The sequence below is a fragment of the Embiotoca jacksoni genome, unplaced genomic scaffold, assembly GCF_022577435.1.
Source record: "Embiotoca jacksoni isolate LCO1_2020_lvr unplaced genomic scaffold, fEmbJac1.0.p SCAF_12, whole genome shotgun sequence".
NCBI lineage: Eukaryota > Metazoa > Chordata > Actinopteri > Embiotocidae > Embiotoca > Embiotoca jacksoni.
The window spans coordinates 9,961,657-10,105,835 of record NW_027185252.1 but is presented as its reverse complement, the minus strand read 5'-3'; the positions used below and the strand labels follow the sequence as shown (position 1 = coordinate 10,105,835).

The following is a 144,179-nucleotide window of genomic DNA, read 5'->3' as shown; positions in this document are numbered from 1 at the left end:
GACAGAGCATCCGGACTGAAGCTCTGTTGCATCACAGCGGTTTAATGCTCACTCATAACCCACTGTGAGCTTGAATTCGGGCAGATGTGGAGAAATGAACTGCGTGAGCACAGTCAGAGTTTTGATGCCTCATGAGATGCTGCCAGAGTTAACAAATTATTTATCTCACTGAATTCCTGTTGATGTAGCGGAAATAAATGTGTATTTGTGTGTGAATTCAGTCACAGATGAGTCGCAATAGCTGAATGCAGGAGAGAACGTCCTCCTCTAATGTCACTACAGGCATGACTTTACTCTGATGCCAGCAATTCTGTCCAGGGGCTCCATGTTTAACGCATTACACGCAAGCACACAATTGTAAACTTCACCGTAGCTAGTGCTCTCCGTTTGCCAGGCACCGCTGCCAGTCAAAATATTTCTGGAACACAGAGGCAGCGGCGGGATACTGGTTTTTCTGTCATTTGCAGGAATAAACATTTTAAACCAATCAATACCAGAAAGTGACTTCCTTCCATTGCTGCCGTCTGTGACTCAGAAAAGAAAAAGTGGAGGCAGGCCACATTTCTTCTGTTGAGAGAACAAGGAATGAAAGAGCAGGAAGAGGGTGTGGAGTAGAATGGAAAGAAATACTGTTGTTCAGCCAAAAAAACAACAAATCTTAAAACTTGGAAACTCAAAACAATTGGAGCAATGACCTTTCAGCAAAACATAAAGGAGAAAAAAAAGTATTTAAAGAAGAAAGGAGGTCTGTGTGGGAGAGAGTGGCTTGTTAGCATGAGCATGACCTTTGGCCACAGGTGCTGAGATGTTTCTTCACTCCTCTGCTGTCTTTGACAAAATATCAGCTCACTCTCACCGCTCCTCCTCTGTCTCCACTCTTGTGATCTTAACTAAGCCTCAGTGTCTGCCAGAACGTTATCGCTAATTTTTGGCTTTATGAGCAGGCTATGATTGATCGACTGTACACCTCTCATACACACCCACACAAACGCACAGCGCGCACACACACACAGATATAAAAAGCAGGCTGGACTGTCATCCCTGCAAAGAATTTCACTGAAACAAGTTGAGCAGATTGTCGCTGCTAACAAACAGATGTCCATCTAACTTGGGGTTGTGTTTCAGTGTACTTATTGAGTTCAAAGGAGCAGTTTGTAGGGTTTAGTGGCATCTCGTGGTGAGGTTGGAGATTGTAACCAACTGAGCACCCCTCATCTCACCTTCTCTTTCAAGGCATGTAGGAAAACCTGAAAGGCCCTCTCTGGAGCCAGTGTTTGGTTTGTCCCTTTCAAGGCTACTGTAGGAACATGATGGTGCAACATTGCGGGCTGTGTGGTAAGGAACCCGCTCCCTATGTAGAAACGAAGGGATCATTCAAAGGTGGCAAAAACAATGAATTTTAGGTAATTATACACTAATGAAAACATAATTTTTAATATCATAATCCATTTTTGCCAATAGATCCTCCTAAATTCTTCCCACTTGACATTTTAAGTTCAACTTTCCCTCAAACATCTCCTTTAGATCTTTTTTGTGTGTGTCTCTAGCAACTTCTGAGGGAAATGACAACGGTGTTTGTCTGCCATTTGGTGCTGGGCAGGAAGCACTGAGGTTTACCAACTGGACATGGGCTGCAAATTAAAAATGAAAAAAAATCTGATTTTTTTTTTCTCAGTTACCTTACTCTGAATCTGAAGATGCCTTTAGATTGGGTGGCACTTACCGTTTTTTGACAATACTCTTATCTTGAGATGCAAATAAATGTCCAAAAATGTGCTGAGAAACTTTATAACTACAGAATTTGCAAGTGTCAAATTAATTGTATAATGCTTGTGTCACAGGCACAACAAAACATTTGTCTCAACCTTGCGACCACCAACATATAAAGAGGAACTTACAAAACATATATAAATAATATTCATAAATAGTTAACAGAAGGGTGGATTATCGACACACCTGCTGGAAAATTATCTGGTTGCTTAATATTGATCCATTTCTGTAGTTAGGTTAAGGTTTGGGATACTTTTGATACAAAACTCTCCAAAATCAAAAAACTCAAACATTTATTGATCCTTGAGGCAAATTTGTAGAGCACTGGATCATGTGCGTCAGGTTACTGGTCAGCTGAACATTGTGTTTAATTAGCCAATCTGATTTCAGTCATGAGCTTCAGCCGTCTCTTTCTGGGCTCCAGGAGCAATACTTTCATGCATACAAGACTCTCAATAAGTGTGTTTATCCTATCATTGAAAGAAAGTATCCAAATGAGTGAACAAATACAGGAAGAAATGCACTCAAAACTAAAACCATGTGAGCTTAAAGCTGCAATAGTCAATACTTACCATTGAGTCCCATGATTATGTTCAGGCTCGTTTCATCTGACTGCTTTCAGGCTTTTAGTAACTCCCCTGTTATAGTTCATTCTCATCTGTCTCACCAGCATCATTTTCAGCAGCACACAGCTGTTATCAGCAAAAAACAGCAACCAGCCTGGCACTAAATGGCAGATGGAGAAATTTAACGACTAGCCTATCAACAAAACCGGGAGACCAAAACAGGGATGAAAGGAGAGTGTTGTATTTGAATGAGTCTGTTAATATTGTCTCTGTTTATGTACGATTACATTTACAAAGACCTTCTCTCTCAGTGTCACTTTGTGTTTACAGCTTCTGCCTCAAGTGGCCCAAAATATTATTTTATTCCACAGATGAACTTTCTTCACTTGCTTAACAGTTATTCTGAGATTTTAAGACCGATTAGTTGAATTAAATCAAAGACTCTTGGAATATTTACCCAAAGTTATGCATGTATGTTCAGAACAAAATATCCAAAGTTTAAGGGAACCAAGACACATGGACTCCCAAGAGTTCACCTCCCAGTACCGATGACCTGGAGCTCCGGCCCTCAGGTGACATGACTTGACCTCATTGTGGAGTTTCCTTCAGTAGGTATCGTGAGAAATGTGCGTAAGAACGTGAGAGATGTCGACTTCTCGTGAACTCAGAGCGGAGACACATCGTGAACTGAGTGTCTAAACAACCTTTTAGATCCAAACAGCAGCCCGCATCAGTCAGCTTTTATCAGATACTTTATTCAACCCTCGGAAACAGTTAAAACTCTTCTCCACAGGCTTTGAATAATAATCAGCTTTGAAAAAAATACATGAATCCATTTCAATTAATCTGTAAATAACCCAATGTAAACACATAAATAGCATCAAGATAAGATATAAATTGCTCTTTCTCGGCAGCACAACTGGGGACTTTGTTGATCAGGGATTTCGCTTCTTGTCATCTGCTACTCACTTTTGTTTACACACACACATCATGCAGCATTAAACATCAATGCAGATTTAGTCTCCCTGAAGCAAAACAACTCAGAACTCGAAGCAACTCAAAGAGGCTGTAACGAGACTCGACACATCGTCTTTTATATTTTTTAGGAAGGCATCATATTGCACTATAGAATAGTCTCTCACTTGTAACAGCATCACACACAAACAGTATCTGCTTACTGATGATTTCCACGTGTCTGAGTGTACTTGCTGCACTCTCAATTACAGTACAAGATAAATATATGGCATGTGACAATTTACATACGGAAAGAGGCTGTACATCTTCCTTTGGCTCAGGTTTTATATCTCAGCCTCTCCTCCAAAGACATGTTTTGGCAATGAGGTTATCTTCTTCTTATCTAGCAGAGACATTATAGAGTCCAAAGTATAATCTGTTCTGTGATAATGTACTTTTTTCTTTTTACAAGAATACGTTTAAATCCTTATCATAATCTTCACTCCCATGGCTGTCTTCATTAATCAAACACTTTTCTTGAAAGAACAAGCTACATAAAGCATAATGTGGCACATGGTGCGTCTTTTTCACCTCACTTTTAAAGGTAGGTTCAGATTTAATCTTAATAAGATGCTATCCTGTCCAGCTATTCTTTAAAAGTTTCAGACATACTTAAAACAACAGTCAACAGCCATGCAAGCTGCTTTATGAGACTGTACTTTGGCACAGCAGTGCTTTGAGATAAATATTGATGTTAGCTTGGTAACATGCCGATCCATCAGTGTCGATCCATCATGTAGCTGAACTGATACTGTATACCACTAACATTTGGAAAGACTGAGCTGCAGGTGGCTGTAGAAGAAAATTCAGGAGGATTCGTCCTCTGGGCCCCCTGGACATCAGCACCGAGTTTCTTATCAATCCATCCAATGACTGTTGAAATATTTCCGTCTGTTAACGTGATGGAGAAACATCACTAAAGCTGCGAGCATGGCCACAAATATGAACCTATCTTTTAAGAGGCCTTTGAATTTGGCACATTTCAGACTTTCCCCTGAGAATCATTATCGTCACCCTTCTGTTTACCTCCAACAGTAACTGACATCGTTCTTAATATTAACATTATAAGTTACATTTTCAACACTTAAAATAAAATTGAAGACAAAACGAAACATACCCTTTTTATGGCAGACGATACTACGTGCAGCTTACAGCTGTACAGACGATATGCTTTTGTAGCTGCTTATATACTTGATGCCCAAATCAGAGAGGATATCAAAACATTAAACATGACTTTAAGGACTGTTACTGGGCATCAGTGATGTATTAGAATTAAATAAATTGATGGCATTTCCATCCACGTCTGTACAGTTCACAAACTCTGTGTGGATAAACATCAACAAGCAGTAGAGTTCTTGTCCTGTACACTTCATTTACACTCATTGTTTTTTGTTTTTTTTCCTTTCATACATTATCCAATGAGCTCCTTTGTTCGCTTATTGGCAGTGTTGAGTCATTTTAAAATTGTCCGTCAGCCCCAGGTCGGATATCCACCTCACTGGGATGAAACATGAAGGCATCAAAAAAGCACAGGAGGCCGAACACAAGCACAACTGAACTCAGCTGCTGTGGTAAAATGTCTGTGTAGGTGCATCTCATTCATCATGTATAATGTCATGTTGAAAATAAACTGTCCACTGGCATGGAGCGAAACATCACCAGCTCTGCCAGTCACTTTCCAGTGAGCAGTTTAACTTTACATTGACACTGTAAATGCTAGCTGCAAGGCTGTGGCTCTGCTGAGGGCTTTTCTAATAGCTATTTATGCAAAAAAAAAAGAGAGGCAAAGGGGTACACTACAGACTTAGTTAAGAGATCATGCTATGAGTCTAAAGAACACAAAACTGAAAATGGTAAAAGACAGATGAAGACAAACTGTGGCAACGAAAATAAAATATGCAGGCACTGAAACAGGAATATGTTTTTGTTCAGAGGATCTCGTCTTTTGTTAGATGATGGGTGGGTGTGCTGTCTATTGGCATCAACATTTTTGCTACATAATGATCACCTTTCATCTCATCAGCCTTCTCTCACACACAAACACGCACACACACACACACACACACACACACACACAGTCAGACAGGATGCTACATTTCCCCAAAGAGAGACAGAATTTATGTTCCCCAGGCTGTACTTATTATTTTGTATTAATGAGTTAACTGCGGAGCAGTGCGGTATAATGTGAATATGCTGTGTTAGATGAATCTTCATCTAAGGTTTGAATCAGTAGCTAAAAACAATCCAAATCATAGTGTTCTTGTCTTAAAACTCAATTTGGTGAGTTATTTTTTCATTCAGAAGTTCAAAACTTTTTCAGTCTGACCCTAGAGGGAGCTACAGCTGTATTTCACAGACCAAAATGAAACACTTTGATGACACAAAATGTGAAATCAACAGCTTTCTTAATTTCTTGACGTGTCAATGTCATATAAAATTCTTTTTAGGGGTCTATTTTGTCATTCCTGTTTTTATTTATATTTAGTATCTTGTATAATTAAATATAATGTACATTTATGTGAAAGCTGTATAAAAAAATAAAAGAGGTTTAAGTATTGACCTCTGTGTGTTCACCTGCACGTACCTTTTCTCACATGTAAACACACGTCTGTCATTAACACCCATACTGAAAAGAGCCCACGCTCTTTCATTTATCTCCGAACCAAACATGTCAGAGTGTTGGGGTCTCATTTAGGGCATTGATCCTTGATCTTTGATGTCTTCTTCATCATTTGCAAGCTTTCATCTCGCTGGGACTGATGGCACAGACACACACACACACACACACACACACACACACACACACACACACACACACACACACACACTCAAACACACACATGAACACACTTCCAGGCAAAACTAGCATGACTACGCGTTACAGGGTCTGGGTTTGCTTGCCTTCTCAATGAGCTGAAACCACAGAGAATATTGTCTGGCTCGACTCGAACTCCACGTCTGCCAGAATATGTGTGCGTATGCAGGAATGCACGGTCACTAGCTACAGGTGTGTGTCAGTGTATATGCACGTGAACCCATGTCCTCTTTGTACGAGTACTTGTGCATGGTTGTGTGCATTTGAATGCATATGTGTGTGTGTGTGTGTGTGTGTGTGTGTGTGTGTGTGTGTGTGTGTGTGTGCATGTAGGAGTGTGACTTACAGCTGTGTTGTGGATCACCAGTATCCACTGCTGTGAATGAGAAGGATAAATAATTCAAGGTGCTCTCTGTTAGCCGTTTGATATTGAAGCCAAATGCATGTGAACAGAGCATAGAACCAAGCAGTCCCACAGCCGGCCCAATTTGCCAGCATTCAAAGCGGCTTGACCTCAACCACCTGACAAGAATGGAGTCATTCAGCGAGAACGGAGAACACTGGGTCTCCTGGGAGGCTGGTCGATTTCCTCCTTTCAGACTTCAGACCTAAGACTGCGCTGCCAATGGTAAGCAGATAGGCATAGTGACGGTGACCGCCACGAAAACAATCAAACATTGACAGCCAGTCGAATAAAGGCTAAGCCTGCTGAATCAGCTACAACACAGAGATGGTGTGACTCACGGAAACAGACGTGAAGGAATGAGAGAAAAGGTGGATGGAAAAAAAAAAAATGGAACAAAAGATATCATGATTATTTTGGTTTGAATGTGTTCAAGGCTGAAGGATGTTACCTCACAGACACTCTGGATGATGGTATGTGTCTAAAGTGTGGGTTCTGTTGCACTTGTGTTTATTCTGTATCCAGTATGTTTGTGTTAGCCAGATCCTCTTTCTCGAGGCAGTACATCGTAGGCCCCAGCAGGGAGAGTGTGAATGCTCTAGATCACCTCCTCGCCTTTTTCTCTCTGCTCGTCCTAGAACCTGGTGCTCTCATGTTTCAGCATGCGGATGTTGGTAAGTGTCCCGCTGCCCCTGTGGTGGTACCCGTAAGCCTGGTGCTGCCCCTCCAGTCACCGAGCGCTGCTGCCAGACGACATGGTGCTGCTGGGACTGGAGCCGCCAGAGCCCCGGTCTTCAAACACACTGATCTCGAGCTGAGGACACAATGAATGTCAAGGATCATCAAGATGAAAAGGGTACCAAAGTGCAGGGGGGATTCGAAAGCATTACAGTTCCACAATTGCCTCACAGCTCTGGATCCTGTCATATCCAAACCCTTTTAAATGCATGAGGCCCCAGCAGCCTACAAGATTATCAAAACAATTTCAGTTTCTGAGCTGCTCACAGTGTTTCGATGTGAGATCTCGCAACCTGGACAACTGATGTCAGAGGATGTGTAGATGTGTGTGAATGTTAGAAAACACACAATAAGTGTCTCCACTGTGTCTCCAGTTTCTGCTTTCTTTCTCACTGCATACTGCCTCTCTCTTGTCTGAGGCTGGTCTCCGAAGCGCACCAAATACAATCACATCACAGCTTTGATCAAATCCAACATGTTTGAAAAGGTTTGGAGAAGCCTGAAACAAAGTCATCATATCTCTAATACAGCTCTAACAAAACTCAGATCTCGTAAAATTACTGTAGACAGTCAAATCATGGCAAGTCCTTTTGTCTTCACAGGGCTGGGCTTAGTTGCACCCCAGATGAACCATCGGACCGAGTCTGATAGGCTATGAAATGATGGCTAACAGGACAACAAGTTTAATTTACTTAAATTATAAAGGTTCAGGCTACGAGCTCATGCAAACAATAAAAAAGTGATCCAAGCGGGACACGCGCTGTGCTGTGTTTTGGGAGAATGAAGTCTCTAATGAGCCTTCAGAAACAGACTGCGAAGTGTATAGGAGTGCATTGACTTATAACTGTTGGTAATAGGCTGGCCCTTTGAATTGGAGCCTGTGCTTTGAGCCAGTCTGGGCCAGGCCTGTGTGATGGTCTACTGGACACATTTTCTCTCCCATCCTGCCTGTGCTGGGATCATTCCAACCAACAAAGAGAGACACAACTCATCTATAAAAGAACATTCACAAAGAGCTAGAAGTGTTTGAACAGGCTGTGATGTAACATCTTATTGTGGAATGACAAAACTACTTGGATGGCTTGAGAAAAGAAAACACAACATCACAAGTGGATACACATTTTAGGCTCCTGATTGACCTGCCATGCCGTTTTTTTGCAGCCCTGTCCTGATTTAGATTTACTCCCGGGAACAATAGTTGACCATTGAGCAGCAAGTCTACAGCAGCTAGAGTTTAAATGCCTTGTTCAATGGCACCTTGATGGTAATTTATGAGGAAGAGGAGGTATTTCTTGTTCATTTACCCAATCCAGATGTTTCAAGCAGTGATTCTAACCTGTCTTTTCACGTGCCACCTCAAATCTGTCTTCTACATGCTAGGCTGTTCTTTCTGCACTGTGAACAGAGAGCACAGCAGCAGATGAAAGAAGGATACAACTCTCATTCCTCTCTCTATGGGGTCTGTGAGCAGCAGACCTCTAGGAGAGTAGATCTTCTCATTCTGCTCCTGGATGTAGCCTGATATCTTCCTCAGCACCTGGAATAAAACAGGAAGAGGAGAGGGATTAGAACAGGACTGAGGTACATCTAGAGATAATCCAGATTTGATTAGAATCATTGGCGGTACGATGCACAACACAAGCAGAACAGGCAGTCTCGCAGAAGATAATCTGAACAGACATTCCAGCCGGGGATCCATTACCTGCATATTACTTATTAAAGTGAATCCTGTGTTACATGTCATAACCGTATACCTAAAGGAGGCTAAACTTTGGCCAAACTACAGCTAATTTAACCTTCTCTTGTACTGTCTTGAGTGGAAAATATGAAAAATGGAAGAAATGAGTTTGCAGTCCTTCTGTGCATAGTTAGCATACGGCATATGATACCAACTCTCTCGAGTCACTGCCCGTCTTTATTTTCCCTGAGCATTATAATCCAAACTCAAAGTAATTCCATTATGCTCCAAGTACAGCAGTTTTTTTGTTTTTTTTCTCATACATACTTCCAAGCCACTCATGTCAAGAAAGGCTGTATGAATTGAATTACTAAAACTGATGAGCACGAGCTTCTCTCTTTTTTTAAGTTTTCCATTTGGAAGCTTTAGTTCCTAATTTGAAAGATGGCTCTCTCAGGCTAAATGTCATGCCTTGGTTAACTGTCGGGACAATTTGGAACCACTCTGAAATGTGAAGTGAACAGTTTATTTAGATTGCATTGGCAGCGAATGTATTTCTCAGTTTTGGAAGTGAGTATTGCATCAACTGTGCAAAAGCCACAGAGCAGCAGTGGAGTGAATCTGTGCAGTGCAGACACACAAATTCAAACAAGCATGCATATGTTCTCCTGCGCCTCACGACTGCACACAACGTTTGCCCTGGAGACAAGAGTAGTGTCTCACAAATTGAAAGCACTGATGTGGTCTGAGGTTGCTGCTGATAGCAACCAAATGACTGCAGACTGATGGCCAGTCATGCTAAATGGACAGCTATTAGCTAAAGTGGCATCATTAGAACAGCTTATTCAGCCTCAGCTATGCCTCTGTGGGCAACAACAATGCTGATGTGCCATGCCTCTCCTAAACTCCTAATCATGTCAGTCAGCTAAACCACACTCCACTGGGCTTGCAGTACACTGAGAAGGCAGCCACCGCTTCTACAAAATAAGGTGCAATCTTTATCGCATCTGTGTATCTAGTCTAAACATTTAGCTACATAATCTACAACATTATTAGGAGGTTAAACCAAAACGGACAGCACCTGGAGGTCTGGTTAAACCGTTAAACCTATATGAGTGTCTGTCAATGTGTCAGGAAACTTCATACTGTACATATCATTTTAAAACTACAAAAGAATTGAATTTGTAACAAGCTACAAACATCCTTTGACGCATGCTCTATGGAGATGTAACACATTTGTGGGTATTCCCGCTCTGATTTATTGAGCATGACAGATTCGCATCCTCTTTTGTGAGTTAACTAAAGGTCACTGCAGCACTCGGCCTCGAGAGATTAAAACAACAGAGACTCAGCAACACACTGAGCACCTCGGGGATGTCAAAGGCCTGTTACAGCTGCAGGCACAGCTGCTGATATAGTGACCCCTGCGAGTGGACACTAAACAACAAAAGAGTCCTTCTTTGTCTCCCGTTGGAAGACGAATAAGAAACTGTTGTAATAAAATGTCTGGGAAACATTAAGACATAGATTTCACAGTGAAAAGCAGTTGAACTGAGGCCATTAAACGGCAGTGGTTTGGTTCGTTGTGCTTCGACAATCGGTCCGATCTGTGTGAATAATAAGTAATCAATATTGGATTTGGAACAATGTCATTATACCAGTACATTTCTAAACACAATACAAGCTGTGTCTTTTTTTTTTTTAAACTCAATCAAAGAGGGTCAAACATCACAGTGAAGAGGCAGAGACTCAGAGTGGAGCCCTGACTAATCGGTTTACTGTGGTCCAGGGAAAAGGCCGGTCCCTCCAGCTCTCAGGGCAGCTCAGTCCTGTTCAGCATAACACTATGACAGTCAAGTTTCCAAGCTGTGCCTCTGTTCTGCTGCTGTGTATGTGGAAGCCTATCTGAAAAAAAGCTTTGTGGTTGTGAGGATATTTACACAATCCTCTGCCTATGTTATCAAATGCAATATAAAAGTATTCATGTGCGTATACATGCCTCCGTGCGAGTCCAACGCTGTACAGCCACATTCTTGTAAATAATAGAAGAAGAACAATAGAGATGGAGAGCGAGAAGGAAGTGTTATGAATGCTTGTGCTTACATGTAGCTGTTCTGACATGCTGAGAGCAATCAGTGTCTTTTGATGGTGCGAGATGTGAGCAGCAAGGTGCTGCGATGAATCCACGATCGCCGTTGTGTGGCACTCTCACGCGTACGCGCACACACAGCTTCTACTTGGGTGGGTATGTTTTATCATCGTCAGTCATAGCGTCATTCAGCCAAGATGATGAAGTTAAACAAGTAAATAAACGACTCTCCTGTGGAGCTGATAGCATCTGAGCATGTCAATGGAGCAGCACCCAGCTGACAGGGAGATGAAAGGAGCCTCAGACCAAGACATTTCTGCATGGCTTCATCACAGCAATACGTTCTTTTGTGCCTCTTGGTCAAGCTCCCAGTGCATCTGTGCTGCTTTGATAAAGAAATGTTTACAAAAAGCAAACAAGACTCAGGAGATGAATGTCGTGGGTGACGGAGATCAGAGCCAAGGGGCATGCTGGAACTTCACGCTACTCCTGTTTCATCTGAGGCCACTGCCAGGTACACACAAAATCACAAGAGGATTAATCAAGCACACTAACTCTGCGAATTGTGTTATGTGTGTGTGTGTGTTCTTGTTCCATCTCAGCGACTAACAAGCAGCATCGCAGCCGTACAGACGTTTCACCACCTGTCCCGTTCTCAAGATGGACATCTTGGTTGTGCTGAGGGTAAATATCTTGTTACAGCTGGTGTGCCGTGCCTTGCCCACCGGCACACAGGTGTGGCCCTCTGAGCGGGTTTGAAAATGGAGTGGACGGACAGCTGGGGGGGAACTTTGTGCCAGAGAGAATCCGATCATATCTCCTGTTTTTTTTGGCTCGGCTTCCCTCTTGTAAGAGAGTCTAAATAACTGTGTGTTCTGCTTTTAGAGACATACATACAAACACATGTCTTCTTCTGTGTGTGTGTGAGCTGGCTTCCATTAAAATGAACAAATAGGGCATGAAATAAGTTGTAGATGCACATTGGAGATTGCTAGTACACAATAAAAGGGTCCTGATCCATTCAATTATCTTTAAATCTTAACATTTCAATATTAAAAATGATTTAATCTTGGAATTAAATTGAAAGCACAATGTTTGCATGGTGAGCACTGTCACCTGACATTTAGATGGCTCTGGGTCAGGATCTTTTTTACATGTGCATGTTGATGCCGGGGTCTATGTGGGTTTCTTCCAGGTGACTCGGTCTCCATTACAGTCCTGAGACCTGCAGGGACAGATTAACTGCCTCTGGGAGTGAACGGCTGTTTATCTAACTATACACAGTAGATTCACTGTGAAAGATGTTCAGGGTGCCCTTTGCCTCTCATCCAGTGTAAGCCGACTCTATAGACCCCTGCAACCCTTGATAGGATTCATTATTTAGAAGACTGAGTTTTTATTTATTTATCATATTTTCAGCAAATGTTTACTGGGCCAAACAGTGCTTTTCTCCTCAGGCTTCATTATGTTTTCTCTGCAATGAACAACAGGTCAAAGTTATTCAAGACTGTGGCCTCTGAATAATGATTGTATTTTTAAACAGAAGGTCTAACACTGACCCTCCAAAAGTTGTGGAAGCTTAAAGGAATAATCCATTTTTAGAATTTGCCCATTCATTTTCTTTTAAGAGTGGATGAGAAGATTGGTAACACTTTCATGTCTGTAGTGTGAATGAGTTTGAAGATGCAGCTCAAAAGCAGTTAGTCTATCTTAGCATGAAAGAGGCAGGGGAAGCAGCAAGTTTGGATTTGTCCAAGTTTGAAAAGTTTCATTATTTACACTCTAAAGCTCACTTATTAATTAATAATTGGTATATAAACTGAAATGTAAACATTACAAGTTCTAGGGAGTTTTCATTTCAGAGCTGGAGAAGCTGTTTCCCCTCGCTTCCAATCTTTATGCTGAGCAAAGCTAAACATATGTTGACTTTAGCTCTATTAAGTTGTTACACTTTAACAAGGAGAAGGGCCCATACATGCCACAGGAGGCAGTTTGTAGATTGGGAAAATGGAAAAAAAAAAGCTAAAATGTACTTCTACAAACAAGGAAAACAAATAACAAATGCCAGCCTGAGGAAAAATCCAAAGTCTAGTTAATATAGGCTGCGGACTCGTTGGTCTCAGACTCAGACTCGTAGGGAGCACAAACAAAGCTTCGAGCTGATTGAGGAACAGGGAGCAGGTAAGGTTAGTGTAGCAGGAGACAGAGTAGATGGGCAGAAAGCCAAATAAGAAAAGACAAAACAAAAACAAAAAAACTGAGGTCATGACACATACATCATACAGACATGACGTGTCGACGTTCTCAGTTAAATCCCGAACTTTATGAAAGTGCATCCACCCTGCCTTTTGCAGGCGAACAGTATTTTTGGACAACATGTAGTATATGGCCACTTTGTGCACTTAGCATTTAGGTGTTCACAGATTTATTACCTTCTCATAGCGTGTCTCCATGCAGAGGAAAATTATGTAAGCTGTTGCACAAGCCAGACATCCTTCCAGGTACGATTGACCTCCAATTTTCTCAGCCTCCGTATAAAAGGAATTTAGGGTCTTCACCGTCTCCTCAAGCAATGTTCTCTCGATCTACTTACAAACACAAACAAACATTCAGACAGAGACACAGAGGCATGCACACACCATATGCACTGCACGAGTAAAAAAGTGCTCTGGCATAAGTGCGGGGAGCAAGCTGTTCAGCTATAAAACAACCTGCCAAACATATCAGCTGCATTCAGCTCAAACAAAAACAGTCCTGTTTTGTCAAGCAATTTAGAAAACACACCTCACTTGCAGGATATGGAAAAACTTGTGGCTAAAAATGAAAAATGACTTCGAAGTATGACAGCAATGGGTAGTGGTTTGAGCAGCTGACAGGGAGAACATTTACAGTGATGCAGATTTAAAAAAAAGTATTTTCTAACAGCCCCTTTGCACCGACTCAGACTGTTTGCTCTCTGTGTGTGGTCTGTCTGCTTCACATGCTAATTGCCAGAGAAATCTACAATAATACCTCTACATAATATCATTCACAGGTGCCAATACAGCAGGGTAAAAAGTGCAAATCTGCACCTTGAATGTAAGGCACATTCCCGCCTATTGCTCAGTGGAAAAATAAAGGCACTATGACTTATTCTTCTCCTGATTCACCTTTCTTCTGAGCACTCACACTTTCAATACAGTTGTGACACTTGTATTCTGCAGTCAGGAGTGTACAACATTAGAGGTCACTCCTTCTGTGGATGGGTTGGAAAAAGTGCATCTTGTAATGTAAATCTATTTTTTGATTCTGTTTATTGTTTGGATTTCAAATATCCGTTTTGTGACCTGAAAGGATGGCAGGAGTGAGGAGTTGCTCAGTATCGGAAGTATCTTCTAAGCACATGTGTTAGTGTTTAAGTTACTGCACAAGCCAAAATCCATCTCTTGTGTTTTGTCATCTAGGATACACCATTGCAGGGATTTTATAAAGCCTTATTGAGCTATCTGTTTTACTGAGTTGAAGCCTGTGAGTTTTTTCAGGCGAGTTGGGATTTTGCCAGCATATTACAGTTGCATATTATGCGAGTGTGTGTGTTTGTGCTCACCCTGTTGTCGAGCTCTGACGGGAACTTGCTCTGGAATCGGCAAACGGTGCCTTCGCTGTAGTCTCTCTGTATGAACACCTTTGTTACCAGCGATGCACTGTGCCGCAGCTCCTGAAGGTTATGAAACTGAGGAGTGACACAAGGAGAAAAACAGAAATGTTACATCTGTGGCCTAAAATACATTTAAATCCATGTAGGTATGAGAGTTGCCTTTTAATAATGTTTTTTGGCGCTGTGCTGTGCTGTGACTCTACACTAGATACATAGAACAGCCGCACCGTTGATTCTTTCTGAATGTTTTTCACTTTTGCAACAGATTTATTGGATTTATTAAACAATATGTCAAAGTTTAGGCCTGTCTCATTATCCACCATTATAGTTTAAAGTTAACTTTTGCACAGAAGTTCTCAATAACGAGGCCCATAGGATATTTAATAGTGTGATTTAATATTTCCGGACAGTTTGGAGTTGTATTTTTGCCAGACAACACAGGTGCAACCGAGCTCCACTATGAGAGAGGGGCTGAGATGTTACTACGCCAACAGCAGTGCAGGCTTACTGTAGTTCACACTCTCACTGCATTCCTCCAGTATCAATAGACCCAATTGCTGTAATAACACTCCTCTTAACATCACTTTGGTGGTGAGTGGTAAATGTTTTACACCCAAACAGTCATTTGCTTTAGACGCATACAGCAGAAAGCAAGTGGGCCAGTGTAAACGTGTCCCCTGCTGATGTAAATTACTCTCCTCAAGAGGATGGTAATTAGAGAGAAACAGTAAGAGTGTAGAGGGAGGGAGGAAGTGGAGGAGGAAGCTACAAAAAGGGGAGAAAAAAAAAAGTGAGAAATATGAGGATGTATTCATATCAGTGCCTCAGATCATTTTAGAAAAACACCATATTTTACAAGATCAGTTCAACACCTCTGCAGCTGTTTATTTTATTGACAAAATATTATTCAGTGTGTATCTTTGCTAAAGTTTGGTGAGCAACAGCCTTGTTGTTGTTATCAAAAGGTAAGTTACTTGCATGAATGAGCCAAAGAGATTCAATTCCATGTAAGCAGATGAGGTACAGTGGCAGCCTTTCATCTCTATTTGGGGTATATCACTCACAGCCAAGAATAGCATCAGAGCTGCTATTTTCAGCTGCTAACAGCCACAATGAGATCACAGTCAGAGCTTTTAATATCCGTTTTCTTTTTTTGCTCTCTCTGCATGTCTAACACCGCCCCCCTACTCGTCCCCACGTTATCTTCGGGCTATCATGATGAACAAGTCATTCTAATAATAGAAGCAATTATCAGCACACGGTTGAGCATCATTTATCCAAGTTGGAATCAGTAGGACGAGTCAGGTTCATTAGGATTACACAGGTTCTTTGTTTGTGACCGTGACAGCGCACATATACATGCAAGTATGTGATGTGAGGCATTGGTAATTAAGTACTCTGATCCTTTAGGTAAATAACAATACCACAGGGTGAAATAAAAGTAGACGTCCTGCATTCAGAGATTTACTTGAAGTGGCTAAATGTGTTTACATTAAAAAATACTTTAAGAGTAAAGAGTTCAGTTTTGCTTCCAGATGTAAACCTGGGTATGTCCAGTTATGTGGATTTAAAGGGTGAAAATATGGTAAAGGGAGCAGAGAAAAAAACAATGACTGCTAAAAACACACATTCAGACACATAAACTCTCAAATTCACAACCCACAAATGTTTCTAAATCAAACAGGTTCCATCCTTTGTTCATGATCTGTCATATGAAGGAAAGAATATGCACTCTCTGCAGCTTAATAACAGTAAATTCCTCTTGGCTTGCCTCCCTCCAACCTCATTCTGAATAACCATGGAGTTTGTACTCTCTTAAAGTTACTTAGAAATCATCTACTTTGCATTGATCCTAGTTATTCCATTAACGATTTCTTTTGTCACGTGGCTTTGATGTTACTGGCAGACTTGTCTGTGTCCATTTAAACCTTGAAAATAAATGATTTCTGTTGGCAGACTGTTGATGTTTACTCCCGTGTGGGAGATCGGGGTTCAAATCTGGTCTATTCCTGCATCTAAATATAGTCTGCAGGCAGACGGCAATGTTAAAGTGTCATACTGATCGCACAGGACTATATTAAGAAGCTCTGCATCGCGCTGCACCATCTGACTTCTCCTTCCACCCACTCGTCTGTTACTTTTAGCTCCGTTAATGTTCGCTTGCACACTGATTAAACATAAAGTAAAAAAAATGTTAGAGAAGGAAGATTTTATCAGGTAGCAGGAATCTTGTAAAAACAAACAGGTGAACAAAACACCAAAGTACAAAGACACCAAATGTTTAAATCTGAAACAGCAACAATGCACATTAAATTAATTAAAATACTTTAATAAACTGTAACTCCATAAACTATGTGTTACCAATTTTTAAGACGAATTAGTAATTCAATTCATACACAGCTCATTAAAAAGTTTGATCATAACGACTGAACATGTAGGTGAACAAGATATTGTATGAACTGCAAACATATTTCCTTTGTCATTTATTTTCATTCCTCCACTCTGATACTATCCCGCTCTCTACTTCCTCCAGTTTGGATCTGTGGGTCTGTGTGAGGCTCACTGCTATGACATGTTTCCTAGTTAAGTCACTCCAACTCAAGGAAGCGACAACATTGCTGAGTGCTGCCAGTGGGCAGACTCCGCAAATGGTACACACACACAATTACAGCACGCACAGCAAATGCACTCAAAAGTCAGTCTCTGTTTCAGTGTTTTTCTTACTGTCAGCTATCTCTTTTCATCCCATCAGAACCTAACTGGTCCCCTGCCACTGAGAGCAGGATTTCTCATGTTTACTGCCAAGCTGTGTTAGCCAGAGGTTCATAAATCAATGATGTTTAGGCGGTGTTGACAAAACAGTGACATTTCCATGACATCATGGAGGAAGATCAGCGACTGTGGGAGCAAAGCTAAAAGAAGAAATCTTTTTTTGGAAAAAGGTGGAACATTGTTTCAGTGGGGAGCTGAGCCTGCGCCTGTCTGTGAGATGATGACTGTGCTTTGACACATTATTCCTCAACAGTGCAATACCTGAGCCAGAGCGAGTCTACTGACTCAGAGCAGAAGATCTGTTCGCGTAGTGAGTGGGCTTTGCGGATCAAGAGAGCGTCCATGCAGCACCAAGAGTCTGCAGAGCGAGCTGATTGTTGCTCACTCACTTAACGCGGTTATTTGCTGACTTGGCATACAATAAATGTCATAGAATGAGTCCTAAAACAATATGTGACAGAGACATGGAGGGAGAGAGAGGCAGATGAATAAATGCATGGCGAGGAAGCAAACTGTGGTGCTCATCTCAGACTCCAATCACTGATGGTTACAAACTGCAGCAGCCTGTTCACATTAAATATGCCATGGATAATTGATGGGTCTTGGACATAAAAACCTGTCCCGGGTCCACACACTGTTGTGTGTTTTCGTGCATGCATGCATGTGTATGTGTGTGTGTAATTGATGGGGCTTGGACAGGGATACTGGCAAACCACCAGAGGAAATCAGAGCCAATCTGCCCATGTCTTTCAGGCTCAAAGAAAAAAAACAAAAACATAATCATGATTCTTGTCCAGTTTCCTGTCCGCTGCCCCCTTTACCTGCAGCGTCATTATGTTTGACTTACAACTTCAATTCCTCATAAATTGGAGGCTTGCAGGTACATCCAGTGCACACATATAAATTAGCATGCAGGCACATTACTGCATGCATGAGTGTAAGTAATAGCTGTCTCCTCTACTCAGATCATCATTATGATAACTAAGGCAGTTATGTCTCCAGCATTATGGTGACATCACCAAGGACACAAGGGAGGGTGGGTGGGTGGGGGGGGGGGGGGCGGAGGACTTGCTGCTGGCCTGAGAGCTACCAGGCATTAATGAAGCTAAAACTACATCAGCAAACGTTGTTGAAGCTGGTTGGAGTAACTAGTTGCACTATGCATCTTCTTTTTAGTGCCTTTTACAGTTTCCAAACAACTGCATGTACGACAGGCATGAAGGGAGAGGGTCACCAAAGTGTGTGGAAGTGGAAGTGTGTGTCAAGCTGATTCAGAAGTGTGACAGGAGGTGAGACAAGCAGAGACTGTCACTGTCCATGGTGCTGACTGCTTCATCATCATCATCACCACTCTCATCAGTCTCCTCAGCTGAGTCCTACTGCATATGCTCTACCTCAATGACACCGGTCTGTGTTTCTGAGGCAATGTAAGAAAAAGCAATGTTTGCTAAAAAATAGAAGGACAAAAAAAAAAACCCTCTAAAAGTTATATGTGTGAGGATATCTGTCTGCAATTATAGAAATTATAGATGAAAGTAAGTGGATTTAAAGCTCCTGGACAACATTTTTTTTTTTTTTTCCTGCGTAAAGATAACGTTTCGTGACACTCAAGACTTCTTATTCATCCGTTGATTGATTTGAGCCAGCAAACATCCGAACCGCGATATGCCACAGCCATTGGAGGCACAACAAGCAAGACATTCAGTTTACCAGGCTGCAATTCTCAACCTGCATTTCTCAGAGGAATTGACCAGAAGGAGCTTCGGAATCATTCTTCAGATTTTAGTGCATGAAAAAGAAAGAGGCAGCTTGTTTCTTACCTCTGTCGCCATATTGCAGTAAGGGGGTGCAGGATCTGTCCCGTGCTGAAGACGACAACCGTTTGCTCGCGTTGTGCGCGGGACAAACGCGACTGTGGAGCCTGGCAGGAAGGCTGGACGCACGAGCACGCGTGCATACGCGCGTATGTGCGTGACTGCGCGCCTGCGACTGTATCCGCGGGATGAGGCTGGAGCCGGCTATGCTATGAATTTCTATGAAGCGAGAATAATTTGCTTTCAGTCCTCGCGGTCAGACTTTCAAAACCCATGGAGCTGATTTTTCAAGCATCAGCGGTTTATTTAGCTTCGGGATTATTTTTGTGGCTCGTTGTTGCGCGCTATTAATAATTTCATTGATTATCAATAATTCAAATAAAGAGCCTTGGTTTCCGTTTGCCTTTGCGACCACTCTGCACAAATGCTCACGTGTCTTCACAAGAAAGCAGAAAACCAGGAGTATCAAACATCTGCTTCTTTCAGAGCTTCAAGCAAGTGTCCAAACAAATATAGAAATAATAATAATATTAATGTATACAAATGCTGCCCTACATGTCTGCAGTGTGTCTATAATGTTTGTAAAAGTGGTATCAAAGCGTAAGTCTCTACTCATTCCCAATGGGGAAATATATTGGATCATAATTAAGTCAGCAGTCAATGACAAAGTGAGTCCCCAGGGAAACATGACAGTGAATTAATTTCTAAACATGAATCCCTTGTTACTGCTGCATGCAGCAAGGTTCTTGTTTATTCAAATCAAAGCCTGTTTTCATATTTAGGCATATAGATAGGTGTTTACTGCAGCCAGCTCTGCTATCCTTTAAAAGCAGATTGGTTGTGGTGCAGTGGCCATCCTCCAGTGACTCATCCGGTAGCCCATGTGCATGCACCATTAGAAAGTGCTCATATGAAACATTTAACAGAGGATGTACTATATTGCCACATTTTTTTCCTGTCAAGAACAGCAAATTCTTCCAGTTCATGAACAGATCAAGGTCTTACTTGGTTTGAATTTTTTTAAAAGGTTGGCTTAAAATGAAGGTGAGTGAAAATGTGGCAGCCAGATAAAAGCTTGTGCTTTTTGTGCTTTTGACCTGAAACCCAGTGAGTGAAACCACTTGGGTTGATGCTACTTTGGGGGTGAAATTCTTCTTTTCCTTTGCTGGTTTGACACCACGAGCCACGACGAGCTGAAATTAGTCACTTTTTCAATGAACATTCCCTGGAGTGAGCCGAGATCACATTGCTGGCAGAGGCACTCATATCGCACACAGACACACATAAATATATTTACACAACAGCTTCCGACGCTTATGAATGGAAACAGAATCCCCAAATAAGGCGGAAGAGCTTTAACAAAATTAGAATTATGCAGAACTAATATATATTTGCCAGGATCCCGCTGCTTGCTCCAGATTGCTTGAAAAGATGCGTATCTAATCACACACTGGCACAGATTCCTTTGGGGTGTGTGTATTTATATCCACATTCACATGTTTTTATATGTGTGTGAATCTGTGTGTGTATTATGCATTTGACATTCTTCCAACTATTTCAGTCGCACATACGCGTGCATATACTACACACTCACTGCATCGCATAAAGATAAGCCGAAGCCTATTCTTCTGATACAACTTGAAATATAAATGGTTATTATATATGCAGAGAAGTGAAAGCCTGCAGCAGGCAGTAATGCTCGTTACACACCAGAATACAAAGTTATTGGAAGGGAGTTTAACAGTCGGACGACTCTCCAAGACTTTTACTGCACTAGGGCAAAAACAATAAGTCCTTTCAAACAAACAACACAATTAGTGGGTTTTTTCATTCTACAACCACCCATACAAGCATTTTCTGATGTGATGCTCCTGGCAGAAAAAATGTCTTTCAAAACAGGCCTTCAAAATAACATCAAACAATGAATATTTGAGTCTCTTACGATCTGTCACCACAAGGTTAGATTTGATTAGATTTACCAAACTGCCTGGTTAGGTAAAGGAAGAGATTGTGGTTGTTGTGGTTGCTAGAAAAAGCCCTTGGGTAAGGTTTGATAAAAACTCTGGCAATATTTAAAACAGAAAACAATGTTGACTATGAAAAACTGTAACAAAGAACAGTTGTCTGTCATGTGAAAGTAACACATTTGTTCACCCTAACATCCTCCCTTCAAAGTTTTGTTGTGATAAGACAGCATGCTACTACCTCCATCTTAGTCTCGCAAAGACAGAACTATTTCCACTGCTCTGTGCTAGTGATGAAGAAAGGTCTAGCTGCATCCATGATGTATATCATTCTGCTGTAGGGGGTAAATGTGCTCTGGGTTGTTTACTTTAAACCAATCATAACCATAGGTCCAGAGGGCAGTGCCAGTGCCCTTGCAAAATAGTGTCAAGGGGAGCTTGTTGCGGTGGAACATTTGCACATGGAGAGGAGAACTGTACATTAAAGTGAATACAACCCTGGAAATGACCAAAAGCCATTTTCAGCCAGTATTTCACCAGCTGAGATGTTGTTGTTTCCCGTTGTGACAGGCATTTTTATAATGGTACACACAGATCTTCACACCTACATTCTACATCCGGTGAGTCCGACTACCTCCACCTTTTCTCCTGACAGGAAAGACTCATGAGTCACACTGGAAGTCCTTGCCAGGAAAATGTCTTATGTGATAGTGTTTCTTTTCAGTACAGACTGTTTATAAAAAAAAAAAAAAAAAAGCAAAACGTGATGTGGACGTCATCACTTTTAGCTGTAATTAGGTTTAACATATTAACATACTGAGATCAGAATGTTAACAGTGTTAGCCCAGATGATGGAACATTTATGTTCATATGGCTGGCATGATAAAATGTCCAGTTCAGCATGATATTACGCCTTCATTAGCATTTTAGTGTGCTATGCTGGTAGTGATCTCAAAGTAGTTGAGGTAGACAAGAATGCAAACATTAAATTTAAAGGTATCTAAAGTCAATTGTTGTTTTCCTCAGTGGACCATGAATGCCTGTATCATAGAGCAGGGTTTTGTCTAGGTTTTTGGAGGGTTTAGGTGCTGTGGTAGCAATGGGGGGTGGTGAGCAGTTTTATGACCTAAAACTATAAATGTTTACCTAATTTTGAAAAAAAACAACCACACTTGTCTAAAAACTTCAATCGGCCATACGAAATTATAATCACCAAACATTGGTAAAATAAAACTTATGGTGGCTTATAGATGCTGTGAAAAAACAGTTGGGTGCTGCACCTAAGGGTTACAATGGTAGGGGAAGTGCTGCCATACAGTTACACAATCCATGAGATAGTTGTTGAGGTGTGTAATGAACCTAGATGGAGAATTTAAAGACTAACGTCACCATCCCCAATGCTGCTAGCAACCTAAGAAGGAATATTGTCGGTAGTGGCATGACAAAGGAGCAGATGGGGCCAGCAGTGAGGTTGTTGGACACAGCTGTGCTTGCTAGCTAGTGTTAGTGTGTGTGTGTGTGTGTGTGTGTGTGTGTGTGTGTGTGTGTGTGTGTGTGTGTGTTACATTTGGTTACAATATTGACACAGAAATATATATTTGGGTATATGTGGACTGGGATGGGAAAGGTATTGGGTCTTGGTTTTGGGTTGATTGTCTTCTGGGTTTGCAGCGGATGTCAGCAGACTGGAGAAAATTACTGGGTTGTTACATTCAAACTTCCATCGTGGCTGAACATACGCATTCCTATTCATATTGAGAAAGTAATGCCTTCATATTACATCTCATTCTGGTCTTTCAGTGTGTCTGAATCTGCACTTCAGCAGAAAATAATAACTTTGCCGCAGCCTTAAATTATCATAATGACCCATAGCACTGTACATAGACACACACGCCACACACAAATATTGCCTTTTTCATATTTCATTAAATATTTATTTCAGCAAAGCATTCTTGGTTTCTGCTTCACTCCAAAACTGCCAGTTTCTATTTGAAGCTTGTGCTGTGAAACGTTGAGGATGGTGATATCGACCCTGCAATGAATAAAAGAACTAAAGAAAACAGCAACTATTACTGTGGTTTCTTTGCTTTCGGGTCCTTAAACTCACAGTGTTAAGGCAGGATTAAACACTTTGTCAGGGTTTCTTGGTTAATGTGGTTTTGACTTGTCAAATTAATCAAATCATCACCTGTACTGTGGAAGACTGTCGAGCTGACCGGTCCTTATATTTCATGTTGTTTGACTTTATTCTTCCTGAGTATGGAATATAAAAGTAAGTAAAAATTATCATTTATGTGGTACTCTGCTCTGATGTAGCATTTTCTTTAACTTTTTTTTAACTTTTTTTTTTTTTAAGACAGGTACTCCTTTAGATAAATAAACAAATAACCAAGAAATGTTGCAATCAACAATTATATCTTTGTGCAAAGTTTATTTGTGTCTGTGTGTGCAAACTTTGCATTAGATGATATCTGATTGGTTGTCATATGTGTGTTGTGTGTGTGTGTGTGTGTGTGTGTGCGCGTGTACGTGTGTGTGTAAGTGTGTGTGTGACCGTGCCGTCCTGGAATGCTGACCTGTCCCCCTTCTTGGCAATCCAATCGGAGCTGAAAAACATCTACAGCAGATTGTATTTCCTGGGAGGTTTGCATTCCTAAAGCAGGCAGTCTGAATTATCCGCTGCTGCTGAGATCTGAACACTGGAACCCATTTGTTTATGTAGCGCTGTTCGTATATGTCTTACAGCGTCAACCGTTTCTACTTTTGTATGCACACGCTACCTGGACATGCATGGTATTTGTGTTCATGCACGCCGGGGTTTCTATCTCGGAGACATCTGGGCTTTGTGCCACAGCAAACACCCTTCTCCTATTGACTTAACCACAAGTTGAGAATCTCTCGCACACCCAAATACACAGATTTTTGTCAGAGGGACACAGTGAAAGAGATCTTGTTCTCTTCCAACATGACAGGAAATGAGAACTTTGAAACCAAAAAAATATATTAACTTGGAATCTTTCAAGGCAAATAAACATCTCCTCAAATGCCTTCCAATAGTTTGGATACCAAAGTCGAGCTAAATAAAACTCAACAAGTCTCAATGTTTCCTAAACACAGGCTGGATTATTTGGTTGCTCTTTCAGCAGTTGGTCTGCTCCTGCAGAAATGTTAATCTGTCTCACTCGCTGGTAAATAAAATCGGAATTGAAGATTTCATTTTAGAGTCAACAGATGTTCTCATATCTTATATCAGTGCTGTCCAGTTAAATGTGGTTTATGAGCTGGGAAAACAAGATTCTGTCTAAGCAACTTCATCATCTTGATTCACAAGTCAAGAAAAAGCCTCAAAGAAATCAGAGGAAGACATTTTAAAGAAAATGCTCATTTAAAGAAGAGAAACTGAAGAAAAGGATGAACGAATGGCAAGAGCGAAAGAAAGAGGCTAATTACAGGATATTTGAAATAAAGAGAAAGGGATGTGGGGACACCTAGAGAGAGGTGGAGGACCTGCGGTTCAGACTGAAAGAGTGAGCATTTGAGGGCCTGCTTTTTCTAACTGAGGAATAACATGAACGAGTTGGCTGCAGCTTAGGCAGACGGCAAAACCAAAGAGGCTGACAACTTCATATGTTGCCTGCTTGTGCCAAATCACAATCAGAAGAAATAAAAACGTCCTCTTTGTGTCTTGTATCAAGGCTGGACACAAATGCACACAAAAATATAAGCAGGTAGGATAAAAAAGAGTCTTATTATTAATACAAGCAAGGCAGGGTTGTGGGGTTGGGAGGAGAGGTGAACTGTCTGGCAGGCAGGCAGGCAGGCAGGCAGGTAATCCTGGAGACAGGAGAACAGGTAACAGGTAAGGCGAAGGGGCCGGCAGGTACAGACACTCTGGCTGTCTAAATTTGCATACTTACATATTCTATATGCATATTTACTATTAATAGTTTGAGCAATTTAATATGAAACACTGGACACATTTACCCCTTAACAGTTGCCAGTATGGCTACATTGCAGAAAGGGAGGACCACCAACATATTTTCAGACTACAGCAGCCGACGAAACTGCAGATGCAGAACAATGTACAAATTGTACAAATCCAAACAAAAGTGATAATTTTTCAGTAAGTACCACTATCAGTATGTTAATGTGTGCATGAAACAGAGGGCAAGAAAACAATTTTTGGGGGGAAAAATACCCCCAAAAAAGCCAGCAGAAATGTTATGCAGATATGCATTCAAATTGTTACAGTCATTTCTGGTACGTGCACAACGGCTGTGTACACTTTGATGACACAAATAAATGTACTAACATGCGGGTGTACTAACATGCAGGTGTACTAACGGAAGTACACAAATTGAGACACAGCTTCCTACTGGCTGGCAGGTGGATTTACAACGAAATGTTGGACAATACAAACCAAACTGTGTATTAAGCCATCTGTATAGAAATGTGTATTCATTCCAAGCCATGCTAAAAAATATTACAATGCCACTGAATAGGACAGTTGGGCAGGCAGAATGAAGCGCCAGAGGCAAAACAGATCTTCCTCTAATAAATTTCAGATCAAGGGAGACACATCAGCAGGATTTAGTTCCTCTGAGCTGTCAGAGGTTGCAAAGGAAGAAAGGAGGGGGAAGGAGAGGGGACAAGATAAAAACAAATACAGAAAGACAGAGAGGATGTAATTTGTGTGCAAGTAATCCCTTGCGAGCGACAATATAGTTAATTTAGAGGTGATGCAGATAATAACGTGCAACAAATGCAATTTCCATGTCAGTTCAAGGTAGTTTGAGGCTCCAGAACGAACTGACATTATGCAAATGTTGTCTGAATAAATAGAGTAGAAATGACACTAATTTAAACGTGCTTGTCACGAATTGAGTTCAGTTATAAGAAATATTACTGTAATGCGTGTTGCTCACTGCACTGTGAAGCCATGATTTATAAGCTCGGCATCCTCACTTGAATGACAAATGACAAGTGATGGTTATGAGTCTATATTTTGATAAAAACTGACACAAACACTCCATCTTACTCCCACAGTAAAAGGCCATCGATTGTGTTCCTCGCGCTCCCATTAAAATGATGGTTCACAGGCTTTTCGCTGTCTTATCGAATACAAATATTCTCACTGTATGCTGTGTTGACGAATGGGGTCCCTCAGTATGCCCACCGCCAGAGGGAAGTTGATGAGCTGAAATGAGATGAGCCAACAGATTCCTGCCTAGATCATTCATGCGTACACTGCTGCACTGCCATACACAGTAAAGACACATTGGTCGTCTTTGTTTAATGGGAGAGAATAACCGTCCCTCCCTGTTGAAACAGTCACAATATCAGCATGCAAGGCTTGGCACGTTGTTACTCAGTGCAGCTTTAATCTGGAGCTTTGTAAAATCACGAAACTAGATTTGTAAACAAGATTACAGCTCAAATCCTGAATCGACAGGGTTTGTTTTCTTACTTCAGGCTCCAATTAAATGATGACCTCGCTAATCACTGCAGAGGTGATATGAGTTTTCTTTTTCGGTGGCCGTGTTCAGAAAACAAACCGACACGTCTCGCAGCACCTGCCGGTTTGAGATGGACACACGTGGAAAGGCTTTCACCGCAGAAAAAACATCCCTGTCTGCTGGGACACTGAGACACACATAGCTACCCACTGAGCTAGTGGAACTCACATACGTATATGTCTTGTTTGTTGCCATGGTTTCGTTCACCTTAGCGCCTCCTGCCTTGTAAAAATCCCCAAAATAAAACGTATTACTGAGGCATGAGGGGATTTTTCCTTTTAAAAATAGTTCCTATTGCAGAGGAAATATATAAATATTTATGAATAATCAATGAGAGAACATTCACTCTGGTGATGCCCTGCAACTTCACACAGTGTTTCTGTCTCGCTGACTATTATGCGCCACTATTTTCAGCACTGTTAGAATTCAGCCACAGAACTAAAGTAAATGCTTTGTGTCTGTGCTGTTTTTTTTGCTTGTACAGTGTTGTTTGATCAAATGCAACCTCCCTCAGGAACAAGCATCAAAGCTGCCATGATGATCATTAAACAACAGCCATGAACTCACAAAAAGCCACATTACGGGCTAAAATGCAACAATGTGATTTCCTGCTTTGTTTGGGGGATTCTGAAGATTGCAAGCACAATTTTTTTTTTTTTTGCTTTCTTCTCAGATGATGTTGGCTAAATTTGTGTCTATTTACAGAGCCAGGCAATTTGAAGTAGCGGATTTATTTAAATTAGGTTGGATTGTTTTGAATTTCTGTTTGTTCTGCATCATAGAAGGAAGATTATAAATAGTTGATTTCAAGAAATAAAAGAAATATGATTAAAGATTTGTGATACACAGTCCAACAAAATACACAGTGTTACTGTGTTAATGTGAATTGTTTTCCATCTAAATTTTGTTAATTTTGCAGTGACACCAGATAAAAACAGCTTCAAGATTTCAAGAATGCAGCATCTATGATTTCCCACCTGCTGGTATTAAATCAGATTGTGCTCAGCATTGATTATGATGTGTGTGTGTGTGTGTGTGTGTGTGTGTGTGTGTGCACACACGAATGCACACACAGAGGAATACACATGGAGCTCGACTTGCAGTGAAGTGAAAACATGACAGGAAAAAGGGCCTTATTCCAATAATGAAGAGAGTGGGTCCCGCCAGGAGGCAGATGATGCTGCATTTGTCTTCCCTCAGTGGAAGGAGAGACGGGGGGGGGGGGAGGGGGGGGAGAAAGAGAGAAAGAGAGAAGACTCTTGTTCCTCTTACATAATAGGTGATTTTAAGAGTATTGGGATTCCTGTGTCCACTCACGTCCTGAATGAATGCGAGGGTGAGCAGAGGACACCAACACTGCAATAAAAGAGTTCTCACTCACTTAATGACAGTCATGGCTTTTATGCATTGTGTGTAGATAAGAGCTCCTGTCCTCCTGGAGCGTTTCTCTGAGAATATTGGCAGCACACAGCGAGACAACAGACACAAAAGGTTGACTTGTTAAACATACAGAATTTATGAGCTTTCAGGACTTTGCACAGTAAAGCCCTGTCAGTGATACTGACAGCAACGAGCATGAAAGCTGTTGGACTGAGCCCCATGATAGAGTGCTCTGTAATGTAGTGTGTAGTGTAATGACACCACTACCAGCAGGCCATCCTGCTGAGAGAAGAAAAATGAGCCTGTCAGGAGAGAGAAAAGAAAAAGACAGAGACGGAAGAAAAAAAAAATCCCCCCCTCGAAGTTTTGATGTGCAGTTTGGCTGGAGATGTGCTTTTCGCAGCCAAGTCTCTGCTCAGATTAAAATGCACTTATTCCATCAACGTCCAGCAAAGCAACCTGCCAGTTATCCAGCTGCTGTTTGTTTACCGGGTGGGAGGATTCAGCTCTTTCCGAATGAGGACTGAGAGCAGGTCTGTGCTGATCTGCTGGTGAGGAGCTCTGGCATGCATGCAGCACCAGGTGTTAGATTGGTAAAGCAGAAGAGTTTTTGTTTTTTTACTACTGTCACAATAATAACTTTCATAAAACGATCCTCTAAATAGAAAGTAATCAGCTGCCAGAGAAACAGATTATTGCACTTTTTCCTAAATTATATCAGACAATAACCTCACTCTCACTCTTGCCATATGAAAATGACTGTAATCTTAAATGAAAGTGAGGCTTCAGGCTGTTTGCCAAATGCGCCTTGTAGTAGCCCACAGTGAGAGCAGAATTTCAGGCTGTTGGAAAGCTTATTTCGTGCTGGGGCTGAAGTACAGAAGGGAGTGGTGGAGACTGTAGTAGAAGGTAAGATGAAGCCAGCCCTGTTTCCTGCCTTCAGATGGCAGAGCAGATGGCCGAGTCCTGAGGGCCGATACTACAGCCAATTCTCCATCAGCAGCACTGACTTCCTCATCATTGAGTAGTAACAGATATGACTGAGAAATGCTTACAGAAACATGAGGTGTTTTCTGATTAAAAATGCACACAAACTGCACACACAAGGATGCAAACAATGTATGTCGAGGTCAGTTTGCCTCTTAAAGCACCAGGCGTGAAACTTTTCTAGTAATTACTGTAAGGTTTAGATTAATCCCTTCAATTGTTACAGAGGTATCAATGTAAATGTGTACTGTGAAAAAAGTGTCCTCAGATCCAGAGTCATCCTGGCAAAACAGGTTAGCCAGAGGACAAAGATCCGCTGTGTCCATTGTCCCCCTCTAGTGGGCAAGCACAGATAAAGTCATACAAATGGACTGAATTAGAAGAAGAGGACAAAATGACACAATACATGCAAGTTTATCCTTTTTCCTTAAATCTATGCTAATACTGAGCCCTGTGGTTTGGGTGTTTGTTAAAAAATTGTTCAGACAAAGAGAAATTTAATCAGTGATTGGTTATCTGATACATAATATGTGTAATCCTTTTCCATGTATCAGCGTTTCGGAAATGAACAACATGAAAACAGCAGAACATGAGACTAATAACGGAAAGAACAAAAAGGCTCATTTCATCCGGGAAAGAAAATACTGAAGGAACTTAATACATCAAACAGGACTGTTGTTGCCTGTTTTTAATAAACCGCCATCCTCTGTTTTGCGTGCCACAATTAATGTTTTAATGATTTAATAGAAACATATATTTTGAAAGATTAAAGAGAAACAGTGATACTGAATGCTTTGTTCGAAAAATCACATTCATACTATCAGACTTATTATGAAAGGAACCAGGGATGATGCGGTCAAAGTACTTTCTTTCTGTTGTACACCTACATGGAGAGGACGCCCTGAGGAAGCTCTTATTCAGTCAGAAATAGTGATGAAGAAAAAAAAATAAAAATAAAGACGCATCCGCATCTTATCTGTGAAGACAGCAAAGAAAAAAAAAACTGAACTGAAGATGACAAGCACAACAACAGCAACTGCTGTCAGCTTACAGGCTTTTAAAAATGAAATAAAGAACACTCACTGCACTCTTTGTTGGAAGGTGAATGTCAGGCCTCATTACACACACACACAAGCATGAGCACAAATGAATGAATGAATGAATAAGTGCACACAGACACACAATAATGCACACATGGACACCCACAGAGACACACAGGGTTTGTATTATCGCAGATACTTGGAAGCAGCCACACAAACCACAACCCTGTTCACTTCTTCCCAGAACTGCTGGCTACTTTATTCGAGCTTCATCAGAGATGAAGAGTGTGAGTGTGTGAGAGCGACAGAGACAGAGGCACACAAAGGGCCAGGCATGCACATTACTATTTACGGTAATTTAAGTCAATTGGGTAGATCATGTATTGGTAAGCTTCCCCCAATTAAACGAACATCAGTTCTCACAGAGCACAAACAAAAAGACAAATAGCTTCAGCTCACACTGTGTTCGATTTCTCCCCCCTTCTTCAAGGAAGTATGTAAACATACACGATAGTCCACTGGTAGATACTGTGTCAGTGTCACATACAAGCATGTATGAGCAGGGTCAAAGAAGGAGGTCATGTGACAAAGTACAAAGAGTGATAAAGTCCAAGATGCATGTAAGATGGAAGTAAAATGCAGGACTTTCACCTGGACGACTGGTACTCGATGGCCTGACGACAGCAGACTGTTGCTCACTGCTTCAGTTTTCTTTGCCGTTATAGTTTAAAACAGTGGACCAATCAGTGACCGGAGGGCGAAATACGAACACGGTGAAGTCGAGCGTTTTTTTTTTGTGGGATTTAATTATTTTTTTTATTGCAGCAGTGGTAGAGTTTCGGTGCATCTGGTGGTCACATCCACTGTATGCAAGTTTGGATGTAGCTTCTGGTACAGAAGTGCCATAAACTGCAATACCACGAAGGGCCACTAGGGTTTGGCTCCAAAAAGGACTCTGGCTTCTCATTTAACATCTCTATTGAAGTACAAAGTCAAGTCTGAAAATAATCCCATCATTAAAAAAAACCTGCATGTTTGGGGCCCTGTCTGTTTGATTGACATGCCGGTGGTGCCGTAGTGTCCTTGCAGATAAAGTCCGATCCTCTGCTCGCTCCGCCCCGGCTCGTCCAAATATGTTACTGAACTCGAGGCTTCACATATGCAGTTCACAAACCAGTGGGTGACGTCACGGTTGATTGCCGCTTGGGTGGTCAATGTCGATTAGGTAAAGACTGCTCCAATAGTTTCAAAAGGTTTATACTCGTTAGGATGCAACCACTGGAAATGATTGTGGTCAGACGCAGAGATTAATGCTGTCAAGTCGATGAGGAAGCAAAAGTCACTTAGTCACAAAGTAACGCAAGTAAGGTTTTTACGTAACGTCACATATTTGACTTACATGATGTATGTTAAGTTACTTATTTTAACCCGTTCCTAAACCTAAACAAGCTATTTTTGGTGCCTGAACCTAAGGCATCTTATTTTAAAACATGACACTGACACGGTATCGTCTAGTGGACTGACAGGTGTGTAACATGCTTTGGCATGACACCGGGTAGCCTCTCCTGTCTCTCCTTTTTCTCTTTCTGAGTACAATTTAGAGAGCTATTCTTCTTCCCTTGTTTCTCTTGACATGCTGCCTCTCCTTCTCTATCTCCCCAGTCATCTCGCTGTCTTTGCCAGTCTTCTGTTGCTTTAAAGTGCTTTGTGCTTTCCACACTCAGACAGCCTTCCAGTCTTGTGCTGAGCTCTGGCTCAGGCCTGACATGGAAGGGCCAAACACAGATATTCTGGTGATTACAGCCAAGTGTGTATTTGTGCCTGTGTGAGTACCTGCACATGTGTATAATCATCAATTCCCCAGTCTTGCTGCTACATCGCGCTCCTTTCTAATTCTCAGATTGTCCTAGAAATGTCATTAATATTCTGTGCTTATGATTTATTTTCTTTCCTGGAGTATCTCTATTATTGTAATCCTTAAACCTGGTTGTCTCTGTGCCACGGTCTACCCACCAAGCTGCACAGGGTGGCCCCAGACCAGATCAGAGAATTTCTTGGCTCAGGTACTGTTAATCAACCAGTCATTTTCCAAACTGTAAGAGTGAGCCCAGATTATTCTTAGAGCCCACATGGGTCTTAAAATCAGGAAATTACACCTTCTCCAGTTTTCTGACTCAAAGGGAACATGAGCTCTAACTGTCCTCCAAATGTCCCATCACCTTCGCTGTGATGGAGACAAACTAGTGGACCCCTCATCCATCAGCAGAAATCTATTTACAGGGAGTAGAGGAAGGGAAAGAGTTGTGAGACCACAGCAAAAAGGAAGGAACCACAATTTAGTGAGAAGGAGACAGATTTGTGTTTTGGCAGCACCCCATTAGTGTCCACATGTTAGCATCATAGCAGGATAATGCAAAGAAACTGTGGGATTGTTTCACTGTGTGAGCCAACGCTGAGTCCATTCGATCTGGAACTCGCACAGAGACCTTCATAAATTTGTCTGGGATTGTGCAGAACATGAGAAGCGGTTATTGAATGTGGTTCTGTAGCCGTGCAGGGGTTCAAATTCTGCCAAGATTCCACTTGAAAGGTCTGCAGTGAAAGAATGAGTTTTTATGCAGGCGAATGCTTGGCTTCCAGAAGTGATGATCAATCTAATCAATTAAGTTTTCCAGACGGTCCTCCGAATCAAATCGTCTCATTCTGTGCAACTGCAAAATATGCAAGAGGAGGTGAATCCAGATTTAATTTTTTTTCTGGTTTATTTCCACTAATTTCCTAATGGGTATTTCTGTTTCTGATCATATGAACAGGACAAAGTGGTCACTGTGCATTCATAGTTCACAGCAACATGGTTAATGTATAATGTACTGTATCCAATGGAAATAATAAGAGCTATAAAAAAAACATTTTTAAAAACATACAGACGGGACGACAGCAGTCACATGCAGAGAAGTTGTCAAGTGGAACAAAAAAAGGAAAGGAAGGATGGGGTAAGGGATGATGGTGAGGAGAAAGATCAAGACACCTCTTCATGACCCGCCAAAAGAAAAGCATATACAGAGAGGAAGGAGAAACTGTCAGTGCTCAAAATGGACTTGAATAATTGGAGAGAGGAGGACAGTTGTCTTGTGACTCAGAGCCTGTCCTCAAATTACTTGTGCTTGTCACTAAAAAGAAAGAGCGAATGAGAGGAAGGACCCGAAGGACATGGCATCTAATAGCTCTTCCTTGTAGATGAAACTGAAACTATTCCCCATCTGGATGGATTTAGATTAATTACAGTAAGTACTGAGTTTAGCCTGCTAATCTAAAATGATATGACACAAAGACAAAGCAAGACAGAAAAAGTCTTAAACTTTTGTCTGAGAAATGCCAGCAGTGCCAAATTGCAAATCCATCCAAAAACAGCATATGTTGTATGATTTTTGGCTCTTTGGAGAATGTTTCATCTGTAAGAGGGAACCACAGCAGCTCAGGTTCTCTTCTCACCTTGCTCAGACAGCTGTTTACAACCAGGACTTCTAGAGCCTGCAGCACTTTGTCTACATCTACACACTCTGTGTGGACACACTGTGACTGCAGGCTCAGGGGCAGAACACCATACAGCACAGTGTGTATCATTTGGGTCATGTTAAACCAACCCACATGCCTCACATGCACACAGGCACATTTTCATAGATGTAAATATGCACACATTCTTGCCAAGCTAAACGGTTTTCATCTTTTTTTCGGAGGGTTATTCTTTGTATTCAATGCTTATTCAGGTCACCCATGATGTCGACCAATACGAGTGGGGGAAAGGAAAATATAACGTGTGTCTGTCTTTATTAGTATCTACTTGTATGTGTGGCCACAAAAAAAGGCAATTATACCATGACGGTGGGCAGTATGAGTCACATGACATGGTGTGGTATAAAATCATTGCTACCAATAACAATTCCAAAAATGAATACAGACCGGCCATTGACCAGCTAACAGGAGGGCATCAAGATTTGAAAACATAGGATCTCAAACAATACACAATACACAATACACAATAGCTGCTTATTCTGGTTCACTAGTGGCCGGCACAAATAAGGTTTAGACACACTGACATCACATTATAATTCATTTGACATAATTTTTCTTGATACCTGGTGAATATAAGTACAATATTTGCTTTCTTTTCACTCTCTCTTTTAGTGCCGAGCAGGTAGAGACCAGTGCATGTCTGGAGCTTTCTCACTAAAAGAGACCTGCTGAATGCAGCTGGAAAGAAAACTACGGGAATGGTGACAGTGATGCTTGTCAGAACTTACCATAAAGATGTGTAAAGCTGAGGGGGCAACAGCTGATAATTCTCTGTAGGTTCATCACTATAAATGACCTCTTTCCCACTGAAAACAACATTAATCATTGATTCTTTAAGTTGACATTTTGACAGAAACAACTATTTGTTTATGGATAGAAAAGGTATCAAATGTTGTAAAATGATTAAAAAAAATATGTAATAATATGGCAATGAATTCAACTTTAATATTAGTTTAGTTTACCTTGTAAATAATTAACTTTCCACAAATTTGATTGCAGACCTCTTTAGCTATTCTTTCATGTTTTTCATGAAATAGCAGGAGAGCAGAATAACAAAAACATATTTAATTTTGATTCACCAACCATGTGATTTGAACAGAAATGTAATAAATTCACGATTCTATTTTTTTACCGTTTTGATTCTTTGTTATATGACAGACATTTCTGAATGCTGCGTCATTGAGTGGAAACATTTAAGGAACCCATGTATTTATTTTTTTTTCGTTCTCAATGCAAAAGCTTTTGGGGCTGTAAAATAGCATTTTCCGTCCTGCTGAATTCACCCAGGGATCATCTGAACAGTGCAATAATGTTTCAAGTTCTCCTTGTTACACGTTTTTGCACCTGCAAAATTGGTTGGGTTGGTGTGGATTACCTTGAATGGGACTTCAGTGAGTGGAGCAGAAGGCCCTGCCCTGGAACCAGCCCAACACATGCCTGTCTAATGGCTGTGATATGTGAGTGGGACAGAGCACACTCCGCACACTGCGCCTCATTGATGAAGACGGGAAGATTTTCCTCTGACCAGGCATGGAATAGCCAGGTGGTCTGCCCTTGACATTTTTCATCTGTGCAAATTGGTATGTGTGGGGTAACGTGCATGAGAGCAAGAGGGAGGAGGAAATTATGCTTTTCTTCTTCCAAAGTTTGTGTTGTCCAAAACTAGCATAGGTCTATGGTAGCCAGACTGGAAGAGGACAGATGAGGTGGTTTGGAACAGTGGCCTCGCTGCCAACGTGAGACTGCTGTTCTTCCACTAACACAGTACAGTAGCATGTCTGCCCACTGCATTAGTGAAAAGCACCATTGTATTTAACAATTAACGAGCTTGTTCTTACCTTCATTTATCGGGCCAGGGGTTGTTAAGAACACGTGGTCTTATGGAACACGTCAAACTCTTTCAGTTATGCACAGTTCACTCGTACTTCCAAGTCGTCTGCTGCTGCTGGCAACTGACAGCTCCAATTATGTGCTGCAACCAACAGCAGCTAAAATATATGGATGTGTCATGAGACATTCAGTGTTAATGCGTAAATACATCATAGGTGGAGCTACAGCTGTTCACAAAAACAACAAACTTTTTTAGCCGTTTATTTTAGACAGTCGTACTTAAATCTTTTCAGTCCTTTTGAGTTTTAAAGCTCTCTTAAATTTACAGAAGCTGTTTTTACATTTTGTCTCGATGCCTTTTGTGTTTTATGAAAACACTTTGAATTGTCGTGTTGTTGATATGTGCTCTGCAAATAAAATTGTCTTGCTCCTTATTAGGGCCCGAGCACCGAAGGTGCGAAAGCCCTATTCTTATTCAAGCGATTATTATAATTCTCCGTAAACAACTAAATTTTTGGCGGCTTTACCATATTCAAAAACTCCTGAAAGTTGGTACACCCGTCTCTCCCAGTGAAACATTTTGTATTTTAGTGGAGTCGCGAGTGGGCGTGGCCAAATGGCTCACTAGCGCCCCCTAAACAGATGCCCAGGCGGCTCCATTTACCTACATGCACGAAATTCGGTGGACATGTGTATCACACCGAGATGTACAAAAAAGTTACATTGCACCATTACGTCAACTCAACAGGAAATCCACCATTTTGAATTTAGTCGCCATTTTTGGCGATTCACACATGTACTTTAACAAACTCCTCCTTCAGATTTTGTCGGACCGACGTGAAATTTAGTCTGTGCACTCATAACATGTTTGGAATTAACAGTTATCAAAATAATTAGTTTTCGTCGATCGGTGTGCCCGCGGCGTGGTGGCCACAAAGTGACCCAAAAGTCATGCTACGGCATGTTGTTAAAAAAATGACCGGCATTTTTAAAGTCAAAATTGACTGTTTTGATTTTTTTTTTAAGTCATGACAAAAGGGGGAATCAAACCACAAACCTTCTAGTTGAGAGGTAGCAGCATTAACTACTGCGCTACCAATTTTTATAGTATATAATATATAGTATATAGTATAGCCAAGTTTGATGTTTTGCCGTGACACAGGAAGTTGATGTTTAAGGTCAAACGATGCTCCAAACCTCATGAAACTTGCATCAGTCACCAACTTTCATGAGTTTTTGAAGATGTTAAAGCCGCCAAAAAAAGCCTTTTAAAAAAAAAAAAAAAGAAGAATAAGGAACAAGATCAAGAAATTTTTTTAAACTGCAAGCGGGAATATGCGGACCTTGGCGTGCTGCATGTCGGGGAGCCGACGGCCCCGACCCGCTGGATCCCCGACGTGCAGCGTGCGAGGACTTGCATATCACTGCTTGCAGTTTGAATTATTGAATGTAATTTAATGTTGTGTTTAGTGGTTTGTATACATTGAAGAAACATAATGTAAGACGGAGTGAAAATGAAGTGCTCCCAACTTTCTGTTTGTTTTATATAAAGAAATATGTATGGACCTCTGAAATTTTCCGGAGACTCTTTTTTTTCCAGCCAATCGCGCTTCTTTTTTTCAATCACATACTGGAATAACCCTGAAAGCTCTCACTGCTTCCATAACATAGATTGATTGGAGAACATCCAGAATTTTAATTGTGATGGCACCACTAAAGAGCCCTTACTCGCTTTGTTTTTGACTTTGTGTCATAACTGCTCATGTTGATAGATGTGGAAGTCTGTAAAAATAACCTTGTAAGAGCTGCACTTAAAATCTCAATTATAAGAAAATACTCAGAAAACAGTGCAGAAGGAAAGAAGAAAGATGGAGTTACACAAAGTCACTGGCCTGGATAATGTATCAGACAATTTCCCATATGATGTTATTTCACAGACTTCCATTACAAGTTGTAGTTTAAGTGATGCTGACAGCTTATTTGAGCCAAAACCACACAAAACTCATTTAAACAAGCAGGTTTTTGACATCAGATGCGTTTGGTGTCTGTCAATTCTTCCAGCTCATTTAAGAAAGAGACAATTCTGAGCCTCCTTGCTGTGATACAGCAGTCAAAGAAGAGATTATCAAAATAGAGATGCTGGTTATCCTGAGATGTAAAAAGCTGTGATAGTTTGGCTTTCAGTAGAACTGTGAGTGGGAGACCTCGCTAAAACTTAAAAAAAAAAAAAAAAAAGAATGTTGAGGGCAGACTTAAATGCCAAGACCTTTTTCTCCCATTAGCCAAAAATGTTATCATGCGATCTATCACTGAGATATGGAAAAATCCTTCCCTGTTTGTTGAAACTCCTATCTCTCCATTTCTCAACAGAGGTGAGGTCTGATCCTTAACTGATGACCCCAACCATTACGGAGATGAGCAGCGGGGGCATGTGGACACATATACACACACACACACACACACACACACACACACACACACACACACACACACACACACACACACACACACACACACACACACACGAACAAAAAGATGGAGAGATAACGTGTCGGGGAAAAATGGGTTCTGACTGTCCTCGCTGACATATTTGGGATAGTATGTTGAAAGACAAGGAGATGGATCGATACACACACACACACACACACACACTCACACACACACACACACACACACACACACACACACACACACACACACACACACACAACAGCAAAAATATCAGGTGACAGGAAAGTGTTCAACAATGAAGTCTACAGCTCATAAATCACAGCAGATCTTGCGGTAAAGGCCAAAACTCACAAGTCACACATGGGTTCACATTACGAACAGTAACACTCGGAACAACATCAAAGACTTAGGAGCTGTGCTAAAGTACTCAGCTGTACAGTAGCTCACCTGCAGGTACAGACAGGAAGCTGGTCAGCTCCAAAACATTCAACATCCTTTCTTGTAATAAATAAATAAACCTGCTTCTTAAAATGCTCCACATTTATTTATTCTACATAACCAATTATGTGAATGTAGCTGGAGTTGCAGGGACTGGATCTGACCTGCGGTTGCTTTGAGCATTTCACTTTATCTCCATTACAATAGAGTCAAGTTTCAGTGCCTGGAATTTGCTGAGCCTCTGTTGAATCTTCAAAACTAATCAAAATCCCCACTTTGAACTGATCCCATCCCATTTCCTTAAAAATATACAGATCCAGAGGTAAAAATGTCACGGGGGCGAAAGGGTACTCTTAACTCTGTCCAGCTTGTAATGAAGTTAGTTAAATCAGTCAATATTAGTTTCCAACTAAATGTGCCATGAATGTGCTTTGTAAAGAGGTCTGTGAAAAATTATGTTCTCCAGGGGCTTTGCTCTTGAGGCCATAGTTAGTTTCTCCTTTTCACCTTCTCTCCTGTTTCATTTCTTGGTACACACCAGCTCACTACACAGTTACATTGTGAATGCGTGTGGACGAAATCAAGATCCTGAGATGAAACGTATGCAGCTTGAAACGAGCTAACTGACGAGACCGAAGCTGACGCTTGCATACCGCAGTTGGAGGAAACCTTTTTTTGTTTTCGATTTAGAAATGCAAACTGGATATGCAAGTGTGCTCACGTTTACACACATGTACCGATTGTGTGAATTCTAGCACCATGGTAGCAAGTTTTAGCCAAAATGCTGACGAGCGCCATCATCTCTGGCCCTGATACAATAACAGCCTGTTGGAGGTGAGCTGCTGCTTGTGTTTGCAAGTGCATGTACATACGTGTGTCACAATATTCAGAGGAAGTCTCCCATCACTCAAAGCTTTTTACTGGAAGCTGACAAGATGTTGGCCACACACACACATGCACATACACACACACACACACACACACACACACACAAAAAAAACTCAGTCCCAGTTTGGGTATCCTTTCTCCTCTCTGTCTCTTTACATTGGGTTCCATGACGGTGAGCTGGTCAAAGCCCCCTTACAAAGAGTCCACCCGGGGAAGCTGAAGCCAGTTGTTAAGGGCTTGGGGATAGTGAAGGGAGGTGTGTGTGTCTGTCTGTGCCTGAGTGTGTGTGGTGGGCGGGGGCGCGGGAGGGGAGGCGGGGGGGGGGGGGGGGGGGGGGGTCAGGCGGGTGAAGGGAGGAGAAACTGTCTGATTGTCTGTCTGATTTGTGTCTAAATGTACCTTCTGACCCCGTGTGTCAGCCCTGACGGAGAAGCCTCCAGCACTGTGGCTTGTACAACCAGCAGCCGCGAAGATGGAAACAGACAAAGAAAAAGAGCAAACATCAAGAATAAAATACTTGGGGCGATAGGAAATGTGCGTGTGAGAGGGCCAAAGACAGGAGACAGCAAACACTCACACACAGTATATCTTTTCACCACTGCCCGGTGTGACAGGCATCTACAGGTTTAGCACTATGTGACTGCGTGGTGCTAAAATCGCCCAACATAATTTCATCACATTTCAGCAACTACGTGCAACAGTCCCCACTGACGAAGTCCTTCCAGGCCTTAAGGCTCAGTGAACAAGCTGAACTGAGGCAAGAATCAGCCAAACCGTATGCGCCTGATATTTCCTGGTGCCACTAAAGCTTCCAGTTTTTGTGCAAATATGTGACATTCATGGAGAACTGAAGCTCTCTGCTTATTTGTTGTGGTTGTGTTGTGTGTGTGTGTGTGTGTGTGTGTGTGTGTGTGTGTGTGTGTGTGTGTGTGTGTGTGTGTGTGTGTATGTATGTGTGTGTGCGCACGTGTGGGGTTATGGATCTGGATCCATTGTGCACTGACTGACCCTGCTAACATTGTTTGCAAAAAAGCAGATTACCCAACAGGCCTTAATCGCTTCCTGCTAAATTTCAGATCAAAGATTTTGCAGACTATACAGATCATTTCAAAACCTACAACAATAACTGAAAAAACTGATTGAACAATCTGTGTTTTGACTCTTTACGGTTTGAGGGGCTAAAACAATTTTCAGTCAAAAGATAATCTTTTAAAAGGGTGAGTATAACCAACTCGAACACCCAGTATTCATCCTGACCTGACGATCTTCTAATAGAGTACAATGGCAATAAAGTAAGCAAATGAGGAAGTGAGCCATACTTACGGCACTTCACTGCTTCTTTTGCAGCTTAAAAAATGATCAGGCTAATTCAAATTCCTCTTGTAGAATTAATTATTGGAAGAATTATTCTTCTGCTTCTGACACAGTGTTTAATTTCATCCTCATTGTGTATGTGTGTGCGAGAGCGAAACAGATCAAGAAAAAGAAAGAAAAACTATTTGTGGGACACACTGGTCTCTGTGTTTCACACATGTTTTGACAGTTGTGAAAGCTAATCCCTATTGTTGCTTTGCAGGGCTGGGATGTGTGTGTGTGTGTGTGTGTGTGTGTGTGTGTGTGTGTGTGTGTGTGTGTGTGTGTGTGTGTGTGTGTGTGTGTGTGTGTGTGTGTGTGTGTGTGTGTGTGTGTGTGTGTGTGTGTGTGCGTGCGTGCGTGCGTGCGTGCGTGCGTGCGTAATGAAGAGGTGGGGGTTCCTCCACCATTGATACATTTACTTGTTGTTCACTGTAGTAAAGCACTGCACAGCTGCATCTGCAGTAAATAAAGAATCTGTTGACTTTCTGCAATGAGAAAAATCTATTTTTGAAATGTTTAGAAACTCCTTCACAAAACAGCTGTACGAAAAGCCATTTCAGTTGGCTGTTAAGCTTTTATTTCTTCAACTGACTGAGAATGAAGTAACAGATTACTGAGTTTCAAGATTCATAAAAGTCTATTGTTCGCCATCTTCTTTTTGTCTATCCTGTACAAGTTCAGTCTGCCAAAGACATGCAACATGCTGTTGTGTCTGCAGTCTTTCACATCATCCCCTCCATCTTCTTGTGTGGTTTAGAATTCACATTCTGCTCAGAGGGCATATCTGGCCGGCTGGCCACCTCAACCTCTCTCCAGCCTTTCCTCTTTAGAATCTCCATAACACACACACACACACACACACATACTCTCTCTCTCACTCACACACACACACACACACACACACACACACACACACACACACACACACACACACACACACACACACACACACACACACACACACACACACACACACACACACTCACTCACTCACTCACTCACTCATACAATTGCTGAGACACTCTTTTCAAACCATGCTAAACCTTTAGGCCCAACAATACAGGCTGGACCTAATCTTATAACCCCCGTCCAATCAGAGGGCTGCAAACCGAAGAGTGGAATTGATTGGCCGGTGGCCACAGGGGCCAGTTAGGGGAAGGAGAACAAGAGGAGACAACCATTGTTGATTGATTACCATGAAAGACACTTTTGTTACTGACTTGAAGGCAGGACACTGTGCTTGTATCAGGAGGAAATGCTAGCAGTCTTAAAATAGGTCAGCACCGCTCTAACGTGTATACAAGATACTTAACCGAGATAGTGAGGTGTGCAGAAGACAATCTCACCAGCCCTTCAAGAAAGACTAAGGTCCACAGATTATTACCCGAGTAATATTGATTAGCTGCAGCGCAAAGGTTAGCAGAGCCATTTCTGTCTGCAAATAACACAACACTTTGAAGAATGACAGCAGGGTGATGGAAAACAAGAAGTGAGGAAATATAATCAGTAAGTATATGATACATAGTTCTGATAACTATGAAGTTATCAAAACAGTGCCTTACTGTCCACTCAACAATTCTTTTAGTCATAATGATGACATTTTAGGGGCAACTTCAGCCAACTACCACATCATCTTTCCACTATGTAGGTTATGAAAACTGCTCCAAGAGAAGATTGAGCTTGAGTGCTCCATTTGCTCTTTTTCGATTCCAAGAAAAATCCCTCTGCACTGCCCGCGCACGCACGCACAGCAATAAGTCAACTGGGATGTGAGCTGTAGCTTGAAGAAGATAAGGTTGAAAGACGTTCAACTCCATTCTCAAGTAAAAAATGATTCGATGGGACAGTAATCTTGTTCTCAATCCCCGGTCTTCGGAAATAAGTGAAAGTGCGGTCAGGATAGTATAAAACTATATGGACGCTTGGATGATGTGGCCTTGTGGGTTTTATCATTGTGCCTGGTTTCCCGATATTAGACCACATTTTTATCTATTTTATTTCATCTTATTGAATTAGATTTAATGGACCGACTGCTGTTTCTGGAATTTTATCTTCTACGCCACAGGCGAAGAACAATACCGTCCCCGATTCCCGTCCGAGTACACCTCCAACTGCTTCCAAAACACTCACACGCTTTCCTAGTCTCCTTCTTTGTGCTGCCTCATACAGATAATAATAATAATCCAAAAATCACGTGCGTGTTTACTTCATCTCAATGTCAGCAGTATCCAGCTGCAGGACGATCCATACTGTGTCTTCACCATCCTGACATATGGGCGTAAAATGTCAGCTTGCACCAGCGAACGACCACTTTAAAAATAATTTGTATGAGCCGACATTTACAGTCCATTCACACGAGGGAAAAGCATTAATGCATGCCGGAGATCAAATGCAACATGCAAGAACACCCTCCGTGTGAGCCACCGGTCCCATATCCTGTTCACAATGCTACAGGCTTTTGAATTTGAATGTGACCCTTCCAGTGCATTTGCTCCAAAGATGAAGGCCCTCACTGTGTCAGTGGCACTGATAGAAAGAGACAGAGGGGCAGCGTGCTTCTATTCACAGCCAACATACACATTAGCATAACTCCCATAGCGCGGGTGAACCCACCTAGCCACCTGTAGCTGCACAGCCTACACTCTGTAACCTCGCCTCTCCCACGCTGCTGCTCTCTCCCACCCACTTCATTCACTTTCTTCTCCAGCTTTTTGCATTAACTTGCATTAACAGTTGTACTTGTGAGTGTGAGTGTGTGTGTGTGTGTGTGTGTGTGTGCGTGTGCGTGTGCGTGTGTGTGTGTGCGCGTGTGTGTTTTCTCACTGTTGCTGCCAGCAGACGTCTCCTGCCAGACTTTTTCGAGCTAATGAAGTAAGCAGACTTGAATGGCAAGCAGACATCATTTGTTACACGCGGAGCATCCTTCAGGAAGCTAGTTAAATCTCTGATGAGTAAATGTAAGCAGGGTAAAAAGTTGAGGAATCTATCACAAAAAAAGCATGACTGATAGGATGACAGCATCTGCTGGGTGAGTTTCTAATGAAGGGATCTTGTGCATATTCAAGAGATGAATTTACAAATGGACCTGGAGAAACCTCTCTCTCTCTCTCTCTCTCTCCCTCCTTCTTCTAGAGGAGGGGTTTTGTTAAGAATAAGGGGCAGAAGGAGTGTCCTGAAGGCCAGTGGGAGACTCCCCCTGCCATTGTGATTGGCTGATGCTGTTGTGAGTGAGTCCAGGGGAGGCCAGTAGGAAGGTGAATGGCCTGGGCGCCTGCTAGGGGGGCAGGCAGCTAAAGAGAGCAGCTCCCACTGCCTCTTAAAACCTAGGTACTCCTCATTACAGCCACAGACTTATAGACAGAGAGCAGTGCAGGGCTGGAGACAGTTCTTAGAGAGGGCGAGGGAAGGAGAGTGAGAAACTGTGAACAGGGAAAGTTAGAAAAATAAGAGGACCTACTTGTGTGCTCACCCTTCCCTGCCTGCTGCCTCCCCACTCCACTACCTGAGGCACACATACACACACACACAAGGAGGTGTTTCAGGGAAGCTGAGAGGGCTGACTCTCCAGGGAAGAAGGGAATTAAACAATTTTGTTTTCAATCGGCTGCGTCCATACTCAGGAGAAAAAAAAGGGATTACAGCTTGTACGCCTGCCCCACTTGTTCCTCTCTTCTCTGTGCATTTTGTCTTCACTGAGTTACTTTGGAGACTTTGGATACAACCTTCTTGAATTGTTGGTCTGAACTCAGAGAGGCATGGCACACGGACAAAAGAGCCCCAGGTGGGCATTAACCCAGGGCTCCTTCAGCTTGGCACTGGTCCTGTCGCTCTTCTCCCTCCTCCTCCTCCTCCTCACCGTCTCAGCCGCAGATGAGTACGACTACTACAGCTGGCAGTCAGACAACTTCCACAATGGCCGCTTCTACACCAAGCAGCCCCAGTGTGTGGACATACCAGCTGACCTGCGCCTGTGCCACAATGTGGGCTACAAGAAGATGAGGCTGCCCAACCTGCTGGACCATGAGACCATGCCTGAAGTCAAGCAGCAGGCGGGCAGCTGGGTGCCCCTCCTGGCCAAACGGTGCCATGCTGATACGCAGGTCTTCCTGTGCTCGCTGTTTGCACCGGTGTGTCTGGACAGGCCCATCTATCCCTGCCGCTCGCTGTGCGAGGCTGTCAGGGACAGCTGTGCTCCGGTGATGGAGACCTACGGCTTCCCCTGGCCAGAGATGCTGACCTGCGACAAGTTCCCCATTGATAATGACCTCTGCATCCCCATGCAGTTCACTGGGAACCAAGCGACCCAGCCACCAGGTAGGCCAGCTATGTGCACATACTCATTCAAGCATGTCAAGAGCATCTACACATGATAGAGTAAGTGTAATAACTTTAATTTATAAGGCCCATAAAGAAATTACTGGTAAAAATGATGGCCTTAACAGCGGTAAAATTGGTTTCTGGCAACATGTGAAAGTAACACTTTGCACAAACTGTAATTCCGATGTTCCCTCTAAATTCAAAATATCATGTGACGAGCTTAGCAACTATATTACAATCACTTTAGGTTAAATAAATCATTAAATAGAACTTCATTAAACTTTGAAAGTCCTCTCAGCATAAAGCAAGTATACTTTAATGATTGATCAACTGATTGAATACTCTGCAACAAACATGGTTGATATTGTATACATTTTAGTTTCAAAATATGAAGCACACCATTGCCATCATACACATTTCAAATTCAACATGGGTTAAACAAACATGACATTATCGCAATTCAATAACCTGTGTTATGCAGACACAAATAGTGAAGGAAAACAAATATATTTTGTTTCTGCATTGCAAAGTCATCTCACAACATTACTAACTCATGAGTTCAAGACGCTGCAGAGTCGGATGCATTAAGAGTCTTTGCAAGAATGTGTGGCTCATATGGTTGCCCTGCACTGCAGCAACAACAGATCAAAGTTGAAGTGAGAGACGATCCAGAGGAGGTCAGTGAGACAGACAGGAGCTGGAAGAGGCTACAGGGAAAAGTTCTGGAGTAAGTGGACAGCTCAGGACAGCTCCCTGCCCTCTCTGTATGCCTTAGGCAGGGACAGAGACAAGAGACTGAGAGACTCCAGCGGCCAGATCGATCCCAGAGTTAAGATAGATGGACTGTGATGTGGAATTCATCTTAACTGAAAAGGTAGCACACATGTGCACGCATAAACACACATCTTTATCAGTGGACGTCCATCAGCGGCTAATCAATCAGTCTAACAACTGGAGAATGTTTTATATCAAAATATCAGCATGCGACTCCCAAGCTGGTCTGCAGACTGTCATTAAATGAACACTTCATGGATGAAATACGAAGAGAGATTTGATTCACACAAAAGGAAAATATTATATTTTCACTGGCAACGAAAAAGAGCACCGACAGATGGGCCAGTAGTGAGCTGTGGGAGAGTGGATGGGAACTAAATAGACAGAAATAGGTGTGTGTGTGTGTGTGTGTGTGTGTGTGTGTGTGTGTGTGTGTGTGTGTGTGTGTGTGTGTGTGTGTGTGTACCACGACTACTTAAGCAGCCTTTTCACAAAAGCAGTCAGTGCTGAGAGGGAGTTGATGAGAGTCTTTAGACAGTGGAGGGGGACAGTCCCCACTGTGTCCCGGTCTGCTCGGCTTTTGTTGGGTCTGGCAGCTAGCAGGCCAATTAGCTAGAAGGCCAATTACTGAGCTCCCACTAATTAGTCGACATGACAGGACAAGAGAGGCAGGCAGAGAATGGGAGTCGCTAAAGTCTGATTGTTCCTGAGAGAGCCGAATGGAGAGCAGTGAAAGGGGAGGGTAGCAGGAGAGTAAAGAGAGGCATAAAAGAGGAGAAAAGCTGCTTCCTGCAGCATAAGAAGTGTCCGCCTCTCTGCTTTCAATAAGGACCCAAGGAAAATGGTTTATTATTCACATTATTCCACGACTTGCCTTTAACTGTTTACTGCCATCTCTCATCTACTTTGGTTGTTCCTTTTCTCGAAAACATAACATTTCATTTAATGTGAAATTTGCTTTCCTTTACTTGAGCTGATCTTTGATAGATAAAGTTAAAGTCAGTAATGCCAAAACATTGTTTCATCCTGTCAACCAGTTGCGTGGCAAATCTTTGCTTTTTTATCAGTAATGGTCGCAGCATACTAACATCTAACCATCTCCTCCGATTTTAAAAGAAAGTGGGAAGAGATCGTTGGAGGATTCTCAGCTGAATTAATGCTGAACCGACTTGTTCCATTTGGGAAAAAGGCTGGTCTGCTTTTGTAGGATTGGTATCAACTATGTGACATTTTGGCTTTGCAGAGTCATAATTCATTCTTCTACATGCTCCCTGAGAAGGAGGCTGCTTAAATTTCATCTGTCACCTCCTCAAACAGGCAACTGTTTGTTGATCCTATCTAATCAAATAATTATCAGAGGCGTCTGGATTACAGAAAGTGGTGCGAGATAAGTGCAAATATGCAGAGGGGATCTTAGCTGTTAAGCAGTTTTAGGCGGAGAGACAAAAAAGACTAAATCAATTGGATTAAATTTGTACAGAATAAATCAGAAATGGAATTATGATTAAGTTTAAAGATTCAATTTGTGCTTTTGAACATGTGTTTTTGTGTACGTGTTCATGTGTGTGTTTGAAACTGAGTGAACCCATATCACTTCTAGCCCGAAGGCTCAGTCACTTTTGTTAAAAACCAGAGATTCTCAGATGTGAGTACAAGGCCATCCCGAGGACAAGCTTTTGGCTCTAAAACACACACACACACACACACACACACACAAACACAAACACATACACACACACAAAAGCACAGCCAGCAATAATAAAAAAGAATTTCAGCTAAGAACTCTAAGGAGCGAGTTTCCCGCAAACCCTCTATGTCATTGGAGGACATTGATGATTCTCTTCACATAGGCTCATATGAGGAATCTTGCGGTAATCCCACTGAATCTTGGGGGAGTTGGATCAATCACAGGAATTAAGTCCGGCTCTACCTGCTGCTCTCCCCGTCCGGGAGGCCCCGGTGTTATCTGAGCTATTCTGCAATTACATGATATAGTACGGTTCGAGGGCTCCTGTGGAAACTAACAGTACAGAGTTAGATTCACTTTCCACCTTTCTGTCACGGCCAAAACTGAGAGGAACTCCACCACCACCTGAGCTCAGCTTGTGTATAAGGATGACTTTTGGCATGTGTGTGTGCATTTGTTGGCGCTTGTGCCTGTGTATGTGTGTGTGTGTGTGTGTGTGTGTGTGTGTGTGTGTGTGTGTGTGTGTGTGCGTGCGTGCGTGTGTGTGTGTGTGTGTGATGCGGGAGCCCATGGGGTGTGATTATGTGAAACACAAGTCTGTATATTATACCACGGAAGACAAGCTGACAAAAGCGGGTCCAGGCATCCCGGGAGCAGAAAAGGCCAGCTGAGCTCAGTCTGTCAGGCAGAGCCCGGTTAATGCCCACCCCATCAGCTGCACTGTATGCTTTAATGATGCTACCTTTAGCCACTGTCAGCACCAGTAAATCAACAGGTGTGATAAGCACAGACGGCATTCTGCACTGTCTGTTTTAGTGCACGGGGTAAACTCCTTAACTCACAGAAAGTATTCTTCGAGATAATATGCTCGTTGTCTGGTGAAAGTCGATGAAATTACATGGTGTGAAAGATATTGTCTGTCCTTGCCGCGCTCTGTGATGTGACTAGTGTAAGTTACAACCATGCTAAAGGAGACAGGCAGCACTGTCAGGTCCCCAGCAGTACAATGGGCGCTACTCATGTGGCCCTGGCTGCTATATGAAAAGGAAAATGTGATCCAATGCTCCGTGCACGGAAGACTGCCGAGGCCCTTTGAGAACGTGTTTTCTCTTCTGTATAGGATTCCTGCAGATGCAAGGAGCGTGCTGTGTTTTAGGGGCGCCTGGGTGCTGCTTGTGCGCCATGTTTAAGTCCTCCTCTGTCAGTCTGCATGCCGCATTTAAGCAGATGTTACACCCTCCAACGTAAATCACTCGCTGCATTTCATCTGCAGCTCAGTACCGTTTTATGTCACAACTTTAACGGCCCAAATGAGGCATGAGATAGTGACCCGTACATACTTTGAAAGGAACGCTCTTACCATGAAAGTCCCTGCGACGCCCAGTCTGCAAGAACTGAGGTACAAGACTTGTCAAGGAATCAGATGATGATAGTGTGAGGTCAGGTTAACTTTTGTGTGAAGATGTGTGTGTGCGTGCGTGCGTGCATGCGTGCGTGTGTGTGTGTGTGTGTGTGTGTGTGTGTGTGTGTGTGTGTGTGTGTGTGTGTGTGTGTGTGTGTAAGAAAAAGACAGTGGACAAAAAAAAAAAAAAGACAACATCCTGTAACAAAAATTTCATTCAACTGTAAAATTGATTTCTAGCAAATTGAATTCCAGTGAAATGTTGCAAACACAAAATGTGATTTACAGTGTTTGTGTTTTCAAATGCATGTTTGAAGCAAATTAAAAAATTCTTAAATGTCATGTGATGACAAATAATAATCTCTTAGGGATTGAAGGGGCAAGGCGTTTTAGGCTTTTAGTGACTTAATGATGGACACAATTTATGTTGTTGTTTATACAAAGTTAATTGAATGCAGTAGGCAATTTCCCTACAGCACCAAGTGATTACAGCAAAATGACGATGACTATATCAGCACTTTTTGCTGTGACATATATCCTTCATTTTCCTTTTGTGTGGGGACTTCTATTGCAAAAATATTTGACAAATAACTTTACATTTTTCACATCAAAAGTGTTCTAAATCAAATCTAATATGTCTTTGTTGGGGATATATTTGGAGGTTTTTTTTGCCAAATACTTCGACTGAACTCCAGGTAAATATGAAAGACAGTGTGAAGTGGACGAGAGACGACAGACACAGCAGGGAAGAAAGACTGAGAAGGAGAAAGTGATATTAACCTCAAAGTTATGACTAAGTGAAGCTGTGCAGTTACATTCTTGAACTCTTGCCGTACACCGTTTCCACTCTGGCTTGCTGTTTAAAAATGAACAGCAGCGCTTTCCAACAGACAACCTCCCTGCTCACCCTGCTGCCATCACCCCTCTCCTCTTATCCTTAATTATCGACTCCGAACCTCAACATCCTCAACAACCATAGCTCTGCGATACAACAACATTAGTCACAGCGAGAGGGAACATTAAGGTTTCTGTAATTACGTTTATAGCTTAGCATTCAAACACCAAAAGCTGCACACAAGACTTGGTCGAGTCCAAAGTCAACCAGAGCAAGAACATGATTTTCACAATTTAATCGCATGGCATGGTAAAACATTGTTCAGCTGCTTTGAGATGATGGAAAAAAGACGTTAATGGCCTAATGTCAAAATATTTGATGAGTAGAAAATGTGTCCAGGAAAAGAAACACCGAGCCATGCAGCAGTGATTGCTATCCGAACATGACGGTGATTCCCCCGACAGAGACCGGCGATGATGGCAGCCGTTGCTTAAGTGATTTCTAAGTGGCATCCAAAAGGTGGTTTTCGGTCCAAGCTCAACTAAGTTTCATGGAGGGACTGCTTTCTCCTGACACATGCTCTGGCATCAACACAACTGGGCTTCCTGCCAACATACCACCCTTATTAAACCAGAATGAATTACCACAGAGTCCAAATCAGACGGCTTCAAGGGAATCGTTCAAACCAGACAAATCCAGAGAAGTTTTGTTGTCTCTTGATCTGTGCATGTGTATGTGTGTTTCCATGCTCCTGTCCCAGTCTTCATGTCAGCACCAGACAATTAGAAGTCTGACCCTGTGGGCCTCGCAGGTCTCCTGCCTGTGAAAGCATGGGAACCCTCAGAGGAGAGAAACTAGCAGTGACTCTACAAGAACATGGTCCAATCACCTCCGACGCACACACATGCACGCACACACATATACGTACTCTCAATGGCAGTTAGGGGGTTCACCTCCCCACGACCCAAGCAGCGAAGCATGCTAAACTTTGACCCCTCTCATTATCTGGCCAGACGCTGAGGTTTGGGCCGGGGTGATAACCTCTGAACCCTGACATTTAACCCAAAGGCTGGCCTGTGCTGTGACAGTCCTCTCTCTGTGTGTGTGTGTGTGTGTGTGTGTGTGTGTGTGTGTGTGTGTGTGTGTGTGTGTGTGTGTGTGTGTGTGTGTGTGTGTGTATGTGTGTGTTTGTAAGTGGGAGATACAGAAGAAAAGAGAGAATGTATTCTGGATATTGTGGTGAGTGAATTACTGAAAAATGTTGTTCTTTTATAAGCAGTCATCTTGAAAAAGGCTGCCTACGCAGCAAAAAGTCGCCGTTGTTTTCCTCTCACACACGTTATCTCTAATCAGATCTGTCTGCCCTGTAGGTGTATATATAAATCTATATATGGTGTCGGGAAGATTTTGACACCACATCCTTCTCTCCCCGACCCTTTCTAATATTATACCTTGTTCTCTCACTCGGCCCAAGGCTCTGTTTTTGTGGATGAGTGCACTGATATTAGATGTGTACAGCCGCAACATGCTTCGGGATTACATGGAGTTTACGTCATAATTGTCATAATAAAGTTTTATATTGAAGAGCCTTTGGAGAAAATTACAAGGCTTTGTGTGTGTGTGTGTGTGTGTGTGTGTGTGTGTGTGTGTGTGTGTGTGTGTGTGTGTGTGTGTGTGTGTGTGTGTGTGTGTGTGTGTGTGTGTGTGCGCGCGTGTGTCAGAGAGAGATGAAACTTAAAGTCTCTGGAAGCAGGTTTTATGAGTGGCATTGGTGCTCCAATTGAGAAATAAGATTGTAACGTCCGAAAATCATTTCAAAATATGTTGAGTCGGTTTTAGTGGTATGGATGTAAAAGTGATTTTTTTTTTTTTTTTAGCAAAAACGAAAAAAAAGGCTTCACGTAAGGCCTGCGGTTCTTCTCTCATGATGTGTTTCCAACGTGTGGGTTCACAACAACAACAATCACAGATCAAAGTCGCATATCAAAGTTATTGAGGCTAAACATGCACTCAAGCAAAGCATGCATGACCATCATTTTTGGAGTTAAAAATAAACTGAACTTGTTGCTTCGGTTTCCCCTCACTGTTTCACAATGTGTGGTTGCTGTGTGGCCTAAGTGACGGCTGTGTCTGTGTACTGAATCACTTTTCACGGTGTTCAGCAGCTCCCGCCACAGCGTTTACCTTTCCGCACAGCCGAGACCACGCCTGCACCACCAAAATATACAACGGCCAGAATAAAAAACATTTTCTCCAGTGTAATTGCAGGGCAAACATCAGTCAGCCTGCTGGACTGTGTATTCGCTCCGCAGCAAATAGCCTTTGACAAAAGGAGGGGGACTGCAAATGAGTGCCTCAAAAGTGCTCAGGGTTTAACGATTTCATACCGACACGGCTTTGCTTTTGGTGACTGCACTTGACTAACAATGACCTTAACTTAGCTGTTATACATTAGCTAAACTGGCCTTAATAGCATCAAATCAAAGGTGAATTTGTGTAGTTTATGTTTGAAATAAAAACGTGGTTTTTTTTTGCCTCCTCAGTATCGAAGGTGTGCCCGCCATGTGACAATGAGCTGAAAGCAGACAACATCATGGAGCATTACTGCGCCAGCGACTTCGGTGAGTAGCACAAAATGAAAGAGTAAAACCTGCATGTCGACACGTACACGCACACGCACAGCAGGGGCGCCCACCATGTTGAGAATCTGCAGTCAGCTAAACAGGAAAAAGTGAGTTTGTGAATGATTGATAAGCCGGTAAAGCATGGAATTTGCAATTGCTTTGTGCACGACATTCCTTCAAGTGCAACTTTGTGAAAATGACAAGCAACTGTTTAATTTGGAAGCCTATTTCACAAGGTAATAATAAAATGAAAGAAACTATTCAAAGAAAGGCAAGATGAAGGAACAGATGTGGCATGTGTAATCATGGACATGTTTTTCCTTAAAATTGTAAAAAAAAAAATCTAACACTGAGGTACAAAAAGTATTTGCAGTCATTAAAGTCTGCGTGTCAACCACCTGATTTCTAATAACGTGTAAAACACCAGAGGTAACAAGTAAAACGGGAAATCCCTGTGTTTGTCATACACGCACACCGACGTGTCCTTAAAAACATATGTGGACATTAATAACATAATCCTATGACATAATAAAACCCTCTACATTAAACACTAAAACCTAGATTACACTGCAGTGAGTTCATTTGAATGTTTAAAAGGTTCTTTATTGGTGCAAATAAAAAGGTTTTTTTTCTGCACATATGTTTACTTTTTTTCACTTCTGATGTTCTCTCTCGGTTAAAACTCTTACTTGTCACAGACATGAACCAGTAGCGTACACATTTTGCACCGGTCCCTCTGCTAGCATAACCCCTTTCTGCATGAATTGATGGATTAATTTAAGAGCTTCTTGTTCCCATTGTCCATTCAACACCCTTTTCTAAACTTTCTACTTTCCAGCATTCCTGCCTCACCACAGTAATGACCTGCACATGAAGCCAAAACATAATTATTTCATTATTCCTGCTCATCGGGGCTTCTGGCCCATCATACTCCACAGCAGCTGAATTTCTGCCCGCATGGACTATTGGCCCAGTGTTTCGAGTTAATGATATACGGCTCTCTATTTTCTCTGGTCATAAGATTCTGAGCACCAAATTAGAAATGGTGACGAAAAAGCCGAACTCTGGGAGACATTAGAAAAACAAGACTTATGTTTCTTAAGAGATTAGCAAGAATACTGTCATGGAAAATGATATGTGGCCAGACAGAACCATATTTCAAGGCTGGAGAGTCCCACAGAGGAAAGTTTAAAAGAGCTGAACGTTGTAATACAACAATTGACCACACATTCAAAATGCATGGACTATAAAGATCATGACCCTTTACAAATAATAAAATAAATGAACACTCACCATGTCACATCCAGCAACAACTAAAACATCTCAGCTCACACTCTAAACTGGTGCCAAAATACAGGCTCATCCTCTGTAATGAATCATGACATTACTAAATCACAGATATGTATTTGTCTTATTAATTGCAGGATTACATCTCAATCGTTTAACACGAGGGATCAGAGAGCAAAACACAGATTGGTTCTGTTCATTAGAATGAAACATGAGTACGTATGAAAGCAGATAGCCAGCCTTTTTATTTTCTAAGAATGTATGTGACTGGACGAGATATGATATCAAGTTGAGAAGGCAATACAGCTGTGACGTATAGATTCGGAGATCAAGGCAAGAATGACTTTGTAATGTTATTCTATAGGGCGATAGCTCATCGCAGCTTGATCTCACGCCTCTTCAATGTTGTTACCTATTCATCTTCAAACACTGTTCACCCTCAGAGAATCTGTGTGTTTTGTTACCGTCTGCTTTTGATGTCTGATCTCTTAACATTCCTCGCTGTACCATCCAGCAGCATGATACCAGACCTTAAAAGAAAGAGGGCAAGAAGGACGTGCAGCCTGCAACTGGTTGGTAGAGGAGGGTGCTTGCTTTTGCTTCAAGAAAACCTGTTTCTCCTCAAAACGACAGCACACTTCTCTCTCCAGCTGCTTCTACCTCTGCGCCCGCTCGGCTCATGTTAAAGAGAGCGAGTTTGTATAAAGACGTGGGCACGGCTTGTCACAAAGATGCTGGCCAGGGCTGCGCAGTGGGCCCCACTGCATCACTTATGACTCAATATGACTGAATACGGGTGGGCTTTAAAGTGAAGCAGGCGGCGGGATGATTTTATCCTTCTTAACTTTGCTGAACACATACGTACACATGAATGCAGCCATTCACAAAAGCGCACACTCGCTCAGGCATGTAGGCACACAAATGTAGCACATAAACACGCACTCTCAGCGAAGGAGCCGGATGGGAATCAGGACGCGAGTGAGGGCCAAGTCAGCGCGCATTCCTTCTTGAACATGCTATCACTTCACATGTACTGTGTACCTATCAGAGTGTACCGAGGGATGTTTATGCAACCATAGACGAGCAGTCGAGAAGTGAAATGGCGATCTTCCAACAGGCTTAGGTACATAGCGATGCTTCATACCGGCTCCGCGCCTTTGCCCGACCCATGATTAATTTCACCTGTCAAAATGTTCACCCAGAGAATTCCTCTCTCAGATGCTTTGCAGTTCAATTTTAATCTCTCCTATGTACAAAATATGAATTTAAGAACATGAGGCTCGACGGGAGATACAAGTTAGTGCCTCATTAGGCTGATAAAGCCAAGTTTGATGTAACTAAATCCCGAATATGTGTATACAGAGGTTTTCGGTTCTGTATTTGTGCTTACAAACACACAACCGGTAACACAAAGAAGGTGCAAAGCAGACACACAGTTTACAGCCCTGATTAAATTGACTCTGTGATTGTTTCATGAAAAATTACAATCAGACAGCAAGTATGGACACTAGATGATTGAGATTCCATTTGGTAACATGTTTTCATCAGCACTTATAATTTGAATGAGTTAAGTCCCAAAAAAGGACTAGAAACTTGACCTGAACCTTACTGGTACAAGACTTGACTAGTTTTGATCTGGTAAAAGGCCTCGTAACATCCAAACCAAACCGAACTAGCAAGATGGTGACGGCAAATATTCGAACGCGAGGCTTCATAACCGCCGTTCACAAGCCAATCGGTGATGTCACTGTTGGTTGCCGCTTGGTAAAATCCAACAACAATTGCATCTGCAACAACATTTAATGGTCAACACGTCATAACTTGTCAGACTTGTATCATAACGTGGGACTTGCTGAGGAAGACTTGCGATTTGACTTGTACATACGCCCAAAGACTTACAACAAACTCCACAAACATGTTCTCCTCTTGGTTTATGGGTAGTTCCCGAGTCACACACACAAACTTCCACACAGGATGCAGTTTTTGTACACTGCAGGAAAGATTAAATGATGATACTCAGGAGATGTGTAAAGTAGCTGCTTATCTGGCACGGCCCAGAGCTCAGTGCTACTTAGAGACAGAAAACATGTCCAGCTGCTCAAAGCAAAAGGGGAACGAGGGAATCAAGAGTGACTAATTCTGGGTGAATATCTGTGGTTTATAGAATAAAAGCTGAACTGAATTTAAGTACCTCCCTCTTCTTTCTTTCAGCCCTGAAGATGAAAATCAAGGAGGTGAAAAAGGAGAAGGGTGACCGGAAGCTGATCGCAGCGCAAAAGAAGAAGAAAGTTCTGAAGCAGGGCGTGCTGAGGAAGAAGGACCTGAAGAAACTTACCCTGTACATTAAGAACGGCGCCAACTGCCCGTGCTCCCAGCTGGACAGCCTGGGGTCCAACTTCCTCATCATGGGCCGCAAAGTGGACCAGCAACTGCTGCTTATGTCCATTCACAAGTGGGACAAGAAGAGCAAGGAGCTCAAGTTCGCCATCAAGTACATGAAATCCCATCAGTGTCCCACCTACCACACTGTCTTCCAGTGACGTGGCTCACTAAAATGTTGTTAAAGTAATGTTTCCCTGAACCACAGATCCCTGCTAAATCTGTACCAGTCCTTTACATACTCCAACAAGGGTTTGCAGGGTGCTAAAGCGTTTTTTTTTTTTTTTTTTCTCAGCTTAAATATGAATCAGGTAGAAAAGACTCCCCTCAAAAAGACAGAGTTCATAACAATTTAGGTTGATCAGGTTGACCCTTTGATCCACCTTCTGCAAATGTAATGGAGTCCTCCTTAATAAATCTGCTTTCCTTTTCTGATATACTAGAACCAATTACTTAAATCATATCTTACAGCAACTTTATCAATTAGACAGTAGCATTAAGACAGGAAATGGAACATGGAAATGGAGTGTTAGTTTCTGTGTATAAAATAAAAAAAAGAGCTGAGAGAAATGAAAAAGTATATGTGGGCTGTGCACTGCACCAGTGCACACACTGGCACAGAGCTCGCAGGAACAACATCAAAACACAGAAACGTAGATGATCCACTTTAATGTATGTTTCAATAATGTAAAAAGTAGGTAATTCTGATGAATAGTAGATGACTAGAAAACTGGGCTTGTTTTTCTGTTCTCCCTGCTGGAAAAGAAGACCGGAGGAATGAGACGGACGGACGGACTAGATGACGCTTCCACTGACTTTGTACAGAACCGTTTTTAGTGGCCGGAAAGAGGGAAACTTGAATATTTTTTTGCTCCTTGAATTAAAGAGAGAAGAAAGGCAGAGAAGACATCTTCCTGTGAACAAGCAGAGAATAGAAGAAAAAGGAAGAAAGAGACTCTGGACAGAACCAACAATGTTGGATTGATAAGTCTCGGATACTCGCTATTTTTCAAAAGTTTCTTTTTTTTTGTACTTAAATTTCTAAAATTTGCTTCAGTTAAACTTCTATGGTATGAAAACAGAAATCATACATACAGACATAGCACCTGAATACACTGTTGCCGTAGCAATAAAAGATGAAAATTTAACTTTGACAATATTTTCTAACCTATTAACCTGTAAGTAGTTCTGTTACTGAAATAGATCTTTGTTTTACAAGAAAAGTAAATGAATAAAATATATTTGAAATTTTTATAAAGAATACTTTCAAAATGTCCTGTTTCTTCATCATTTTATACTATGAACATTTATTTATTTTTTTTCTATAAAGAAATGTTTTGCTTGGTTGAGAAAAGTGCGAATACTGACACACACTTACATAAGAAATTTAGCAGTGTGACAAACTCTCATGTCTCTCTGTCTACTTATTAGTTTTATGTAGAAATTTCCAGCATTTCTTTTGTTTCAGTAGATTATTATTCCACTCACTAGTCATCATTCCTACCAACCAATCAGATGCAGTCAAATCATGATGTTGATAGAAAAGGAAATGTTATTTTCCATTATCAGTTCAACAGTCCAAACAAGTAACACGAAAAATAGTAAGTTTAAAATCTTGTTACATTATTCTGATGTGACGATCTGACCATACAAATTTCAAACTTTCTCGTACTGACTTTTAAGTGCAACACCAAAATCTCACGGAGAACCAAGATGATCTTCATCTTTTCAAACACATTAGGGTACATAAAAGGTTGTGAAAGTGCACATGGCCTGCCCTGTGCCTCCTTCTTTCAAAAGGAAAGAAAGAGGTGAAATCTTGTTTGTGATCGCTGCTGTGCCAAAATCTTCCAGATCCACATGGAGCCCTCAGCTTTACACAAAGCCCGGTCTACAAAACCACCAGCATTTAACGTCAAAGAGTAAAAGGGGTGACGCAAACAGACAGCAGGCTGCAATGTAACTGACTGACTTTATCAAAACCATTCACAGCTTAATCACTCCAGACACACACACACACACACAGACACAACTAATTCAGTGTGCTAAAAAATATTTGGCATCTTTGTTCTCTAAAAGGCAGAATGGATCAACTGTGACACTCAACAATGTTCACTGTCTTCCGCCCATATTTCCCGGAACGTGGAGACTTTTGGAGACGGTTTGAAGCATGAATGCCAGGAGAGCGGTGACCTATTTCTAAGTGATTGTGGAGATAGTGAACAGTCTTCAGACTGAGTACTGACAGAAACGGGAGGGGGCAGGCGTGATGCGGAAAAAAGGTGCTGGACACGAGTGTCTTTATCGTAAATTTTGAAACCTGCAAATTCTACGAGCGACCTAAAACACTAAGCGAGAAGTCCAACCATCATCAAGTTGGAGAGGCTTTTGTTGGAAAGTGTTTTTAGTGAATCAGCACACATGCAGCAGTTAACATTCACCTTAAGGGAAAATGATGAACAGCTTTCATTAAGCAATGAATGATGTGGTAAGTCAGGGAAGTCTAAAACAGAGGGAAGGTGAAAAAGGAGACGAGGGAGAAACTTGGCTGGTTCCCAGAGACACACCTCAGCACCTCCTCAAAGGTCACTTGTGTAGTTAATAAGGGCCCGATGAGGGACCAGGGACACACACCAAAACACACACATATACTCACAAAGATGCACGTGTGGAATAAGAATACGTACACGTCTCGCTTTGCTCCAACAAGACCTCTGTTCAAACAAACATCAGTTTTATCAAACGTATAGCACCACAACACTTAGGTTACAGAAAAGGAGTGAAAAAAGGGGTAGACAACCACACACGCACGCACACACACACACTGTAGGAGAACGGCCACATTGTGTGATTGTGTGTGCTGATAAGCAGCACCTTTTTCACAGTTGAATAGTGATTGTAAGGCTGTCAGACTGCATGCACACGCACCACACACACACACACACACACAAACACACACACACACACACACACACACACACACGCACTACAGTAAAGTTTACATTCCAGAAGTTTGTGTTGTAATTTGCTTTTGTATTTCACATGGTCTCCCTCAGCCACCGACTTGTTTTATTTTTCCATAATGTCTTTTGACAGAACCCAGAGAGATGGGTGTGATCCACTTAGCCACTTTTTTCCAGTATTTGAGAAAATGTTTGTCTTGTGTGATAAAGTTCATTTGGGAAATGAGCTAACAAAGCCCGAATGTGCTGTAAAGCAGATTGACGGTGTATTTTTACCAACACTGAAACCAGTGGTTGCAAAATACCAATCTTATCCAGTATTAAGTAACTTTTTTGTTTCATTGTTCATAACGTATAAAGAAATAAAGAAATTAAAAGATTGATCTACTCATTCACTGTCCAATATTAGATTTGTAACTTGTAACCACTCAGGATCGGTAGAGAGAGCATCACAGAAAACCGTCGCTCTTGATCCTCTGCAACTGACAAACAATTCTGACATTCAATGCTGATGTTTGAAACTTGAATTACCGTTCATAGGCACCAAGTTACATTTTTCTTAAAATAGGTAAAAAAAAAAAAAAAAGCTAAAATTGTTTATCTACTAGAACGTCTCACATAAAACATGACTTATCAGGACAAGTTGGAATAATCTTAAAATTTGTTTAAACTTTTCAACATTAATGCAGAGAAGACCACTAAATCTCAGGCTGACACACACACACATACACATACACACACACACACACACACACACACACACACACACACACGTTAATCAGATTTGACCAGTCTTCCTCAACAGAAAGAGACCATTATATAACGTTCTGAAGAGTCAGAAGAATTTCTATTAGTTGCAGCACGCCTGTCTCTACCCAGCACACGAGGTACCATTAAAACAGCATTACACAGTGAGCCAACATCCTTCTGGTCTGAACCACCGGACCACCTGTCTGCAGGAAGGGAGGACACAGAGAGTTGTACTTTCATTTCGAAGAAGAGTGCAAGGGAGGATGGAAACAGCAGCACATGGACAGAAGGACTGCACTGGCTCCGAGCCTTGGCCCGCTTTGCTCAGTGAAATGCAATAAAGATGTTGCATGTTGCAGTGAGTGTGTGTTTTTGTGAGTGTGTTCGTGCATGTGTAGACTCTCTTCAAAAGGCCTAGAGCAAGCCAGGGAATCATTTTCTCCCGATAATAAAGAAAGAGAAACTTTCTGCATGTGGTGCACACACAGGCTGTTTTCCACGGCATTGTTCTTATTTGCATGCAAACGTGCAATCTTAAAACACCAGTTTCAGCTGGCTGAGTAATTTTCCACACATGATGAATATGAACGATAAAGCAGGATAGTTTTATTAATGTAATTTCTAAACCACAGCAATGTATCTGAACCACTGCCAGTGGAAGATAAAATCACTGCTCTCCAGTGGAGAGGAATAATTTGTTGTTTAATGTGACTCATCTTCTCACTAAACTGTCATTTTATATTTTATATTTGTTTATATTTGCTTCCTCCCTTTCTCATTTCTCTGTCCTGTGACGCAGAAATTGATAGAGGTATTCATTATTCCAATCCCTTAAGTGTCTCAGAGGTGATGAGGAGAAGGAAACTATAAGTGCACATGTTTTTTTTACCACATGGCACCTCTCCAAAAAAATGAATGAATCATAAAAACATTCATAAGCCAAAAGCCTTGACCTATGTACCTCTTAATATCCATTCCAAAATATACATCTAGTTGCTGTGAATATTATTATTATGATATTAGCTCGTGCCTGAAATGTGAGTCAGCCTCCACAAATTAATTAGGCTATAGATCTTATTTGGAAAATCTACTCCATAAGCTGGTGGAAATGCTCCTGAAGTGTCCAGGTATAACTGATAAAAAAAAAATAAAAAAAAAATAAAAAATAAAAAATTGTTTGAAGGGCATTGTGGTAACAACTATCATCTTATCTGTCTACACAAACTCAAAGTGCTCCATCACTCTCACACGTGTTGCTCAGATCAGGAGTCAGATGAATGAGCACCCCAGAAGTAGTGAAATCACTGGACTCTATTTCTTCTTCTGTCACTTTAATTTGAACGGGAGGATGGTAAATGCCAGCATCACACATAGACTGTATTTAAAAGTGCACCCAGCTTCGAGGTCTGAAAAGTAAAGCCAGTGCATAGGTACCGTAAACTGCAATACCACTGAGGGCCGCTAGGAGCTGGCTTCAAAAAGGCTCTGGTTCCATAAACTATAATATAATATCATAACTGTAATACGCTAAAGTCACTCCTTCTAAACAGTTTCGCACGAGATGTACAAAAAAGTTAAATTGCACCAGTATGTCAACTCAACAGGAAGGGGGATCCTGAGGCCCCGACCAGCCGGCTCCCCAACGTGCACCGTGCGAGGGCAACCTATAACTCCATCCTTCATAAATATTCATTCAAATGCGACCAAAATTGCCGCAGACCTTCTTTGGATAGTAGATTTCCATGTTTTCAAAGGGGTCTGCAGTGATATTAAATATCTTCCTGCAATGTGTAGTGCATGCAAAACTTTTTCAATTTCTCCAAACGTTTCAACTTCACTAAAAGCTGAATCACCATCAACAGGCCAAGGTGGAATTTGAACCATTAATAGCAACTTTGGTGAAGTCGAATCTTTTACCTGTTGAGTTAACCAGACTGTCGGTTGAGTCGCTGGAAAGCTCTGAATGAACTCCGTGAAACACTTCCTTCTCTTTCTCCTGCCGCGACTCGTTCTCCGGCGCCGAAGATAGTCCAGCGGTCTACGACGCCGATGCCGAGCTGGAAACAACCTTATGAAGACGTGTTCGAGCCCCGCCAAGGTAATACTCACGGTGCACGGAGGGCGAGCCCCTGTAAGGGTAAGCCACACGGTTCACAGTGCTAATGGTTTCAGGTTCATGTTGTACATGCAGTCATACTGATACCAAACTAAAGGTCAACAACAATACAAAAACCCTAATACAAAATAATGAACCCATTAGTACATTTTAATGCTACAGTATGACTTTTTTTTTCATATTTCGGACGACATGCATGACACAGTAGTGCAGGGGTTAGAGCAGTTGCCTCACAGTGAGAAGTAACTGGGTTTGATCGCCACTTGAGGCACACGTCAGTTCAGAAAAAGGTCATACTCCAAAAAGTGATAAAAAAGTCATTTTTGTATATAGTATAGAGTATAGCCAGGGCGATGCGGCTACGTTTGATGTTTTGCCGTGACACAGGAAGTTGATGCTCCAAACCTCACGAAACTTTGCACATGCGTCAGGCACCAACTTTCATGAGTTTTTGAAGATGCTAAAGCCACCGAAAAAAGCCATTTTTAAAAAAAAAGAAGAATAAGGAACAAGATCGAGAAAAAGAATTAAAACTGCAAGCAGGAATATGCGGACCCTCGCGTGCTGCACGTCGGGGAGCCGGCGCCCGCTGGATCCCCGACGTGCAGCGTGCGAGGGCCCGCATATCACTGCTTGCAGTTTTAATTGCATATTAGGCTTCAAAGAGCGGTATTTTTAGGGGCCTGTCCGTTTTAATGGATGGGTCTGGGATGCAATATGTCAAAATGCAAACTAAAGGTTTACAAACCAATGGGTGACGTCACGGTTGGTATTCCACCAGGTGACATTTCACCATATTCAAATCTTTTTAACGTTAAACCACAGCAAGAGGCGGAGGTGTTCTACTGCTGGGAGATGGTTGGTGCGATCCAATTTGAAGACCCTCTTAAACAGCTATTCCATGCACCAAAGTTAATCGGCTAAATACGAGAAGGGCAATAAGTGAAAGTCTGCTACTCTGACTCAGCGGCACAACGACACCGTGGCAATGACACTCAAAGGCTGTCAGCCGGCCCGTTGCACAAGGATTAGACCTACGGAACAAACACGTGCACAACAACACCAACCTGGGGAAAAATGGGCAGGGGCTTGGGGAAAGAATGAGGGGGGGGTAAAGGACTGGATAAGAAAACAACCAAGCGGCTCTCAAGGGGCTTTGGCGCTCGGAAACAATCACATTGGCCTCAGTGTCTCCTCTGCAGTGGAAAATGAATAAATTAATAGGTGGAGTAGAAAGCCTCCTGTGGGCAGGGTCCTGAAGCCATCTGTGAAGGCCATCAGTGTGTCCCAAACCTGCTGTTTCCCCACTGAACCAACATGTCAGTCTGGAGATTTACAGCCGCATGGAAAGCGCACACGCAAACACACACAAACATCAAAGAGGATACACTCTCGTAGGTGCAGCCAAACACGCATCCACATGCATTTGTGCAGAATAGTGGGAGGATGCAATGGATCAGACAAAACAAATATTGGCATAAACACATAAGCAGAAAATAAAGTTCATACTCGCACACCCACGTGCAAGCACAAACATTTGGCTGACGCGGAGATTTACACCCGTTTGGAAAGACAAGCATTAGCCAAAAAATAAATCTGTTTCTCTGGAGACCTGTTGACCTCCCTCTCTCTCTCTCTCTCTCTCTTTTTCACACACACAACAGCAGAGGTCAAGGTCAGGCAGGGATGAGCGAAAGGTCAGAGGGAGGTGAGAGTGTGTCGGTGTGGGTTTGCGTGTGGGGGGGCTCACAGGCTGATAAAACCTGTGCACGGAGTCAAAGCCCTCCCCTGCGGCTGGGGGTTAGCAGCCTGCATGTTTTGGCAGCGAGGTTGTGAACTCCGACCCCATCAGACCCTGAGAGACGAGGCGGTCTGGTCAGCTGGGACTGTGGCCACTAATTGACATAATCTCCCATCTCCTACTTGTCAAGTGTCTTTTCAAACAGGCCGGGATAATCAGGGAGGGTCTGTTTGGGTAGCATTCTGCTATTGAGAGGTGGAAATAGTCCCTGTGCCATTGTTAGCTCTGCCATCAGGTGCTCCTCTCTCTGCCACACGGAGCTCAACACAGTGGGTTAAAAGAAACATAAATCCACTGCTCAGAGTCTGACATGGCTTTTTTTTTAAGTTGAATCTGTTGGATAGAAAATATCAACTAATACTGTCTGTAAAATGTCTTGCAAGAAACAAAAGGCCGCGGATCACTTCATAACTCTGGAAAAGTTGGCAACATTTCTTCATTCTGTTGGATCTGGTCAGGCCAACTGTGGGGAGGCTTGTGTGATGTGCTGGAGTCCAACACTGAACAAAACTGTAATGCGCGCTTGCAAAAACTAATTAAACTAATAAAAAGAGTTGAAAGCTGAAAGAAGACGAGGGAGGAAATATATAGTTTCTATCGGTCTTAGAGGCAGTAATCCTGTGGAGATCATACAGCGCTATACACTATTTTAAGACAAAAGATGGATTTACTTACACCAGTGTTCGCATCTTAATCTGCCTTGTTAAGCATTATTTAGGCAGTTTTAAATTTATGTAAGCCTGTTTTTGCCTTCTGTTAGTCTTTCAGCTCTCTGCGGTTCTGTAACCTCAGGCCACACTTCTCATCTTTTTCTGTGCTACTCATTGCAGTGAAGACAAGCTGTCTCGTTCATGTTTTAGTCACTCTCAGATGACAACTTCTGTTTTTGCTTCGCCCCTTTCTTTGCACCCTCTCAGCCAAATTTGCTTATAATAAGTCACCAAGATGACAAAACACACATTTCCTTTAACTACAGGGCTGAAGATACCTCTCATAGTGAGGTTACATAACGCATTCAACCTTTTAATATCACATAAAAAATAATGTGGTTGTTTGACACAGAACTGAAATTATGGTATTATTTCTATCTTTTAGGCTCACAAAACAAGCAACATTTTAATGCTTTGGCAAAAGCACAGGTCCATATCACTCGTGTATGTCTGGATGTCTCTCAAATCTGTGTGGAATTTGTACTCCACAAATAAAGCGCTGCATTTCACAATGTATCAGACAGACCTAAAGATTTTGGGGAGAAATTTTACAATGAAGCCTCCCGCACTAAATATTCACACAAATCTGCTTGAATCGAGGTCCCTAAGTGTTCTCCACTGGTATTTGTCCTTGGTGTGAATACAGCCTGCAAAACTTTATCATCTGATTCCTTTCCCAAAAAAATGGTCTGTACTTTCCCCTGCTGCCTAAAACAATAACCCCACCAAATGTAGCCCCAATGAGCCAGCTTCAGTGCAATCGCTCTTCAGTGTTTGAAGTGTTTATGGACATTAATGATCCAACATTTCAAAAGAGCAGCACATGTTTGGCATAGTAGAGCACTTGGGCAAGATGAGAAAGCAAGTTTCAATGGAAAAAGTTTCCTCAGAAGAGTTGTGTTGTTTTATAGTGTGGGATGTGTGGGCTGTGTGGGATGTGTGGTCTGAGTCGGCTCAGTACCCCTGGGATGTCGAAGCATCAACTGTCCAACCGCACAGACATCGCAAGACATACAATGAAAAACAGGTGTTTAAGTAGAAGACAGAACATCGTCGCTGCAAATACAGATGTCAAATGTAGGGATGACATCCTATCCTCCTGTCAAAGCTGCTCAGCACACATCCGCTCCTTAACGTGACATCACAACTACTGTATCTTCACTATCAGAAAATCTGACAATTATTTTCTCGATTGATCAATCACGTAGGAAGGAAGTTTGTTTTTCCCAGCGCTTTAAATTTCTTGTTTTGTCGGTTTGTGTTTTGTCGAAACCACAACAGATTAAATTTATGACACCAAATAGCCAATTCGATATTTAACAAGCTGAAAGCAGCAAATGTCAGAATTAATACAACAATAGTGATTAATTAACGAGTTACTTGATTCATCTACTAATCATTTAATCTTCAATGCAGTCAAACACACAGAACTCCATAATCATACTCATTGTTTCAAATCGAAAGCTTGAAGTTGCTTAATCATAAAATCATTTGATTATTATTCCACTGACAGAAAATTTATTGATAACAATTTGTACAGTCAACAAATACTAAAAAGTAATTTATTATTTGACTGCAGCTTCTCAAATGTGATGATTTGTTGTTTGAATCATTGTGAGTTCAGTATGTTTGGAACAGTTGAAGGATGTTACAATGGACTCTGGGAAATTGTCATGACTTTTTGGGGTTATTTTCGTTAACATTTTAACCTCATAAAATGATGGAAAATATTCTATAGATGTTATTTGTGAACCTTTGTAGACATGAAAACAATCACAGAGTAAGCAGACAGGTAGAGAGACTCAAACAGCGCAGGGGACACTTTATACCAGCGCAAAGCTTTTGTGGTCATCTAGCAGAACAGAGCCAGATGTGAATGATTTATGCTGATCCTCTCGAACATGTACTGAATGAAGGGATTTAACCCGCCTCACTATCTGCCATGGTGGGAGTGTTTCTCACATGTTCTGCATATTGATGGCTGGCCAAGACAAGCACAAGGTCAGTCAGTTCAGCAGACCGAGTCAAAGCTCACTTTAGCTGCATCTGTCCAAACATTTCTCTCCCTGTCTCTTCTTTTTGTCTCGTCTAAACTCTCAGCTGCAATCTATTTACCGATGCATCACTGTGTCAGCATCAGCAGCTCTGTTTCAGAGATCAGAGTTCACGGGATGACAGACAGAGAGCAGAGCTTCCTGGGGACCTTTAAGAGAGACGGAGAGGACGCAGGAACACTTTTCACCACACATCAGTCAGCCACACTGGAACTATGTGAAAGGCTGCATTTCCAACACGCCAAAGGCACAAAACTCCCTGTTTGCAAAGGATGCAGCACCACAGCTAGTGTACAGAGTCATTTTCAGATGTAAATATAACCAAAATGGGACATGAAAGATTGTAAAAAATAAACTAAGTAAAGGCTTAGTGAATATACATGGATAAGTTCTCGGTTTGTGGTGTCTTCTTACAACACATGTTTTAGTGATGACAAATTCACACCAGCAGGCAATATATCACATCCGAGTGCCACCTACATTTCCAAAAAAACATTTATTTATGTACACTTCATTTGGAAATTGTGTGAACTACTGACAACCCCTCTCACGTGGAAAAAAACACACCAGATGAAACCAATATAGTGGAACAGACTCCCAGCATGTCCACATGTTTCATGTGGAGATACAATAAAGGCAAATGCAGCTGAAAGCACTTATGTCAATCATACACTGATGAAGTCATGCCTCTGTGGATTGATTAAATGACTTAAATGACTTGCTACAGCATTGAATTCAGCACATGGTGACAGAGCTTGGTTGTACCGCGTATGAGGATGAAGAAAAGCTTCTCAAGTCATCAGAGGTACTTCAACATGTTGCAATCTCCCACCAGTAAGTTGGAACAACTAAATCCCTGAGCAGCATTTTAACTAACACCATGTTCCTGGGTTTTGCTGGTATCATATAATGTTGTGTCTTCAGGTGGTTCAGGATGAAGCTAAATGCCGTACGGATTTTGCAGCTCATATACAATGAAAAAAGGCGAAGCCCTGGAGGCCAGGTAATGTATATGGTTGTATCTTTTCTTGATGACCGTGTCTCCTTTTTCTCTCATTTAATACATATTTCATAAGGGTACATGGTACAAATTTCTCTCCCTCTTGTTCAGTGTCTGCACCCCACCCCTCCTCCTCATCCTCCTCCTTCTCCTCCTCCTCCTCAGAGGGATGAAGTATTTGTTTGGGCAGACTCAGTGACATCACAGTCACTAAGAGGGAGCGGGCGCAGCTATCCAAACCACATTGCGGTTTGTGCCACACAATGTACATTACTTTGTATCTAAACACGGCACATTACCTGCATTACATGTGCTATGACTGCAGGGGTTTCGCAGAACAGGAACAGGTTTATTTATAATATAGAAAGACAGTAAATATAACAGAGGCAGCTTAAACACTCTGAAAGAACTTCCTATATAAAGAATGGGATACTTTTCAGCCAAGTGGAATCAGTGCACGTTCGCCACATACAAACTGAACATCCTGCGTCTTATTTTATCACTGCACAACTGCTATATGTTAATGTACCAGTGAGAGAAACAGCCTTGCTTTCAAATGGACCACCATGCATCTTTGTGGTTTTCCAAAGGGCTTAAATGGTGTTATTAGCCCAAGGGATCATGGGATCAACATGATCAAGGGACCTTTTTTAAAACTCATATAACATACAATGTAATCCCCTTCACTTGCATAATATGTGTGTACGCAGCTTCTGATTCCCCTTTACAATGCTTTGTTAGAAGTCCTCCTGTACAATATTTAAAACTGATCCTTAGACACACAAAAAAAAAGTAATGTAAAATGCACAAATCCAGATTAAGTGCAATAATGTAGCATTCCACATCTACAGCAGCTCACGCACTTTCATGCATGTGGCCTGCAGGGTCGCAGCTGCTTCACGGTAAAAGCCTTTCAGCCACTGGGAGTCTAAAGATGCAGAAGCAAGTGGGGCAGTTGTAGTCTGAAACAAATACTGACACAAGTGTCTGAGCTTGACTAGAATCCAGATTTACATGTTAACAAATTATACAATTTGTCCCATTTTTTTTCCAGGGTTTCTCCTGTTTTCTCCTCAGGATGTTGTTGTTTGTTTTGGTCATGTTATTTTAGATCATCCACACATGTATTAATAAAATTTGTAAACATATGGATGAAGACTGGTCTTGGGATGTTGGTTGTTCTCTGACAGTGTAACTACTGTAAGGAAGAGCACAGCGGTCCAAGCAGTCGATGTGAGTGAGTGATGATGAAACTCTTGGTAGTTTTGACCTTCAGCTATCTGAAAGAGCTTCCCTGGCTCTTTCATCACACTCGACACAACCAATGTCTCTGTCTGTCAACACCAGCTTATAAAGAAAGAAAGAGCCATCGCAGGCCGACAGCACACACAAACATACACTCGTTTGCAGACACACACAGTGACAGCTTGTGATGCAAGACAAAAGCAGTTAGCGCAGCAGCTACAGGGTGGAGAGTTTTAGGTACAGATGAATCGCACCATTTTTCAAGTAGCACACTTTTTCTGGTACATAATGACTGGCAGAAACAAAAGGGAGATTCCTGGGCAGTGAATGTGTGCTGCATGTAAAAAAGGACTGAGCTGATCTGCTTTTAGTGCAGAACAAACGCTGCCAGACCACCAACTCGTCCCTTCTTTTCCTGCATTGTCCCTGAGCCCCTTTTCCTGGAAACACGTCCCTCCGCTAAGACACACTCATCAACCTGCCTCATCCATCCACCTTCATAACTCTGACCACTAGGCACTGACCGGTAAGTCTCTGTTTACTCACCACCCCAAGCCTTGGATGAGCTGTCCTTGCTGGATGTGTCATTCGTGCCACCCAGAGGACCAACCCTTTGCCTGGAAGGCATGGCGTCAGGTTTTGAGCCTCGCTCACTCACCGGCTAAACATTCATGTGCTGTGACCTGATTCTTACAAATTTCAGTCCAATGAACAGCTTCTGCCTTGTTTCTTTGTCTTTATCTGCTCCAATTTTCTGGAATAACATTGTACACTTCACTGATCTAAATCTTTAGCTCCTTCAATTACTGTATGTCAATAGAATTAACATAATGTGTTTAAATCATCTTTCATTACAGAATCGAGTCATAACCTTGTCCAAATTAGTTAAAAGGATTCTCAAACTTTTCAGGTGCTCACTGACTAACTTACTGCTAATGTAAAAAACAAATTTGGCAAGAACCACTTGTTACTGCAAACACAAACAACTTCTTGCTGCGTCAAGCTGACGTTAGCGCTGTGTGTCGCTACCCTACATGGCTAACTACAGGCAACAAACCTTTTTAAAACATCTAAATGATTACAAACTAAATTTCACACCACTTTAATGTGGTGAGTACTACGGATGGGACATGATTTTTTCTTTTAGATATTCACAGTCATGAGGATATATATTTTCTAAATTGATTATTATTAATTCAGCGTACTGTTGGTAGCAGAAGCGCTATTGTTTTAAAATGTGAAAAGACACTCATGCGCATCCACAGTACATGTGCCTCTACTGTGCTAAAACACTTGACAACCTGAATTAATCGACAACAGTTTGATAATTGATTGCTATTATTTACTGTCTCCAGCTTCAAGTGTGAGGATACATATTTCCACCCTTTTTTAAACAGCATTACAAATTACTTTTGGGTTTTGAACTTTTGATCACTCAGTTATTTTAAGTCATTACCGTGTGCTCTTGGGAAGTTGTGGCCCACCCCAAGCAGATGATAAATGTGTACGCTGACAGCGCTGTACGACTGCCATCCTTCTGAAGCCTGTGTGTGTGTGTGTGTGTTTGTATCCTCAGGTCACAGTTAGCAGGAGATTATGATCAGTTTGGAGCCAGGACAGGTTCTGTGGTCCTGTCCAACCTTATTTCCCTCTCTCTCTGCCATTTCACTGAATGTAGACCTACTGCTGGCAGCTCTGTTGATGTAGAGGGACGAGTCAACAAATCAACGGCTTCCTATGCCAAACTCATCACACAACGCTCAAACTGTGCGGCACTGGCTCATCCACACAGGAGTTTGTACACATGCATGTATGAGCATGCGGCACGTACATGCGAATGCCTGTAATTAACCTCATGCGTACACATGAAATGCACAGGATTGTCACTGATGTGTGCGCGCGTGTTTATCTATGGTCACCAGGCGCTAACATGACACAGTCACTCACTTCACAGCCGGCACCTTGGCGGCCGGCCGATTGAATTTTTCAAAGGCTAAGAATAGACTTTTACAGGTTTCCGCCATGCCAAAGTAAACATCAACACATTTTCACAACAACAACCGGGGCTCTGAACCTCCGTCATATCAGCAAGAGTCGGCGGCCCAGTTCAGGCCAGTGCTAACTGAGTCGGTGTCTAGCAACAAGTAGGGCGATTCTTAAACGCAAATAAAATATACATCTATTTGTCGTCTGTTTCTCTTTAATTCGTGAAATATAAAATGTAGTACAGCCTGACAAAATTCACAGTCAGAGGAGCAGCAGCAGCTCCCACAAGACAGCTATTCTATAATGCGGATGTAAATGTCAGATGTATTTAATCAGTGGGCACCGCATGTAACTGCTCAGGTTTTATTAGCCAAGCCAAATGTTTGAGAGCTTAAAAATACTTGCATGAGAGTATTTGAGAAGGAATAGGCTTGCGGGGTGGGAGGGATATGGATGTCCCATTAAAAAGCTACTGAGATAAAGGCTGGTTTCGGGCCTCAAGGATTCAAAGTGGGTCATGTCTTTGTCAAAACAACAACAACAACAACAACAACAAAGACCCCTCCAGGCAAGGAGAATGTGTGTATTCAGCCAGAGACATCAACAGAGTGGTTACAAGAAGTCGTCATGTCGCCCCAGAAGATGACAGCTTTATTGGCTTCCTGTCAACAAGCAATGCCTTTGGAGAAGATAGTGTATCAGAAAAGGGCAGTTGTGGATGTACGTGCGCTTGCGTGTTATGACCGTTCATGGTCAATGACAAATAGCAATCAATTAGGGTGTGTTGAGGTTTCTAGGTAAAGGTTCCTAGACAAGGTCAAAAACATAAGACAAACATGAGTAGGGTGTCACAAAGCTACAGATGATGGAGCAATTCCAAATAACTATATGGATAAAGGATGAAACGCCTTTCAGTCCCTGAGATTTCTGGCTGAAATATTATCAAAGACTCCCATTCGGCGAGGCATTAAGGCCTAACCTTGAAGAATAGCCTGTGGTGTGTCACCTGTGTGTGCGCATGTGTGTGTGAGTAAGAGCAGGGGCCTCTCAGAGTACTAATGGCAGCTGATGATAGGCTGAAAGGAACAGCTCTTTCACTGATGAAAGCTGTAACGCTGCGGCAGAAGAAGGGGGTGGACAACAGCGCACAAAAGATAACACTAATGACACAGCTATTTCAACATTTAACACTTGCTTGGCCAACACACTGGCAAGAAGGGTGAAAATAAAAGTTGCATCTGACCAAAATAGATTTTTGGCGCAGAAAACACATTTTCAAAATCAGCTTTTCATTCTGACAGATGGTGTCCTAAAATTAAAAATGTTTTGGTTAAATCACCAGAGATTTCTGCAGCGGTGTTTTTGTCAGTGCTCTTCTTGCCATTTGTCGTGTATTCCTGTGCACCAATCAGAATTTAGATTAACCTGAGTCGAAATGACACAATTGCTGCGTTGTTGCTGTGACACTGACAGCAAGCTCAGATCAACCCACAACCACACGGTCCTGAGGCAGCAGATAAGCTGAGCTTTGACTGTGAAACTACTAATAAACTAAATCTTAGGATGTTTAAAAAAAAAAATTAAGTTTATTTAGTTCTGAAGATTAATATTATAACAAAATGCTACTGACAGCAAGTAAGGCAGCCCAGTATCACGCCAAAGCATGTACTACACTTGTCAGAGAAATGTGGGACTGTGTTTGAAAATCAAAACGTTTTCTGATATTGATTCATAAAATCCCAAGACCAATCTTTTAATGTGACTTTTACACATTATTTATTCTTAATGTAAACGTGAATAATTCATAATTGTAATAATTCGTTATGCTAACCCTAACACTATGCTCTAAATATGTCTATTTATGTTTTATATGGTTATTTATGTCTGTCTGTTTTTTGTTTTGTTTTTTGGACGCTGAGAGCGAAGCTATAACCGGAGTCAAATTCCTTGTATGCGTCAACATACATGGCCAATAAAGTGATTCTGATGTTAGAGGGTTCCTTGTACCTTTACAGAATCAGTTCTCTGAGATTCTGTTAAATATCCACACCAAATTGGTATTGTAACTGAAATATCCCGAACCAAATCGATATTGAATCGAATCAAATCAAATCGGGACCTCGTGAATCGGAATTGAGTCGATTTGGCAATACCCAGACCTACTAAAAGGTTTCGATGAGCACGGAAATAATGTGAAGCGTGCGTCACAGCCATGTCAGTCACATCTTAGCACTTATTACATGGGACATTTTGGAATGGCGCCTGAAGTAGCACTTTCAACCAACTACCCGCACCAATTAAAAACCCAGTACTGCAAACTCTCATGGAAGAATGCTGTCATAGCCTTTCAGCAGGGATGCATGAACTCACAGAGAAAGATACCAAAGTTCAAACTGTTCTGAGGGCTCAGGGCAGGTTCAGAACAATCATAAAGCTCGATATTTGTTCTACTTTGTCTTTTGGCTACTCTGTTTTAATAGTGTAGCTTCCAAAAATACTAAGTTAAGGGTCCATATTAGTTGGATCTAAACCCATATGCCAGAAAATACTTAAACTCTTGAGCGTGATGTAGGAAAGCTAAAACAAGGCTTTGACCAATGACGGCTGACTTCATCAACAAAAAACTTCAAACGCTAGCCGAGGCTCTACTGTATAGCTCAAGGCAGACCACTCAACAATCTGGAGACAGCACTGAGGTGGTGCTATACATTCAGTAGATAGCATCATACATCAAACAAACTCTCTGGAAATACTACCCTGCTCTTCGGCCGCAGCAGAAAGTGATCTGGTTTTAGCCCACACAAGGCTTCACATGGAAAACATACAAGAGAGAATGTTTCAATACACTCGCAGTTTTGTGAGTTTCTTTAACTGTAGTATCAGAATCTGTGTTACAATCTCAGCTCACAATCAGCACACTAAGCCTACATATTGGTTTTAAACTCATATTACAGAGGTACACTGTCAAATAAGATTTCACAGTTGATCCTTCTTTACATTCATGTATCCAATGTGCACCTGGTACTAGACTGTGGATGATTTGTGAAACATTCAATACTCCCTTGTCTTGATGTGTATTTATCTGCTCATTCCTCGGCTAAATACTTGGAGAGTATTTTAAAAGGGAGTAGGAGCTACACCCAAAAGGAGGGCGGGAGCCGCGGTGGTCATCCTCTTACTCAGTTACACCTGATAAGAGCTGGATCCGATTTTATCTAATGTTATAAAAAAAAAAAAAACGTGAACTTATGCAGTGTGTGGTACCAGGGAGCAGAGACATGAACACATCGTGAATTATAGATAAAAGAGACGGTGAGCTGATTGTAGACACCGAGCTGCACGCTGCTGACCACACTAATCTCTCTTCAAACTCATTACTAAGTGAAATACAGACTGGCTATTACTGTCCATACAGAGAGCACTGTGTACAGTAGGTGACAGCATACAGATGCTCTGTTGATACAGTATACACAGACAGCAGACACATCCTGTATGTATTACAGAGGACATGGCACCAGGGAGCCCACACACCACACACAGAGTCTTCGGGCTGCAGGCTGAGAGCAAAAGAAGCTTCGACGGTAAAATGCTGTAATTGCAGCTTAACTGTCCGGCACAAACACAAACAATTTGGTCACATCCTGCACAGATAAAAACAAACAAAGGAAGGGGAAGGAAAATTCCAGAGCCACATTAAATATCTGAAGCTATCATTATAAGAGCAGCGCTCTGATGGCAGTAATACACAAGTCCACTAATGCTTTTACAGACATTTACAACAGACATGATAAGATATGTACACAGTGAGGTATCTGATTGGTTTCAGGACTATTTGCAGAGTTGTGAAAAGAGCAATAAACTGAAGTAACTAGCAAAGGAATGAAAGTTGGCAAAAAAAAAAAAAAAGAAAAAAGGGTGGAGAAGTGAGGAAGGAGGAGAGGAGGGGGGGGGGGGGTGAAAGACCAAACAGGGGAGAAATGGGAGGGAGAAGGGCAACGTCTGAGTGTAGGAGACCCAGGAATGTTAATCCTCTTTGTATGTCTCCCAGCAATGATTAAACTTTTCTAATATCAAGCATGACAAGAAAAAACGGGTCAGAAATGGGTCAGCTGTGGGAGAAGAGGGAAAAAAAAAAAAAAAAAACAATACCAGAGCCGGTGGCTGGGCTTCGCAGCAGCACAGCTTTAAAAATCACACAACGCAAAGCCACAAACAAAGCCGGGGTGACGGCCCCGCAGGCACTCGTGTACAGCAACACAACCTGTTGTTAGTTAGCGTGTCTCAGCTCCACAGTGCTGCATGTACAGCAAGCGGCGAAGCGGACACATTTTGCGGCTGAAACGAAACCGAGCTGCACTGAACTGTAAACGCGCCGGCCCGCCAATCCATTCACCGCAACAGTCGGCACCATGTGACACGTGAAATATATCACGCCCGTTGCTACTGTGTGAAAATGGCCTGAGAAGCTGGCAGGCCGAGTGGAGGAGCTGCAGAGAGCCACTTAGCGGCTGCGCCGGGCTCATCAGAGGTGAGAGGTCAGCGCCGAACTGTGTGTGCTTAACCCCTGCGCTTCCTGGAAACGGTGCTCTCTGGAGGAGGACGAAGAGCCGACGAGCGCGCATTTTCCACAGCTTGGGAATCCCTGAGGCTCTGGGGGGGGGGGGGGGGGGGGGGGGGGACTCGACGTATCCCTCTCTTTCTCGTCAGTTTTCTTCCTCCCCGTCACTCTTTCCCCTCCTCTCACCGCCTTTCAATGAGCTGCGTCATTACCAGCAGATTTAAAAGGCACGGCTGATGAAGAGCAGCGAGAAGGAACGCGAAGGGGGGGGCCGCGGGGTGGGTCGGGTTAAAGGAGGAGGGGGGGGGGGGGGCATGTATGTGTCTGTTACGCACTGGTGTCAGCGGGGAGACAGATTGGAGAAGTATTTCCTTGGCTGTCAAGAGGAAAGGCCCTCCTCACAGGAGGGCTCAGACATCATAAATCCTCTGTGATTCTTTCCATGCCCTTCTCTCTATGTCTCTCGCTCTCGGAGCCCAAATTCTGGTCGAAGTGTCGAAAACGATCTGATTCATAATTTCCCCCGAGTGACTCGGTGAATCAGCCCCTCACGCAGTTTAGCGGGCCTCGCTTTCACACGGTCTCTATTCATCAGCGTCTGCGGTCGCACACTCTAAACCTGCATTAACCTCCGAGCTTGTCCAGCACCCTGAGCAGCCACGCCGGACCGTCTCCACTGATACTTCATTACGCAATAACGGTGACATTTATCTCCGCGATCCTGTCATGTATTACTACGGTACGTATTATGTACAAGTAGGATTTTACGAGGCCTTCATTGTGAAATACCATGGACACCCACTTGGGCTCTTTCACACGCTCTCGCTTGGCTCTATATATATATTCTTCCATCAAAACCAGCACAGCCCTGATCATTAACATTCTTACATTGAAGGGCAGTTTTATCACTCCAACCACACGAAGCAGCCACTCCCTTTGAAGCTGAGTTATAGTCAGCATCGATGAGCAAAAATAGTTGGATCTTCTTGTTTGAGAGAGAGAGAGAGAGACACTGAGTATCTGTTGAGTGCATGACAGAAGGATTTACACCCTTACCTCTGGACCAGTTCACTCATCAGGCCGTACGCGTTCCTCAGATTCTTCGCTGGACGGGGAAAACCCGCTGCATGGAGCCCTCCAACAACAGACATAATGTCCAAGTACCGCTCACACATAAAGACATGGAGGACAAACTAAGACACTAAATATAAAAAGTTTATCTGAAGAGATACACGAGTGCCAGCCAAAACTTATCTATACTGCACATGACTGCCCTCTTCTGGTGTTACATTTTTCAAGTGGAATTCTAAAGTTTATGCTTTAATGCGTTTTAAAAGAGAGTTTTGAATTATTATTTAATCTCAAATTTGCGACAGCTTTAACTTTGATAACTACTTCTCAGGTTCGCAGCAAAACCCCAGACAGTTTCAACGCAGACAGCGATCGGCTGTTGCGCATTTTGTTTGTCCAATCCTGATCTTTTCGTTTCCAGGTTTTTTTGGTGATTAGGTGTCATCTGGATTTGGATTTAATGAGAGAGAAGATGTGAGCTCAGTTGATCTCAGTCAGGCCTGACGCTGCAGTCCAGTGGCTCCAAAAGGCTCTTAGCCCCGCAGTCACAGAAGAACATCAGCTTCTGCTGTGACTGCACGGACCAGGGTCAGGAAATCACTAACACACCAGCCAATACAAATGAGGGGCATCCCAGAAATCACTGCAGCCATTGCACGCAACGGTGCACTGGGGCTCTGCAGAACTATGCTGGTGGTGGATTTCCAACAAGACTGGTTTAGTTTATAAAACTTTGTTCTACTTTAAACTGTCAGAAAACAAAGAGCTGATATGGTGGTAACTCAAAAACATATTTTTTTTTATTGTAATAGCGCAACTCAGCTGCAGGATACGGTGCGTTTCAGGTGCACCAGTTCAGAGAGAGATTTGCGTGTGATGTAAGGATATAAAGGTTGGTAACTCATGCATACCAAACACCACTGACATTTCAGGTGCTATAAAAAAAAAAAAGTGCTTGTAGTCTGCTTGCAGACTTACTGTCCTTTGGTCTCCCCCTTTACCCCCCCCATTTGACTTCTCCCCCTCTCAGGTCCCAGCAGTAGCAGCCAGGGTCCCATGTGTTCCTTCATCTGTCCCTTGACACACATTCCCTAAACAAGCACTCTCCAAAACACTGCTGGTTGCCATGGCAGTGCTACTGGCCTGAGTAAATAAGAGAGAGGGGGAATGATGTGTCCTTCGAGGAGGGGAGTGTTAAATGTGGCGGGAGCAATAGTGTGTGTGTGTGTGTGTGTGTGTGTGTGTGTGTGTGTGTGTGTGTGTGTGTGTGTGTGTGTGTGCGCATACTGTAGTGCCCCATGAGAGAGCTGCCTGACAGAGTCATTACAGTCTGTGCAAACACGCGCTGATATCTCAACATCAGCCAGCCTTGCCACACACGAACACACATATACACATACACATAAACACACACACACATTTTGTCGAGTCCACCACGAATGTTCAGTTAGGTGGTGTCACTGTTCTGCAGATGTTCACCACTGGCAGCTGCAGCTGAACCACATGCGCTCATTATTCTAATTGTATATTTCCTCATGTTTGTTTACAAAATGTCTCCTTGTAGATTTGAATTAAACCTCATCTACTGTCTCTGACTCTTAATCCTGTTTAGTCTGACACACACATGCAAACACACAGGTAAGGCAATGTTTAGTCTGGTTTATTATTTTCCCTTTAATTTCTTCTAAATGCTACGCCGCTTAAAAATAAAAAGGAGCTCGGGGCGTCCAGTTGCCCAAAACATGTGATGAGTCAGCGACAGGTAACAACTAATTACAATCCATCTAAACAAAGACACACGCGAGCACCCATACCAGCGAACACCGACACATCGCCGTAGTCTGAGGTGCTGATACTGAAATTTCAGATGATGCGGGCATTCAGTGTAGCGGACTAAGTAATACAGCGGTGTGGATGCATGTACACTGTACACAAACACACACATTTGTACCGCTGTACTCGTCAAGATCCTCATTCAAATGTTTAAAACTCCACACAAAAGGTCTAAATTTCCAACGGGTCCTTACAAAGATGGAGATTAAAAGTCATGCTCCCACATTCTCACACACACACACACACACACACACACACACACACACACACACACACACACACACACACACACACACACACACACCCTGCACCGTTGAAGCAGCTAAATGCCAATTAGACACTGATGAGAGACATGAAGAGAGGAATGTACTGACTGAAAGTTTAGTCCTCACTTTTCCAAAGTCCACTGTGGCTTCCATTTTTCAGTCTCAGACTGGGAGAACATGCTGTAACCTGTGGACCCTGCTGCTTCCCCTCAGCCCCCCCTCGTTACAGGTCGCACAGCCCAACAGTAAATCTCACCAAGGTTTCTTTATGTATCCCTGTTTTATTTGGCACTGCTCTGTATGCGTGTATATAAGTGCAACCGACTGCACTTATATTTATTTGTGCACGTGCATGTATGGTACGGTGTTGCACGAGCATACTGCATATGATGGCTTTGTTATTGCACACATAAACCAGTGATTAATGGAACAAAATGTCTCTGGTCTTTTAGGGATTTGGTTAATTTTTTATGTTGCAGTATGGAAGCATTCTGCCAAATACTAAAGTTTCAATTGAAATAATCTCTGATTCAATTTGGCCCACTTTTCAAGCTTTTCATTTTATGTCTCTTGATCTCGTCAATCTTCTTGAGTCCTTGTTCTTCTGCCAGTCGTGTTTGAGTGTACATTAATGTCATATAATTTAAGAATGTCAGCTTCATCAGAGCACAGGAACAATGATAAAGAACACATTTAAGAGATTTTTGGTTTCTGCAATACATGTGACCTTGATACATGTGTGTACATTTTTCTTTATTGCCATGGTGGACATAAAAATACAGCACAAAGAAAAAAAGGCTCAGATTGAAGTTAACGAGTTCCTTGGTTACCACGAGGTAGCTTAAAAACAATCCATAAAACACACCTCAGTGCACTTTACACACACATAAAGCACGGTTGGAACACCCATTGGACCAATTCACTTGCATGGTGGAACTATCTATTGCATCATCAAAAAGCTATGACACCCCAGTTTATCTAAATTATATATACAGTATATATATGATATATGACCCTGCAGAGCCTGTCACTTCTGGCCCAGTGGGTGGGGTGGGGGCCCGGGGGCCCAGGGGCTGGGGGCTGGGCAGGTACTGGCCAAGTTCAATTGGCCCTCCATTATGTGCCTAATCATCCGGAGTCCAAAGACCACATCTGGAGCCAACCAGCCCTCCAGGCCCGAGGCGAGCCAGAGTGTAGCCCGTCATGGTCAACATATGCTGTAGCAGAACAGCTGAAGCACCTGGGTTGCGGCATCCAAAGGCACAGCACACGGTACAGAGTGATGTCTCAATCTGCACCTTAAAATACTTTGTTCAGATTGGTAACAACGTGCTTGTCCTTGTGCAGCTGTAAACATGTAAAATATATGTCGATCCTCCCTCTCACTGCCTGTTAATTTAGAATGTGTTAGTGTTTTGTCGACAGAAGAATGGCAAGGATCCCTTTCTCTAAGCATTTGGGAAAACAGCGCTCCTGCGTGTGTGTGGTCATCAGTGAGCGTGTGAAAGCTGTATTTGTATATTTGCATGTATGTATGTATTGGCCTGCGTATTGCATGTGTGTGCCTGGGGATCCTCTTGGCTATAAGTGTTTATGATTATTCTTTACCTCCCATCCTACATGGGCTTTAGCAACATGAGTAAGGCTGGTGTCAGTCTCAGCACCTCATAAATCTCCTCCCCGCCCTGTCCCTGGCTGATGACACATGCCTCTGTCTCACTAAACATCTTGTTCCAAAACGTTACTCGTTCCAAACGCCACGTCAGCGAGAAACACATTTTCATTAGCTGACCAGAACACACACACACATAGCACTTTGCAGACAGAAACACACACACACACACACACACACACACAGAATATGTCCATGTGTTTGTACCTGTCCACGCAGTCATGGGTGCACACAGGCGCACAATACTAGGTTACAACACCGTACAATCCGAAAAGCCCTTCTTTATGGAATCAAGTTTTTTTTTTTCCAGAAGTTACTACACAGTAGTCCAGTACAGAAAGTTTCAGACAAATGCGGCTTCCTGCCGCGTTTTTTAAACCACTGAGAGCAACCTCAGAGGGGCGGATGTGAAGCAACAGGACACACAGCAGCCGCCGAAGAGAGAGCGCTCATGCGACGGCGTCGTCAGCAGTCTGCTGCATGATGGATCTCCAGGTGTGATTAAGCAAACAGCCCGTTATCAGCAGCTGCGATGGAGAAACAGTACAGTAGCAACAAGACAGGCCTTTCCCTTGGAAACCTTACATCCACACTCACCTCAGAGACATCGCTGAAGCATAACGTAAACAGAAATTACACTGCTGATCGCTGCATCATCTTGCATTTTCCCCAGGAATTGCGTGTCCACCTGAGAGACATAAATCACTGACACCGGACCTTCTGAGCGAGAGCCAAACGCACAAACACACACCCAAGAGGACCGCCTTGGCACAGCTGTCAATCATGTCTTGGCAAACCGCACCAGAGGTGGAGAAGAAAAATGTAGGAAATGATGGATATTGAATTAACGGAATAACAGTCTTCACGCTCACACAGATGGACACATGCACACTGTGAGGTTAGCGAAGCCCTCACAGGTAATTCTGTTTGATTACTTTAACAAGCCACCACTTCAATTTCTCTGGGACAGTCTGTTTAAACACTTGCAGCGGATTATTAAATTCTCTGTTTGGTCCGGCCAAATGCGCCATTTGGATAACAAGGTAAGAAATATGTGCAGCAGGTTCCAGTGTGTACAGCGGAGTGGAGCGATATTGTCACATTTATGAATTTTTGAGGAGTGATGGAGGAAGAAAGACTCAGTGTTTCTAATTAAGCTATTCTTTGTCAAATATACCTACATGGAACAAATTAGGGTTTGAACACAGAAGTTCCCTTTGCACCTTGAATCCAGGATTCCTTTCTGTGTATCTAAGACATTTCTACATATCAAATTCTGCCTATTTTCCCCGACTTCCTCAGATCAAGGCAGTTTCAGAAATCGTTTGACAAAGTCAGCTGACCCAGTCATCAACACAGAGGACAAGAGGCATTGATTTGCAGCCAATGGTGCAAACAAACTGTTTGGACAACACTGTGTCTTCATCTTCAGAATGAAAATAGACAAAGACATAAGGCAAATAAAATAAGGATAATTTAATCAATGTGTTTCAGTCATTTTTCCTTTTGAAGTTTTCTCTAACTGATCTGAAAAGCATCCAATCCATCTGTGGTTCGCTGGAAGATGATAAAAGATTTTTTTTTTTACTAAAATCGGTATTATATACTATCCCACACATGTGCACATTCAATTCCTGTAATACCTCCGTTTAAAAGTTCAACTCAGTTTATCCTGAAACTTTTTCTGAAAATATGACATTAATGCCTTTAGCTCCTAATTGGGTCAAAACGTGTCCAAATATTTGACTTTAGCCAAAACCATATTGAGAGGAAAGGTTGAGCACAGGTCAACAAACATGTAGAAAATAACATGCACACATATACATGCACATGGACAACCACACAAACACATGGATGTGACTATGCACAGACCCTGCAGCGTATTGTCCCTGGAACTGTTTTTGTTCAGCTCCAACGACAAGACCATGAGTTCAGTCCTGTTAACTGGAAAGCTGAGTCCCTTTTGTTTGGAAGAAAGAGAATAATGGATTGTTGGAAAGGGTTACCCTGCTTTACTTTCATGCCGGTGGTTGTTACGGATTGCGGGGGATTTAGAATAAAGCCATTCGAGGATCATGTCATTGTTCAGAGCGGCATGGATACACAGGCAGTGGAAATTCACAGGGCTTAGGTAGAGCTTGCGGTTCAGTGTGTTTGGAAATGATGATGGAGCGCTCGATATGTAAAGTCAAAGTCAACGGCAGGTATTGTACACTATGCGAATACGAAAATTTTAATTGCGTGTGCACATGCAAACATGTGGGCATCTTAATCTGAGGCTCGTGGGAAAATGCACGGCCTCAATACAGTATATCAGAGAGATCTCGGTAAGATCAACTTGAGCGAAAGGAAAATTTGGGAGTGACATGCAGGGAGAGGAAGGTTGGGATGTGATGAGGGAGAAAGTGGAGTTTACGGGATTAAGATGACCCCACCTCCGCAGTAAGAACCTTAATCATGAGTCACAGACTGTTGGGACAAGGCACAAAGTGCTATACATGGCTGAAAACATTAGTGACACACTACAAAAGCATGCTCAGAAACCAGCATGGTGAAGAGGACATACCACAACGCACACAGATTGTATGTACTGTAGTAACATCATTAAATTCTCCTGGGGACACGGCACAGGCAGATGCACAGCGAGTGTTTAAATTCCAGGCAGACGTCTGTAATGAGGACTGAGCCATTTGGATGTAATTATTGGCAGCCAAGTGGAAAAGATGGAGTAAATCAACTCAAAAGTGATTTCACTTAAGAAAACTCAATTTCAGTGTGTAAACTCAATTCGCCATAAATTTAATTAACGTTGGTTTAAAAGGGGAGCACTCGGCCTATTATGTGTCATAAAACATTGCTGAGGTTTTGACTTGACTCTCTTCTTCTTCCTCTCTCATTTGTCTGTCCTCTGATCTCGTCTCACCAGTGGAGATTGAAACGGTGGCGCACTAGCGCCACCTTGTGTCTTCTAACGCATCCTACAACAGGTGAGGCGGTCATCCACCCCTTTCTTGGACCATTAATCAAAGGCAGAGAAAAAGTTTTAAAAGGATGTAAGCAGTACTTTAATATCCGGTATCTTTATACTCAACCTGGCTGATTTAAAAGAGCATGTTTGGATGATCTTGATGTAATCAAATGACTTTAATATGTCACAACAGACCCTGTGAATGCAATATATTACTGTAACTGTTATAAGATGTTCTATCTCTTATAAGCCTGGAGGTCACGACCTTTCCAAGGGAACATCATGCGATAAATGTAAAGGGATGCAAGATGACAGACAAAGTTACAAAGGAAACGTTGCTTTTTGCGAAACTTATGTTTCCCTTTTTAAAAGGCTTATGATTTTGACTTTTTTTTTTCTTAATAATGTCACCTGTTTTTGGTCTCTAAAGAGTATTTATTCACAACCTTTCCAAGGGAACATCATGAGATCTTGTGATCTTATATATCACAAGATGTTGAAACAGGGGCTTATTGAGCAGATTTGTTTACAAGCTGATAAAAGTGTGGTGATCTTAGACGTAAGGTAGACTTATGAAAACTGCGTTGTGTTCCTTTTTCCTCTAGATGGCCATAACTACCAACTACAGACAAGATGGTTGAATAAAGGAGGACAGTATTTGCAGCGCAACAGGCGACATTAAAAATGCATGGAGGTCAACAAAAGTCATTGCTGTCCCATTGATTAAAAACTAATCACAGCATTACAGTGGCTGTAACTGCAGACTTGTGCATGCAATTTTGTGAAGGAATAGAAAAATGAAACAATATTGCTGCGACTCACTGGATAATGCCAAAACAATTGCAACATTTGGTTGAATTTGTGGTATGAAGCTAATAAGAATATGTATTTTTCACATAGGACTTGAAATTACCTTGTGCATATTTTGCTGTGGCCGTTAGTGTAAAAATACAGCTCCAGACATCTGATGACAGGTATCATGTTTGGACATTTGGGCTGACATGGATCTGTCTGTCACCTCTCTACAAATCCTTTTCACACCGGGTGAGACCACACATGTTCTGCCATTAGTTTCTTGATTTGTCACGATGAGAAAGTGAAAAGATTCAAAGATGAATATTTGAGAAATTATGGGGAAATGGAGTTGACAGGACTGATGGGGGGTGAAAATGCTCTATAATTTTTCTTCAGGCTTCTACATTTATTGCCATCTTAATGGTTTTAAATCAGGACTTTACATTTGAGTTGCTTTGACGAGTTGTGGATAATAAAGGAGAAAGAAGACATTAATCTCAAGGATGAATTTGTCTTGGACTTGACGCTGTAGATACTGATTACTCTTCTGTTCTCGCTTTTTCTTCCTCATGTGCTGCTCTGGGTGGTGACAAGATTACATTAATTTTGATTTAGCTCTCCAGTGTCAGCTGTCCTCTATATAGGGCAGGTTGTAAGTGATCTGAGCTGTAAGTGTTGGGAGTCGCTGATGCAACTGAAATAAAATCTCTCTGGGTATCCTCTCACCTGTTACCAATAAACACTTTATTGAAGAGAACATTGGAACCATACTTGTCAGTATCCTCATGGTTCTACGTTCACCTAACTCAATATATATACACACGGTGTCCCAGCAGTCCACGTATTTCTGCGTCTCTGACCTGACAAACAGGCATATCAGTTTTGTAAATACTTTGGGGACCGGGATTCTTGGAGCTGGGCTCATTTCTTCTTCTTTTTCCAACTATAATGGGCACTCCACCCCGCTCGGGCTCGCCACCAACTGGCAGAGCCAGCGGGCTGCCCCCGGACCTTGGAGCAGTATCAAACAGACCAGGCCAGTATCCTCGCAGCCAAAACCCAACAGATGCACCGCACTGAAGACGACATCACAAAATCTGGGGACTAACATTTAAAATGTCCTGCCTCACACAGAAACACACTCATATTGGCATCTAAATATAAACACTCCCTCAGCAAGGAAGTTAGCAGATGAGTGGAAATAAAAATCTGCTGTATCCATTTAATCTCTGCTGATTTCCCTTCGTCCCTGTAATGTCTATTCCTACGTGGCCTCACAATACAAAGTCTCACGTCGAGGAATGTCCTGCTTTTACAGCAAGTTTTGAAAGGCAAGTGTACTGTTTACTTTACTAATATTTCATAATAAAGTATATATTTTATGCTCATTTTAAGAAGCCTGCAGTAGACTTTGTATTGTATGAATAATTCAATGTACCCTCAAGAACTTTTTCTCTTTTTACATGTGTGAGTCTGAAATATTTACGCTGCTGTGTTATACTTAAGCTCTTCACTGAGGCCATAGTAAAGAAATAATGTCTGGAGGATGATCCGGATCCAGCACACCAACTCTACAGGATGGAAAATCAGGACACGATAATTTATTTAAGAAAATGCCAATTACTCCTAAATGTTTTGGCGAACATCAGCTTTCACAAGACATCGGTCACCGTCAAATATCAACCTCTAAATTAAATTTGTCCACTGTCCCTGTCTCTCCTGCTCAACTTGGAAAGAAAAAATAGTTTGGAGACTACACAGCATCCCAGTACTGGTCAATGCCCTGCAGCGAGATTGTCCATACACAATAATGTACCGTGCAAACCCCGGTGAGATGTTAAGTAAGAATGTATATATAGAGACGTGAGGCACATTTTGGTGTTGTTTGTTCTTCATTTGAACACAGCCTCTTTCCAAGCACTGCTCTGTGTTTTCTCTGCCGTGCAGCTCTCTAATAGTGGATTAGTTTGGGCTTGTAAATGCTGTAAAGCTCCGAGGATGAACATCGATCTTGCAGTTTAATGAGAAATAACATGGGACAGACCCCCGAATCATCTGTCCCTCCCTCTCTTTAGCTCTCCGTCTCTTTCTAACAAGCCAATGCACACGCTTGCTCTTCTTCACAATAACGCACCTGACAAACCACAGAAGGATAAATTCCCTTGTCATGCAGTCACGTTAGCCAAAGGCAAAAGTGCATGTTACGTTAGGAGAACCGACTTTACCTCCCAGGCAAAGACAAAAAGAAAAGTCACACAGACATGCACGCACACACACACATCCATGTCCTGCCCTCTTTCTCCAGACCAATGCTGGCACTATACGTCCTAAGGCCTGCCTGGGCTGGTGGTTTGATAAATTGGCCCTTTCATCTCGTCGTTGTGCATTGTGTCAGTGGGCTTGTGTGTATTTGAATGTGAGTGTGTGATTGTGTGATTGTGTGATATTGTGTGATATTGTGTGTGTGTGTGTGTGTGTGTGTGTGTGTGTGTGTGTGTGTGTGATATTGTATGTGTGTGTGTGTGTGTGTGTGTGTGTGCGTGCGTGCGTGCCTGGGTACATTGTCTGAGCTGTGAAGTGTTTGGCTTCCTCACTGAAGGCTGCTGTCACAGCCTCTGAAAGCGTGTAATAGGCGCCCATTCTCTCGGAATGAATACACATCCATACACTAGCGAGAGAATGTGGCATGTCAAAAAGACGGGATAATCGAACAGAAAAATTATAAAAAGGGGCACGGCAATGTCATTCTTTTCAGCTAAGCTCTAAATTTGGTGCATATGATTGCTTCGGGAAGTGTTTGCAGGCCACAGTGAATTAATGCCATTTTTGATAGATCAACGGTGCTTATTGTTGGCGGCAGAAAAAACATTCTGGCATCAGACATCGGGTTTCTGTGAGGTGGACTGTGATTCACAGCTGACTAATGTTGTCTTGGTCTGATTGGGATTCAAAGGCAACGGCTGTTTATTTAGATTCCACTTCAGAATAATTCCTCTTGAAATATGGGTTCATTTGCAGCAATTTGGTTTTCCTGAGATAGTAATTTGTAGAGCCTACCAGTTTTTTGTGCTCTCTTCCAGCGGGTCTGTTTTTAGAATTAGATGTACAGTGTGAATCATCCCCATATTGTGTCCCGTCTGCTGACAAATCATCATCACCATCATCTTGTTTTCAGGTCCTTGCGGGGGTTTTTCAGGCACGTTGAAGTTACACCATATTTCCACTATATAGGAAAAGAGCACTACTAAGAAATATGAATATTGGTCGGGTACAACAGGGCTGCAACTAATGATGTTTTTATTCTTCATTCATTTGTCTTCTCTGACAGATTTAACAGATTAGTTGTGAAGGCTATAAATAGCCATAGTAGTTAAAAATACCCATCACAACGTTCCTGTAGCCAATAAGATGTCTTCAAATAGCTGGTTTTGTTTGACAAATAAGTCTAAAGCTCAAAGGCATTCAATAAACAATGGACCAATCAGGGCGCTGACAAAGTATCAAAGACTTTATACTGTTGGTCCAAATGTTCAAACAAAAAAACAAAAAAAATACAGGAATATGAATAACGTTAGACATAGTAGAAATATCATAGGAATCCCTGGTAGCCTGTCCAGGACGCTTCCCTGTCAAATGCATGCTGGGAAAATGGTGCCGTAACTCACACGACATCGCTACATCCATGGCAGAGGAAGGAGGCTGTTCACAGAGGATGACCCACAGTCCTCTGTTTTAAAGGCTCTCAACCTTTTAAATGTTAAATCCCACCCCTCTTTACGAGCTGCTGTGGGCACGTCTGTTCCCAACCCGGTGCGTTTCTTTCGTATAATTGTACAGGTTTGAGGAGGTCAAATGTTTCAGTGCATGGCAATTAAGACAATATCAGGGATCGGAGGAAAGTAGAGGGTGGCTGAAAACCGCTAATTTCCGTTTTCTCTTCTTCCATTCTCTCTTCTAAGATTCCTGGAGGTGCACTGTCAACACCCCACAGTTGGAAACTACAGCACACCGTAGTAAATAATTGACACCAAGCAAACTGGGAAAATATGGATCATAACAGAATAGCAGACGATCATAAAATGTAATTGATTGTGACCAGGCGATTGTGGCACATCAGAGCATCATAAACACTTCATTAGAAGAGCACAAAGATTACTATTATACCATTATATGGGATATAAAAAAAAAAAAAAAAAATTTAAAAAGGGCTCCCCTTCTGTCTGTGTTCATTTTTCTGTAGGGTGATACATGCATGTGGGTGCACTGTGCAGGAGACCTACTCACTCCACCGGTGCTCCCACTCACTCACTCACTCACTCTACAAATCGAGCATTCACTGTACACTATCGCACGCGCCGTGTAAAGCAGAGCGCGCTCTCTGCCTTTCATTCATCCCGGTGAAGGCTGCTCACACTTTTCTTTTTTTCCCCCCTGTTCTTCCCTCTAGCTCTCTCCATCCCTCCCGCCGGGATAGCTTACTTTCTTTTTTTTTTTTTTTGGGGGGGGGGGGGGGGTGGGGGGTAGGGAGGGAGGGAGGGGGGGGGGGGGGAGTTTCGTTTTTGTTTTCCCTCCGCGGTGCCTTTCGCTCGGAGTAGTAGTGGATGATATCAACAGAGCTGCGCGTCTTCTTTTTACCTCCGCGGTACTACACGCACGAGAGAGAGAGAGAGCGAGAGAGAGAGGAGTCGCTGGAGGACACGCGCATCGCGACAGCGAGCTGCACGAGGGAGTTCTTTCTCGGGAGGGGGGGGGGGGACGCAGCGACTCAAAACAAGAAATAAACCGAAAGCACCCGCAGCCGACTCTCGTTAAGTTGGGACGGATATTTTACGGCACAGGTGCGCTAAAGGATTACAGACGGGCAGTTGGCGGATGGTTGTCGCGGTTTCGTGGAGAGGAGTCGCTGCCTCTGCGCAAGGTGAGTGATGGACTCAAGAGCTTGACGGCGAACGGTGGCAGCGGAGTTTGGTCAACAGATCAATTAATGACCGGCACTGACCTTATCTGACTTCGACATAATCTGTTGGTAAAACTTGAAGTTGTTTTTTTGTTTTGTTTTTTTTTCTGAAATCGCTCAACATTTCTACGGACTTCCTGCTGGGATCGGGAGTGTCATTGTGGAGCAACCCCTGCAAACTTTGTGTTTTGTTTTTAATCTGTAAATAAATCAGGGGCGTGGGGTTTGTGTACATTCCCTAATGCACAGCATACGTGTCTGTATGATATTGTAGTTTTATTATAATGCTTAAAATTTCCTTCTTGGCCATTTTAGAGGATAATTGATCATATTGATTGTTTTCGCAAATAATTGGTGAAAAATGTCCATTGTGAGGTGCCCAAATGTGTTGTTTGGTCCGACCAACAGTGCAAGACCCAAAGATATTTAATTTACAATGACAAAAAGACAGAGAAAAGCAGCTGCACCGCACAATGCAAAAGGTGAAACCAGAGAATGGGTGAACTCTCTGCAGGGTAAATGACTTAAATGATTAATGGCTATCAAAATAGCTGCAGATTAATTGCCCAGCAATCAGTTCTTAAAATAGTTTACAAAACATTTTAGCCCTTATTCACTACTTAATGAATTTAGAGAAAGTTGGCAACCTGCTGTGGTTAAAATTAGACGCAGGGATTTTGCTCCTTCTGTAGAAACCATCTCTTAGCTTTGCAAATCCCAGCTCTGCCCCATGCAGCTTCAATAAAGACTTTCTGAGAAGTCTGAAAATGAGACACATGTCAGATATAATACGGATTGGTTTTTGATGCTGCATCCGGTTTCACTGACGACTATCCGACTCATTCACAGCTCTCTCACTGCGAGTATCTGTCACTCCGGGAGGAATGTCCAGTCAGCTCCATACTGGGCGTCTGTGGCAGGATGATACCAGCTTATGGTCTTTTCAAAGCATTCACCTGCCCGTCGACGGGACCGACCCACAGACACACACATTCAGCCTATCTCTAAATATCACTCATTCAGACATGCTGTGATGAGGAGTCAATTTAAATCGCATGCAGTCATCATTTTAACCCTCAGAAAAGGACATTTTTCTCCTCTTCACGCTGCACTCTATACTGAACCGCTATGTTTCCACTGAGTTGCACTGGGTATATGGATCCACTGAGGCTTCATGCTCTGTTTACATACAGTTATTGATCACAAGTCAGTGCAAGTGATCTTCAGTCCTGTGCTGTGATCGATTCGGCCTCTGCTGACTTTTACTGTATTGCAGGTCACAGCAGCAGTCAAGAGAGCTAGAATATTAGACTCGATTATTTTCATTAATGTTAAATATAGTGACAAATGCCCAATGAAAGGTTTCCAAAGCCAAAGAAACAACAGCTCTAAACTGAAATGATCAATCGAGTTGACAAAAAACAGCCTATTAAAAGTTTACGGACACACAAGACAATAAAAGTAGGACATTACATTTGGGAGGCTTTAAAAACTAATTAGTAATCATAATTTTCGCCATGTGCATTTTTATAGATGTCTAAATCGACTAATTGCTTCAGCTCTAAACTGAGGCTGTTTCATTGTGCTGTTTCCCTTTTAGTTTCAAACACGATATGGTAACACAGTAAAGATAATGTCATTGCTCTAAATATAATCGCATGCATTTAAGTCAATTCCCTTAGTGTAACTTCAGAGCTCATACTCAGAAAATTGCGAGCGGAAGAATCACCATAAAAATAAAGCAAGTTCATTTGCATAATGTCAGACATATGCAGTGCAGTTCCTCCCAACTCTGAGCCATCTAGAGGTACAGTAGCCTACATTCTCCGTCTCTCTTCGTCTCTCGGTGTCTCTGGGGGAGAATCTGATTAACCGACTGGCATAATTTACCCAGTCCTAAAGGAACGAACCGAGAAGCTATGTTGTTCTTGAAAAGTGGCCGCTTCCTTTCAAAATAAAGCACGCAGAAAGAAGGACACACACACACACACACACACACTCTTGAAAAAGTGGCTGCAGCTTCGTTGCTGTCTTTAACAGGACAAGAATTGACTGAGCGAGCGCGTATATGCGTGTGTGTGCGTGTGTGTGTGTGTGTCTGTATGTGTGTGTGTGTGTGTGTGTGAGAGAGTGATTATGTTCACGGGCGTGTGATTGCTCTAGTTTCTTAAAGATTAATAGAGCGTCATGTGTAGGTGTGGGTCCCTGTGTGTATGTTTTTTCCTCCAAGAGCGCTCCATAGCAACAGGCAGCATATCTTCTTCAGATATCTTTTTTTCCTCACACACACACACACACACACACACACACACACACACACACACACACACACACACACACCGTATGCTGTGACCTTTCTGCTGACTGTGTGCTGTCTTTGCATGGGTGCATCTGCATCTGTGATAACATGCGTGCGTGTGCGTGTGTGTGTGTGTGTGTGTGTGTGTGTGTGTGTACATCAGCGTGTGGGCCTTTTGACTTTTCATAGTGTACATTCATTAATAGCTGCATAATAACTAATATGGAGCCACTCGCTGTGCTAGTCTGCACGATCAAGATATTGAGTCCGTCTAATAGCAGCATCAGTGCATGGCCAACCTTTTCCAAAGAGTTTTTTGTGCCCTTTTTTTCCCTCCTAAACAAATCAGATAGGATCCCAATTGTGCAATATTGATAATGACTTATATGCTTTGAACAAGTGGCAGTTTATCACATTTAGCCTATTTTAAGTATCTCTCAGCAGGAACAAGCGAGACATCTTTAATATATATCTTGACACGGTTGTCGTGTTATGTTAATATCAGTGTTAGACTAATAACTGGTTGCATATTTCATATCCGGGCGTAGCAGACAGAGCTCTTTAGAAATCAATTTTCTTTTGCTCCATCACCGTGTTTGGAAGCTGGCCTAATGCCAGATAGAGAGCGAATAAGGGAATGAGAGGGGGATACTGTGGGTGCATTAGCGAATGAGGAAAGAAAAAGATGCATATCAGATGAAGAATTCATCCTTTTCCTCTGAGTTTGTCGAAAGAAGTTATTTGCTTTCTCAAAAACACTCGCTTTAAGGAATAGATGCAAAGTAAAGAGGCACAAACTTTATTCAGGCCATTCATGCAGTCCACGCTACCGTAGGTGCTGTGAGGTCATGTCCTATTTAGTTCATCCCAACGTGCGTGTCCATGCGTATACTACTGTTTGTGTAATGCATTATCACAGCCCGCTGTCTGATACATATCAATCATGGCATATTCCTCTGTGTGGATGTGAGTGCGGTTGTAATTTACATGGACTCTTTATACACACGCATGCTATCTCTGCAGACAGAGGAAGAATTTCTCCTGTGGAGAATTTATAACAAATCATATAACAATCACGGAATCTGTGCCGTGTGTGTCGAGGCTGCTGACCTTGCTCGCTTTTCTTTTTTTTTTTTTTTCAAAGAGAAAATAAACAAACACTGCCTTCTCGTCTTCAACTCCCTTATCAAACTCATATTTATAAATACGTTTGATTCGGTGAATCAAAGGGCGAAGGTGGCGTTTCTGTGACTGAATCAGGCTCTAGTTGTGGGTATGTCTTATGGGTAGATACTCTTATTTTATACAAAACTGAATTATTATTTTTTTTTTTTTGCAATGAGTTTGGTTCGTTTTCAAGTGATTTCCCCATTACCTTAAGATAAATCTAAAATAGCTCAAAAGGTTTAGTTCCTTTCTTTTCTGGTTCATTTCAACATGGATTTTACTTTCTTTGTTTTGTCATTTGACAGCAAATTGCCTTTTTCCTGTTCTTGTAGCTCCAGTCTCCTGGAAGCACTGTTCTCTAACAAACACTCAAGGGCTAAACAAGCTTTCACAGTTGAACGCAAAGACTAAAATCAATCTTTTCACAGTAATAAACCTCGCATTGTCTTAGAGAACAAACAGTAAACCAAAGTCTCTACAGTGTAAAAGTTAAAGTTGTAGTAGGCAGTTTTTGTTTTTTTTGTTTTTTTTGTGCGTGTCATTGGGCAAAAAGAATCCATAACCTTTCAGCATATTGTAATACAAGTGGTCTGAGAGAACTTTAGACTTCTGCAACTCTTCTTGGCTCTGTATTCAGGCTGTAGAAATCTAGCCTGTGACCAAGACTCAAGGTCAATCACAGGTCATTTCAGGCAGAGGGTTTCTATTGGCTGTTCTACAAATGCAGTTGCGCGCGGACGTCTCTTCAGATATTGAGCCTGACTCAATGGTGGAAAATGCTCGGGAGAAGGTTGCCAGCATTGCCAACAAAAAGCAGACATTTCCCTCCCGGGTTCAGCTTTCTTCCCTCTGAGGTGCACAGCGGGGCTACCAGGGCGAATGGTGGGCCAGGTGTCACCGGAGGGAGAGGCCGCACCCCGACGTCAAGCCCTTTAGTGCTCGCAGCAGGCTGCCGAAAGTTGCTCAGGGCGAGGCAGTCGGGGACGCAGGTTCGTCCGGTTGAGAGGGAGGCGGTGTTTTTTTTTTTTGTTGTTTTTTTTTACCGTGATGCCCGTCTCACTTGGGCAGTCATCATCCGTTAGGGGAGGTTTGCGGCTGTGGATGGGGGTGACTAGAGGCCCAGGCGACAGCAGACGTCACATGCCACCGAGGGGGGGGGGGGGGGGGGGGGGGGGCAGCTGCAGAACAAGAGCTATATTTTTCAAACGCATTTTGGCACTTTTTCTTTTCTTTTTTTTCCCCTCCCCTTTTCCAGAAACCTGCCAACTATAGTTTGAAGCACAATCAATTGTCATAATGGCAACACCAAGAAACATACACGGTGTCACCGCAAATGTCCATGGATCACTACTATCTTGGGATTGCAATAATTAATGCAAATTCAATCCATCTGCGCAATATTTGCAGGAGCTTGTAATTTTGCTAAATTCCCAGGATTTTTCCCTCAAAAAATGTCGTGAACAGAAGCTCTGCTGAAAGTAATACGGCATAAAGTAGTATTTCCAAACAAAAAGAACTCCTCATTTACGATGAGCAAAGCACCAGAGAAGGCGGAACAAGCGCGAAAAGCGACGACAGGGTTTCAGGGAAATGTGGTCTTCTCGTGAAAACTTTGTTTTTGTGCATACAGTATGTGTTGAATTAATATAAATTAAACTGCACTTAAAGCTCTTATTTTGACGGCATGGTTCAATAAATTAACAAAACATAACAAAAATATTTCTGTCATGTGCAGCAAGTTATTACACCTTACTCTCAGGCAATGCTAAAAAAAAATATATATATAATAATAATAATCGGAAAAAAAATTCCCCCCTCATCTTGCAATTTTTACATTGGGATTTTTGAAAAGATCTGCTGCAAAATCAAACATCGCAACAATTACAAAAATAACCTCAGCGAAATCCTGGAGGAACTGACTGCAGTTGTTTTAGATTAATGGTCATCAAACCTTCTGTAATTATTCCAGCACAGTGAACACAGTAGGTTATACAGCGCACCATGCAGGCAGCAGTAATCAAGGCTGTATTTCTTTGCTGCAATACTGTAGGCACACGTCGTAGCAGTATTAATAAGTTTATCACCTCTGACTGCTGGCAAAGATCCCTGCAGGCATGGCAACTCACATTTACTCCGTCACTTTACAGACACACACATGAATATATATATCTATATATATAGATATATATAAAACACTTATGAAACAGAAGCCCTTGACAGTTGATCCTATGATGGTATTTGTGTGCATGTCCCCTGAGGACCAAACTACATCGTCAACTCTACGCTGTATTGTTCTGTAACTATTTATACACCTGCTTTACAGTCACACTCGCAGACTAAGTGGGGGGTACGCAAATGAATTACACGACGTGTATGCTGGTTGAGACTTTTGTGCCACAACACAAGGAGATTATTTTAGTCATTAGTACAAAAGATGCTAATTAGCTGTTTGCCGTCATGTCGATTCAAGAACGGAGACAAAGAGAGGACTGAGAGCGATATGGAGGGAGGAAGGTTATTACAAAGCACTATTTGGCTTATGTCACTTCAGTTGTTCCACTTATTGCAATTGTATGCCTGATTTCTTTTACACTGATTGTTTGTCTTTCCAATATCTTTCTGAATTTATTATTATTTGTACGCCTCACTCCAGCTCTTTCTTGTGTTTTGGGTTGAGGTGAGTGTTGCCTCATGGGAAATCTTTCATCCCAATTTGCAAGTATAATACAGTTTGTAGTTGGAAATACATTAATGGACATATTGAACTATTACATTACTCTTTAATGTGCTCTGCTCCCAGGTTTAGTCACTACCACAAAGAGGGTCTATGTGTGTGTATAGCTATGTGTTGAATATTGTATACTGAGAGAGCCATTTGCTGCCAATAGGCAAATATTCTTTTGTCCCTCTTTTTTTGATCGCACCACTTTCTTGGCCTCTCAGACTATGTTTGGAAGTCACTGCGGTGTCTGGGTGAATCTTTAACTCAATAAACAAGACTGTGTTTAGTCTATAATTGCTCCACCACTTTCAATGGTAAAATACTGTATGAAGGTGAAAACACGGCCCGCAAAGACACATTAAACAGCAGAAAAACATCTGGCCAAAATGTGCCACAGTATAAAGAAAATGTGCAATTAGTTGCTAATGGAACAGATAGACCCCAACAGTTTTGTAGCCAGCCTGCACAGCACTATCCATATGTTACAGTGACATAACAGCCCCCATTCAAACTTCTGTCTCCCACCATTAACTTGCCTAAGAGTCTGTTACTGAACACACTCAGATAGACACACTGAGGCAGAGATGCGCGCAGTTATACCAGGAAACCCTAACTTTACCCAGGATAATAGTCTTCTTTCACCCTCTAATGAGTGCGTATTGTGGCCTAAAGCAGTAGGTCTGTTATTAATACCATTAACAGCTAATGGTCCACAGAGAGTGATTTTCAGAGATAAAACTACCAGAGCACCCTCATGAATAAAAACACTCTTATAAAGGCAGAGAGGTTACAAAATCAAAATAGATGAGATGAATAAAGGTGATTAATAGATAGTTTGCCTGAAAAAACTGTCGTGGCCTTACAGCAAGTTCACATTAAAAAGCAAGACATGAGTAGCACTGGATACTGAAGAGCTTAATCCGCTCACTCACACCGATTCTGACCTCCGTTCGGCGTCTCTGTCCTCAGAACCAGCTTTGCGTCTGTCAGCAGCACAGAGGAGCTGAAAGGAGAGCTGCCAGACAAGCTGTCTTCACCAGGCTGATGGACAGTTTTCATGTTGGCTCAGCAATAACAAATCAATGTTTTTATGTATGGCTTCACTGATTTTATTGATTAAAAGTAAAACCAGGAAGCCAATGCCTGATGGATCATTACAGATCCCCCTAAAATGTTCAAACATAAAGAGTTTACAGAAAATTATACATTTAATAGAAGTCTGTCTGTTCCACGAGACGGGCAAATGACAGATGCCTAAAAATGTTTTCTACATGAATTGGCCTATAGGGAGCACTGGTGGGGACCTCCTGGTCAAATTCATTTACTCACTGGTGAATCCTTTAATGTTCTTTTGGACTGTAAGAAACTCGATAAAGAACCAAGCCGGTATCCAGCTGTATATACAGGCAGTTTGAAAATGCAATGATTGTGTATTGGGCTCTCAGCGCTTCCAAAATGCTGATGACTTACAGCTTCATACTGTGCCTGAACACCTCCTGTGCAAACACAAACAGGGCACCAGCGCTGCTGCTGTTCTGCTAACACAACTCATGCTGTGCTTTCCATGTAAACACAGCGTTAGGCTGCGGCCATCTTCACAGCTCCGTGAGGCTGTACTCATATAACGCGCTGTTTTGTGCATGCTGAAAACGACACAGCCGACATGCCAAACAGGTTCTATGTTTACCATGCTCAAAGTTTAGGATGTTAGAATTGCAGAGATTGGCTGAATTTGCATTAATTATTGAGATCGCAAGATTACGATTTCCTGGAGGGAAACAAAGGGCTGGCAAGAGCAGATTTACCAAAAAAAAAAAAAAAAACTGACTATGATCCGGAAACATTCGGAAAACTACACCCGAAGCACAGACAGACTAAATTTATAATCTGGCAGCCGTGAAGAGGCAGACTTCCCTCAGCGAGTACATATGCTAAGTAGGCTGATTAGCAGAGTGGCTGCAGGTGAGCAGATTGGGGAACTGGGAGCAGGTGAGGCGGGTGTGAGAGACTGGACCAAGAGAGATAGGCTGAGGACCTGTGGTGGGTGGAGGGACAGATACAGGGAACAACCTTAAAGACAGAAACATGAAGACAAATCCGTGACAGTGACAGCACGGGCGGATGAGAATGTCATTAGTTTTGAAGGTATTTGGTCATGGATTAAAATACTAGGCAAAATGGGAAAATGCATCCAGTATTGGTTGTGACAATTTATTCCAAACCTTACGTAAACCAAATGTTAGCACCAGGGAAAATGTCAGGGGATCACCAAAGTCTGGAAACCATGAATGTCTGAACTAAATTTGACCAAACATTCAATACCCAGGCCTGGTTAGAGACATGAGGACAAAGTAAATCCCACTTTTGTTGATCTATAATATGGTCCGTGCACGGCACTTTGAATTACTTTACGCCTTAAAGGCGCCATACAAATTGAATTGCCTTACAAGGCCTTTTTCTTTTTGTCGTCAGACTTTATTTATTCACTGTGTCTCATTCAGATAATCATCTGTGGAAGAGCTGAGAATAAGCATATACATCCATCAAAAATTATAGAGCCATGTCAAATATTGTGAGAATTATCAGCACGTATCCCTCAGAGAAATAAGCGTCACTGACTTTAAGTTTCGTTGCAATTTTCCCCAGCAGTGAGGTGAATAATACAGAAGCTTATCAGCTCGTCTCTCCCAAGAGTAGATAAGTGTAAAGGCTACACCATCCCTCATGAATAATCACTGCTCTAAAGGTCATATTTCCACTACTGGGAGAGAAAGAAGGAAGAGAAGATGAGAAAAAGGAGGCAGAGAGATGAAAAGCATCGTTTGACTGTGTCACTGTAAATATCAAGATGCTCCAACTCAGAGCGGAGAATGAGGTCCAAAATAGAATCTGTAGCACAACAAATTGGGAAAAGGTTGCACGGTCTACCATACTGCTCGGCTGGAAACGTTCTGTTTGGAATTTGCATGTTTTTATTCTGCAAATGTGGGTTTTGTGCGGGCGCTCCGGCTTCCTCCAGCAACCCGAAGGCATGCGTTGTAGGTTAATTGGTGATTCTAAATTGGCTGTAGGTGTGAATGCGAGCATGAACGCTCGTCTGTCTTTCTGTGTTGGCCCTGTGATGGACTGGCGACCTGTCCAGGGTTTTGGGATAGACGTTAGGACCCCCCTGTCACCCTCTACAGTTTAAAATGGCTATAGATAATGGATGGATGGTCAAATAGTAAGCAAAGGGAGAGGAAGAGTTATAAAAACAAATGCTGACTCATGGGTAGAAGTGTGTACCTGCTCTTGAAATTACATGCGTATTTTTCTGACCCTTGAGTTTACCACTGTATGTTCTTAGAGAAATTTACCCTCTTGGTTTAACTATGTGAACATGAACATAGAGAAAGCCTGATCATCTATTTATGTCACTTGTTTTGGATCTTTAGGTTTTAGCTCTTAGTTTTATATTAGACAGCCAGACTTGTGTGTTTGTATCCTGGCTGCATTTGAGGTTGTGTGTGCATGCAGTTTGCAGTATTTAGCAAGAAGAGTACAAAGCAAGCTCCTGCAGTGCAAACAGAATGAATGTGGATTTGGATTCAGACTCTGGCTCTGGCTCCTTTGAAGACTTTATTCCCTCAGTCTAGTACCTTTGATTGCTACTGTACAAAGAGGAGGGTTGCGAATCAGATTCAGCGTGTGTGTGTGCGTGTGCGTGTGTGTGTGTGCGTGCGTGCGCGCGAACGTGTGCAGACGAAGGGAAGACAGTGTTCGGAAAGATTACATTACCAGGAGCGAAACAGGAAAGAAATTGTAATGTGGAACATCAAAGTGACACGGCAGAGTGCCTCTGCAATATAGGGCTCCATATTATTAACCCTGCAACCTTTTCTCATGTTATTCCCAATAGTGACTCATTAGACAGGCCATTGGCTTAGAGGCTGATGTCAATATTTCATTGGTTGTATGCATAATTTGACAGTTAAATCAGAGCAGCACTTTATTTCAAATGAGATAGAAGTTGTATAAAATGTGAAAGAGGGGAACAGACAGTCCAGCTCGACGCAGGCGCCCCCCCGCCCCCTGATGGAGCAACTTAAAAGAAGCCCTGCTCCTCCAAACACCTGCTGCTCTCTGCCTTCATCCCACAGTCTCTTTCTGTAAACTGTGGCATGTTTCTCCACTCCTGCTTTTTGCCTATCAGTCGTTCGTCTACACACTTCACAAACAAAGTTTGTGTTTTCGGGTCATAAAAGAACTCAAATTTGTATCTGTAATAGTTGGGGTGCCTCTGAAGCGCCACACCGGGATACAACATCACACCGTATCTCTGTCAATACAACAGGGCTCTCATTTAATACAACACTATATCTTGCAGTAAGAAATATTACAACCTAGTTAATAGTCTAAGTCCAGGCGATATAAAACAGCCCAAGTGGTTGCATTTATTAGAAAAAGAACAAAAAGCCACATTCCATTCAAAGCCAGCCATTTAAACGAATGGTGGGGCCAGAGGCTGAGCTTTCAGGGAGGGCTCAGAGTTCACATCTATGTTAAATACTTGATGCGGTCTTAAAAGAGGATCCCCTCAAGGTTCATTTTGTCTTCAGATGCCTGAGGCTTTCATGTGATCGCTAAGACTCTAGCTTTTTTTGCAGTCTTGTGTCTAATTGAGTTTTGGGCTTTTTCATTTTTTATGTGAGCTACTGTTTCTGTACACTATTCATCTCTGTCAACTGATAGAGATTTTTTTCCCACCTCTCTGCGTACATTGTGGTCACAGTTTTATTCCAAGTCTTGTGTTTCATGTTTCATCCATGACTCCTGTATCACCCCCATTTACCCACTAGATGTCCTCAGTCTGTCTTCCTGCTAGCAGCCACCTGTCTGCCACACCCACCTCACCTCACCTGTGCCCAGTTCCCAATCAGCTCCCTTCTGCATCACAGTATTACTGACATCCATCCATCCATGATCTATACCTACTTTATCCTGAAAAAAAAAAAAAGGGAGGGGGGCTGGAGCCTATCTCAGCTCACTTTAGGCGAAGGCAGGGTACAACCTGGACAGGTCGCCAGTCCATCACAGGGCCAACACGTAGAGACAGACGGAAACAAAGACCATTCACGCTCTCATTCACACCTAAGGGGAATTTCTAGAACCACCAATTAACCTGAGATGCATGTTTTTGGATGTTGGGAGGAAGGCGGAGTACCCGGAGAGAACCCACGCAGGCACAGGGAGAACATGAGAACGTGCGTGAATACTCACACATCCACTTGTCCGCTGCATTTTTTTTTTTGGTGCTTTTGCCCATCTCGGTTTTCTTCTTGGTGTCCTGATTCTCTCTCCCTCTGCTCTTGTGAGTTTGTCTACCACCCTGCTTGTAAGCTTCTGCTCTTCAGTAGACCATAAATCTGTTCCTGCCTGCCCGGTTTAGTGTCCACTGTGGTCCTCCGGCCTGCTGCCTTGACACATGGTTGTTACGCATATCAGCAATTCTTAATCACCACACTGTACTCTTAAATAACCTTAGAACCACTAACTAACTAATCACTAATATTCCCAACTGGATGAGCAACAATCAAAGTTAAAGTATAATTTATAACCATCAGGACTGTGGTTTAATTTGACGGACAATACATTAGCAGACAACCTCCCAACTGCCATTAGATTGTGAGCAGAGTGATGCTAAAGTATATCAAATACTCCTCCTTCCTCAAACCTGTTGGAAAAGCACAGACAAAAGTATCTGATAAATAACCCAAAATGAAGCATAGCAGCAGAAGGAGCACCGAGATTGACTTTGATTTGGCTGATTGGCATCAGCTGTTTCATACATGCTAAACAAGCGGCTCATTCGCAGCAGCTGCGTGACGAGTAATGTCCAATCTTATTCATGAAGGTGCACAACACAGCCACTAAAACATGACACACTGCAGCAGCTCCCACCGCCGCCCCCCCCCCCCAACCTCCTGGTATATTTTTGGCATCGCAGCCTTATCAGTATTTAATAACCAAGTATGTTTATTAAAGGCGATTCGTTTTAAGAGCAGGATCTCTGTTGCCACTCAAATCTTTTCAACCTGTTTGCACAACTTGCTCCACTATTTTGAAAGACCGTTTTTTTTTTTTTTTTTTTTTTTTCTTCAGTATCGACGAGATACTCTAACAACATACCCATGATGGAAGGACCAAAATGTGACGCTTGGATTGAGTACGTTGGTCATCATGATTAGTGAAATGGTATTTATGTGATCATGAGCGGAAAAGGCCCCCAAAATAATACATTTTGTTACATGTTACATAAGAATTGTCATCAAGATCACAAGTAAATTGTTATTGAGTTTTTTTTATTGCATAAAAAAATATAGCCGTTTTATGAATGAAGCCAAATTAGTTTGTCTATGAAGGGTCTTCCATTATTCATGTTACTTAGTATTATGTATTATCATTCCCCTTTTAGTTGTACTTACTAGTTTCGCTACAATACAGAGTTTATACAATTCTAACCTCTTCATTATCAGATGGCGCCAAGGAGGTATCTGTCCATCACTCACCCGCTATTGAAAAATGTATGACTTATGTTTTTTTTTTTTTTTAAATCCATGACATTTTGTATGGCTTATGTTTTTCCCCAACGAGTAGAGCAAAGATCACATAGATTTCCACATCAATCTGTATAATATTTGATACAAATAGTTATATCCTTGTAGTAAAAGTCTCTTACTACACAGCTCCAACTTTGGCAGAACTTTTTGTGTCACAAAAGATCCGTCACTCACAATAAGAAACCTTCTGCAGACCAGACATCAGCTTACACCAAACAGAAACCTCCGGGGCTGAAAAAATTAAGCCAAAACAGGAGTGCTAGAGACTGCAGTTCAATGAATGGCCACTTGAGGCGACTCTGAGAGCTCTAAAAGTGGTCTAAATAAACCACCATGTTAAAATGACAAATTTCACAGATTCACACATTTTTACAGAATGGTGCACAAACTGTTTTTGGTCTCTGTAGCTAATATCCCATTCCCGTCTGTACGGGGGCGTGACTGCTAATATAACTCGCTCATTTAAATTGTATGAAGGCTTAAAGTAATGCATAATTAAGGGCGTAGCTGATTTGAGTGACAGACGGGTGCTGTCACAGTTGGCGAGCTGTCTGCAGGTTTCAGCAACCAGGATTCATTCGGCTCACCTCCGCTCTATCCACGCACCACGTCTTTGCCCATTCATGTATTAGCCGAGTAAGGCGGAGTCCGGCACTTCCAAAATGGCGGTGGCCTGAGACACCCAGAATTTTTGCTTCAGAACCGCTTGTCAGGAAACCTCGGGCTGACTAGGGAAACCTAGGGAGGCTATGTCTATTTTTTTATATACGGTCTATGGCTCATACAGAATATCTACATACAGAAATCCTATCTTTACTAGTGACACACCTCCATCATGAATGATTCGATCGTTTCCACTGAACTCTGTGTGCATCTAAGTGGAAAAATAAGATGCAAATCATACTGTCAAGAAGGAAACAAAAGAAGTGAAGTTACTGCCTGCTGATAGTAAATACAACCCACATAAAATGCATGCCTTTTTGCCGTAGTCTCAAAATCAATGCTCAAGTTGCAAAAAAAAAATATGAGGTTCTCATAAAAACACCATGAAAATATCATGCCCAGTGCACCTATTAATCCCATCCCATCCCTTCCTTTTTTCCCCCCCTCTTGCCTTCCCTCTTTCATTATGTTTCCCACTATCTGTCTCTCCATCTTTTCGCTTCGTTGGGCCTGCCATTCCATTAATCTCACCAACAGATTGCCTCTATTAATTAGTCTACATCTCCCATCTTGCATATAATATTCAGCGGTAATAGAGATATTAGGAAGATAAGGATATTTCTTCAGTTGCAGTCACTTTTAATTAGCCCAAAGATTAAAAGATACCTGGCTGACATCCAGACCGACAGCACAAGGTCTTTTCTTGACACAAAATTCAGTGAGGCTGCATATTCGGCAGTAAATTGAATGTGTCTGTTTGCAAGATATATCTATTCCATCGTGCCTCATAGGACACTTCACACCGTGGAGGTAATAATGTGCCTTGGCCTCTAGACAAAACAAGTTTACAACTTGTCATCTGTGCCATTTCAGAACAAATATTGTTCCTCGCAGGCATATAACTTCCCCAGCAAAGGCAGAGGTGAAGATGGATTCTGTTGCTCTAAATCAAATGTATTGCCTTTTCATTTTATTGGAGGTTGAATTAGACAATGGAGGCAGCACCTATCCCGCTTGTCCGGTTAATTAGAAGGTTGAGGGTGCACTAAACAGACAAGATGAACAGACAGGGGTAATTACTAGTACTGCTGTGTGAGTGTATGCTCTCGTGTGTGCGCATGAAAGATTTGAGGAAATGTTCATTCCACCAGGAGAGTCCCATCTAAAATAAAAATCTCTTTTTCAAGAGAGGAAATTCATTGGTTGAATGTAGTTCTATACCAGACTTGAGATAACTATCAACTCCTGTAACTACTTTTCCTGAGAAAAGGCTCTATTCTCTCCAAGTTACTAGAGCCGACCTCCTCAGTATTCCTGTATCTTGGGCCCTGAAGCCCTTTGCCCCTACAAGTCCTCTGTCCTGCTGCTTCCTTGGTAAAAGGACCACATTCAGTTAATGGTGGATGTTCCTGGACCATTCCCTTTAGACCCGTTACTCACCCGAACGCAGTCAGAGCGGTGCCTACGGTGCACACATAATGAAGAGAATAGAAAATTGAACACAAGACCCGAGAGCACATCATTAAACCATTTTCTATTACAGTACTCGGTATAAAAGCAAAAGAAAACACAGCTTCCAGGTTCTTAAGAAGGCAGAGCCACGGCTCCCAGTGGGTTGTTCAGGACTCTGTAGGTTTTACTGGTTGAGAGCACTGACAAGGTTTTAAGACACTCTTTCTCAATAGGGAATCCTTCTCGAAACGTTTTTAACAGTTTACTTCGGAGGCTGTAATTCTCAACAAAGTTCCTCTTGGCGATACCGTTTGCTCTCCAGCATTATTACTCCGTGCCAGCGTTCAGAAATCCTTGGAAGTTTCAGCAAAGGGTCACAGCGTTTCCTCCATATGTATTCAGCAGCAGCGCACCGACTCCAAATTATGACTGCCCCTGGTTCATTAATATTCACAACAAAAAGCAACCACTACAGGTTGCACTTTCTAAACTGCATGCAGAAGACTATTACACACACACACAGTGATGACACTGTGTAGCACTCTAACAGAGGATGTTTGCCAGCAGCTGGTCAATTAATTCAGTCTTGAACTGAGCTAACTTCAGAGCAAGAATAGAGAGAAACATAACATTTACAAAAAGGTCGCAGCGACGCAATCCAAGCTTTAAAATGACTATTTAATCCTGTTGTTGCATATACAAATTTAACTATTACGGTAGGGAATCACCTGATTCTCAATACAATTTTAAACAATTCAATTCAATTTATTTATACAGCGCCAAATCGACACAAAGTTATTTCAGGTCGCTTGACATGGTGAATTCCTTACAGCAGAAAGTTATAGCATTATACAAAAGAAGCCAACATTTCCCACATGAGAATCCGGGAGGAAAAAAACTCTCCTTTAATGAGAAGAATGACCTCCAACAGCAGGAAGGAAAATCTTCCTTTTAAGAGGAAGAAACCTCCGACAGAACCAGGCTCGGCGGGGGGCGACCATCTGCCTCGACCGGTTGGGGTGAGCGGAGATTAGAGAGGGGAAAGAACTGCATAACGAGCCAAGACAATTGTTGGTAATAGTAAAAAGTTAAAACTTTGCGATATGTTGGCTTTTGCCCCCTGTTGTGATTTATTACCTTTCTTCAACTGCAAATTATGTCCCCAAAGGAAAACTTTTACAACATTTGTTTGATGTAATAAAATAATGTTTAGAGTACATCCATCTCGCGTCAATCATTTTCACTGCATGATAAAGGGATTGACTGTTGGGCAGTCTGTCTGCTTTACATATAAACCTGTCACAAATGTTGCATGCCCCTGACGAATTCATTTTTCATAGTGAAATATTGATGCTTAGCATCCGTGTATTGATGCAATACTGCCATGCAAAGTATTTAGATATTATACGGGATAATTTTCTTTCCCCTAACCCTACTAAGGATTCCGTACACGACTGTAATACTGGCATATTTTACATTTATTACTGAGGCTGGGTGTCTAAACAGTCAGTAAAACTGTGTACTAATTTACTGATGTCTGTAGGCAGTATTACCAAACCTTGTACAAACATTTCGCCTCCGAGGGGCTGGCACCCCGTCGTGATCAGGATATGAATAAAACAATTCCAATTTGTTTGGGCGCAGAGAGTAAAAAATTTGTGCTGAAGTCATTTTTTGAAACAATAGACAAAAATGTCAAGAACAGGCCTCTTATATCAGCACTTCATTAATGCCCAAATGACTTTAAAGTGGTGACTTAGTCATTTTTAGGTCATATGTGTACATTTGTGCAAGGAAATAAATAATCTGTGCTTCATTATTTCTGAAGTTATCACAATTAATCTACCTGACGTGTAATGCTCATAGCTCGACAATTAACGAAGCAAAAATGTTTGTTTTGTTTGCACCAACATGCACAAACAATGTGCAAACAAATGACTCACTCCCTTGGACTCATTTCGACGTTAATAGAGTCCTAAAGCCTGTTCTTAAAAATGTGGTGTTTCATTACTCAAACAATGCGACCATATAATTATCTTGTTAGTTAAATTATATTTGAATTTTTAGATGAGTCTGAAGACTGGCTTATTAAAAAGAAAAAGGATAATGGAGGATTGTAGGTGGTAGGCTGGTTTAGTAATTCAATCGTATTAATAATGTCTGTGTTGTATTAAATAGGTTTATATTCAACATCTATTTATATTCAATAAAAAGTGTAAGTAAGTCATATACTACACTTCATCTAAAATAATTGTGAGGTTGATGAAAAAAAAAAAGGATAATGGAGCATTTTAGGTGGTAGGCTACTTTAGTGGTTCAATCATAATAATGTGTATTCTGTTAAATAGGTATATATTTTATATATTTATCTTCAATAAAAAGGAAGTGCAATTAAGTCATACACTACACTTTATCTTAAATAATTGTAAGGTCGATTCAAAGGTGGGTCTCAGGTAAGGTATTTTGTAGTTGGAAAAATTGCATGTCAAAATTTTAATCTTCAGAAAAACCATTGGAAGGTCATGAGTGGGGCCAAAGAGCAGGTTTTTAACTCTGTAAACGCAGTGTGGAGTAGGTGAGATAACAATGTTCACAAAAGTAGGCAACACAAGAATGCTATAACATGTCCTCTTTGATCTTTCTGCTTCGTGCCAACACCATGATTTCAGTTTCATCATATACTGAGAAGATGAAACAGAGAACACTCCTGATACTCTGCCTGCTACTCCAAGTTTCCAACTTCCACAGCAGAGCAGCAACAGATAAAGATGGCTGACAATATTTGGTCTCATAAGATGGCCAAAAAACTAAAACCTACGTTTTCTCAAGTTTTTTTTAACCTCTTAATTAATGTTCCAATCACAATAAATACACATACATTTGACAAATAAACAATATTTTGGTTCTGAAACAGTTCAGGTTTCCATGGTTTTTACATTATCAATAAAGAGCAAAGGTCATCTTATTTGTTTCAACTTCATGTTCAGAGTTTTTTTTTTTGTTTATTATTCAGAAAAAGTAGTTTTTTAGTATTGCTATGTAAAATGCAAGAACTCAAGCATGAGCCTCGGGCCATTGTTTCCAAGGCTGGAGTAAAAGTCATCCATGAGACGATGTTCTGACAGAGAGGATCAACTTATTTTGGGCTGAACTGTCATGATGAATCCATCATTCTGAAGGAAAACTATTTCTAAAATGAGATGAGATGTTTGCATGCTCATGCACCTCTAACACACTGTAAGGTTCACTGACATTTTATTCCGTCCTGCATTTTAATCATACTCATATTTGCATATGTGTGTGTGTGTGTGTGTGTGTGTGTGTGTGTGTGTGTGTGTGTGTGTGTGTGTGTGTGTGTGTGTGTGCGTGTAGTCTCAGATGAAGATGAAGTCTGCGGGCGTCGTGGATGGAGGCTTGTTCACAGAGAGCTATTGTAACATCTGCAATGCTCAGCTCATCTCAGAGTCCCAGCGCACCGCTCACTACGAGGTGAGTCCGTCTCTGCTCCCTTCTGGAGGTACTTTCTCAGGTAGCTCAGGACTCAGGACGCACACACAGGTCGAATTGTGAAAACACACAAAGGTTCTTACGCACAAAACAAAACAAACATTGCTACGATTACTGCCTTCACAGGCAGATTGCAGCAGCGTACACTTTGCAGGAGCCTTATTTGTACCAATTTGCTCTTGTGCCGTTCAAAACAGTGCTCATCTATTATCCATAGGCTTAATGCAGCATGGTATTGCCAGTTTACATCCACACAAACATGCGCACACACCCACTTTTTGTCCACCTTTCAGCAGACTGTCTAAGAGTAATTTAATGGATGGCCATTAAATAAAAGCCCTTGAATTATTTAACTAGGATCTATATGTGCATGTGTGTGTGTGTGTGTGTGTGTGTGTGCACGGGTACATACGAATATGCGCTGGCAATGCGTGTGCTGTATTGAGGTCGTCCTTGATTACAAGACACAATTGGGATTAACAAGCAGACTAATGAGAACAAGGCCCTTATCAGGAGAGACTTGAGCAAGGACAAGGACAGTGTGTGTGTGTGTGTGTGTGTGTGTGTGTGTGCGCGTGCACGCGTGTGTACCTACCACATTCACTCGACAGTGATCTATTTCTGCCTCTCATCCCATGTCTTACAAGAAACACACGGCCTTGAGTAAAGCAGACGAATAGGCAAGCTGAGTCACCGCATGTCGTCAGTGTCACCCGTTACAAAAAGGTCTCTATCCGGTCAGTGGAATCGAGCAGACAAGGCAAGAAATAAATTGAAGGCAAGTTGTATTCCATCAGGACGGAAGGCCAAGGCCGGCAACTTCACTTTTGCAGCATGTTAATAAATACACGCCGTTAAATATAACTTTTTGTTAGGGCCTGCCACAAATATTACATGATCGCGATTATTTGAGCTGACCGCAATCACTTTGCATAATCATCCAGTAGTTCTTACACGCATGGATGGGGACATTTTGAACAGAAATGTCAGATTTTCACGAGTTTCTCCCCGACGTTGGATTTCGATGAGCATCTATTGATATTAACAATATGGATTTAGTTGCAAAGCACATTTTGGTTTTAAGCCAAATGAAAAATAAATTGAAGGCGATTTGTCTGATTTGCAGCAGGCGGTTTCAAAATTAAATGTCAATATTTGTGAGCGTATAATTAAACTATGACTAAGCTTATAGTTTAAATACTGGCATAAAAAGAATAATGGCAACTATTTGTGCAACAATTAATTGTCAAAAATGTCATGATTGTGACATCCCTAGTTGTTTCAACTTAAATGTGTTCTTATCTTTCGTTCAGTGGACTCAGATTTGTTAATTCATTGAACTGCTTGGGAAGTTGTTTCAACTTGCAAATCTAGCTTCATCAAAATGGTCTGTTCTATAAACCTGTCTTGTAAGTAAATAATTTAGGACTGGATGTCATAATCCCTGCCAAATATCTTACTGTCTTTAGCCAACAAAGGTTGTTGCTATTGGTTACTAAGACCATCAACTGTTTTGGGACACATTTTTTAGTTGTGGTAAAATGGCCGAAACACCCAATGAAGGCCGAGGTACAAAAGACTCGCGCCCATCGTTGGCCTTTTACGGTCAACTGTGAGCACAGTTCTGTTCTTTCGTTTCAGCCACAGACAGTAACTGCTTCTCTCAGCACCCTCAGAAAATGATATAATTGCCTTCCTGAGGGTCTGCCCTGCGATGCCCGTTTTCCCTCAGCAATTTAATGGTGGCATTGGCAACAAATCCTCTGCACCCAACTTTAACCGGGCAGACCTCCTGCCTCGATCCTCTGCCTTTGCCGCAAGACAGGAATATCACAGTGTCACAGTATTTCTCTTCTTTTTTTGGAAACCTTTAAGCGCCCCCACGTGATTAAACACACTTTCGCTTGCACATATTTGTGTCTCCGTTGGTGAGATCACAGCTCTCGATGCAATCTGTCTTGCTTTCTGCATTTATACACAAGCACACGAGGATAATGTGGCAGACATTTTTCCATAGTTGTCTCCTGCTCTGTTTGTCACCTCCAACTTGATTTTGACTCTTGGAAAAACATAGAAAGAAGAGACAAAGAGACAGGCTTGGACCATTAGAGGAGGGTGAGAGCTGACGGGCAGTGCAGCGTAACCATGGTGAAACGAGGTCAAGCTTTTAGCCCATATCCCTAAACCATCCAATGCATGGGAATTTATACACCTATAAACAGAAGCATACACACACACACACACATACACGTACACACAAACTCTGATAAAATGCATTAACAGTCGTCTGGCAAGTGAGGAAGCATGGGGGGGGGTTATTCTCCTGGGGGCAAAGGATCCAATCTGAGCACTGGAGCAGCAAGTACAGTGTCTTGTCAGAGACTCCCATTTTCTTTCCTTTATGCGATGTTTAGCCATTATATGCACTTAAACTTACGAGTACGTTCTCATCTATAAAACATCCACAAATCATACGGATTAAACGGCAAAGTGGATAAAACATCTGACAAACTGTCCCACTCTGGTTTAATCACATCCTTCTCTCATCAACCCACAGTTCCAATTCTTTTCATTATCACGATCTTGACTCGTATCCCTGCTCTCTGTTGTACAACAATGTGTCTTGAACCTGCGTATTTGGCAGTAAAGGTACAATCTTTCTGATGGCATCCACACTCGCCTCTGGAAAACAGTGCCAGCAGTGGAATTTACAGATAATGATGGATGTTTCAGAAGGAAGGAGTGAAGGCCAGAGTGTGACAATAAAATTATACACAAGGGGCGAGATAGCGGCGTCAACCTCGTACACAAACACGTCTGAACACATATACGTTCACTAATCTTTCCCCGCAGTATGTGCAGCAATTTTCATTGTTGTGCATTGAAGTGACAGTTAGCAGCTTCAAGGACGACTCACTGTCCTTTCTTATAAACAATTTTGTGTATTCTTGCTTATTATAGCTGTAAGTCGTCATAGTGTAAAGTCCTGGATCACCGGCAAACAAAAGCACTCAGGTGGGGGCAAAAATACTTGATGACGAACCAGCACGAAAAACAATCAACAGTAGAACTGGATACTTGAAAAATCTGTCACCACAAGCTTTACGTTTTACAGACAAATTTGACACTATTGTCGTTTTTTTTTCTTCTAATTTCTTAATATCAAAAACTCTATTAAGCATTGATTCTACTAAAAGACCAAGAAAGTGGATCACATCACTCCAGTGCTGAGGTCTTCACGCCGGCTTCCTGTCGAACAAAGAATCGACTTTAAAAATCCTGCTGTTGGTTTATAAAGCACTGAATGGTTTAGGGCCAAAATACATTTCTGATCTGCTGCTACCTTACGAACCATCCCGACCCCTCAGGTCGTCTGGGATGGGTCTCCTTGCTGTTCCCAGAGTCAGAACTAAACGTGTAGAAGCAGCGTTCAGATTTCATGCTCCACATATCTGGAACAAACTCCCAGAAACCTGCAGGTCTCTTAGCTCCTTTAAATCAAGACTGAAGACTTTTCTGTTTGCTGCCTTTCACTGAACCAGATTTGAGGATGTCTTAAACTGCACTGTAACTTTTATCCTATTTTTAGCTTGATTAATGTTTTAATGACTATTTTTAATGTTTTAAACAGTGTTCTTAATTGTTTTTAAATGTTATTTTCTTTTGGCTTATGTTTTTATGCTTTTAATGGTTTTATGTGAAGCACTTTGAATTGCCTTGTTTTTTAAATGTACTATACAAATAAACTTGCCTTGCTCTTGTAGTTTTTACTTTTAAGAATCCAAGATATCAACATTTCAATTATATAATTTGTGCCATTCACATTATGTCCTCACATCCTTTAGCACTTTGCTTCATATGCACACACTCATACTGCAAAGAGTCCTCAACCTTCCCACCCACCACTTCCCCGACTCAACATCTTACTCAGGGCTCCAGAAACCTGAGGCTGGACCATTAGTCACGTAGCCGGGGGCAAAATGTCTGAAATGTCATCAGCTGAAACAGATAAAAGCTTGGAGGGAGTTGCCAAGATGGAGTGACAGTCATTGATTTTTATTTTTTTCCCTTTCGGCTCACTTATTTTCTATTTCTGTCTCCTTCTCAGAGTAAGAAACATGCCAACAAGGTGCGTCTGTTTTACATGCTTCACCCTGAAGATGGAGGACCACCGTCCAAACGACTGAGGCCAGATAACCCGGTAGGCTCTCACTCAGTGTGTGTGTGTGTGTGTGTGTGTGTGTGTGTGTGTGTGTGTGTGTGTGTGTGTGTGTGTGTGTGTGTGTGTGTGTGCGCGCGCGCGCACGTGTGTGTGCGTGTGTGCGTGTGTGTGTTCATAAAATACAATGTTAAACACATTTTCTCACTCCAAACTAGAATTTCAAAATTGAAATATGTTTCTACTATTTATTGATGAACTAAATGACTTTCATAACAAACTGTAGTAAGAGCACAGATGTTGATGGAACGGCAGCTATCTGCATGTGTGAATTTGTCCTTTATCCCATGTAAATGACAGAAATGACAGTCTAATCCTTTGCTCAGCTCGTCCATTCTCAGGCTTGACCATCGTAGCCAAGTGCTCTTGGGAGTATTTGTTTGATCTGTTGTGTGCAGTTGTGTGCCTTAATTCTCCCGAGAGAGGTTAGCTGTGTTTCTGGTAAGATTTAGGGGAGGCAGACGGCGCCAAGCAGCTCTGTATCTGACTATTGCAGGCCATGGCTAAGGAGGTCAGTGCATTAGCAAATGTTGGTGTGTCTGTCTGTGTGTCTGTGCTATAGGTAGGCCATTGTGTCTGTGTATTTCGGGCGCCCCGGTCCGCAACTGTGGCAAATGCTGAGGTTGCATTTGCATCTACAGTGAATTGTTGAGCTTCAAACGTGAGGCATAACGGCTATTTTGCTGCTGATTATATTTCCAGTTTGCATGTGTGTGTGTGTGTGTGTGTGTGTGTGTGTGTGTAAGAAACTATTGTGCAGAGGGAGACTTACTATAGTACATTGTGTGCCCCATTTATCTGGCTTTTCCCATGTGGAATAAAACACACACACAGAATACATACAGTACAAACTTTGAGGACACAGCTGGTGGGAAAATAAAGCTTATCAAACTATCCAACAAATCTGCCTGTGCGAGAGAGAGAGAGAGAGGGAGACGGGAGAGAGATGGGTGAAGAGGTGGAGTGTCTCCAAAAACAGTGCAGTGCCACAGCCAAGACCTTGGGCTCGTGCAGTGTAGTGCAGAGCTGGGTACCTTGGTACTGTGATGGCCCCTCTGTCCTCAAATGACAGGACATTTAAAATGAAAACTAAAGAACTAAATGACATTTGCAAATGTCTCCAATATGAGTGAGTTCAGGTGGCAAAGTTGAAAACCCTGACAAATAAGGTTTGGGGCGGCCTGTTAGCCCCTTCAAAGGAAACAGATTTAAGGTTTTACGGTTAAATCCAGCAAGACTAAAGCATAAAGACAGACACGGATTAACAGATGCAAACACTGGAGACAGAAAAACCAAGGGGAGCAGGCGTTATCAAGTACACAGCATGCACAGCCATGCGTTTCCAGCAGTGACCGTACGTTCATGTTCTTCGGTGATACCGAGACTTAGTATTTTGATGTTTTATTAACCTGAAATTCCTTGAGTCTGTGGACTTGGGCTGTCCGATATGACCCAAAAAACATATCTGTTTTTAGGATGAATGGCGACACATTAAATATATCTCATTTTCTATCAGGTGGGCTAAATGTTCATTTGAAAGTCAAAGCCACATGTGAGACACAAGCAGCTCCCGAGCAGCTGGCAAACAAATGTGGCTTGGTGACTGTCCGAAGGAAGCGTATCCCTGCGCAGAAGCCAACAATTCACCGTCAACCAGCTTTGTGGGGTTTCACAGAGATTTAGTTAGAGGGGAGACATGCAGTGGTGCGGCTTTACAGAAGAAGCAAGTTACGCAAAGCAACATCAAACTATATCAATATCAAAGAGAAGTGATATATTGTCCCTAAATCTCCTTTGAAAGAATATCGATGTTAAAAGGTCGATGTGCCGGGCTGCCCTACTGCAGAGGTTTGTTCCCCAACAGTTGAAGGTCTAATCTAGTGTGACTTCTGTCACACCCAGTCCTTTAACCATGAATAACCAAAGTCTCTTAACATAATATATAAACCTAAACTCTGAGAACCAACCAAAAAATAGAAATTAAATCAATCCAGACCAACCTGTTCTCATTTCAGGGTGTCAAAAATAATGCCGTTTTATTAAAGCCATTTGCGTCTCATATAGACACACAATGTGCTTTACGTTTAGGCAACAACAATAACGTGGTTCGTTTTTTTTTAAAAGATCGTGGTTTTCGTTAAAATAAGTACCTACCTCATAAGTTTCTTAAGAAATCCGTGTTGTTCCATCCAACCGTCCCCGCCGTCCTCCCTACATGGACTTCACCCTTCTTTGTACTTATGCACAGTCATTAGCTTGGTCAGAGAAGGTCATGTGACTAAGACGTAATGTACCTTGTGCGTATGTTTTAGACACCAAAGGGCACCTCATGCGCATCTCTCTGATGCGAAACGGCATTATTTGACAGCCAGGGAATGAGAACGGGCTCCTCTGACATGGAAAGACATTAAGAAGAGGTTAGGGTCGAGGTGTCTGACCAGGTCAGATGGCAAAAGTTGTGGTTGTAATCAAAACACTGATAGGCAAAGGGAACAGCGAGCTGCGCGCGCATTTTTACCACATACTTGGATAACCGCTGTGACAAGTCGGTATATGAAGGTCGGTTTCAGAAAGTTGCTGAAATTCGTGGGGAAATATTGAGGAGGAAGGAAGTTTCTGAAGCTGTTCAAATCATCCATCAAGCTGCTCTGATGAAGCCCACTGGAAGCTCACGTCCATCTAAGAAAAAAAAAAAAAAAAAAAGTCAATGCAACATTTCAGAAGAGTCGGACTGGACAACAATTTGCTATTGCTATATAAAAAATTTTAAAAAACATTCAAAAAATATCAATGAAATGGGGAACCAAAAAGGGTATGAAAAAAAAAACAACAAAAAAAAACGTGCTATACACGTCTTGAAAATGAGCAGCTGCTCGTATGTTCAACCTCAGTCTTTAACCCAAGCTGTACTATAAAATGTGATAAGGTGATACATGTGCACAACACTGCATGCAGTAACATGTCAAGGGTTTATGGGTTTACACACACACACACACACACACACACACACGCACACACACGCACACACACTGTAGGAATACACACACCTGCGTCTCCATCTGTCTCTCTAAGTGAATCAGACATGACTCAGCCCATCCTGGCTTTCACCTCATGTGGGACACCGAATACACATAAACAGGCCGTGTGCGCGCACACCAACCTCGTCTGCCATACTGTAACGTACTGTGAGCGCCGCAACTAGCACTTTGACCGTAACCTCTCACGCAGAGATTTGACATTGATTATCTGACAATGCCGGGAAAACTGATGTGAGACGAGCAGGTCTCTCGAGATGAAATATTTGGAATAAACTTTCCTTCTTTCATCTTTCTTTCTCCCCGGGGAGGTTTTGCACATCTTTTCTCTGCACTTCATCTTCGTGTTTTTGCCCCTCTGTTGTTGTATGGATTGACTTGGTGCAGTCCAATGGGAACGGCAGAAAAAGGTTGTTGTTTTTCTTCTGCAGTCAAAGAAATGCCAGTGTAAAATGCCATGCCCCGAGGTTTTTGTGTTTGTGTGTAGGTGAAAGCGTTTGTCACAGAACAAACACAGAGAAAGTAGGTCGTAAAGGTGCTCCCAGATGAAAGGGGAGGAGACGGGATCCGTTTTTCTCCCCTATTCTCCACCCCGCTGCTCTTTCTCTCCGTCTGTTGCAGTTTTTCTTCCTGCGCAACGGGCAGGAGATAACAAAATGTTTTTTTTTTTTTTCTTCTTCACCTCTTATTCTCTTCAAACGCTATATTTGCAGTGTCGCCCCTTTCAATTTACACTCTCAGAGCTTCTTCAAACTCCAAACGAGAGCGTCTGTTTCCCTGTGCTGCTCCATGTGTATATTTAGCAATGTTTCCCACAGCGCCTCAACACAGAACAGTGGGAGAAGTAAGGAGGAGCAGAGAAAAAGCAAAACAGAAGGAGAGGAAGATAAACACAGCTAATTAGGAGGCTATTGTTAGGTGCGTGAGCAGGATGAAGCCACCCAAAGACTAAATATTCTGCGATACAGACATCACTGTCAGGCAGAGGATAAACAGGCATACGTGCGGCATGTGTGCGCGCACACAAACAAAAACACACACGACATTTAGGTCGCATGCAAATCAGTCTCAACAGATGTGTGGGGCGCGACAGGTAGAGCCAGAGAGAGGTTGGATACAGAGGGGATCACGGAAATGAGCGAAGGCAGAAATTTTGAAATCAAAAATGAAGAAACAGAAAGGCTGATGACAGTCGATGGAGGAACACCGTGAGTAAGAGATGGTTTTTTTGGTTGTTTAAAGTGGTTGAGTGGAGTGGCAGCTATAATGAGCTGACAATTATTCATGTGTCAGTCACCCACACATGCTTCAGATTGTTCAAAACTCCCCCCCCCCCCCCCCCCCCCCCATTGTCACGAAAAAAAATCCCTGGTGGAACATCTGTCATATCTTTCAAGTCGACGCGTCTGTGTTTCAGTCTCATCTCCGTCAGCTGCTTCTTTAACTTTTCAGTGTGTTGTGACAGGTGAGACCACTGCAGGCTGCCGCAGAGAATCATCTCAGGCTTTTTGTCCACAGTAAAAAAAAAAAACATAGCAGCTGTGGGAGTTTAGCCTTACGCAGTCGAAATTCCTCATCCTCATACAACATGATTTTGCTAGAACAGGATCTTCAGCCGCTTTGTCCATTAGGGGGGGGAAGAAGGAGAGAAGTTGGCAAGGGCTGGAAGAGGAGCAAAGAAAAGACAATATTTAGATGAGATGGAGTGCAGAATGTAAACATTAGAGAGAAGGCGGAGGACAGGTGGTTGTGAGGGAAATGTAGGCAAGAAGAATAGATGGAGTGTAGAGATGAAAAAAAGAGGAGAAGAAGTGAGACTTGTCCTCGTGGGCACCGTGTCTCCCGTACCACAATCATGAATAAAGATCATGGAATAAATATTGATAAGCTGTTTTAACTTTACATCCAAATACGCAACAACAAACATGCACACGCTTCTTTTCCTTTGTTTTTGGCAGCGTGAGATGATGCTGCATGTGCTCATAAAGCAAATGCATTTCTACCATCTCAGAGAGAGACTGAATTACCAAAGGTGATGGAGAGGGGGGAGGTCTGGGACAATTCATAACAAGCCTTTAACACGATCACAGCAGGGACAGACTCGGGGGAGGAGAGGAGGAGAGGAGGCGAGGGCAGGTGGGCGGGGGGGAGGCCTGCCAATACAGATAAATATTTCATCCCACAACACACAGAGTCACTGAGACTGGTGCCCAGAGGGGGAGGGAGGAGGGGAGTGCAGGGAGTGCAGGGATGGGGAGGAGAGAGAGAAAATGGCTGAGAGTGAAGGCGAGGCAGGAAGACAAAACGCAAGAGCAGGAGAGAGAGAAGAAGGAGAGAGAGAGAGAGAGAGAGAGAGAGAGAGAGAGAGAGAGAGAGAGAGAGAGAGAGAGAGAGAGAAGGGACAGCTGAGAGACAAATCTAAGCCTGGAAGGTAAAGGTGTCCTTAACTCTCACATCCACTGGCCATGATGCTAACCAGGCCTGACATAAGACACACACACACACACACACACACACACACACACACACGCACGCGCACGCACACGCACAGGCACAAACACACACACACCCACTGAGATACACAGCATGCACCCACACACACACTTAGATATGGTGTTTCAGACACTTTTCTATTATTGTACACTCATGCCGAGACGAAGGATTCGCTCCTCCAACTCGATTTGACACCCGGACTAAAGAGCGCTGGTGTGAAAAGGAAAAGAAAGGAGGGAAAGTCTGGATGAACAGATCCGGGGGGGCGGGGGTGTCGAATCAATCACGGTTGATTTATTTTCTCTAATTGTTTCGTTTAAACTCTGTTCACATGTATACGTTCAAGGATGCGGAACACAGTTAATGCATGCATAGTAAAGCATTAATATGCGGTGATATCAGCCTCCTTTGGCCTGGTAAGGCTGTCCACAGGTTGGAGGTGGAAGTAAGGCTTGACCTGACATCGTGCATGGGGTCAGTGGCACGCTGAAACAGGACTATACCGCCCAATAAGGAGTTTATCCCAAACTATGAAAACTACATGTTTATGTTTCTGTATGCGGATCGCTGTTCTGATATTTAACTGCAGGTTCTGTATAGTTCAACACAAAGTTGATGTCGGATTTTATGTGGTCGACATTTTGCCACAGTTTTTCTCCGAGTTGTTAAACATTTTGTGAGGGTAAAGGACAACGTTTGAAGAGAAGCGCCACACTTCCAGCACTCGCCGGTGACAATTTTGGATGATATCTAAAAAAACATTACTTGACTGGAAAAAAATGTCCTGACACGCAGCATATTTTTTGTTTTCTTGAAAAATAAAGAACCAAACAGAAAAAGCCAGCGAGAGAGGGTGTGTGTGTGTGTGTGTGTGTGTGTGTATATTACTTGTGTTGTGGAAACTTAAATCTGTTTACACACTCACATTGATCCACATCCCTCTTGGGTACAAACAGCAAGCCCCAATCACATAAATCATTTAATCTTAGAGAGACTGTTTAAGGTTCGGTTTAGATTACGGCAAGTATTGGCTGATTATGGTTATTTGCGTGTGGTGTATGTATGTGTTTGTGTGTGTGCGTGTGTCAATCAGGTGGTTGGTCTTTTTATTTGTACTCCCTCTCTCCCATAGGGAGCAACTCCCCCTCATCATTAGTAATGAACCAGTAGCGGTGAAAGGGCCAAGCCACAGTTTCAGCCAAGAGAGACAGATGAATATTTGATCAGCTCTCTCTTTGCCTTTATGTGTGTGTGTGTGTGTGTGTGTGTGTGCGCGCGTGTGTGTGTGCGTGCATGTGTACACTGTGTAAGAGAGAGCGAGAACGAAAAAGCCCACCGAGGTCAGTTCAAACTGCACATCTTTCCATTTCTATCTTTTCACCTCATTCCTTCCTTCACCTCCGGCCGTCTCTTTTCCTTTCCACCTTCCCTCACCCTCTCCTCCCCTGTGATTCACTTCTCACTCTCTTCACCCCTCCGACGCTCTCTTCCACTTTTTTTTTTCTTTTTTTTTTTTTTTTTCCTCCTGCAGGACTGCGCCGAGACAGAAGTGGACAGGAACAAGTGCTGTACCTTGTGTAACATGTTCTTCACCTCTGCAATTGTGGCCCAGTCCCACTACCAGGGCAAAACGCACGCCAAGAGAGTCCGCCTGGTGCTGGGGGAGCCGCCCAACCTACCCGCAGCCATGGCCAGCCCGACAAACACAGGTACCTCCCAGCTTCTACCCGTCTTTACTGCCCGGGTTTCGACGAAACTCGCACATCCAGACGCCGCGCCGCTGAAGATATACATGTTACAGTACTTGAGCTGCAGGACGAGTGCAGAGGGCGGAGGAAGTCCGGGGAGGTTGCCGAGTAGCAGTTCAGTTTTGGAAAGCGACGAGTGCGTAATTATCGGAGCGAGTTGGTCTTCATCGGTCTCTCTGCAGGTCAGCCTTGAAAGCAATCTGTCACTTCGGACTACAAGCTGCTACTGTGTGTGAGATCAACCCTTTCAGCCCTCGCCGATCGATACCTAAATCAGATGTTGATGTTTGCACACGGAGCCGGTCGTCACTAAAGAACTAGTTAATTAACTTGGTCGTCAAAGACACTCATCTCATGCTCGCACACACTCGTGTATCCCAGACACCCACTTTTAGCGACGTGTCACTGAACTGAGAACTATTTTTATTTCAAAGCGAATATTTCAATCTCAATTGTCTTGGTTCAGCTGAAACTTGCAGCCAAGGAATCAGGGAGAAAATGTGTCTGAAAATGCCAACATGCCAGAGGCCCGAGAAGTAAGACTCTGAAGGTGAAGCTCGCAGACAGCACTTAATTTTAAACGCCTTATGTATGATCCAATTTTTTTTTTTTTTTAAATCCTCTTAACAAATGAAGACACCCTCCCCTTGATTTTTGTTCTTTCTCGTGATTTGTTAAGATTAGCGTTTTTTCTGAGTGTCTGTGCTGGTGAGTTGTCTCCGGGGGAGCTTTACATAATGTGATTCAAATTGGATTCAAAGTGAAAGTTCACAGAGCTATAAACGCACAATCGCTCGAAAATTGAGTGTTATAATCAAGCCCCTGAGTGACTTTTGCTCAACTTTGCCCTACTTCGGGAAAGTGTCACTTCTGTACAGCCTGCTGCCGTGGAGTTCCCGTGGTTTTGTGACAGTGGGACCTGGAGGAGAAGAGAACGCTCGCAAGAAGAAGAGAGAGGACGAGTGACCTGGGAGAGAAGAAGAGGATTTCAGGAGAGATTAAAGTCAAAAGTGCCCTTCATGATCGCTCTGAGATGAGCGCGCCGCGGAAGATGCACAGCCAAGCTGACAGGCTTGGCCGCGCACGGGCGCAGAAACGCACACGCAGTCATCACAAACACACGAGCAGGATGGCTGACGCGTGCACGTTTGTGCATTCGTGACATTCAGTTAAGAACACAAAGACACTGACATACATGTAGTAACACACACACACACACACACACACACACACACACACACACACACACACAGTGTGGGGAGGCACAGCGAGGACCATCAGTGTTGGAGGAGCTTTTGAGAGGTGGAGAGCGGTACCTGACTGTGCTCCCTCCCTGACACAAATCACATACACGCACGCACACGCACACACGCACACAGCAAAACCACCACCACCTCCTCCTCCCACACACAAACACGCACACACAAACACACACGCGCGCGCGCACACACACACACACACGCGCGCACACACGCACACACACACGCACACACTATCACGCACACTCCCTGTTCCCCACTCCGTGAAAAACACTTACTTCTGCTCCAGTGTGCAGAGATCACAGTCAGGAGGAGAAAGGGTGGAAAACAAGGGATGGAGAGGAGAAATACATTCGAGGATCTCTTCCTGTTGCTGCTCGGCACGTGCTGCGCCACAGAACCGTCAGAGCTGAGGAGCTTCACTCACGCACGGGCACACACAAACACAGATGAAAGCTACACCAGAGATTTGAGGATGGCCTTGTCTTTGAGAATAATAGCAAGAAAAAAAATAAAAAGGAAATGACAGCAAAGGAGTCACAGGAGTGGTTTTTGTAAGTGAGACGATGGTGTGGCAAAGGCAAACACAAGCAAAGGGAATGTGAGTGGGTGTGGTAGGTGAGATGAGCAGAGACACAGCCATAGATACTGTAACTATGTGAACAGAGCCTGAAGACACATCAAGGTATGAGCAGCCAATCAGCTCGCAGGGCTCGAGTCAAGTCAACACAGGCCCACACATCAACTAACACCTCTCACACCCCTGGTCGCTGGTCAACAATTCATGCAGGCTTTTCATTTGTTAGCAGTGAGCCGGTGGCTGTGAAAGTAGTGATATGACTCATTTGAGCTTCAAAGTATGTGCGAGTGGGCTTTTATTTGTCATCTAAAATGCCTAAACGTGCGGTATCAAGGTTGCGTAGTCACAGTCGGTGTAAGTCGAGAGTCATTGACACATTGAGGATGGCAAATCGGCACATTTGGACATGCCATCTGGCATTAGACGCTTTCTCGCACTGTTTGGCTGTGGACCTAACCCCGCGCTCCCACCTCAGCGGGGTTTACTTCGTACACGTACTGTACCTTACGCACGCAATCTATTCTGGAGCTTCATTCACACACACACACGCACAAGGAGTCACATTTTCTCAAGCGTGGATGACAACATTCAGTCCTTCACCCAAACGCCGCATGCACACACCGACACGCGTGCAGCTAGACGCACATACGCAGGCTGCACTGCATGAGCAGCAACTGCGTCCTGTGGACATGTCAGTGCCTGTTGGCTATTAATGGGCAATCACCATGGTAACCAGTGTCATGTCATAAGTAGCAGGTCACCTGGAAGTCTGCCATTTCCTTTTTTTTTTTCATTTTCGCGCAGAGGAGAGGAGAGGGAGGGAGGGAGAGGTGAGAGGGAGGGAGAGGTGAGAGGGAGAGAGGAGAGGAGAGGAGAGGAGAGGAGAGGAGAGGAGAGGAGAGGAGAGGAGAGGAGAGGAGAGGAGAGGAGAGAGGGAAGAGAGGAGAGGAGAGGGAGGGAGAGGTGAGAGGGAGAGGGAGAGAGGGAGAGGAGAGGAGAGGAGAGGAGAGGAGAGGAGAGGAGAGGAGAGGAGAGGAGAGGAGAGGAGAGAGGGAAGAGAGGAGAGGAGAGGGAGGGAGAGGTGAGAGGGAGAGGGAGAGAGGGAGAGGAGAGGAGAGGAGAGGAGAGGAGAGGAGAGGAGAGGAGAGGAGAGGGGGAAGAGAGGAGAGGAGAGGGAGGGAGAGGTGAGAGGGAGAGAGGAGAGGAGAGGAGAGGAGAGGAGAGGAGAGGAGAGGAGAGGAGAGAGGGAAGAGAGGAGAGGAGAGGGAGGGAGAGGTGAGAGGGAGAGAGGAGAGGAGAGGAGAGGAGAGGAGAGGAGAGGAGAGGAGAGGAGAGGAGAGGAGAGGAGAGGAGGTTGAAAAAAGATGCACCTATAAGGTTCATAACCAGATATGGCTCAGAAGTAGATATGAGTAGAAAGCCATTGGCAGACCAGACACTCAAGAGCAGATGACTTTAGGCCACATGGGTAGAACATAGTTTGGCCTTCAGCAATCCATTTTCTCTTTTGCTCTCAGTTGTACAAATGCTCAGAGTGAGTGTGCAAGCACAAAGTATTTGAGATTTCATCTCTTTGTGAGAGTATGTCTGTGTGTGTGTGTGTGTGTGTGTGTGTGTGTGTGTGTGTGTGTGTGTGTGTGTGTGAGCATTGGTGCGAATGTGAAAGCATCCCATTTTCATGTTAATGTAATTTCACGAAAATATTTTCATTTCATGTAATTTTCGCATCCGAACTTCATTTGCATTTGAATTCATGTTAATATCCTCCCCTCTGCAACCTCTGTCCCCCCTCACTCCTTTTTTTTCTCTAACTCCTGTCTGTTCGCTGCCTCCTCCCCTCCAGATTCTTCCCCTTCCACCCCGCTGCCCACAGACCCCGCTGCATGCCCCCCTCCTCCCCCCGCCCTACCCTGGCCCGTGGCGGTGGTCAGCGGAAACGGTGGGAGAGAGGCCGGGAAGTACTGCTGCCTGTGTGGAGCCTGGTTCAACAACCCCCTGATGGCCCAGCAGCACTACGAGGGCAAGAAGCACCGCAGGAACGCAGCCAGAGCACGACTCCTGGAGCAGCTAGCAGGCAGTCTGGATGCCACGGAGAGCACAGGTCAGCCTCTTGGTCCCGAGCCCAACACAAGTGGCAAATGAAGGGTAGCAGGGGTGTTCAACTTTATGCGAGGAAAAAAACGATAAGTGGGGTGGACTTCTGAAATGCGGTGCGCATTTCACATATGTTACACTTGGGGTAAGCCACACCAGTTATTCACAGATAAAATTAGCACTATCACCACAAGTTACTGCAAACATTACATCAATCATATACATGTGGACAAAAACAGTCTGCTGCGTCCTTGAGCCATACGTGTCCTCACTAAATCAGTCCCTTAGATCAGTTGTTCTCTAATGGTCAGGAACCCCTTTCTTCCTCTGTCATTAAATTGCAAGTAAAAAAAATGTTTTCAACTTTTTGACCCACTCAAATTTATCTAAAACCAATTGTGCAGTGGCACAAAATGGCACTGCAACCCCCAAAACGGGTCATGACCCACCAGTTGAGACCCACCGCCTTCGATCAACAGTTTACATATCTAGTAAAATGTCCCACATATGGTTGGAATATTCTTCTATAATAATATTTAAATTTAGATGCTGACTTACGAAGACTAGAGTTCCAGAGGAGGGTCATCATAATCAGTCACATGTAAGATTGAAATATCATGTATTTTATAGACTTTGGTGAACTTGACAGGTACTCCAGCACTTTTATACGTCAGCAAGTGAAAATAGCTCCATTAATGTCCTCTGTGGCTCCTGATGGAGCTCAGTCAAGTCTGAGGAAATCGCTCCAGTGACATCCTCGAGATATCAGCTTCGGCTTGGAGGCTAAACATGTCTGTGGGGGTTTGATGGGCCATTAACAAGTAGGGTGGGTCCAACAAAAAGTTGCTATTGTAACTGTAGGAGCCTGAATATTTGACTCTTGACACGCACACCAGACACTACGTCCCTCTGAGTATATCAACTTCATGAATATGAAATATGAAATCATGCAAGTTCTCTGTGGAAGGTGTTTACTGGGTCAGTAATCTTCACAGATCACCCATCATCACACGCTTTTGTCTCCGTGTAATCAACTGTGAATCGCAGTGAAATTTCGACACACGTTAGTCGTTCTGTCTGACTTTCCATGTCGGCTGTCTGGGGTCACACTCGGGTCATGTTTCAGCGGAGCTTTCACACTTGTTAGCGCTAGCATTGCAGTGACGTCAGGGGACCTCCGCTGGCATAGAGCATACAGCGTACTTAAGACTTAATGCACATGGAGGGCTCAGGCCGCTGAACAGGGTATTGTGCTGAGGATTGAAACATGAAACGTGAATGGGTCAATAATAAACTTAAGTAAACAGTTCAACTGAAATGATTAGCTCTTGGTAAAACCGAGACACAATTACAGTTACCATGGCAAGACCGGAGTTCAAATTTCTATTCTGCATCTTACTCTCCCCCTCCCACACAAACACTTCCATGCACAAATATAGCAGTAAGAGGACACTGATTTTCTCACACACACACACACACACACACACACACACACACACACACACACACTTCTGCCAGAAGGGTATTCTCATGAAATTATGAATAGTATGTGGCACTGAAACACTGAAACTGCTTTGCCTTTCCTGGGTTCCTATGAGTGATATCATCTAACATCATCCTACAGCAGCATGCAGCTCAACACGCTCACGAGTGCCACGCCAAGCACCTCTACCGCACACGGGTTTGACGCACTCGCACCACACGGCGCACAGCCTCTGCCAAACACATGCAAATCCTCTGAGAGCCTAAGCCGGGGCCGTTCGCTCCGTGCTCCGGGTGCCTTGACACAAACCATCCATTTGGACTCCAAATTTCATCATGTAACTACAGAAAATTATAGAACACGCATGTATATAAAAGTGGGATTTTTTTTTTTTAAATTTTTTTGCTGTTACTTTTTGCTCTTGCACATTTCTAATGCTGCTGAGTCAATCTATTATATGTGCCATCAATCAAGTGTTTGTTCCAGTTCCTTTAGTCTGACACACTTTTGTTCATCACAAGTTCGGCTCCATTGTCTGTGCTCATTTGTTCTTCAGGAAGACACATTTCCATTGGTGCAAGATTCTCACATCTGATTGGCTTTTATCACCACTTCAGGTGTGAAGTCACAGGTGTGCCGAGTGTAATCTCAGAGGGAGGGTCGAGCGCGAGGCGGCAGCTGAGCTAAGAGAGACACAGAGAGGAGGAGGAGGAAGAGGAGGAAGAGGAGACATGATGGATTCAGTCTCAGCCAGGCATAGATTCATCCCTGTCCTTTTGTCCCCCTTTTTCCCTTTGCGAATCTGTTTTCTCTTTACGGTCTTTTTTTTATCCTTTTACCACCCTCTTCCTGCTGCTATACTGTCTTGTCTGTTTGTTTTGTGTATAAATGTGTGTGTGTGTGTGTGTGTGTGTGTGTGTGTGTGTGTGTGTGTGTGTGTGTGTGTGTACACCACTAGGGGCTCCAATCTGTCGTCATCTCTCATCTGTCATCCTCATTAGCTCCCCACAAGGCACAGGTGAATTATTTACACACCCTCTCTCTCTCTCTCGCTCTCTCTCTCGCTCTCTCTCAACTACAGCCACAACATCTGCCTACTGTAGTTTCTGGTCGTCTCCGATTGATGATACTGACCTTTACTTGCACTTGCACATTCTGTTTTATCTGCCCCCTCCAGCCCACCACCAAAACGTATCACAAAATCCCCATGGCATATATATGGACACCGTTTCTTACTCTTGGATTTTTCTGGTGTAATTGCACAGACTGGGCACAGGGGAGAACGTCGTGATTTTCCTCGGCTAGGTGCCAGAAAAAAAAACCTTGGCGATGGATTACGGAGGTGGACGAGGGAGTTGCAGTGGGGGGCGGCTGCAGACGAGGGATGGAGCCCGGCTGACTCGCCTGTGTCTTTACATAAATCACTACAGGGGTTGAAACCCCTCAAGACAAAGGCAGCGCATTGTCTCTGCTCTCTGGAGACTGGAGAATTAGAAGCAGTGACATAAGCGTCTAGGGCTGGGGTGTGTGTGTGTGTGTGTGTGTGTGTGTGTGTGTGTGTGTGTGTGTGTGTGTGTGCGTGTGCGTGTGCGAGGACCCGAGAGAGGGTGGAGTACTAAAGCAGAGAGAAAATTGTGTGTAATTGATGAGTGTGTCTGAGTTGTAAGACAAAGCTGACCTCCGCTCTCATGAGACAGCACTCGCTGGGTCACACATCGAACTTACATACATGACCACAAACATGATGCCATTCAGACGTTGCCGATTCATATGCATACTAGTCGTGGGTATCAACACTTTCTGTGTTAAGTTTTACAAAAAAAAACTAAACAAAAAGACTGCCAAACGTTGAATATAGCAGAACATTTTAAAGCTTATTTATGTATTCTTTGACATGAATATGAAAATATACTATGAAACTATAACTAACTATTCACAAAGGTCTTATTTAGAGCTGAATGAAGGGTGAAGGGGTGACTCGTACTGAAGAACCAAGAGAGAATTATCACCTTGACTCTTCTGAGTTCTCTGGAGCATTGAAGCATTCTTCAGCTCATTGTTTTAGTCTAACAGCCTGTAACATCAAGGGCTTCTGCTTTAGTCTCACCTCCTTCATCAATGTTCTTTCCAGCACCAACGGTAGCAGGCAGCTGTTTTCATCTAGAACTGTGATAAACCAACTACTTGTCTGGCATCGAACAACATTAGACAAAGTCAGCAGCTCCCAGGTGATTGTAGTGAACATTGAGCAGCTAAGAGCCCGGTAGTTCCCTCAGGAGTTAGCGGAGACAGAAAATGAAGCTAAATGACAAGAATACTGGACTTAAATTCATCACATTATCAGAAATGGTAATCTGAAAGCACTGTTGCAGGGATTTCTGCTGGAGGCGTAAATAAGCAACTGTTAGCTAACATGCTTGTCATTCTAGCTCCAGGCTGACAATAGTTAAGATGATAATGTGTCTGTTGTGTTTACAGCTAGTTTCTGCTGCCCCCACATGGCAAATAAATCAATTCCTTAAGAATGATTAAACGGGTAGTTTGATATATTTCGCCAAATAAAGTTTATATTTACTAAACTAGGCATTGAAAAAGTTTATTGAAAAGTTGTGGTTCCCCAAAAATGCACTGTGACATCACCCCATCAGCCGATTTGAAGCCTCGAGTTTGGCACTTTGACTGTCGCCATCTTGGGTTGTTTTTTTTGGAACCAGAAGTGACCACATTTAGACGCTGAAACGTGCTGAATCTGACCGAGAACCCAAGGACACGCCCGCCCACCTACACCTGAAAGCTGACTGCACCCCGGGCCTGTCAATCAAACCAGGCACACCCCCAAATATACCTCTCTTTGAGGCCTAATATCTAATCAATTATGAAATAATTTTCAGAAAGACCACCAGAAACCACAGATCATGTGGAGGCAGAGGTTTTCTGGGCAGCCCCTAGTGGCCCTCAGTGGTAATGCACTTAAAGACACTTCCGTATTGTCTTCATTTTTCAGACCTAGAGACGATGACTGTCTATGGCCAAAACCTATTAAGTTCATACATCCTTATAAGCTACCCAACATTATTAGTTGGTTAGAGTGACATGAAGAATAAACAACACAAACTAATGAGCTGCAGTGTGAACTGAAAAAAGAATCAAAGAATCTGGTCGTTTCATTTAAAAGCAAAAGTTCAAAAAGCTAGTTCCCAGTGTACGGTAATTCTTTTTGTCTAAAACAGATGGTCTTTCCAATTACTGTCACATTGCCTGCAAAACTAATTACTCTCTCTCCAAGTTCTTCAAAGTTTGTTGGTAAAATTCCACTTGGATTCCCTCTGACTATCACCCAGTGCTCAAACCCTGCCTGCAATGGTATTTGTGCGATATTCCTGTGAGACACATTGTCAAGACTCTACTGCACACTGTTGGTTTTGATTGCATCTCAATGGGCTTCCATTTGGATTCAGTTCATTTTTAATCTTGTGAAGCCCTTGGTAAAGTACGGGTGTACCGCAGCACAAAAAGCTCTGGGCTAGTAAAAGCTCAATAAACTAATATCCTGACAGCACCATGAATAAAATTGCAAATGAATACCTTCCAGTGAGATTCTCACATGCAGTCTGCCACATAGGGATCAATTCAGGGTAGAGATTTCCTCTTCTATGTAACTTGATGTTCAGTGGTGGTATGTAGACTCATCCCTCCCTCTGACTCCTAAAACCATCCCACTATTTAACCAACAGTGTTCACGCAACATTAGATTTCACAGTTGTCAGTGCTGAGCACTACCTGAAATCCCTGTGAGACTTACAAGTAAAAAGGAGCTGCAGTTAGAGCTTGGCAGAGCATCCTAATGGAACAACCCACAAATATCATGCTCCAAACGGGTCATTAATGTGGCTCGAGCTGAAGCAAAGAGTAAAAACTGAAGTTAAAATATATCACCCTCAAACTGCAGAAGGATGTTAAATTCCTCCGCAACAAAGCTCTTGAAACGAACCGAATTTTCGGAGCACGAAATGGGGCTCACTACTTTGTCGACAGGCATTTAGGCATCTCCATACGAGGGGTGCCAGCGATGCCAGAAGGCTCTGTACATTAAATGACAGCCACAAACAGCTCCACACCCACTGCCTCGGCTCATCTCACCCCCTCTTTTCTCTCTTCCTGGCATATCTTCTCGTGTCATTAACAAGGTTTAGAACACCCTCATAAATACCGCTCATGCTCACAAAAAAAAAAAAAAAACACAACCACGACCACATTCGCAACCCTGAACTGCATGCCGTCACTTGCATCGCGCAAACACTTTCCCTGCATGTAATTAACATGGATTAGGGCACAGCGTGGTCTTATGCCACAAAGGCTTTATTAACCAAATCACAGTATCTGTGTGTGTGTGTGTGTGTGTGTGTGTGTGTGTGTGTGTGTGTGTGTGTGTGTGTGTGTGTGTGTGCGTGCGTGCGTTCAAAAAGACTGGCACTGACAGGAACGGCAGCATAGTGTACATCGGCGCGGCCAGGCTGCGTGGACGTGACATCAATCGGGCTAAAAGCGGGCAAGCTGCCTTTTGTGTGTGCTCACGCACACACATGCAACACACTTAATCGTACATACGAGAATAGACCTCTTTGTGTAATCCTGGCTGCAGTATAGAATTACATCGAAGAGAAAGGAGAGAAGAATGACAGACTTATCATTTCTTTTCTTTTCCAAATCATTTAATTCACCAATTAGAAGCCTTTCCATTTAGAGAGAACACAAGTAATGACATTTTATACTATCTCTCTCTTTTTTTTTTCTCTCTCTCTCCTTCTCACACACACACACACACACACACACACAGACTTTGTTATTAGCTCCTAATAGATGCAAAATATCAACATTTAAGCCGAGACAGTGCTTACTCCAGGCAACTAATTTAGTCGTGGCTTTCTCGTAAATGACTGCTTGTCCTTAATCACCCCTGAAAAAAAGCGACTCCCGAAGCAACAGGGGGTAGATATGCCACATTATGCCTTTCTCGCCCAGTTTAAATGACCTCCCACCACTCCTAACTGTATTACAACTTCATCCCCAAACATACTTCACCAATTACTGCCACACAAGGTCAAAAGGTGATGGAATACACAGACAAGTCATAAATCTCAAGGACAGTAATGACAACAGAGAAAAGGGCAAACACACACACACACACACACACACACACACACACACACACACACAAGCGAGCACACTCAATTTTGGCTGCAGCACACACCTAGAATTACACTCACAGTGGATAATTTTTTTTTTTAATAAAACAAGGCACAAAGAAGGGGGGGGGAGCGTGGACAAGCTCGAGGGGAAAAGGCTTCAAGGAATTATTTTTTGCCTGTTTTGTCACACAACCCTGAAGTGCCAGCGCTGATCATCTCTCGTCGGCGTAAAGTTCCGCAGCGACGGCTCTGCAGAGTGCAGAATGTGAGAAAACCAAAATAGCACTTCATTGTATCTCTGACAAAGAGCACAGGCAATTATGCCACGTTGCTGATTGCCCTATCCCCACCGACGCAGACGGCATTTCCTCTGCCCTCACGAAAGAGAGACGACTCTAAAAATCGGCGCTGCCACGCTGCAGTTACCACATCCAGAAGAGGATGTTGTTTTTTTGCGCATGGGGATGTTTTCTCCTGTGGTCATTAAACCCCGGCATGCATTTTACATCACTGCTGCAGTGTGGTAACTCATTATCCGTCTCCTTCGCCTTCATCTTTTCATACAGATCTCGTGTTTTCTCCGGAAACGTTGCTCTTCTTCGCTCGTTCCTTCTACCTATCCCCTCCCCCGCCCTCAAATCCCTCTTCATCACACTCCGTCAGCATCCCCGACCTCATCCGTCTATTTCTGGGTGTTCATCACGACCACCTGCAAACCCTCTAATTAGTTAACATCTGTGTCTGAGCCGCACCATCTCAAGCATGCATTCACCGACGCAATAAAAACGGGCGCGCGCGCAGCCGCACTCGGTGTGCGCGCCCAACCTACTGCGCTGTTCTTTTCTTATTCCTGGTGTCCCAATTCTTCAGTTGAACTCAAGTTGGAAGTTCAAGTTTCAAAACGTCACACACGCACACGCACGCGCACACACACACGCGCGCATACACACGCACGCACGCACTAGAAGGAAGAAGGCACTGATCTAAGGATCTAAAAATGTAGCTGGTTTTCTGCTAATGATTAGTCTAATCAAATCTCTTTCCAGTTGCACTCTAATTAGGAAAATTACCCTGCACTGCAGAGTTGAAAAATAAGACTGTTACTTAGTGTCAGTTCAGATTTTTATTGTTGTTCATGTTGGCCTCACTGCCGCATGCTGGGGGATCCAGATGATGATGACGATGGCAGCTTTTGGGGATTTTTAGGCACCACATTTATCCAAAGTGCACTCAAAGTAACTGACGTTAACTTTGTGTCTCTGCAGGGCTGCGCAGTAGTTACTCTTGCAGCGTCTGCAGTGTGGTCCTCAACTCCATCGAGCAGTACCACGCACACCTCCAGGGCTCCAAGCACCAGAACAAGTGAGTACGACGTCTTAACCTTTTAGAAGGACATAGATCATTTAATCAAATCCTCGCGAAGACAGACAAGAGCGTAACTTTCCGAAACAATCTGGCAACCACGCCGACCTCGTGCAGCGATTGGCGCGGTGTGCGGAGGAGTGCGAGTGGGCAGGACGTGAACTTCTCTCTCGCGGTCGACATGCCGTCAGGGTGTCGTGACGCAGCATTGGTTGTCATCGACTTTGGTACACGACATCGGACAAAACAACTCCCGGTGCCCATTTTCAGTCCCGACGCCATCACTGTTGTGCCAATATTCCACCGTCTACACTCAACATTGACGGAAATAAGACGAGCGGTGTGACAGCAGACTTTTCGCGTGTGAGCGCGGGCATTCGAAACGCTCCAAAAGCACAATTCTTTTCCTGTTCTGTCCCACAGAGATGACGCATCGAACGCATCAAGTTTCATTCTTCACTGTGATCACAGTCTGGAAACCCGGCTCGCGTGACGGTTTGCTCAGCCACTCCGATCAGCAACCGGCAATGATGTTAAAGTCAAGCGTTGGTTTCCAAACGTTGTTTCAGCAACGACATCGGTGGCAGAGCGCGACGAAGCCATACAAACAGTTGTGGCAAAGCAGCAAATATCAAAGAAAGTCAGCAATTTACAGACGTGGTTACGGCGTCTTCTTCACATTGGAAGAGGGTCTCTGTTCTTTACAGCTCGTGGTGGTCTTCGCCCAGTAGAATACAACCACTTCTTTAGCAATCCCCAGTGGAGCGTGGCCAGACTCGTATCTATTCGCAAAGTGAATTTAGGTCTGGTAATAAATGGAGGGGGGGGGGGGGGGGGGGACATGGAAACAAAGCTTAAATCAAATATTTACACGCATATGATTTGTACAGAAGAGGTATGTTTGGCCACGTCTGTCTGAACAGATTAAACGTTTCGAAAATGCGCAGGTTTAGATCCACCTCAATCACTTTGACGACAAAGAGAATGCAGCCAAAGCATTTGCACAGCTTTGACTGCAATCTGCTCATATGATGTACAGTGACACAGGGAGAAGGCTGATAGTTCAGCTGGGCAGAAACGCTCGCACAAAACAGTCGGTATTGATAAAATGTGCACAATATATGGGCTTTAAAATTGCACATTTGCAGTAAGGGAATATGTAGCGGACTGCAGCAGTACAATGGGAATGAATTTACTCATTATAATAAATGACAGCTGCAGTGAGATTTGGTCATTTTGATTGCTTATTCTAGAAAATGTAATCAAAGTCATTGTGGAGGGAAATTACATCCAGCAGCAGGAAGAGGCTGTGATGAGGAACAGTTACATTTCATGCATTTACCATGATATAGCTGCGAGGGAGGTTGTAGGCAGAGTAGCGGTGCGGGTCTCTGCGCATGTATGCGTCTCTCCATATTTAAAGTAACGTAATGGTAATTAAGTGGGCTGTGAATAGGGTATTTGTCAGATAAAAGAGTGCTTGAGGATATAATTGTTGCAGCGTTCTCTTTTTTTGTTGTTGTTGTTGTTTTTTTGTCTTTTTTTTTTTTCAAGAGAGTTGAGGCAGCTAAAATTTCTATATTTAACCACCCTAGAGCATAAACTTGTCTGGTCTGCGTACACCAAACTTCTGCAAACAAGTTAACTCTTAGAGAGTGGTGGGTGTAGTGAGGAAAAACAACAGCGAGAGAGGGTGGGGGAGGAGGAGACAGAAACGCAAAGTGAATAATAGGGTCGATTTACTCGGAGCCGAGGCTGAATTCGAAATTATTATGTCAACTGATCACGATAAAGTAGACGTAAAGATTTATGTAATTTATTACGAGAAACATCACGCACACTGTTTGCTAAACAGAGTACACAGCGAGTGGTATATATGGAGTACATACGGACTTTTCTGTACTCGGGTTGTGTAGTTAGTATCAACAAAGAAAGAAAAACAAAAATCCGCCAGCTGGGTGCTCGTGTAAAATGTATAGATAATAGGATCAATATTTTATTTCAAAACTACAAGGCATTTTATTTTATTTAAAGGAGCATTGTAGAATTTAGTAACAGACTGACTAAATTGCTGAGATGGATTTTTTTTTTTTTTTTTTTTTTACATGCAGTATTTAGTTTCTTTTAAAAGTGGTTGTTTAAAGATACGAATCTTGTGCTCTTCTATTGCCAGTGGCTGTCAGTCTTCATGATGTAAGTCTGGCATTGCAATAACACCCCCCCCCCCCCCTCCCCGATGCGTACTGACAGCTGGGCACACCCAACAGACATTTACCTTCAAACAAATGCTCTAAACACATTTCCTGACCCAGGCAGAATTATTTGACCCAAACATATCGCCGCGCAGTTCAGAGTTTTGGGCATTTTAGTGTCATCAGTCCATCTGAAAACCCTCTTTTGGGGGGCAGCTGGTTGGGACGCCACATGCAGCGCCGCGTTCGACCAGCGGCAATGCCGCCGAGCTGTCTGTGTGGAAGGAAGGTAAGACAGTACGAACTAAGTGGTGTCCATAATTGTGAGCTATGCTGCCATGAGGGTGGACAGAGTTGTACTTATCAGTGCACGGTTGGGTGAACGGTATAAACTGTGAATGTGGCTGTGCATGTGTATTATGATCCACGTTTAGCAAATAAATATATAAATTATGCAGGCCTTCGAGCAAAAGCGGAGTTCTTGAATTTTGTTTAGATACATTCCGCAGATTTTTGTGACACAAATGGGCTGCAATTTATTCTGAGCAGTATTAAGGTGCCTCACAGCTCTTCAACCAGCTGTGGAGGATAAAGCAGGACAATGTTTGAATCTTCAATCATTTACATAATGTGTTAAAAAATCCCCAGTATGTATGAGAGCTGACAAAGAAGCTAACGCTTAAAATGAAAAAAATAATAATTTTTAAATGAAAAAAAATCTGTGAGAACTGAAAAGGTATTTGACGTTCCACAGAGGCTGATGTGTTTTCTCCTTAACAGACGGCGACGTTTTGCTTTCGCAGTTTGTAAGTTGTCGCATTGGAAAGTTCCCAGCACAACGCCATAATGACTTTTGAGAATGATCGTATGAAACTGTAGCAATACACTTGGAAAGTGATTTTGTTGCCGAGAGGAAAATATGTTTTTTTTTTTTGGTATTGTGTCAAATTCCATTAACTGTTACATGCCACTAAGTAACATACTGAACACCTAATGCAAGTTCTTCACTCGCTCGAGAGTGAGTCAGCTAAACTCCTGAAAAGTGCGAGCGTTCAGTTGAATAATATGACCGCACAGAGCCTGTAAATCACGGGGGTGGGGGTGGGGGGGGGGGGATGGTGGCTCATAACTCTCTCCTTCTGTCAGATTTACTGTCCCAAAGCGGAAAAGAGGGCAGACGCACAGGAAGAGTCGTGTTTATGAGAGAGAACGAGGGAGTAAGCAAGTCTGATCGACACGAGAGAGACGGCGTGCACCACCGACAGCGACAGACAGATCAGACGACAGACGCAGAGAGACATAGAGACAGAGAGACGCGTCACGTTTTAGACAGAGGCAGGAGAGAGAGAAAAAAAAAAAGGATATAGAGATGGCAAAAGGCTGAGATGAAAGTGATGAGGAGAGACAGATGAACATGGAGAAATGTAGTAATACAGACAGAAGCCGGGATGTGTCGCAGATAGGAAGGTGCGAAGAGCAAAGGGAAAGAAAAACAAAATTGCGGCAGAGTAAATCACCTTAAGCTGAACTGAAAGGTGGAGGTACGGAGCCGACTCGGAGTGGACAATGAGCTGAGAACCAGCCGTTGCTGACAGCTGAGGGGCTTTAAGATAGAGAGGATGGATTCGCAGGGTGTCGACGGGTGAGAGAGGCCGAGGCACCGGGGAGATTTACAGGAAGAGTTGTGATAGGTCAACGGATACAAGGAGAGGAAGTCGCTCATCCACTCTATCAGACAGGCTTACGGGAAGCAGAGGAGGTCCGGTGGAGGCGTGGGCAGAACTGGGGCTTCAGTCATATTTCAAAGCGGGGAAATTTACTCGGGATTGTTCACGGGGGACGTCAACAGAAGGAGAAGATGCATTTCGGAGCGCACGGAGTGTTTTGGCGACATCTTAAGATGGATTTATGCTACCGCACACCGAGACATTTGGGGGCACTTCTGTGAATAATGAGGACTTTCAGATGTCATTTTAAATGTTAATAAGCAGTTTAATAATAAAATATGAACTTTGTTTGACCTGTTTTTTTTTTTTAAGTGGTACGGTGCTATGGATTGTGGATGTTTCCCTGAAGCAGTATCTGCAGGATCGCGCACTCACAGACGGCATGTATAACGCGTGAGAAACTCCATGAGATGCGACAACGCAACAGCTCTGATCCCTCGCGGACGTATTAACAATCACGTGCGGAAATTCTGAAGTCCATGAGATCGAACGCTGGTGCTGGAAATAAGTCTGGCCAGCTCCGTTGCACTGCCGTATCGATCCTCTGGGAAACAGAGAACAAGAGCGAAGGTTCCACCTCATCAACCTCACTTCCTCTGCCTTCGCCCAGTCACTCAGGCGCAACACAATACGGGTACATAAGTGTGTGTGTGTGTGTGTGTGTGTGTGTGTGTGTGTGTGTGTGTGTGTGTTCCAAACCACTTCAGGCTCCATCACTCGCTTCTCCTACACAGCATGCATTACGTTTTAGCCTTTGCACCATATTAAAGTATATGGATATATGATTGTAAAAAATGTCCTTGTACAGTGAAGCACACTGTACTGTGCTTCACATTGTGCAAAGCGTCTCACACACACACACACACACACACACACACACACGCACGGGCTGCAGCACAAATGACTGGCCACCTCTAAGGCAGTGCTTGTTTCGATATAAGAGGATGTGAGAACTGTGTGTGTGCTTTTTGTCGGTTAAGTCCATTCCCTTTAAGAACGAGCTGTGGTGCCGGAATGTGTTTTATATTTGTGTATAGTGTGTGTGTGTGTGTGTGTGTGTGTGTGTGTGTGTGTGTGTGTGTCCATGTGGATAAAAGTAGAAACGTAAGCGTACTTAAGGAAAAGAGGCTATTGAGATCGTTCCATTCATATCACTGGGTTGTTTACAGGCCGGACAAGACTTTGGCAAAGTTATGAGCAATCTTCCACCCTTATTTTTGAGCTTGTGTGTGTGTGTGCGTACACGTGTGGGTCGTATGCGTGTTCCTTCACACTCAGGATGAGCTTTGGCTTGTGTAAGGAGCTTTCGGAGGAGACGAAAGCGCAGCTGACAGCGGCAGGGAATTATCTCTCACCGAAGAAACATCCATGAAAAGTGCGCATGTGTCTACGTCTATTTGTGTATGCGCGCGAGTGTGCGTGCGCGCGTGAGCGTGAGGTTTGGCATTAGGAATGTGTCACCAGAAAACAACAAGGCATTTCTCTATTCTTTAAACAGCTGGATGCGTCTATCTGCCAGCTCACCTTATCTGTGCTGAGCATCTGCTTCACGCTCAGTCAGCTGCAGGTCATTTGAAAATGCTGCAGACTTCACACGGTCGCTCCAGACTGGCTGCTGTAATTGGACCTGAACCGGATGATAACAGCGGAGATATAACAAGATAAACCTGGCACAATATTTTCACAGTTTACAGTGTGTTGCAATTAAGCCAATGGCACTTAGCTGGCCATCAGACAGGGACACCAGTGGGCATACAGAACTGAAGCAGATTGATGAACATTAAATCCATGTGTTGATTTCTGACTCCAGTACTCTTAAAAAAAAAAAAAACGAATGGAAAGTGAAAATTAAAGACGCAGCATGAAGAGCTGAAGTGTTGTTGTTTTTTTGTTGTTGTTGCCCCGGCCCTACTGCCGTGTACAACTCTGACAAGTGTTCAGATGATGGCAGGATGCTCGCAGCAGTGACTGTAAGTCTGAGAGTAGGTAATATGAGATCAAGTTTTAAAAGTTATATTTAAGTCTGCGTCCAAGTAACAGTTTAGAGGCGGATAGTTGCACAATTCGGACGTGTCAGGGGAAGCAGCATGTACTTCGTGAAAAGTTTGTTTTTTTGCAATTACATCCGCCACGGAGGTTTCGTTTTCAGCAGTTTGTTTGTGTGTTTATTTGATTTTGTTCTTTGCCTGTTTGTCAGCAGGATTACAGAAAAACTGCCAGCACAATTTTAATGAAACTTGGAAGGGTGTTGCGTGGGCCAGGGAGGAACCCATTAAATGTTGGAGCTGATGTGAACCATGGGGCCGATCCGCTGATTATTTTACACTCTCATTAAAATTGCCAGATTGAGGCATTTGGCCTATTAGATGTCACACATGTTCATCTTTATTGTGGTGCAGCTAAACGTTTCTTCCTGTAAAAAAAAAAAAAAAAAAAAAAACGTGTTTTTTTTTCTTCTCCGCTTTCGCCATCCAGGAGATTGGTAGACAAGTTCAGTCGAGACAAAACATAGGATTGTCTAGAAATATGATGACTCCATTCACAGGCACCAGCAATCGTCTTGGAAACACATGCCAATATACAGTGGTTGCCGTGGCAGATTTGCACATGCAAGAGTGGACTAGGTAGGTAGGTAGGTAGGTAGGTAGTTAGTTACTTTATTAATCCCCAAGGGGAATTTTTTTCGCTACAGCAGCATACAGGAAGCAATAAGATAATAATAGAATAATAAAAAGCAATAAAATAGCAGTAAAAAAATATTAAATATAAAATTCACAGTATATACAGTACAGTATATATCTATATATATTATATACAAACAACCAAGAAACACAGACAACGGTGTTATTGTTGTGTGATGGATTTTGCCAGGAGGTGAGCTATTGTACAGAATTATTGCGGTCGGCAGGAATGATCTCCTGTATCTGTCCTTGTGACTATTGGCCTTCGAGAAGGTCGACTTTCCCAGAGCCCGTGATATTCTGCGGTTTTCTTTCATCATTTTGCAGTTTGTTGGCATGGAAGTAAACAACAATTCAATACGCCAACAGCTCGATATGTTATGCGGCTCTGTAGCCCTTGTGCTTCTATTAGTGAATATAGTTATATAGTAACAGTTTTGTACTTCATCGTCATAATTCTTAAACAGTAAACGTATGTAAATATATTGCTTAATTTGCAATTTCCACATAAAAGATATGACATGAACATGGTAAAAAAAAATGCACGTCGTGGGGTCCTTAAAACATTTACCGGCCTGCTGGTTTATCAGTATATGTCCCTATTATTAATATTCAGTGTTTTGAACCAGAACAAGTGGTGTGAGAGTACACAGTCATCGCTCAGAGTATCCTCAAGGCTATGATGGCTTTTATGCAACCATTACCAGCAATTTTATGCTGCCTGAGGAGTCTTTAGCAACGTATACAGACGTTCACTTGTTGTTGTTTTTTTAATGCATAAAACAAGAGAGGACACTAATTAGCTACTTGGAATCCACAAGCAAGAACGAAGCAGTAAAGTGCAGTTTACTTGATGTGAAGTGTCAGCGTGGTTACACCGTGCATCTCTGACCGATGACGATGCGCGACTTTAACTACCTGTATGATATTATTCATGTTCACATTCCTTGCATGGCCTTTTCCTTCTTGGGTGCTTTTTTTGTTTTTTTCGTGAGACAATTTGGACCTCTGGCCTGCTTTATGTGTGTTTATGTGCATGGCGTGTAATTGTGTATGATGATGTCGATGCTGACGTTAGCGCGGGCCCCGGGCTATGATGATGTTTGTCCGGGACAATCCATTTAGCCTACTCACCCTGGAAATTATTCAGCATCAGTATCACAGAGAACGCATGCACACAAACTACGAAAACATATTAATGCGCAGAAGGGCTCAGAAGGAGAGAGACGGCGAGAGAGGGCGACAGATTACGGTGCTTAGTGTAAAGTAACTCTGAATGCAAATGGTTGAGCTATCGACCTGCTAATAGGCCAGGCTTGCTGCATGCATGTGTCATGGCCCGTGTGTGTGTGTGTGTGTTGAAGTGTAACAGAGGAAGTATGTAAGCGGAGAACTACCCGACAGCAGTCCTGAATTAACCTTTCACCTTGCCTCAAGCAGAGTGAGAGGACACACACACACACACACACACACACACACACACACACACACACACACACAGGCTCATGCCTAAGGCTCTCCTCATCTCCCCAAAGGCACTCGTCCTTGTCTTCCCTCACACCTTCTTTAAAAAAAAAAGAAATCACACAAACAGACAAGCCTAGCGTGTGTACGCGCACACGCACATTGCCCTAAGCATTGCTGTCTGTGATGTTAATAAGGTGAGGGCAGTGAGGGGATGAAGAGGGGGCCTGAATCATGACTCACATCTCTGCTCCCTTGGCAACTGCCGCCGCTGAACTGTTTACCTGGCGCGCACCCACACACACACGCACACACACACACGCGCACACACACACACACACCGTGGCAACACAGCGTGCCAAGGTGACCTTCTCATCTTCTCTAACACCTCCCTCGGACACAGAGGCAGTTGCACTCTCTCTGCCCCCTCTCTGACACACACACACACACACACACACTAATATATCTTACATCCCACATGTGTGGAGAGATTATTGGATTAGTCTATTAACAACCCCATTCACAGACCGTGACCTTTACTTTTACGCCAACCCCTCCTTCACCTTGTACCCTCCTCCTACATTCCTTGGCTCTGCCGTCCCGCCTGCCCTCGGCCTGTTATTTCTCACCTTCCTCCTCCTCGCTCAGACACTGGCCTCGTTCCGATTCTTAACTCTGCAATGCACATAGCCTACTAATAATAGCATTTATGTAAGCTATATCTGCTGAAGACTGTGTGAGGTGTTACTAGGGGTGGGCGATATAGGCCCTAAAATAATATCACACTATATCTGGTTGGTTTTTTTTTTGCGCCAACGATATTCTAGACGATATTGTAATGACACGCAGTTTCAACACGTGTGTTATAGATTCATGTCATGAACGTGTAGCATTGTGCTTTCATATATTCTTTTAAATCCAGACAAAAATGAACTCTTCGTTCTTCAGTTTGTCAACAACATCTCAAAAGTGAGATTCAGACGCTGCGTACAGCGCTGAGGGGGTTTGGAGGCGCAGGACGACGACTGCGATCGCTCGACGAGCTCATATCTTGGACCGTGTTGTTGCCATAGAAACAGGCCAGTCAGGAGACCTCTTCAAAACAATACGACAAGTGACGGTGCAACTTAACGACAGCCGCAATCAATACAGAGCCAAATCTAAATGCATTCAATTTTTCTTCTGCCACTATGAAGGCTTCCCTCTGCTTTTACAAAGTCCGAAAAGTTTTGGCAAATTCAGTGATGAAAAACAAAAAAAATGACTCAAGAGTTTTAATTATTAAAGTATTTGGTCGTTCATGAAGCAGAAATAACATTTTGCTACTTGAAACTCGAGAAATGGGAATATTTCCTACATTTGCTCTGGAGAAGATCAAACGGTGAAAAAAAAAACCTCAAAAAACTACATCTGTGTGTTTTTCTTAATTTCTAAACTATCCAGTATCTCGAGAAAAAGGCGAAAAGTTTAGACTTGGGGTGGGGGAAAAGAAGGAAAGGAAAAAAATATCATCCTCAGGTTGAACTGCTCATCAGAGCAGCAACAATTATTCAATAAATCAAAACATGAAGATTATGAGATTGAATTATTTATTGAATAAACAAAGAGTTAATCAGCTGAATCAACTGTTTTGAGCGATTATTTTTTTTCCCAAATTGGCCATAAAGAATAAATGCTGAAAAAACTAAAATCCTTTTCTGGCTGCAGCCTTTTAAACAGGGCAGTTTGTGGCTTTTCTCTGTTTTAGATCAACACCAATATATTTGGGATTTAAGCTGTTTGCTGGTGAAAAAAAATAATAAAATAAAAAAAAGTTGTACGTGCCCCATCTGGAACACTGAAGGGCCTTTTTCCATTATTTCATAAAGATTTTCAGGGGTCACAGAAAACCTCGAAACTAAACAATCAAATAATCAATGAATTGAAAATAATCATTAGTTGCAGCTCTACTTTTATTTGAGTCTTTTTTTTTTTTTTTTTTTTAATCACCCAAAGGAACACACCGTGCTTTCAGTAGCAATATAATGCATTGTGTCTTTCACATTTAAAGGATACAGAACGCACTCGTTTGGATTCAACAGCGGGACCAAGTTCTGCCGCACGGCTCTCCGTTGCCTTTCTTTGACCTTTCTTTCTGCCCCGCACCGTTTGCACTCGGCCGCTCTGACCTCGCCGCCCCCTCCGGCCCTCTCCTCGCCGCTACCTGTCCCCTCCCAGAGAACAACGCGAGCGATCGGAGTCCCGGCCTCCCGCTCCTCGCCGAGCCCGACGTGCTTGATGAGTCCTGACAGATCAGACAGGGTGTAGAGGCCACTGTTTTAACAGCTATTACCGGGATAGGCGCTGACAGCTGGGGTGCCTGTGCATCCTCCCTCTTTCCCGTCACTGCATTCGAAGACTGTGTGTGTGTGTGTGCGTGTGTTTGTGCGTGTGCGTGCGTGTGCGTGTGCGTGCGTGTTGGACGGACAGCGCTCCCATTAGCAGTGAAGAAGAAATGGCTTTGCGATGAAAACGGTGGAATCTGTTGTGCTGTTGGGGGGACGGCGTTTTCATTTCAGGCTCAGGACGACGGCCTCGTTCGGAGGCAAAACTTCTTCTTTTTTTTTCTTTTTTTTTACTTCACCCGTGTCCGATTCTGTTCGTTTCTCCACTGAGCTAAAGGCGGGGGGGGGGGGGGGTATTTCAAAACTACGTCGTGAAAGTAAAACTGAGCACTTCACACTGACACGACGAACAATTATATCAAAAAACAATGACGAGGTGTTGTGCGCTACTGTCGAGATGCTGATATAATACCATCGTCTCAGTATTTCAAAAGATCTGAGTCCTTTAAACACCCGCGCACTAAAAAAAAAAAAAAAAAAAAAAAAAAAAGTGCTTACTCGGTTAGGTGTGTGTTGCTTAGCATGATCTTCAATCCAGCTTATCTCTTTGTTTTAATTAAATGTTTGCCTCTGCAGCTGCTTTGTTTCACGGTGATAAAGCTACAGAATGCCGCCGCAGCGCCCGTCATCATGAAAAACAATCAGCGGTTCGAGATAAAGGCCAAATCCACAGTAATTACTGCACCTTAAACATGAGGCTTTATGCTCATATCGTCCTCCTTTTGTTGGAATTTGGGGCGCAGCCGGATTGACGGCGTAACAGACGGGTGTAATTATGAGAAGATTGTGAAACAGGATTATCGGTTAATGCTTCACGTATAGTACAGCTGTCATTCCTGGCAAAGCTGATAATAGAAAATAATAACGGCAATGCGAGGTTAGCGCGGTGTTACGTCACCAATGCCGACTTTGTTTATTTTTTTTGCATGGCTACGCCGTATTAAGAATGGGTTGAGACGTGGACTTGCAGGTAAATGAGATTACATCTCCGGGACCCAAAGACATCACAGACGCTGAATACCTGTCTCCCCAGAGGGCTCGACGTTCCCTGCGGTTGAAGAGCGCTGTCTTGTCGGATCCGCCGATGTCGGCGACGGAACGAGACTAACAAATTCTTTCCTGTGTTTTTTGTTTTCAGCCTGAAGCAACACCAGCAGTAAGCCACCGGGACAGGCCACTCTGGAAAGAAGAAGAGTTGAAGACATATTATTGGAGTAAACAACTTTAGAAAAGAGGACTTGTGTCAGAAACTGAGGAGAAAGCAGTGCAGAGTAACTTCAGTGTGTGTGTGTGCGTGTGTGCGCGTGTGTGTGCGCGTGTGTGTGTGTGTGTGTGTGCACGTGTGTGCACGTGTGCGTGCGCGTGTGCGTGCGTGCGTGCGCACCCACGCGCGCATCAGCAGCACACGCGTGCGGGGTCGTTGTGAGCGTGTTAATTTCTACCTTTTGATCGAAAAATATATCTTTGAGATTTATTCAGCGCCTTGTGTTTGACGAGCGCTCGACACCGGCGGCCGGTCGGGGCGACCCGCGGCCGCGCGTCGCCGCGCGACTCCAGCGTGAAACCACAATCCTAGAAATTGAACTGATGTCAGTGCGTTGCCCAGAGCGGTAATAACCATTACAAAGATCTTCACAGAGCAGCAGTAACAATAACTCTGGAACTAGCAGTCCCCCCCCCCCCCCCCCCCCCCCAAGTGCTCTGACAGCGATGCGAGTCCGACGACATGCGGAAGCAGGAGACTGCGTTTGATCGCTGTCAGACCGCTTGAGACTTAACTCAGGCCCAAACTTTTAAATCCAAGGACAACAAAACTCCCATTGACCTCAGCCATATCAGATTGCATGAATCTCCATAACTTCAAAAAAAAAAAAAAAAAGCTTTTTTTTTTTTTAGCGTGAATCTAGTGTTGTCTAGCGGATCGATCTCTTTTCAAACGGCGGATGTGATATTTTGAAGACCCATCTTCACGTATTCCATATAATCGAAAACCAGGGGATGAAAAGACAGCGTGGAGCAACAAAGAGACTTTCAACCTCTCGCCCTGAAGAGGGTCTGCGCAACCTTGCGATTCTTCGTCTACTGTTGAAAACATTCCCACAGCATTAAATACTGATGTCAGATGAAGTCCAGAGGTGACAAAAATGATCTCTGCGGAGATGGGAGACGTGTTAATAATATAATATTTTTTTATTTTTCTGTTGTTAACAGCCAGAGGGAAGAAAAAAAAAAAAAAAAAAAAAAACCTCACCATGTAGCAGCCAATGTACAATGCAGCTGGGGGGGGGGAGGTGGGGGTGGTTTCGATTCAATGCATGCAAAGATGTAAAAGACCGCCATTCACTTGCCTTTTTGAAACCTGTGTCGCGCGTTTCGGCAATAGCGCTGCTTTCTAGTGATAGCTTTGTAACGCATTACTGCACACCGCTTGTAAGTGAACAAAAGAGGCCGCCTTTTAGTGCTGAATCGGCTTCTTCTTTAACATCCTATTCGTAAAAACAAAAAAAAGTTGAAAACCTTTGGATAAGTATAAAAGAGCCGTCGCCGAGGCTTTAACCACCTCTGTCTGTAGCGTCTTCAGAGTGTCTGTGAAGTGACTTTCAACAACGAAGAGAGAGAGAAGAGACGACACGCTCCGCTTTCCTGTGCTGGCACTGAGATTGACCCCGAGCAACGTTTCTCTTTAAGATGGAGGGAAAAAAAAAAAGAAAAGAAAGAAAGAAAGACTGAAAAACACTCGTCGCTAATCTCTTGTTTTTATTTCTCTGTAAACGCATTAAAGTTATTTATTTTCTGCTTTTGTCCATTTCACGGCGAAGAGGGTGAACTCCACGTGACCCGGTGAGAGGCTGGTTTTTTTGGGGTTTTTTTTTCCTCCTGCGGACCTACTGAGGAGTAACGACTTTTATGCAATGTAATATTATATCGCACAACCGTACAAGAAGGTGGGTTTTTGTAATAGTTTAACGAAGCAAAAAACAAACAAATACGCGTTTCGCGTAAATAGGCAGCAGCTGCGGGTGACGTCGTCGTTGTTTTACGCAGCTATTTTTTTAAAATATTATTATTATTATTTTTGAAATGTCATATC

The 144,179-nt window shown here is 42.8% G+C and overlaps 3 protein-coding genes across 3 annotated transcripts; 2 read left to right on the top strand and 1 right to left on the bottom strand.

Moving 5' to 3' along the window:
- Positions 1 to 3,070: 3,070 nt before the first annotated feature.
- Positions 3,071 to 19,405, bottom strand: golga7bb (golgin A7 family, member Bb). The gene is made up of 5 exons (XM_069144696.1): positions 19,303 to 19,405; positions 14,660 to 14,785; positions 13,506 to 13,658; positions 8,742 to 8,843; positions 3,071 to 7,382 (listed from the first exon to the last, which is right to left on the bottom strand). The coding sequence occupies exons 1-5, from the start codon at positions 19,312 to 19,314 to the stop codon at positions 7,299 to 7,301; spliced, it is 477 nt and encodes a 158-aa protein (XP_069000797.1). The 5' UTR covers positions 19,315 to 19,405; the 3' UTR covers positions 3,071 to 7,298.
- Positions 19,406 to 44,055: 24,650 nt separating this feature from the next.
- Positions 44,056 to 57,298, top strand: sfrp5 (secreted frizzled-related protein 5). Its single transcript, XM_069144694.1, has 3 exons — positions 44,056 to 45,033; positions 52,278 to 52,355; positions 55,857 to 57,298. Exons 1-3 carry the CDS (start codon positions 44,475 to 44,477, stop codon positions 56,183 to 56,185), a joined length of 966 nt encoding a protein of 321 aa, XP_069000795.1. The 5' UTR covers positions 44,056 to 44,474; the 3' UTR covers positions 56,186 to 57,298.
- A 31,271-nt stretch (positions 57,299 to 88,569) lies between these two features.
- Positions 88,570 to 143,882, top strand: LOC138195357 (zinc finger matrin-type protein 4). The gene is made up of 7 exons (XM_069144693.1): positions 88,570 to 88,730; positions 107,044 to 107,160; positions 111,287 to 111,379; positions 118,457 to 118,634; positions 122,356 to 122,613; positions 130,544 to 130,640; positions 142,227 to 143,882. The coding sequence occupies exons 2-7, from the start codon at positions 107,050 to 107,052 to the stop codon at positions 142,246 to 142,248; spliced, it is 759 nt and encodes a 252-aa protein (XP_069000794.1). The 5' UTR covers positions 88,570 to 88,730; positions 107,044 to 107,049; the 3' UTR covers positions 142,249 to 143,882.
- The last annotated feature ends 297 nt before the right edge of the window (positions 143,883 to 144,179 follow it).

What these genes read in the sequence shown, in the direction of transcription:
- sfrp5 (XM_069144694.1), top strand. Translation starts at nt 44,475, where the DNA reads ATGGCACACGGACAAAAGAGCCCCAGGTGGGCATTAACCCAGGGCTCC. An exon ending in CCAAGCGACCCAGCCACCAG is followed by an intron (nt 45,034 to 52,277) that starts GTAGGCCAGCTA and finishes TTGCCTCCTCAG; the next exon opens with TATCGAAGGTGTGCCCGCCA. An exon ending in TTACTGCGCCAGCGACTTCG is followed by an intron (nt 52,356 to 55,856) that starts GTGAGTAGCACA and finishes TCTTTCTTTCAG; the next exon opens with CCCTGAAGATGAAAATCAAG.
- LOC138195357 (XM_069144693.1), top strand. Translation starts at nt 107,050, where the DNA reads ATGAAGATGAAGTCTGCGGGCGTCGTGGATGGAGGCTTGTTCACAGAG. An exon ending in GGCCAGCCCGACAAACACAG is followed by an intron (nt 118,635 to 122,355) that starts GTACCTCCCAGC and finishes CCTCCCCTCCAG; the next exon opens with ATTCTTCCCCTTCCACCCCG. An exon ending in GGATGCCACGGAGAGCACAG is followed by an intron (nt 122,614 to 130,543) that starts GTCAGCCTCTTG and finishes GTGTCTCTGCAG; the next exon opens with GGCTGCGCAGTAGTTACTCT.
- golga7bb (XM_069144696.1), bottom strand. An exon ending in CGTCAGAGCTCGACAACAGG is followed by an intron (nt 13,659 to 14,659) that starts GTGAGCACAAAC and finishes GTTTGTAAGTAG; the next exon opens with ATCGAGAGAACATTGCTTGA. An exon ending in TAGAGAGAGGAATGAGAGTT is followed by an intron (nt 7,383 to 8,741) that starts GTATCCTTCTTT and finishes TTGTGTCCTCAG; the next exon opens with CTCGAGATCAGTGTGTTTGA.